The sequence below is a fragment of the Ictalurus punctatus genome, chromosome 12, assembly GCF_001660625.3.
Source record: "Ictalurus punctatus breed USDA103 chromosome 12, Coco_2.0, whole genome shotgun sequence".
NCBI lineage: Eukaryota > Metazoa > Chordata > Actinopteri > Siluriformes > Ictaluridae > Ictalurus > Ictalurus punctatus.
Genome location: NC_030427.2, coordinates 19,692,813 through 19,836,991, shown reverse-complemented (window position 1 = coordinate 19,836,991; position 144,179 = coordinate 19,692,813). Strand labels below are relative to the sequence as shown.

At 37.7% G+C, this 144,179-nt stretch overlaps 7 protein-coding genes and 1 long non-coding RNA gene across 16 annotated transcripts; 6 read left to right on the top strand and 2 right to left on the bottom strand.

The window, feature by feature from the left end:
* Positions 1-3,529: 3,529 nt before the first annotated feature.
* On the top strand, positions 3,530-33,679 carry fam131ba (family with sequence similarity 131 member Ba). Of its 2 annotated transcripts, none has more exons than XM_017481042.3 (9): positions 3,530-3,771; positions 16,794-16,831; positions 20,710-20,745; positions 21,318-21,411; positions 24,545-24,763; positions 26,094-26,234; positions 30,605-30,897; positions 31,132-31,389; positions 32,783-33,679. In XM_017481042.3, exons 1-9 carry the CDS (start codon positions 3,744-3,746, stop codon positions 33,014-33,016), a joined length of 1,341 nt encoding a protein of 446 aa, XP_017336531.1. In that variant the 5' UTR covers positions 3,530-3,743; the 3' UTR covers positions 33,017-33,679. The 2 variants fall into 2 exon arrangements, with proteins under 2 accessions (XP_017336531.1, XP_017336528.1); XM_017481039.3 differs by having other exon boundaries at positions 21,318-21,420.
* Positions 33,680-35,134: 1,455 nt separating this feature from the next.
* clcn1a (chloride channel, voltage-sensitive 1a) lies at positions 35,135-61,365 on the bottom strand. Of its 4 annotated transcripts, XM_047159141.2 has the most exons (25): positions 61,261-61,365; positions 57,061-57,313; positions 56,552-56,683; positions 56,019-56,147; positions 54,589-54,722; positions 54,406-54,483; positions 53,222-53,300; positions 52,905-53,030; positions 52,700-52,784; positions 52,030-52,131; positions 51,518-51,602; positions 51,220-51,375; positions 48,973-49,042; positions 48,668-48,778; positions 46,342-46,555; positions 43,514-43,647; positions 43,108-43,289; positions 41,752-41,833; positions 41,472-41,557; positions 41,287-41,331; positions 39,933-40,037; positions 39,130-39,216; positions 38,935-39,013; positions 36,245-36,293; positions 35,135-36,124 (listed from the first exon to the last, which is right to left on the bottom strand). In XM_047159141.2, exons 1-25 carry the CDS (start codon positions 61,309-61,311, stop codon positions 36,103-36,105), a joined length of 2,676 nt encoding a protein of 891 aa, XP_047015097.1. In that variant the 5' UTR covers positions 61,312-61,365; the 3' UTR covers positions 35,135-36,102. The 4 variants fall into 4 exon arrangements, 3 of the variants coding, with proteins under 3 accessions (XP_047015097.1, XP_017336233.2, XP_053540273.1); XR_006983457.2 differs by having other exon boundaries at positions 36,245-39,013; XM_017480744.3 differs by having other exon boundaries at positions 35,135-39,013.
* A 2,321-nt stretch (positions 61,366-63,686) lies between these two features.
* On the top strand, positions 63,687-80,623 carry styk1a (serine/threonine/tyrosine kinase 1a). The gene is made up of 10 exons (XM_017482550.3): positions 63,687-63,974; positions 65,763-65,818; positions 70,128-70,301; positions 73,350-73,571; positions 74,045-74,226; positions 74,846-74,926; positions 75,146-75,360; positions 76,632-76,672; positions 78,469-78,565; positions 80,025-80,623. Exons 2-10 carry the CDS (start codon positions 65,764-65,766, stop codon positions 80,218-80,220), a joined length of 1,263 nt encoding a protein of 420 aa, XP_017338039.1. The 5' UTR covers positions 63,687-63,974; position 65,763; the 3' UTR covers positions 80,221-80,623.
* Positions 80,624-83,382: 2,759 nt separating this feature from the next.
* On the top strand, positions 83,383-98,591 carry epn1b (epsin 1b). 2 transcript variants are annotated; one of them, XM_017482535.3, is made up of 10 exons: positions 83,383-83,525; positions 83,736-83,883; positions 86,541-86,634; positions 86,870-87,025; positions 90,464-90,592; positions 92,288-92,399; positions 92,726-92,889; positions 92,998-93,574; positions 94,222-94,344; positions 95,226-98,588. In XM_017482535.3, the coding sequence occupies exons 3-10, from the start codon at positions 86,566-86,568 to the stop codon at positions 95,333-95,335; spliced, it is 1,440 nt and encodes a 479-aa protein (XP_017338024.1). In that variant the 5' UTR covers positions 83,383-83,525; positions 83,736-83,883; positions 86,541-86,565; the 3' UTR covers positions 95,336-98,588. The 2 variants fall into 2 exon arrangements, with proteins under 2 accessions (XP_017338024.1, XP_017338025.2); XM_017482536.3 differs by lacking the exons at positions 83,383-83,525; positions 83,736-83,883; positions 86,541-86,634; positions 86,870-87,025 and adding an exon at positions 88,197-88,335 and having other exon boundaries at positions 95,226-98,591.
* A 5,465-nt stretch (positions 98,592-104,056) lies between these two features.
* On the top strand, positions 104,057-111,049 carry si:ch211-232m10.6 (uncharacterized protein LOC572203 homolog). The gene is made up of 6 exons (XM_047159140.2): positions 104,057-104,496; positions 106,794-106,988; positions 108,317-108,364; positions 109,564-109,722; positions 110,310-110,421; positions 110,511-111,049. The coding sequence occupies exons 1-6, from the start codon at positions 104,301-104,303 to the stop codon at positions 110,902-110,904; spliced, it is 1,104 nt and encodes a 367-aa protein (XP_047015096.1). The 5' UTR covers positions 104,057-104,300; the 3' UTR covers positions 110,905-111,049.
* A 2,020-nt stretch (positions 111,050-113,069) lies between these two features.
* LOC108273336 (uncharacterized) lies at positions 113,070-116,565 on the bottom strand. Its single transcript, XR_001814287.2, has 3 exons — positions 116,410-116,565; positions 113,699-114,069; positions 113,070-113,566 (listed from the first exon to the last, which is right to left on the bottom strand). It is a non-coding gene; the product is annotated as an uncharacterized LOC108273336 (long non-coding RNA).
* A 1,271-nt stretch (positions 116,566-117,836) lies between these two features.
* ccdc106b (coiled-coil domain containing 106b) lies at positions 117,837-124,910 on the top strand. Its single transcript, XM_017482505.3, has 7 exons — positions 117,837-118,110; positions 119,433-119,522; positions 120,073-120,171; positions 120,607-120,798; positions 120,997-121,140; positions 121,238-121,447; positions 123,466-124,910. The coding sequence occupies exons 2-7, from the start codon at positions 119,486-119,488 to the stop codon at positions 123,780-123,782; spliced, it is 999 nt and encodes a 332-aa protein (XP_017337994.1). The 5' UTR covers positions 117,837-118,110; positions 119,433-119,485; the 3' UTR covers positions 123,783-124,910.
* Positions 124,911-126,532: 1,622 nt separating this feature from the next.
* On the top strand, positions 126,533-140,028 carry u2af2b (U2 small nuclear RNA auxiliary factor 2b). 4 transcript variants are annotated; one of them, XM_047159138.2, is made up of 13 exons: positions 126,534-127,076; positions 130,390-130,410; positions 130,781-130,913; positions 131,752-131,855; positions 132,147-132,298; positions 136,040-136,156; positions 136,971-137,109; positions 137,377-137,454; positions 137,926-138,005; positions 138,354-138,476; positions 138,587-138,673; positions 138,857-139,108; positions 139,225-140,028. In XM_047159138.2, exons 1-13 carry the CDS (start codon positions 127,028-127,030, stop codon positions 139,357-139,359), a joined length of 1,470 nt encoding a protein of 489 aa, XP_047015094.1. In that variant the 5' UTR covers positions 126,534-127,027; the 3' UTR covers positions 139,360-140,028. The 4 variants fall into 4 exon arrangements, with proteins under 4 accessions (XP_047015095.1, XP_047015094.1, XP_017337737.1 ...); XM_047159139.2 differs by lacking the exon at positions 130,390-130,410 and having other exon boundaries at positions 126,533-127,076; XM_017482247.3 differs by lacking the exon at positions 137,377-137,454 and having other exon boundaries at positions 126,537-127,076.
* Positions 140,029-144,179: the final 4,151 nt, after the last annotated feature.

Genomic DNA, 144,179 nt, shown 5'->3' with positions numbered 1-144,179 from the left:
ATGTTTGAAACAACATAGAACATAACACATTTTGTATCAGGAGAGCAAAAGTATAGGAGCATGTGACTGACACAGTTTCACCTGTGAAGGCTGAATTTGTTGTTATAAAGGATAAGCCAACATGAAGATCAGAGAGCTGTCTATCGGAGAAAATCAAGCAATTTGAAGCTGAGAAAAGAGGTAAAATCAATCAGAGGCACTGTACAAGCATTGGGCATAGCCAATACAACAATTTGAAATGCCCTGAAAAAGAAATAAACCACTGCCAAGGAAAACAACAGCAGCTGATGACAGAAACATTGTGAGAGCTGTGAAGAAAACCCCCAAAACAACAGTCAGTGACATCACCAACAATTTCCACAGGGCAGGGATGAAGACATCACAATCCACAATATAGAGGCTATACCAGAAATGCAAACCACACATCAGCAGTAAGAATTGGAAAGCCGGATTGGAATTTGCAAAGAATTTAATATATTTTGTCGCCTACAAATTGGGTGGTCAAAATGTGCTACGTTCTATGTCGTTTAAGACATCTTTGTATAAATACTGGAAAATAAAAGTTTAAATTCTAAGCTTTTGATTTATATGCATCTTTTGATCTCAAACCTAAATGTCTTTGGTATATAACACAAACAAATTAATTGGCCTTGCCGTTCGAATAGTTTATGAGGGGACTGTATGTTTGCATTGCTATAGTATTTGTTGCTATGGGAGCAATGAGCAAGGAAACTTAAAGAAAAAGAGATCATCTATACTCATGGTACTTTAGAACCCCATAGAATGAATGCCATGCTTCACTTCCTGTAGCCTCAGAAGCATTTTCTTTGAAGCTAATGAAGGCCATGTGTCCAAAATGTCCCATTTCTTTGGGAACGTGGTGTACTACACCGAACATTTACTACAGATTAAATGAAAAACCAGATCAGCTTCATTGCACCTTGGTATAGATTCTAAAGTCTCTGGAACTGTATTGGAGAGATGAAACAACATTCTTTCAAGATATATTCCCTCAACTGGTGTTTTAAAAATGGTGGTGGAAAAGCAGTGTCTGGTAATTCAGTCCAAAATTTTCCACAGATTTTAAATTGGGGGTGACTTCCCATCTGGTGACTGCCAAGGCCATAGCATGTAATGTTCACCATTTGTGCCACAAGGATAAGGGCCCTGTCATCAGGCTAGACCAGTCCTATCTGGATAGAAATGCTTCATTTAAAATTTCCATCAATATTTATGACAGGTAAATTACAAACACACTCTTGACTTTAAGCCTTCTACAATATTAGGGAAAGAAAATATGGACTGAAAATGGAAGCTGTTAAATTTAGTACGATGCAACATCAAAATTAATAAAAGACTAAAACAACGATGTATGGATGAGAAGATGACAACCACTGAAATAAACATTCAGTATGAGTCTAGTATATTGATAAATAGTTGTAATCTTCACATTAATCACCACAAATTTCATTTAATTTAATAGGATTTAATATCCTTCCACCTTTCACCCATTATGGTGAAAGGGTTTTACCTTTCACCCAGCTTATAAAATAGCCTTTAATCCAGCACACCCTAGTATTTTGCACTTGTATGTTTTTAAAATATTATTCACTTTATATTGGCCTCAAATATCATTCTATATTTTTGAATGGATTTACAATGCCCAAAGCATGAATGATGATCAATTATGATATAACCTTATTTGGATTTGGAGTGGCCTTCACAAGGGTAAAGTTGGACCCAAGCCATCACAGCAAAAGGCTCTCCACAGCATAACAGACCCACCGGATCTCCTCAATGTATGGGTCAAATATTCAGGATTGTATTGTTCTCTTGGTGTACACCACACATACACTACCCCATATGTCAAAATTGTAGTGAACAATGACTCATCTGCCTATTTCACTTGTTTCCACATCTCTGTTGACCAATGCATATGGTTTATGCACCACTGCACTGTAATGTGCATCAGACTTTACAATGACGTGGTTATGCCTCACACTTCCAGGGTTGGGGGTTTGATTCCTGCCTCTGCAGTGCATGGAGTTTGGATGTTCTCCCTGTGCTTTGGGGGTTTCCTCAATGTATTCCGGTTTCCTCCCCCAGTCCAAAGACATGTGTTGTAGGCTGATTGGCATCTCTAAGTTGTCTGTAGTGTGTGAATGTGTGTGTAATTGTGCCCTGTGATGAATTGGCACCCCGTCCATGGTGTCCCCCGCATTGTGCCCCGAGTCCCCTGAGATAGGCTCCAGGCTTTCCGCAACCCTGTGTAGGATAAGCAGCACAGAAAATGGATGGATAGAGGTTATGCACCACACCCTGACTCTAGGAATCCTCTCTACGTAACTAGATCTTGCACTGACCCAAAAACTTTTGTATTTCCTTACATATACAGTACATGTGGCAGAGCATGGTGGGACTTTAAATGCTAAATCGTGTCACCTGTCTGGAAGCATCTGCACTCATTCTTGTGTTTAATTTGTCAATCATCCAGGTAAACATGCAGTAATGTGCAAAGGTCTGAGGCACATGTAAATAGATTATGCAAAGGACTGATACTTTCAAAATAATGAAATGAAAATTTAATATATTTAATAAATATATTTAATCTAAATCAGTTAGATCAGTGTGTAGTGTTGCCACTGTTGGCCTTGCAACAGTTGTTTTACTGTTGTAAAAAAAAAAAAAACATTATATAAATAAGTAAAAATACTGTATGTAATTTGGGAACTATTAGACAATGAAGTTACTACTGCATAGCTGTCTTTCCTTCTCTCTCCTTCATCCAGATATATTAATATTTTAGTCCCCACCCGACCTCTGTTTTCTTCAGAGTAATAAAACTGTGTAGGCTCACACACTGAATTGGTCAGATCTGTATGCTGTGTGCACATAACTGGGTGCGTTCAAGGTTACAGAGCCCACCCCTACCGTGCGAAGAAAATAACAGAGGAAGAGTGACAGTTCTTGTTGTCCGTAGTCTGCAGAATGTGATGGTGCAAAATAAAAATGGAAAGGGTAGCAAGAGAAGCAAAATGGATGGGTGGAGCCAATTATGTACTGCGTTGTCAAGAAGAAACTGTCTGCATTGTAATTGTCGCCTTATACCATGACTGAGAATACCCTTTTGCTCAGTCCATAAAGACTACACGTTTCAACCAAGCCTTAACTATGTTGGTTTATAATCTTTTTCATTAAATTTCTTTTTCTACATGAAAGCTTTAGTAAGAAGAAACAGACTAAATATAAGGTGAAGTGCATACTCATGTGAGTTCAGCTTTACAGTATAACACAGCAAAGATAGTGGTAAAGATGTAATGAGTGGATTGAATCAATTTTATATATATATATATATATATATATATATATATATATATATATATATATATATATATATATATATATATAATTTTTTTAGCAGCACAAATGCACTTTACTGCCTTAATGACTAAAATCTGGCAGCATACCACTGAACATGGTGTGGGAAAGGGGGATGGGGATGGTGGGGATGGTGGGGGGGCGAGGCAGGGTGGGCGTGCAGGAGAGAGAGGGAGGAGACATGGATGACGGAGAGAGTGTGAGAGACACACACTCACACGCAGCCTTGCAGAGAGAGAGAGAGAGAAAGAGAGAGAGAGGGACACAGAGAAGAGGACAACATTGACACCGGGAGAAGAAAGAAAGAGATGTCTGCTGAAAAGGTGCCTCTTTCTCAGTTACTTGCCGGCCCTAACTAAGACACCATGGGCTGCATTGGCTCCCGCACTATCAGTAAGATCCTTTACTGTTTTCATGACATTTTTATTAGGCTTAAAAAGGAACCAGGGTGGTGGAGTGGATGATGCTAGCACACACACACACACCCTACCGACCAGGGAAAGTGTCAGTGTTTCTATGGAAACCCTCTGGTTAAAGGCTGTTTGTCTTCGAGGATAGACTATGATTTCTAATTGTCCTGAAGGGATGCCAAGAGAAAACGGATGAGCTGAAAGGTGGTGGATTCAGCATTCATACGAGGGGGTTAAACCGCCACACAGGAATCAGGGACGAGGGTGGGCTGGTGTTGTAGAGACAGTGATGGAAGCAAGAAGGAAGATAGGAGAATAGATGAAAGATAGTCCTTATGGGATATTATGGTGTGGAAGATAAGGATGAATAAAAGGAGTGAGAGAAGACATAAAAGTGGTAGAGGAAGCAAACATGCATGTGTGAGTTTAAAATGGATCATCAAAGTCTCACCAAGTTTATTTAGAGATCTGCATTATGTGCAATTGAGTTTGAGTGTGTGTGTGTGTGTGTGTGTGTGTGTGTGTGTGTGTGAATGCCATTTAGCCTGCATTTGATCAAATAGCACTTGCAATGAGTAGAGCTAATTTGAAGACAGGATTTGATGGCAATTCTCAGCATAAATAATTACTATTCAGTGCTGCTCATTCTTTAGGGACATTCACAGCTGCCATTCAAAGAGTCGAACCTATTACATCAAACCTGGGCCACTGCCTGAGCTGGAATGAAACAATTGGCGCCATATTTGACCTTTGATTGTCATTGAGTCAGCGTTAAAGGGGGAGGGGGGGCTTGGAGGCAAAGTGCTGTTTTTGTCTCAGAAAAATAGGGGCCAGTGTATACTTGACACCCTACAGTGAAGAAGTAGCAAAGTAGAGCAGAAAATTGGACTGATTCATCTATTGTCCCTTTCAGCCAAAGTACATCAGTTTCTGCTGTTTTTTTTTGCCCATTATAATAGAAAGGCATCATGAAAGCTGTAGTGTGAAGGTGTAGTTGCCCATTCAGCTCTGGACTTTACTGGGTTTACTGTTTGCAAAGAGAAACATGGCTCTCATATTTAGCATGATGAGCTATAATTAGTATCTGGTTTATAGAGAAGAGAGGAGGTTTGATGCGTAGAATATGGGTCAAGTGCTTATCATACAATAGTCCACTGTCTGGTCTGTTGCAAGAAATCATCTCTCTCTCTCTCTCTCTCTCTCTCTCTCTCTCTCTCTCTCTCTCTCTCTCTCTCTCTATATATATATATATATATATATATATATATATATATATATATATATATATATATATACATGCACATGGACATGCAATTGGACTGCAAAGGGACTGTATTGTGATAGTGATTAAATCTATATTTCTAACATGTTGCTCTAGCTGTTCATAATTCCTGTTGTAAACTTATGGCTTTCTAACCTCAGCATAGTCATAATGCTTTAGTCCTACAATTTACAGACATAGTACTTGTGATAGTATAAAACAAACACTTGAATTAGAGCCTGTAGAGAAGCTGGGAGCTTGTCAGGTTGGCCAGCTACAATGTGCTACTATGTACTATGTAGTATATGCAAGAGGATTTTCAATATACAGTAATGTATCTTGCATGGCTGTTATTACATTGCTTTATTACATATTGTACAATGTGAGAGTTTCCATTTGAAGGGATTGGATTGATGGAATGACTTGGAATGACACAGTTTTATTGGCAGTTTGACTGAATAGAACTGAATTTGACCTTTTAGCATTTTGGCTCAGGTCAGGTCAGGTCAATGATGCCTGAATGTAAGGTAGCTGGATTGGCAACTCTAAATTGCCAGTCTTTAGAGCATCTTACAACCTTCAGAGCCTATAATTGTTGTCATATGTTGTGGTCATGCATACCATAAACATGTTTGCTGATAAATTTGGACTACATACATGTTAAATAACCTGGTACCCACTGTAAAATATAGTGGTGGGTCTCTGATAATTTGGGGATGTTTTGTAGTAGTAATATAGGGCTCTTGTGAAGAATTATTATGATTGTTCAGCCCAAAGCCTGGTTGTCTGGTTGAGGTTCAGGCAGGCAATAGATAGAGCTTTCAACAAAAGAATGAGTCAAACACTACATTTTACAGCATTTGGCAGATGCCCTTATCACTTATGCCCAGATGCACTTATAAGTGACTTATCTAATTTTATATATATATATATATATATATATATATATATATATATATATATATATATATATATATATATATATATATATACACAACTGAGCAGTTGAAGATTAAGGGCCTTGCTCAAGGGCCCAGCTGTGGCAGCTTGGCAGTGCTGGGATTTGAACTCACGTTTGGGTTACAAATTCATTGTTTGCAATAACCTTCTCAGTCTCCGTGTTTAAACCCTACTGAAAAGCTGTGGTCTAAATTGAAAAGGGAAGTCCACATGCGCAAACCTAAAAAACCTAAGAGCTTAAAAAAATTCTGTATGAATAGTAGACCAAGGTCCCTCTACAAGTCTTGGCAACCTTCTTACACATTACAGAAAAAGAATCAATGCTATTATTTTGTAAGGATTTTGTATAAACATTGCACTATTAAAAACATTGTGTTAAAAAACTAGCTTAAAAACCACACACACAGGGTATTTCTGCCTTCAATTTTGTCTTCAGTAAGTAAATAGCAGCTCAATTGGGTTGAGGTCAGGTGACTGACTTGGGCATTTAAGAGCAATCCATTTCTTTGCTTTTAGAAGCTCTTGGGTTGCTTTCACAGTATGTTTTTCGGTGATCATCCATCTGTACTGTGAAGTGACGTCCTATCAGTTTTGCAGTATTTGACTGAATCTGAGCAGAAAGTATAGCTCTATACACTTCATAATTCATCCTGCTAATTCTTTCAACAGTCACATCATCAATAAACACCAGTGACCCAGTTCCATTGGCAGCCATACATGCCCATGCCATAACACTTCCTCCACCATATTTGACAAATGATGTGGTATAAGATAAGATTTACCTTTATTGATCCTCCATAGGGGAAATTCAAGTTAACATATCAGCACAAGTAGGAAGAGTAACATCAAAGAAAAGTAAAGAATTTCATAGATACCTAGATATCAGAAGTACAATAATTTAAAAATAATATTTGATAAATGGAAATAATAATAGAAACAATAAAATAGATCAGTGTGTATGTGCATATGTTAGAGTTCTATTTGCATATATACATGTGCAATATCCTTAGCATTTATGTGCAATGTTTGTAAAAGGACAATTAACAGTTGAATGTGTGTGTTTGTGAGACTCAGTCAGTGGAGTCGGAGGTATTGGGTACTGTTGCATTGTGGAGTCTGATGGCTGATTGCACTAAATCCCTAGATGACTTGTTGGCTGGATGAATCTATGGCTGAATGTGCCCCCGAGCCTCCTCAGATCAGCAGAGAGAGGATGAGAAGGATTGTCCATGGCAGCTTTCTGCTACCCTCTCATCCTTTTCTCAGTCACTTCCTCCACACTGTCCAGTTCCAGCCCCACCATAGTGCTGGCCTTTTTCACCAGCTTGCCCATTTTGTTGGCACCACAAGTCCCAATGCCACCTCCCCCGCATACCCCAGCAAAGAAGATATTGTTGGTTAGTACACACTAGTAAAACATGAGCCTCCTCAAAAAGATCATGCTTTGGATCATGAGCCCTTCCTTTCTAGTCCCATCATTCTGGTACAAGTTAATCTTGGTTTCATCTGTCCAAAGATGAACTGGGCAGGCTTGACTTGGCTAGATGTTCCATCCATCTATCCATCCATTTTCTATACCGCTTATCCTTCAGGGTCACAGGGAACCTGGAGCCTATCCCAGGGAACATCGGGCACAAGGCAGGGTACACCCTGGATAGGGTGCCAATCCTTCGGGCACAATCACATACACATTCACACACCCATTCATACATTATGGACACTCTGGACATGCCAATCATCCTACCAGCCTAGCATATCTTTGGACAGGGGGAGGAAACCGGAGTACCCGGACGAAACCCCCACAGCATAGGGAGAACATGCAAATTCCTCACACACAGGGCTGTGGTGGGAATGTGCTAACATGTGAGGCAAATGTGCTAACCACTAAGCCAAAGTGCGCCCTTGGCTAGAGTTTTTCCTTCAACATGGAAAGAATTCTGCAATCACCCACTTTAGTTGCTGTATGTGATCTTCCAGGCTTTTTGGTGTTGCTGAGCTCACCAGTACAGTCCTTCTTTTTAAGAATGTACCAAATTGTTGATTTGACCACTTCTAAATATTCTCCTGTCTGATAGGTCTGTTTTGTGTTTTCAGCCTAATGATGGCCTCCTTCACTTGCATCAATACCTTTTTGGACCATTTATTGAGAGTTCCCATGAACAGCTACCAAATTCAATTTCAACATTTGGAATCAACAGACCTTTTATCTTTTTAATTTGTCATGAAATAATGATGAAACTGCTTATTAGTCAATTGTCCAATTACCTTTGAGCCTGTGAAAATGGAGGGACTGTAATAAATGGCTCTAATTCCTAAACAGTTAATACGATATTTTTGTTAAACCCCTTGAATTAAAGCAGAAAGTCTACACTTCAATCACATGGTCCAAAGTGACAGGTCAATACAGTGATTTATAACCATGCTTCTGTTCAGTGCATGATCCAACATGAAGAAAGATAGGACAGTTCAGAGAAAGGGTAAAAGAGAGAGACTGACTGACAGAGTAAATGAGACTGCAAAGAATGAGTCAGAGGAGAGGAAGGTGGGAGGGAAGGACTGAGCAATGTGGAAGAGGAAGATGGAATATAGGATTGAACCAGTATAAATTAGTTTAATGTACAAGAGAGATCAAAAGTCTTGCTTTAAGTACTGAAAATGCTTTTGTTATAATTTTCTTTCTTACAAATTACTTTGGTTTCCATCCAGTTTACTTAGTAATTACACATGGCCATTTACCATGTAGATTGATGTGTAGCAATTTCTGGATTGTTTGCCTGCCTCATTTTTTATAAATAAACTGTGCCTGATTTTTGGCCTTGCATCGGGATTTGCCTATTGGACTTTGCTGCTTCTGTTTTGCAATGATATGCATAGAAATTAATAAAACATAATAACAATAATTTCCATTATTATTCACATGCTGTTTCCTCTGAAAGTATTGGAACATCAAGTCCAAATCTTTTGTTTTTTCTATACGCTGAAGACATTTGTGACAGACATCACTGTTGCCTTCTTCTTTTGTGATTAGTAAGATTAATGAGCCCAATCCAGAAGAAGCCATGTAAGCCCAAGACATGTCACTAAATCCACCATGCTAGACTGATGAGCTCGTATGTTTTGGATCATGAGCAGATCCTTTCTTTCTCCACATGTTGGCATTTCCATCACTTTAGTAGAGGTTTGTCTTGGTCCAGAACTTTTGTGGCTCATCTCTGTATTTCTTTGCAAATTCCAATTTGGCTTTCTGATTCTTACTGCTGATGAGTGGTTTATATCTTGTAATTTGGCCTCTATATTTCTGCTCTCAAAGCTCTGCTCTTCTTTGAATGGTACAGTGTGATACATTCACCCCTGCCCTGTGGAGGTTGTTCATCTTGTCACTGACTGTTGTTTTTGGGGTTCTCTTCACAGCTCTTACAGTGTTTCTGTCATCAACTGCTTCTATTTTCCTTGGTTGACTTGTTTCATGTCTGGCTGTTAGTACACCAGTGGTTTCTTTCTTTCTCACGACATTCCAAATTGTTGTTTTGACTATGCCCAATGCTTGTGCAATGGCTCTGAAAAATTTTCCCTCTTTTCTCAGCTTGAAAATGATGTGTTTTTCTCACATAGACAGCTCTCTGGTTTTTATGTTGGTTTATCCTTTTTAAACAACAAATGTAGTATTCACAGGTGAAACCCAGGGCTCAAACCTAAAGGAGATATTCAGAGCGATTAATTATTTAAGAACTCAGTCTAACAGGGCAAACCTGGGCAACAAGAAACACCTGTCAGTCACATGCCACAAAATTTTTATCTCTTAAAAAATTGGTGGGTTAAACCAAAAGGTGCCAAGACAACAAAAGTTGTTTAACACATCTGTAAATATCAGGAAACAAAAGCTGAAAGCCTGACCATTGCATATTCATCTTTCGAACTCAAACCTAAATTTTTCAGTGTATAGAACAAACTTAATAATTGGCCTTAAGATTTCAATATTTTTGGAGCAGACTGTATATGACATTGTTTTCTATTCCACTTCAGATGCAGAGCATGTCCGATAAATGCTCAGATTAACCTGTTTGTCAAACCTGCGAAATGTAAACCACATTAGACCACTCTATCCTTCTTGGGCTACATCCTGAGTGTTCAGGTGTTAAATATGGATAAGGATAGGAGATAACAAAAATCAAATGGCTACACATATCAGTATTTTTTACTGATGTTTCATTCAGAGCTAGCAGCATCCCTCATGTCTTACATCCCTCATGACTTACACCATTTATCAGCACTCTCATTCTGAAAGACCCTGATCCTATACTACAATTCATAGTGGAGTTGAACATCCCCGATGTAGCATGCCCCCTCAATAAATGATAGTAAAAGGCTTTGCTGATGGTCTAAACAGGTTTCTGTCCATATCTTTGTCAACCCAAACCAAAATAAGAGCTGGAAGTTAAAAATATACACACAATCAAATAAAATTACATTGATATATATATATATATATATATATATATATATATATATATATATATATATATATATACACACACACACACACACACACACACACATATATATATATATATATATATATATATATATATATATATATATATATATATATATATATATATATATATATATATACATTTTATACATAAAAAACTCAAAGCTAATACATAGACCTAACATAGCTAATAGCTAATACATATCATAAAATGATACACCAAATTAAAAAGTGCTTGGTATAGACTAATTTTTAGAACTGTACTAGCCTAAAACTCAGTGTATCACCTCACATAGAAAAAAAACTCCTACAATGAAATGTAAATTGTTTAGTTTAACAAATAAATATAGACCTGTTATGGCCAATTTGCACAAGCAGTGTTGTGTGAAGCATCACGTGTAGCATCACGTAAAGTATTGCATCGACCTCGTTCAGATCCATTTTAACAAGCATTTAAAACCACATTGCTGCATTAAATTAAAGCTTGTATACCCAAACACACAATTAAATGCACAAACTATTGTCCTCTTAAGGCCAATTTAAATGAGATGTGTTGTGTAAAGCTTCACATGTAGCATCACATAAAGCATCTACGCATTGTATAAACTTCATTCAGCTCAATTTTAACAAGCATTTAAATCCACACTGCTGCATCAAATTGAAGCCTGCACACCACGCTGCTCTTGTTTGACGCTTTATGTATATACCTTTTTTCACTTGCATGTGTAAGTGAATTGTAAATTCAATAGACACCCACTGAAATCTTAAAAGCACACTTTTAAAATGTTGTGCACTTTATTTAAAATCATAATTCAATAAGCACAGTCAACCTGACTGCATAAAGCACGTTAATAAATAAAAGCATGTTTCTTTTGGGCATTTTCTGCCAGTTTGTATAGAAATATGGTCGCCCTCTCTATGACTATTGGAGCAAAATAAAAGAACAGTGCCCGTCCTATTTGTTTCTGTATTTGTTTTACCATTAGTTGTCAAAGGTTTCAGTTTTAGAAAAAAATAAGTGGGCAAAATGTTTGTTGACTGCTATAATTTAACAATACATTATTCTGCTTCTGTATAGTATAATATCACCCTTAATATATATATATATATATATATATATATATATATATATATATATATATATATATATATATATATATATATATATATATATACTGGTGTTGAATCTAGTACACACTAAACATATGTCTACAAATGTAAACTAATTGGTAGAACTTCATCCTTCACAATCATTATTACCATGAAACACAGTGTCAGAATCATCAAACAATAACAAGGTATGACATAAATATCTTAACATATAGTCTTCATAAACAATTCTAATCACAGGTCTTATTATTGTCAAGACTATGTGAAAATGCTTAATCATCTTATTTGGACTCTACAACTTAATACAGTGTCTGGGAGAGAATTCTACCATTGAGAGAGCACTACACTTGGCCACTGCCATTTATCACAACAAATAGCCCTACGGCAAAAATCTCCCCAGTTTGAACAAGCATCTTAGTCACCCCATTTCAGGAACAGATTGCTAAAACAAGCTAAATGTACAGCCTCTGTCTATGTTCTGAGTGTCTCCACCGCCATAACCAGCCCTCTTAGCATACATGCCCTGGAAAGCAGCCCTGTTGTCACTGGACTCACTGGATTGCTCCATGCTGAAATTGTTTCCGTTCTGGTGACCAAGTCTCCCCTCATTTCACTCCGTAAAAGAAAATTTAAATTCAATTCAGAAAGTAATTCATGCTTTTCAACATCTCAAGGACCACTAATTCACCAGTAACCTTATCCTCTGGTACCCTGATAAGTCGTTACTATTCATGGTTGAAGTGACATGTGATGTCCTGTCTCACAACAACCAACAGGACAAAAGACAAAATGACCTCATTTAATCCTCTACAGGTCTCCCCCCTTCCAGCATGCTTTATGTTACCAACCGCTACTGTTTCCATGGTTTCCACTGATGATTAAATGAGGAGAACTGAGCAAACCTGAGAAGCAGTACATGTCTTAATTCAAGAAAAAAATGGGTTTAAGCAGACTAACATTACAGACCCTATGATTCATTGGTCATTGGTTATTAGACAAGGTATCTCTCTATTCTATTGGCAAGAATGACTTCTTATCTTATCTTTCTTTTATCTTATGTTATCTTATATATATATATATATATATATATATATATATATATATATATATATATATATATATATGTGTGTGTGTGTGTGTGTGTGTGTGTGTGTGTGTGTGTGTGTGTGTGTGTGTATATATATATACATATATATATATATATATATATATATATATATATATATATATATATATATATATATATATATATATATATATATATATATATATATATATATATACACACCTGCATATTCATACAGTTATGCAAGCAGCTAATCATGTGGCAGCAGGTCAATAGTTTCAGTTAAAGTTCATGTCAAACACCAGAATAAGAAAAAGTGTCATGTCTGTGACTTTAACTGTAGCATGGACATTTGTACCAGAAGGGCTGGTTTGAGTATATCAGAAACTGCTGCTCTCCTGGGATTTTCAGTCTCTAGAATTCAGTGTATCTTAATACATTGTGACTTGTGCTACTCATTGTAACATTCATTCTCTAGACTAGTGGTCTCCAACCCTCCTCTTTGAGATCTACTTTCCTGCAGGTTTCACCTCCAACAAAATCTAACACCTGTTTTAGTTGATCATTAACATCTTAGGGCAGTGGTTAGATGGTCAGGTGGGCACCATTATGGTTGAAGCTAAAGTCTTCAGGAAGATAGATCTCCCGGAACACTGTTCTATACCATTCCTACATCCCTTATACTATGTCATTTCTATTTTATATTGAGTGCAATGTTAGCATTATAATAAGCCATACTTACTCTGTTTCCCCTCAAACTGTTGACTCAGTCTGCACTGGTGGTAAAATAGCCTCTTGGACTTTGCCCACTCTCTGTAAGCTTCCTCTGGATGATACCAGTCTTTTTATGAGAGAGTTAGCATCATGGAAATAAACGGACTACATATCCATACATACACTTAACGAACTCCATGACTATTAAAGACATTGTTTTTCGCAGTTTTATGTTGTATGTGTATCTGTCAGTACTTTTTAAATGTTGGACACAATGAATCTTTGCTCTACCAAGCAAAAAGTTGATGATGGCACCTCCACATTCTAGGCCACAAGATTGGTCCCCAGTTTGTTTCTGCATGCTTGGCAGCGGCAGGTGGATTTCCAGTGTTTTGCCAGGATGCAGTATGAGCATTGTGTAAGGAATGCAGTGTTTCTTCTGATTTGTTAAGATGAAATGTGTATTTCTTGTATAGTATTTTTCCTTCCTTTTTTCCATAGTACTACTGTGAGGACCTTCTGTTTTGCAGAGCTAAAGCAATGTGCTTTAAAATATGTTGCATGTGTAGAAACAGTTGAATGAGAATACTGACTGCAATTTGGATAAAACTAAAATTGCATCTAAGTGTGAACGAGCTTGTAATTGTGTGTGGCTGTGTACTGCCTTGCATTAGACTACAGGGTGTATTCCTGCTTTGCACCCAGAATTCCCAGGATAGGCTACGAATCCACTGCAACCCTGACTAGGATAAAGTATTTACTAAAAATTAATAATTTAACCAATTTTTCAAAAAACTAATTTCTCCCTACACAGCTGTCATCATTTAAATATGCTTTTTAACCCACCAGACTTAGCCTTGTTCATTTTCTATTCCTCAGCTCCAGTATTCTTTATGCTCTATCTCCAGGGTAAGAAAGACTGATTGTGGAAATGGCCCCAATGCTCAGAGGTGCCACTGTACTTACAGGAAAAGGAGCCCAGCAATTAACAATTAATCAGAGAGAAGAGAGAGATTTTGTAGGATAGTGTAAGAAAAAAAAATGATGAGGGTTTCGAATAGCACAATGAAGAATAACTTTATTGCAGCGAAGCAGAGACAAAGTAAATAAAGCACTTCAGGTTCATCGGAGTCAAAGTGAACCTCAAACAATATCAGCTCAGACATATTATACAGTTTCTTGTATGTAAATTACAGATAACAATTGAAGTGATCCTTTTCCGTTCTCACATCATTGATGTCATTACAGGTGTGACAACCCAAATGGTGGGGTGATACGATTGTCTCGACAGATGTCTTCCTGAATGGTAGTTATGGTCACGTGCCCCTGTGTTCATGGATGGTTCTTGATGTCCCACTGCTGCTCTGATTGAATGTCACTTCACGTGCTATTATCCACATGTTGTTGAGACTGAGGTGAATTATCCCTTATAATGAAGCCTTTTTGGGGGAAGTTCTTGTTCTACCTTGGAGTGGAATCTGCTTAGAGGCAGACTGTAATGTCTTACAACAATGAAATTCATGAAGGCTGTAGATAAATTCTTCATACTGCCAAGTATGATTCTGCATATTGTCTCACATGGTAAAAAAAAAAGTGACATAGGCTGTGGGGAAGATCTTTTGCAGTAGCTGGCCAACCAATCCGGCTAATGTCTGTGACCTGTTGAGGTGTGATCGTGTTCAGTGCCACAGACGATGCAGTTTCCTGCAGTCCCATCAAAGCCCAGCACAGCAGTAGATGCACCATTCTTTTTGTCCTTTTTTAAGTTATGCCAGTTGTCAGTGATATGCTCATCAAAAACAAGGGGATCTATCTGTTCAAGCCCTTGAGCCATTTTAGTACACTTCTGACACCACGTGCATGTGTGCAGAAATTGACAACAGTGAAACTCATGAAGGGTGTAAAGAGAACATGTTTGATTTTATTTTTTTTTACCAGTTCCTTGCTATAACTGTAGTCTACAGTACACTGTTGCTCTGTGTCCACATCACAACCCATCAATATTCATCAGATGTTCTTGTTTTACTGCAGTTATGTTCTTGATAACTCTCAGGTCATGAACTAAATATTATAAACTAAAAATAATGAGGAGGCTCAAGTTCCAGTTCAATCCAAAGGTGTTCAGTGGAGTTGAGGTCAGTTTTCGGTTTGGGGAAGAAGCACATATGGGTGTGGTGGTCAAGTGTCCACATACGTTTAGCCATATAGTGTATTTCAGAACTCAGTGTTCATCAAGTTGTTCTGGTAGTGTATCTAGGCTTTGGGGATTTAGATGTTAGAAACCCTTTATTCGCTCCCTCATGGCAAAATCAGAAAAGCATTCATACAATTGTCAAGAGGTCACAAGTTTAAATCTTGAGAATGCCACAGCCATGTTCAGGAGTCCAAGAGAATATTCAGTTCAGTTCATTTGTATTTACCTCTGTGATTCAAAGTCTTTCACACTGCTTGAAAAACCTCTTGTGGAAAAGAGGTGGAGATAAACACCCATGCATTTCACAATGTTAAAACTAGATGGCAGCACAGACACTGAATTTTTATTAATGGTAAATCTTTTTGCAGATATCAGGAAGTACATACAGACTATTATAATTATGTTAATGACTGGGCTTAGGGGAAATAAAAGAGAGACCTTTTGTACAGAGTGAAACCAATTTACAGTAAGAGGCCTTTAATACAGACATAGGCTTTGTTAGAAATCTTTCAGAATTCAAAATCAGGTGTTAGGAAGCCAGCCAAGAGCCAGCTTGTAGCAGTATTGGAAATGTATGAAGTGCATGGTTTCTATGTCTCTGGAGTATGTTTGGTATCTGGTTAGATTTGGTCAGGTCTGATCTGATGCACAATAAGAATGAACAAGATGAGAGAGCACTTTAATAGCACTTCTTCACACAACAAGGTCACAGTCATATTCTCAGTGTAACATGTTTTACGTGTCACAGAGTTACAATATGCGAGTCATCATGATCATATTGATTTGGGCAAAACTAAAACAAACATAATCCAATTAACAAGAAAAACAAGGAAAATATCCCACAGCTTTTTCTCTTTACATGGAGAAGGTAGAGTTAAGTGTTTAAGGTAGGGTTAAAGACTCATGTTATTTTAAGTTTGGATGTTGGAAAGAGTAGAATTATATTGATTTATTTAGGAGCATTTAACCTTACGTCTGACAGAGGACAGAGAACTGCATATTCATTTATTTCTAGAAAATGATATTAATGATAAATGATAACCCCAGATGGTAACACATTATGTCATTATGTCACTGATGGCAGTTTGGTGAATGTCATTTGGTTTGGCTTTTTGTGAACACAAACAAAAAAAGAGATGTAACTGATGTCCAAGAGCTTGCATAAGCTTGTTCTTCTAATTGCTTTTACCCTCCCTTCCTCTTTTCAGCAGCGGAAGCAGTTCCTGTAAAGAAAGATGGAGATCAGGTAAGAAATGCTGAATACAATTTCCATTTACACAGAGACAGAATTTTTGGTTTAGCACACATGTGTCAACCTCAAGGCCTGCAGGACACATATTTGATTTGATACTTGAAGATTTTGTATCACTGACTTGTTTCATTCAGCCTGCATATACAGTGCTGCTGGAAAGTTTGTGAACCCTTTAGAATTTTCTGTATTTCTGCATAAATTTGACCTGTAAAATAAGTCCTAGAACTAGATAAAGAGAACCCAATTAACCAAATGCGCAAAACATGACAGTTTTTACATTTATTTATTGAATATCTTTGTTGGAAAAATTATGTGAACCTTTGCTTTCAGTAACTGGTTATTACTAGAAGACAGCTCTTTGGGAGATTAACAGTGGTGCTGGATTTCCTCAATTTGTATATCATCTGCTTCACAGTAGTTTATTTTCCAGCCTGGTGAGCATTGATACCTCTTTTTCTGAGCTCCTCAGGAATCTCCTTTGATTGAGGCATGGCACACTTCCATTCCACACTTCAGATCAGAATTTGATAGCGAAGACCCAAGTTTATGTTATTGAAATATGGAAGGGCTGCTAAACTCATGCCTGATCCCCTTCACTGAATCACCTGACTTCAATTACCCTTTTAAATTAAATCATACTCCTAAAGGTATATATACTTTAGCTGACAAAGATATTTAATTTTGGATAATTTTGCTAAAATAAAGGTAAAAACTGTGATGTTTAATTGGGTTCTCTTTATCTAGTCTTAGGATTTGAAGATCTGATCACATTTGAGGTCAAATTTATTCAGAAACACAGAAGATTGTAAAGGGTTCACTATATATATATATATATATATATATATATATATATATATATATATATATATATATATATATATATATATATATATATTCAGTGTGTGTGTGCATGTGTGTGCGTGTGATGAAGGAATTGTAATGATGACTTTGTTGACCTTTTATGCACATCATCACAATTACTGCACAAAACATGCTATTTAACTTGCATATAATCAGCTCTCTCATGTTCCCTCTCTCTCTCTCTCTCTCTCATATATATATATATATATATATATATATATATATATATATATATATATGTGTGTGTGTGTGTGTGTGTGTGTGTGTGTGTGTGTGTGTGTGTGTGTGTGTGTGTGTTTGTGTGTGTGTATACTTAAAAACACACTTTAATAACTATAACAAATGTTATCACATAATAGTTTATAGAGTTGAATATTTTAGTCTTGGGCACTTTAATTGTTTTTTATATATGAATTTTGTCTTATACATTTATTTTATTACTTCTGCATTAAAAAAACATGTCACACAAACATTAAAACTCAAACCTGTTTTGTTTTGTTTTTGTTGTTTTTGTTTGTTTGTTTGTTTTTTTTATTTACACACGCTTCCTCCACAAGGCCTCCAGCATTGTGGATGATCCACCCATCCCTCCTACAGTATATTTGCCCCTCTGCCATTCAGCAGAAAGTTTTGCAGAATTTGCTAAAGGATTGCCAGACTGGGTAACAGCATCTAACCCCAAGCTGTCAGACTCCTGAATACCCCGCTGCCCCCCACCACACACATCACCCTGGGCTCTACTCCCAGCTAATACCCTTCCCACCACTGCACGGACACTTGTCCACTTTATATTGCTCCTTATATGTCACCTTAGTAGTTTTGTTCGAGCAAGAATCACTGTCTATGACTTACAGTTTACAACACACTGACACTTTGATAACACTTGTTCACAATCACAGTACTGCACTGACACTTTAAACTTCACTTCATTTCAGGTTGCAGCTATAGACCAGTGTTTAGTGTAACGTCGGTGTAGTGAAGAAATTGTCTTTTTTTTGCCACTATGCTTACTAAGCCCACTGTTTCCCATCAACCCCTCCCTTCATGTGTTTCTATTCTTATGTCCTGTCAGTATAAGCACAGTGTACAGTATGTCATACATGTATGTTATTTCATCTCACTGTCTACTGTAAATTGTATATGGTTGAGATGGCAATTAAGGGCTCTTTGAACTTGAAATGTTACAGAAAAATGTTTGCACGTCAGAAGAAAAAGTAATAGATTCAGTAAAAGACCACTTTTCACTTTATTATTAATAATAATGCTGGCTGTTGGGGATTACCTGATAAATCTAATGAACTAAGTGTCTCATTAACATTATGCAAATATTATAATACACAATGGGCTCTTTTTTTTTTTTTTATTAGTCAAAATGTGTTGGTTCAAACATATCTTTAATAAGACCAATATGTCATCTAGGAGGGTTATACAAGTTATATATCCCTGAATAAATCAATAATATGACACCATTCTGACTCATGCAGTGATATCCCTGATGTACTCAAACACAACAGTTGCATGCTGTACTATATTTACAGTGCTAACAAGTATGGAATTTATCCTAGCCAGGTGACAGATAACATAATATTACTCACTAAGGCATGGGAGTATTACGTTTCTCACAAAGGCCACATAAGCTCACCTCCAGGGGGCCTCCGTTATCTACAGTATAGTCACATAACTGGCTTTCTATCCTCGGAGACATAACCTCATCAGTTGTTCCACTTCACCACCTCCCTTCTTTTCCTGTCTAATGGCAGTGTCTCTCCAGTGTCACTAGTCTACTCATACAGAGACTGGGGTGGCTCACAATCAGACATTTAGTGTACTAATCCCCTTTCAAATTGCTTCTATTTATTTCATTATGTAAGTGAAACTGTGTGTGTGTGTGTGTGTGTGTGTGTGTGTGTGTGTGTGTGTGTGTGTGTGTGTGTGTGTGTGTGTGTGTGTGTGTGTGTGTGTTTTATGCACTGATGTAATAAATTGGATGCATATTATTGTGAAAATGAGAGACAAAAAAATCTAGGTTGTGTGCATGCAGTGTACATTTTTTGGAAAAATAAAAACTATAATTATTCATTTAGCATTGATAATTAATGTAAAGTATCAGCAAAATCAAATGCTTGTAGTTGCATTAATGGTCAGTTGAGTAGCAAGTGCATAACCACAATTATGTTACTGTATATGTGTAAACATTGTAAATAAATCGTAAGTATACAGGAGCATCTCAAAAAATTAGAATATCGTGGAAAAGTTTTTTTTTCTCCATAATTTAATTCAAAAGTGGAAGTTTCATAGATTCTAGATTCATTACACATAAAGTGGAATATTTCAAGCCGTTTTTTGGTTTTAATCTTGATGATTACGGCTTACAGCTCATTCAAATCAAAAATCCAGTATCACTGGTTGTGCTGTGACCAAGCACTGGTCTGCTGGTCTTGTCTGCTGATGAAGCCTTCTCATCAGAACACACAGATATACAGTATACTTCAATAACAGACAGTTGTGCTTTCCTATTTTATAAAAATATTAATCACCACTGTAGACTCCATATAGCTATCGAGAAATTTAATACCTCACTACATGCTTAACTTAACTCTGAATACAACCCTAAAACGTAAGAACAATAAATTATTGCTAGCCTTGTTGCAACCCCGCTGGTTGGTTGACATCAACATCCAAAATGTAGGAAAGAGTGAGTGAGGGGGTTGGGAAGTTGGGAGCTGCCAGTTAAAATGTGCTATGAAGTAGTTCTACTACTACTACTACTACTACTACTTATAATAATAATAATAATAATAATTTATAATAATAATAATAATAATAATAATAATAATAATAATAATAATAATGGTCCAACATGGGTGTTATGGTCAGGTGTCAACAAACCTTAGGTCATATAGTGAGTAAATTAATGTGTATTGCAAGGCTATATATTTACTTAGATTAAAAAAAAAATACTTTATTCTGACTTCATCTTCTCCTTATCTTATTGTCTGCTTTCCCTTCAGCATGGACGGACAGAGTTTTCTTGGGAGGGAATCAATGTGAGTGAGTAGTTGACCTCTCCCACTTTTTCATCTCTATTTTCTGTATCTCTTCCACATTCCACTGTGTGTATTACTGAAGATTGCTTGAACATGTTTCCTAAACATAAGGCTCACTCTTTTGCAAATAAAGTAGTTTTACAGTTGCAGGGCTTGTAAAGTGGCATTGATATAGGGACAGTTGATGCAGGAAAACAAAGCTACATCGAGAGTGATAAAAAATTTAATGGCACACAAAACTTCGACCTGGCCTGATATTTAATAAACTGGAAATAAATCTGACAATTCTGCACAGTATGTAGTTGTATGTATGGTCTGGTATTGTGTTGACAGAGTTATTCTTTTTTGTACTTGAGAAATACTGTAGATGTTTGTGCTTTCACTGAACTTAATGACGTGTATATGTTCTACACCTGAATATATCTGATCTGAAGATTAGATCTTGTTATGTTTCATAAACACAAATATAGTATATGAATAATTAGGTGTGCCCATGTCTTTCTTTCTTTCTTTCTTTAATGCCTCCATATATGCTACTCATTTTCTCTCCTTGCAACAATTCTATCTTCCAGCTGTCTATGGAGGACACGACCTCCATCTTGCCTCGTCTCAAACGCAACTCTGACAGCTATGGGATTGGAGCTCTGGCTAAGTCCTCTCTGACAGGTGTGTCAGGTGTGTGTCTGTCCCGGTATATGGTAACTGACCCCATGTTGGCTCCAGTGGAGGAGATGGCGAGTGGAGCTAACATGGCTGCCCCTGTGGGTCCTCCCTTCCCCTTCCAGTTTCCCATCCTTCTGCCATTAATTAGTGCTTGTCAATGGCCACAGCTAGCCATTGATGAAAGCCCAATCAGATCCAACCAGATCACAAACAATGGTTCATATAAGTCCACAACCCATTACCACAGGCTTGCTGCTGGGAATTGTATTGTTTGGTTCTTCGGTGGTGATGAGAGTGTTGATGTAGTGTCTGTGTGGTTTTGTCCAGTGTGTTAATGTGAGTTTACTGCAGTGTTGTGAATATTAATATTGTGTTATGCTTCGTGCATGACAGTTATACTGATCACCTTTATCCTATGATGAAACTGTTCTATTCTCATGGGAATTGTCTATTCCAGGATGCCCTCATCACCAGGAGTCACTAAATGGTTTGATGAGTATGAACATTCTATAAATCATGGGCACAACACAGATCTCGACCCAGTTAAACACCAACGTGTTTGAGATCACTGTCCACCACCATCAAAACACCAAATGAGGGAATATTATTTGGTTAAATTGTGTTCCAACTGTCCAGTAGAGTTCCAAAGATATTTAGAAGCAATGACATTGCTAAGTTTAACATGTGTGCGTGTGTGTGCTGTAAAAAGGACATGATATTCAACCACGGTCATTTATTTGGTTCACGTCCTTGTTTTTTTTTTTGTTTTTTTTTAATAGCAACAGCTGACAAGAGGGGATGAGGATGTTCATGAAACATCACTATACTTATCCAAATGTCAGTGTCTAGCTTGAGCACAACTCAGTTATGTGACATATTCAGTAACTATGTTTACATGCACATCAAATTCCGTTGAAAGGTCTATATTCGGGTTGGAGCTATATTCCGGATAAGATGTTTATATGTGTATAGGCATCAGAATATTCCTGTATACATCGTTGGAGTAAGTATGCCTGAGTTGCCATTCCTAAATACCTAGCCTACAGCCAATAAAATACAGAATTATTAGACTAACTGATTCTCATCTTCAGTGGAGAGCAGTATCTCACTACTTCAGTGATAGAGTATCAGCACTTGAGTGATTTTTATAATAAAATAAGATCAGTATCAGCATTTGAGTGGATCTCACCCCAATAATCACAATTGAGCGGTTTAAGCCGGGGGTTTGGGGGTGGGGGTGGGGTGGCTTAAACCACCCTTTAAACAAAGAGTGCACTCTTTTGCAATCTTTGTTTTTAAAGAAAGTAAGAAGCAAAGTTTGACATCTAAAGTCTCTGGCAGATGTTCAAAGATGCTTTAAAAAACTTACCAGCCAATATCCTTATAAAACTGCGCAACACCTCCAAAAATTCACTCAGCTGACGTTTTGATGATGGTGGTGGAGAGTGCTATCAAACATGCTGGGTCAAAATCTCTCAAATGGGTTGACATGTGGTTGACTGCATCCTCTTCCTCCTCCTTCGTGCCCTATAGATGGGTTATTGTCATGCTGGAAGAGGCCACTCCCATCGGGATATACTGTGTATACTGCATATACTATAGATATTATTGGATCATATATATATATATATATATATATATATATATATATATATATATATATATATATATATATATAAAACTAAGTTTTAGGCACTCTATTTTTTTAGTGCAAACTTTGTTGTAGATTTTATATTTTACGTCTTCTACATTATCGAGTCTAGATTCCAAAAGATTAGTTTTCTAGCACAAAATAAATGTCACAGTAAAATGTTTGTATGTCAGTAAAGAAAGCAGCACATTATATAAAAGACCAATTTTCAGATATTTTCAGATATTTGCACATATAAATATATACCTGTGTATATATTTGTATGTGCGTTTGTGGCAGCCTGGGAAAACCCGTCACATTCACCACATTTACCAGGTTATAACAGGTTTTCCTGAACTGACGTATGTTACCTGTAACACAAACATAAGGAAAGTTGTATTTCCAAAAGTTATGTCATGGTCACAGCATTTGAGTTTCTTGGCTCAACTGATCATTGATGGGGAAATAATCACTAATTAATTCAGTTTCTTTCTTGTTATAAATATAGTAGACCAAATAGAAACATTTCCATGATGTTTTTGTGAAATATATGGTAAAGTATTTGTTTTCTGTATAGGTTTAGAAGTGTCAAAGTACATTACTGACACAAAAACTGTTTTTTTTTGTTTTGTTTTGTTTTGTTTTTACATTTTAGCTGCTTTCCAGATTTCAGTCATAGTGACATGTGGTTTTTACAGGCAGCTGCACATATATTATTTGCAGAAAAATTAAATTTAGATAAAACACAGGTTTTTGTAATTTTTGCTTGTTTGCAAAAATTCAGCCTCAGCAACATCCAATGGGTTTTCTCGGGCTATGCCTCTCTCTCTGTCTCACACACACACACACACACACACACACACACACACACACACACACACACACAAACAGTCTCCTAGGTTTATCCAGAGAAAGAGGTGGCACGGTGTTGCAGCATGTAGCACTGCCACCTCACAGCTCCAGCGTCTCCAGTCATCCTGAGCCATCCTTTTCTCAGGGTTACTGTCTGTGCAGAATTTCTCTTGTTCTTCTCATTTCCATGTGGGTTTCCTCCAGTTTCCCATCTGGATAGGCTCTGGATACATCACAACCCCAATAAAGCAGTTACTGAAGAGAAAGCAAGACTGTACAACAAATAGAATATGTCTTTTGTTATTATCAGCTACTTTATCAGAAGAATAAAATCATCAGGTGCATAAAATAAAAACAATCATTATTCATAACACATTGCCTTGATACTCTCATTACCCTCCATTCAGTAGCATGCAGAGCCACAGCTGTGTCCAAATTTCATGTACTACAGAACATCCTGCTAGTAGTTTTTTCTCAGTAGGCAGGATTTAACATATTGATGATAGACAATGTGAGCTCAGCCATGCAGTCACATGCAATATTCAACATGACTGAAGAATTATGCACTATACTAGAAAACAATTCTAGTCAAACATTTGGGTATAGCTATCACTTAATGTTTGTTTTGTACTTAATGTTCATGTTTTTATGTAGGTGTGACCAGGTCCATGAAGGACAAAGTAACTAAACCCACAGCTATGGCTCAAGGCCGTGTAGCCCACATGATTGAGTGGCAGAGTTGGGGCAAACCATCTGCTGGGCCAATAGGGGGAGCAGGTCTTTCCAACCTGCACCGCGAAAGGGAAAGAAGACTTGAGAATGATGCCTACAGTGACCTAAGTGATGGAGAAAAGGAAGCACGAATGGCTGCTGGTAAAACTGATTAATCAAAAGATTTGTAGAACATTCTTCAAATCATTTTATACATTATGGTCAAGCCGAATAAATACAGATGGGAAAAGATATCTTTATTTTCTGTGCTTAATATGTGATTTTATTGAATATTGTATGTATATATTTTTACCTATGGGACTAGAAATACAGCGTGTGTAGTGAAGTGTTGCAACTTTCCAGTCATACTAAACATTGTTGGATGAATTCACATTTACATTTAGTAATTTAGCAAATACTGTAATCCAGAGTGATTTATAAAACATGTGGTTAAGGTGCAACTAGAAAATCTGTGAAAATGAATAGACTAGAAATTCATGCTTGTTTGCACAAGTGCCTAATTGGTAAAACCGCTGTACACAGAGTTGTGCACATAATCAGGAATTAATAGCACATCAATATTCAGACCTCAAACACAACTATAGACTTATGTACTGTAGACTATAGACACTACTCAGTGTAGACTGTCTGACAGGTTCATGTGATCACAGCATGTCACCCTGAAATTCATTTGGGAATCGTATACTCTAAAAACTAAGGAATGTCATTCAAGAGCAATATTAAATACATAAATATAATATGATTACATGATTAACATGATATGAATAATTAAAGGCCATAAAAAGTTGTTTTTTTAAGGACTTTTTTGTTTGTTTTTTGTTCGTTTGTTTTTTGGTTGCATAGATATCATCTTAATCAGAGAAATTGCTTATCTCATGGCCTGAATGTTATATGGATAAAATGATGAACAATACTCATTTAATGTGAGCTATAAGTGTAGCAGATGAGTCCATGGTCAGCTTATCTTTTAAACCATATGCATGTTTTCTTTTTATTATTCAAAATAGCAAATTAAGTCATGGGTGGGGCATGGTGGCTTAGTGGTTAGCACGTTTGCCTTGCACCTCCAAGCTTGAGGGTTCGATCCCTGTGTACGTGGAGTGTGTATGTACACCTCTGGGTACTCCGGTTTCCTCCCCTAGTCCAAAGACATGCATTGTAGGCTGATTGGCATCTCTAAATTGTTTGTTGTGTGTGTGTGTATGTGATTGTCTGCTGTGATGGATTGGCACCCTATCCAGGGTGTGCCCCACCCTGTGCCCCAAGCTCCGTGGGATAGGCCTGTACGACTGTGGGTAGGATAACGATACAGAAAATGGATGGATGAATAGCACATTTGTGCCATGCTCAGTAGGAAAAGGAGAATATTCTACAACTTCCCATGTTTATTGACTTGTTGATTGTTTTCCTGATAGTGACAGTGAATTTCGGTGGGTGATTTGTTGATTTCTGTCATGAATTTAATTTTCAGGAGTGATGCAGCAATTTGCAATCTCTGAGGCCACATTAATGGCCTGGAATTCTATGGATGGAGAGAGCTTTTGTGTTGACTCCAACCAGGGCAGTGTAGCACACCTCAGTGAAGTTAATCAGGAGAGCATTACCAGCAGAGGTAAGGATGATAAGCACGTAATGTATGTTAGATATCACATGTTTGCAATCACGACATGCATAACTGGCATTCATGATTGTCAACTCAACCTCGATCAACTCTCAGATCATATTAAACGAACAATAAATTATTTGACAGAAAAGGTCCTTTTATTGCAATGAAATTCTGCCTTAGGCCAGACAGTGATAAATGACACCTGTTTTACATGTTTTACTCTGTTTTTGTTCTTGGAAATTTATTAGGAAAAGAGCAGCTACGCTAATTTAATCCCTAATAACTTCTTGTATGCATATGGCGAGACCTTCCGACAAAAATAGAAAATAATGTAGGACACATAGGTATTTGTAATAGTTACTGCTGTCGTACAACCATCTTTCAATTTCTTCTACTCACTTTATACACATGTACATTATATGCAGCAATCCTCCTAGCAACTCCAAAAAGGAGGATAGACTTCTTTCATGGCTTCTGCGGCATTGAGTGTATTTTACACTACATTGCAAGCATTTTCCTAACGAAACACTGTGAAAATTTCTGAGTTTTGAGTTGACCTTGCCATGTTGGCATTGCTTACTGTGCTATTTGCTATTCAATTCAATTCAGTTCAATTCAATTTTATTTGTATAGCGCTTTTTACAATAGACATTGTCTCAAAGCAGCTTTACAGAAATATATAAACAGGGTATACAGATATTAAAAGTGTGAATTTATCCCAATTGAGCAAGCCGGTAGCGACAGTGGCAAGGAAAAACTCCCTAAGATGTTAAGAGGAAGAAACCTTGAGAGGAACCAGACTTAGAAGGGAACCCATCCTCATCTGGGTAACAACAGATAGTGTGAAAAAGTTCATTATGGATTCATATGAAGTCTGTTTGGCCTGAGAAGCAGCCGTAGTCCCAGCAATCTGGAATTGGAGTAGATGAGAGCTCCATCCAGAGGTAGGACATCCGAAACGGATCAGGCAGGTCCAGAGAGCAGAAAGGATCAGGATCTCTAGTATCTCCATAAAATCGTGTGTGGCTCGACAGAAGGAGAGAGGGAGAGAAAAGATTATTAGGACTGTGCTTAGCGTAACAGAAAGTCTAGTCATGGTAAGCTTGAGTAAACAAATACGTTTTAAGCCCAGACTTAAACACTGAGACTGTGTCTGTCTCCCGAACACTAATTGGAAGACTGTTCCATAACTGTGGGACTCTGTAAGAGAAAGCTCTGCCCCCTGCTGTAGCCTTCGCTATTCAAGGTACCATCAGATAGCCTGCATCTTTTGATCTAAGTAGGTGTGGCGGATCACAGAAAACCAAAAGGTTGCTTAGATACTGTGGCGCGAGACCGTTTAGTTCTTTATAGGTTACTCCTTATAAAACAATTGCAAACAAAACGTATAGAAAAATATTTGTTAAATATGCAACAATTATTGGCACCCTTTTAGTCAATACTTTGTGCTACCTCCCTTTGCCAAGATAACATCTCTGAGTCTTCTCCTATAATGCCTGATGAGGTTGGAGAATACATGGCAAGAGATCTGAGACCTTTCCTCCATACAGAATCTCTCCAGATCCTTCAAATTTTGAGGTCCATGCTGGTGGACTCTCCTCTTTAGTTTATCCCACAGGTTTTCTATGGGTTTCAAGTCAGGACACTGGGATGGCCATGGCAGGACCTTGATTTTGTGGTCAGTAAACCATTTTTGTGTTGATTTTGATGTATGTTTTGGATCATTGTCCTGCTGGAAGATCCACCCATGGCTAATTTTAAGCTTTCTGGCAGAGGCAGTCGGGTTTTCATTTAATATCTGTTGATATTTGAGTCCATGGTGTCATGTATCCTAACAAAATGTCCAGGTCCTCTGGCAGAAAAACAGACCAAAAACATTAAAGAGCCACCACCATATTCAACCATGGGCATGAGATACTTTTCCATATGGCTACCTCTCTGTGTGCCCCAAAACCAACTCTGGTGTTTATTGCCAAAAAGCTCTATGTTGGTTTCATCTGACCATAGAACCTGATCCCATTTGAAGTTCCAGTAGTGTCTGCCAAACTGAAGACGCTTGAGTTTGTTTTGGGATGAGAGTAGAGGCTTTTTTCTCAAAACTCAACTGGTGACGTAGGTGACCTGGGACTGTAGATTGTAATTTTAGAGAATTTCTGACCCCAAGATGCAAGTAACTTCTGCAATTCTCCAGCTGTGATCCTTGGAGATATTTGGCCACTCAAACCATCCTCTTCACAGTGCTTTGAGACAATGTAGGCACATGTATAACTCCAGGTGGGTTCATAACATTTCCAGTTGATTGGAACTTCTTAATTATTGCCCTGATGTTGGAAATGGTTCCAAGAAGTTCCAGTCAACTGGAAATGTTATTTTTCTTATAGCCACTTCCCATTTTGTGAAGCTCAGCAACTGTTTGCTGCACACCACAGCTATCTTCCTTGGTCTTACCCATTATTATGAATGACTAAGGGAATTTGGCCTTTGTGTTACTTTGTGTCATATTTATACCCCTGTGAAACAGAAAGTCATGATTGAACAATTTCCTGTTCCTAGTCACCCAGGTGTACTATTTTTTTTTTTTTTAAATATCAATATACCAATATATGAATATACTTCAAATATATTTTTTTTCATATGAATTCATAGGGGTGCCAATAATTGTTGCACACCTATATTTAACAAAGTTTTTTGGGGGGAGAAAAATCTGTATTGAGTTTGCAATAGTTTGATATCCATGAGAGCAGAGTATTTTTGTGAATTTCTTTGAACAAAAGATCAAAAGGTAAATCAATAAAGATAATTTTTCACAGCCTTCTCTGCTCATATTTACCAAGGGTGCCAATATTAGTGGAGGGCACTGCATACCTTTTCCTGGAAGCTATTAAATCAATTCCAGGACAAAATTCTGGAAAGGCTTCAGTCAGGGTTTGGTTATTTAAAAAAATCCCAAACTCTAAACATCCTACAGGGCATTAGACCATTAAATCTATTATTAAAAAATGGAAAGGATATGGCACAGCCATGATTCTGCCTAGAGGAGCCTGGCGACCAGAAATCAGTTAACGAATAAGGAGGGCTTTTAATCAGAGAAGCTATCAAGAGGCTAAGGGTAACTCTGAAGTGCCTGGAAAGATTAAACAGTACATATTTTTGTTTAACTCCTGATTTTTCAGCATGGGTCTTTATGAACCAGTGTAGCCCCCTCAAATCTAGAAACTGCACGGAGCCATTCTGAGTGTAGTTGGAAGCTCATCACACCACTGAAGAGCTAGTACACTGAAGCAGAAGAGAAGGACATGCCAGGCATCCTCTTGTTAAAGACCTGTGTTGAACTGCACATGTGACTGAATTTCAATCTTACACAACTGGAAGCCAGTGGAGTGACACCACTAGGAGCATTTACATAAGGGAACATGTGGTAGTCACATGGGAGGTTATGAACCATGCAAGCAGATACATTCTGAGTTCTCTACAGCGTACATATCACATATGATGTAAGACCAGCGAGGATAGTGTTGCGTTTGAGTTCATTCGATCAGTTGGATATTTCCAGCATTTCAGTGTATGTCAAGTCAAGAAGTTTCATACTGTATATCTGCAGTATTGATTGATTTTGTTTACTTTTAATTGATTGTGTTTGACTGATAATGATTCTGTGCAAAATTGACAAGTTTATGTCATATTTTATTTAGTAGATGTGAAACTGAAAAAAAAATACAATGATTAATTTTTCTGAGACTGAAACAGAGTCAACACAGACATTGAGAGACAACATATTGAATTTAAATTCAATTTTAAATTATTAAACTAAACTAAGCTACAGGGATGTATGGTTTTTTTTTTTTTTTTTTTTTTTTTGAGGTTGTAAACCATACAAAGTACAATTTCATGTGTAAGGGGAAATCGAAGATCACAATGGAGAATAATTTTATTGCTGAATAACAGAGACAAAGTACATGATTTCTAATTGCCCCTTGTGGGATTAATAAAGTTGTAAACTGAAACGCTTTGGGTTCCCTAGATCTTTCTGAATGATAATTACAGTCATGTTCCCCTTTCTTCAGGGATGGTTGTTGATGGCCTACTGCCACTCCTCTGCTATAATTAACTGAATGTCACTTCAGGTGTTGAGAACGAAATGAATTGTCCCTGATAATTAAGCCTTTTTGGGGGGATGAGCATGAACTCCAAAGACCTACCTTGGAGTTGAATCTGCTTAGAGGCAGACTGTAATTTTTTACACATTTCTTACACAATTTATTGTTTACTGTTGATAAGCGGAATTGGTCCTTTATTTGTATCATTAAATCAGAATGCAGTGACCAAAAAACTCCTTCTTGTTTATCACCTTTTCTGACCACCTCTTTGTACTCTAGATCAACCTTTGCATCATTCATCTGCAGAAGTGTGGCCTCACACGTATGTCTCCCAGGGCCTTTACTGCCTTTCATCCTCTGATGCCTGGGAGCCAATCAGCAGTGAGCTATCAGGAATGGCCTCTCCTGCTGCTGGCTCCTACATAGCTAGTGGGGCTTCTGGAGAAGGCTATGATTGTTCCACCCACTATCTGTCCCAGCAGCAGCTATCACTTCAGCAGCAGAGCCACTTACAGCAGCTGCAGCAGATGCAGCAGTACCAGCAGCAGCAACTCATGCAGTACCAGCAACAGGTTAGAACAATTCAAATGTATATCATGCAGTACTACAAGCAACTGATCTTAAAGGGAAACAAATAACAATACCAGTGCTAGTGCAACACAAAAGCTATCAGTTAACAAACTATATAGTACTATGACTTTATGGCTGTGCAATAGTTGTTTGCTATGATCCTTCAATAAAAAAAAAATTGTGTTATTTTATATATTTGCCCAACATTTTTTGTCTTTAATCTATATTTCTTCCAGTCACTGGAACATCGGCTACACAGCACCTCCCATTCTTTGCAAGCTACGCCCAATAGCACTATTCATAGCTTGGGTCCACCCACTCATCCACGATTGGCTGATTTGTGGGCAGCAGCACAAGTGGAGCCACATCAGATGGAAATAATGGGACACATGAGCATAACCTTGGCAGAAACGGGTACGCCGGAATCATACAGCGAGGAATTAGTTACAGAAAATGAGTGCATCCCTGAGCAACAAGAGGAGGAGGAAGCCAAGGTGTGTTCTTTGCAATTTTGTAATATAAAAAAATAGGGTAATAGACTGTATATTGGGCAGCTGTGGCTCAGGTGCTAGAGGGGGTTGTCCACTAATCGCAGGGCTGGCAGTTCGATTCCCGGCCCATATGACTCCACATGACTCCACATGACTCCACATGCCGAAGTGTTCTTGGGCAAGACACTGAACCCCAAGTTGCTCCCAATGGCAGGCTAGCATTTGCATGTTATTGATGTGTGTGTGTGTGTGTGTGTGTGTGTGTGTGTGTGTGTGTGTGTGTGTGTGTGTGTGTGTGTGTGTGTGAATGGATGGATGAATGAGACACAGTGTAAAGAGCTTTGTTGAACCGCTAAGTTTAAAAAAGCACTATATAAGCGCAGACCATTTATACTACCGTGTAATCCACATTATATTTGCTCTATAAAGCAGTGACTTAAAATATCTTTGGCCAGGAGTATGCAGACGTCCCAACATTTACATGTTCTGTATTTTAACCTAAGAGTACAGATATCACTCAAAATACTTTAAAAATCCACCTTTTTCACAAATAAAAATGGCAGATGAGTCAGTCAACATCTGAATCTAGAATAACCAACAGTTATACAGGTGTTTTGAACTCTTTGATAGTAACTGACACCCTGAGAGCTTCCCCACATCTAACATTAGTAATCTCTCATCTCTCAATTTTCCTGCTTGAATGATGTGATGATGTGCACCCTGGCTTCCTGTCAAAGTAAAGGGAGAATGTTTTAAGTTCATTAAGTGAAACAAAATCTAGCAATGTGTTCAATTGCCTAACATTAGACTGAAGTATATACTGTAGTTAACACCAGTTAACTATATTTATTAAGGATACCACAAAAAAATCTCAGCCAAAAATAGTTTAAAAAATGACACTTTTTCAGGCAAAAAAGAAAAAACAAAAAAGAACAGAAAAGATTATACCATTTCTCGCAGTACACTACTCAGGGCACTGTTGGGTTTCTGTGTGTAGAGTATCGTGACTCTGTGTTTAGCTGCTGGTGAGCAGGGTGATGGGAAAGATGAAGGGTGTGAGCCCCCTGCTGGGAAAATAATTCACACCTCCCCACAATAACATTAGTACAGAGATAAAACAGACAGCACAACTAAAGCTTTTTTGACAGTAAAACACTGTATACAACTGCCACAATAAAATTATAACATTCATTATTAGTAGGTTAGGTTAAAAATGTCCCTTTCTTTTGAGCCATTAACCACTACTGTGGAGTGTGACATCACAAATAAATTCAATGTTAAATGCGAACACCCCCATTGAGACTATGGAGAAAACTAGGAATTAGGCTATGAGGTAATCATTACTTATCTCCTAGCTCGTCATTACTTACATAACTTTTCTTTTCTCTTATTCAAGGACGATGACATCACATTAACATTGGAACCTGAGGCAATGTTCATGACGCCAGTTTTAACCTCACAGCCTCACAGAGAGGGTCTGAAACCTGGTGGCGTGAGCCCACCCCTGTCACACACAGAGCCGATGCCTGAGCACATGGCCTTCGAGGTCACATCCTGCATCATCCAATCCCTGGAAGAGAAGGAAGAGGAAGTGGAGGAAGGGGCTGTGGTTGTCGTGGCGACCAATTAACAGCTTTGATTTTATTTATTTTTTCAGGAGGGTAACTGAAAGAAAAGTTTCAAAAACGGAACTTTACTGAAATAATCAACCAACTGCGCTAATGTATAACCACCCACAACCAAGACATATGTTCTCTTTTTTTTGTCTATCAAACAGTGGAGGACTCCACAGTGAGATGCACTGACTTATATGTTCATAACGAGTGATAAAGGACATCATAAAATTGCGGTCTTAAAATGCAGGGACACACTAATACAGATGTTAAAAGTGGAGATGCAGAGGTGTGATATGTGAGACTTATAAAAGGACGTTTAAAATAAACTAAAGAAAACAGTGCAATACTAATATACAAAGACAACCAAAAGAAAGTGCATGCATCCTGAATATTTAAGTGACTGAATTACCAGTATACATATAGTGATAACTGAAATTGATTTTTGTAATAAAATTAAAAACCAACAAAATATGTTGTATTTCTATGTACATATACAATATGTATGTTTCTATATATGTATGTGTGTGTGTGTGGGTGTATGTTGGTATGACTGTATGACTGCATGTATGTATAAAGGTATATTCTCAAAACCATTGTTTATTCACCTTCTGGCAATAATGTTGTGTGAAGTGTCTCCTATGTATTTTATTTCCAGCAACCCAACCGCCCCCCCTCCCCCCCCCCCCCAAATCACGCACTCCTATACAGACGCTCTTTAAATAAGCAAGCACAATACTGCCCAAATGGAAACAGTGCTATACTGATCAATGCCTATACGTATAAAAGTAATGCACTATTCTGAATATAAACGAATGTATGGTCTTTTGGTTGGTGTCTACATGTCTGTTTCATCAGCCCTTTTCTCAAGTTTGTCATTGTATTGTTTTTCCTTAATATTGATCATTAGTATTATTAACTATTTAACTAGATAATTACAACCAGAAGTTCAGATAGAGCTTCCCTCACTCACCAGTCTCAATATAAAACCTGCAGAATGAGTGATTTGCTAGACCAGAATGGTGTAATGGAAGACAGGATGCATACTTGCACACAGCAGCTGACATTGTCTGGAAAAGTAACCAAAGAATACTATAACCACCAGAGTATATAATACCAAATAGATAACCTTCTTAGTTAGTGCTAAAATATGGCAAATAAATAAATAAATAAATAAATAAATAAACACAGGGTGTTACAACAAAGTCAGTTAACTAATTTACTCATACTGTGATCATTTCAGTCGTTTGAGGAAAAAAAAAACCCTGAAGTATTCATGAGCTACAAATTGTGCATTATTTTATTGTCGTAACAGACCAGATGACTGTGGACATAATGGATGAAATTGAAAGAAAGAAGGTGCTATTAATTGATTGTAGGCGTTGTTCTAATTATTTGAAGAGTTTGCTGTTTACTCAGTGGACAATAAATGAAGAATAATTTTCTATGAAATGAGAGAAGATACTGTATGTATCCCAATACTTGGATAACTAGATAATATGCGTGGAGAATGGATTCTTAAATTAAAATGCTTCGCTAATGCAAGGTGTTCAAAACGACAAAAAAACAAAAAAACAAACAAACAAAAAAGCCCTGTGCTTTCTGTAACAAACAGGTGTTTATTTTTTGGTGATAAAATGCATTATGCAACTTGAGCGACATTTTTTTTTAAGATAACGAAAGTATTATACAAAATAAAAAATATCTAGAAGGTAGGGAAAGGCTTTATGAGGATGTTTTTATTGTAATGGGAATGGAGAGATGTCATATATACATTATTCCTATCTTACATAAGAGTAATTTGATAGATTGATTGTTTAGTTTGGTTTAGAAAGGGAGATTTAAACCATGACCTTATAAAAAAAAACTTACATTCTAAAAGGACAAGTGACATAAGGTGACCTGTGATTATAGGTTGGAGCATGATATCCACTATGTGTGTATTTTTATGTGCTGTAAATAAAAACCTTACTGTGAGTAACTGACACTGTATGATTAGAAGTTGTCAAACTAGAACAAATAAAAAATCCATGCACATACACACACACACACACACACACACACACACACACACACACACACACACACACACACACATATATACACACAAATAAATTACTGTCATAATACATCAGAACTTTTGACAGATGTAAATGCCACTGTCATGATTTATTGCATAATTTATTGCATAGTTTCCCCAACAAAAGTTTACTGTATACATAATTCATCGGAATGCGAATTTGTTACATCACATTCTAATAAAAAATTATTATTTATCTTATATCGGAAAAAAACCTTACAAAACCGTTCCTAAGACTATACCTAATACTAAAAATACAAGTTCTTTTCAGACTAATTGAGAAAGAGACAAATAAATACCAATGTAGATAAAGAATAAATAAAGAATGTACAACAGAATTTAAAAATAAATAAATAAACTAAGTGCTTGTGATTTTTTTCCAACTAATGACTGTAATCATCCTTCATGTATTATGTACTACAAAGTGAAGAAAAAGTATCAGCATATATAGTACATAGTGATCATGTAAGAATTGTTAGTTTAAAGACATTAGAGCAACCTGAGAGAAGTAGAATTCCGGATGTGATTGGGTAATGATTAATTTTGAGAGAAAACTGTCAACATAATAATGATCTAGACATCTTAAAAATAACCTAAATTACATTAATATCTGCACAGGAAAGCATCCAAATAATGTTGGGGGTTTTTTGTAGACAATTATGTATACATTTGCTAATTGCAAAATAAATGACCCAAAGATACTGGATGCAAATCACACAATAAGTTAATGGACACCTGACCATCACATTCATATGTGCTTGTTGAACATCCCATTCCAGATTTCCTGTTATAATAAGCTCTACTCTTTTTTCTGGAAAGGCTTTCCACTAGATTTTGGGGTGTGGCTGTGGGGATTTGTGTTCATTCAGCTACAAGAGCATTAGTGAGGTTGAGGTCAGGCGCTGATGATGGGTGAGGAGGGTCCAGTTCAGCCCAAAGGTGTTCAGGGGGGTTGAGGTCAGGACACTGTGCAGGACTTCTTCCACCTTCTTCCAACCTTAACACACCATGTCTTCATGGAGCTCACTTTCTGCACTGTGTCATGCTGGAACAGGTTTGAGACTCTTAGTTACAGTGAAGGGAAACTGTAATGCTACAGCATACAAAGACATTCTATACAATTGTGTGCTTCAAACTTCGTGGCAACAGTTTGGAGAAGACTCACATATGGGTGGGATGGTAAGGTGTCCACATACTTTTGACCAAGTTTGCACCTGAAGCACACAGCAAGTTTAAGATAAAGTTTGAAAACTGAAAAATGAACCGCATACCACTAAAAAAATTAATACCACACTATCTACTAGCTATCTATCTAGCTAAATTACAACAAAGATCCCTTAAAGGTCAGTGAGCAAGGCTAGAAAGAAAGCTGACTCGAGGTCACAACTTGTAATTCCCAACCTCTAATCAGGAAAAATCATAGAAAACACCCCTACTCATCAACTTGGGGTAGTCGTCTCAACTACAAGTTCATTCCCAGTTTATGGATTGAGGTCAAATCAACATGGCTGCACAGAGCATCCAAAGTAAACAAAATAGCACTTCTTATATTTGAATGAGTTATACTGTAAATACAAGTATTTCTTTTAGCTTTAGAGGTAAATATGCATTGCTCATAACAGTTAGCTGGTTAGCTTGCAACTTACAAGGTAAGTCCAATGCAGCAGAACACTTATAAAAAGACTGAAAGACTGGAAAGTTCTACGGTAGGAGTGGAGGACATTGGTAAATATGGGGCGTGAGGAGGCCTGAGCTGGCTTTGTAGTTATGGTTGGTGTCAATCATAGAAACTGGCCAGAATGGGCCACACGTGGATACCGTTCCATGTGGAGCTGGAGGACATGCTATGTACCACAGAGTTACTACAGTGGATGTAAAAAGTCTACATACCCCTGTCAAAATGGCAGGTTTTTGTGATGTAAAAAAATGAAACCAAGATAAATCATGTCAGAACTTTTCCCACCCTCAATGTGAAATTACAACATCTAAAAATAAAGTGAAAAAGAATCAGAAACATTTTAGAGAAAAATAGGAAAAATAAAAAACTTACAATAAACTTGCAATAACATATGCAACCTGGTTTGCACACCCTTTTCTAACTGGGTACATGGTTGTGTTCAGAATTAACCAATCACATCCAATCTCTTCAACAAAATTATTCGGACTAACCCCAAATAAAGATCAGCTGTTTCTGTAGGATTTTCTTCACATATTATTGGTTTCATCTGACTGCTAAAGCCACAGTCTTCAAAGAGCTTACAGCATCTGACTGTTGAAAGGATAGGGGTATGAAATATTTTCCAAAACATTAACTGTACCATGGAACACTATGAAGGCCATCATTAACAAATAGAGAAAAGGCAGCACCACAGTGATATCTCCAAGAACAGGAATCTCAAAAATCATTCAAGTTCAACTAAATCACCCCAAACCATGTAGCAAAATGTGTTATGGTCTGATGAGACCAATTTCAAAATGTATAATAATTGAATAATTCCAAAAGGTTTGTTTGGTGCAAAAAATAGCAGATCCCCAAAAGGACACCAGACCCAGGGTGAAGCATGGTGGTGGCAGCATCATGCTTTAGGGCTGCTTTTCTTCAGCCAGAACTGTGGCTTTTATCAAGGTGGAAGGAATTATGAATAGCTACAAATACCATTTTATTTTAGGGCAAAACCATCATTTATCTGCTAGTAAGCTGAAGATGAAAAGGAATTTCACCTTTCAGAATGACAATGACCCAAAGCACACATCCAAATCAACAAAGGAACGGCTTAACCAAAAGAAGACCTAACCAGAGCCCAGACCTGAATCCAACTACAAATCTGTGGGGTGACCCGAAGCGAGCTCTTCACAGATGATGCCCTCACAATCTGATGGCTCTAGAATGTTTTTGTAAGAAAGAGGGGGAAAATATTGCTAAGTAAAGATGTACCATGCTGACAGACTTTTCCACAAAAAGACTGAGTGATGTAATAAAATCAAAAGGTGCTTAAACAAAGAATTAGTTTAGGGGTGTGCACACTTATGCAACCAGGTTATTGCAAGTTTTATTTATTTTTTTCCCTGTAAATTTTTCAGCTTGTTTTCAGTTAATTTTTATAAATGTCAGAAAAAGTTCTGACATGATTTATCTTAGTTTAAACTTTTTACATCACAAAAACCTTTTAGAACTTTTTAAGTACTGTCCATTCGATATCTGTACATTTTGACGGTCTGCTTTAACCAAACGCTTTTGTTAACCAAATGCTGTTATGTTAATTCAACATGGAAAACACAAAATCACCACTGGCTAACCAAGTAATTACACAGCTTAATGACAACTCTTGAACCACCAAAAGTACTTTCAGCAATTTTTCACAGGCACATATGATTATGACTACCTAAAATCCAAAGGCGATATCACTCAAGAGAACATAAAAACACAGAAATATTCTTTAAAAGTAGAATAAAGGGGGAAATAAACAAATTATAAACATGGCCCTTAAAGGGGTTCCTCATCATCGCTTTCTTGATCACCATCTTGTTTGTTCTCAGGCGCAGGTCTCAGGGATGAGAGCGATATAGTGGGATGAGAGGAAGGAGTTTGAGTTTGAGACGGACTGCCGTTGGGACTGCCTGCCCTGCTGATACTAGTTCCTGTCTGAGGGCTGCTGCTTACACTGCTGCTTTCTGTTTTTACCAATATCTCCTGTTTTACTCCTTCAATCCACACTTCCGCCTCCTCCTGCTGTTGGACAGGGGCCAGGGGAACTTGGGAGACCACTTGGGATGAAAGATGGTAGGTGTCGGGGGCAGAGGAAGACATTGGGGAAGTTGGGGCCGAGGAGGCCTGGGTTGGCTTGGAGTACTTACGAATGGTGTCACGGAAACTGGCTAGAGGGGGACGCAAGCGGACCCCACTCCGTGTTGAGCCCTCGATGGCTTTCTGAAGCTGACACAAGATTTTTCAAAAAGAATTTGAATATATGGATATGCATATTGAATAGTATACATAGTTTGATGAGTGTACATATGCATATATACAGTCTAATATGCACATTTATCTACCTCTTTCAGTGCCACAACTCCCACTAACTTGCCAATACTGGTAACATAGGCATGACTGAGGCCCAGTAAGGAGAACAGTGTATGAGTCTGTGTGAAAAAACAAAGTCATTGGTCAATGCCATCTTATGTACAGTAAGAAACTCAAGAAGTAGCTGGAGTAAAGTAATATGCAAAGGAGTACATTACTCAAATTTATCAGGACTGCATTGGATACCAGTTCATTTTATAATTCGAGATACTTTTATTAGTTTTTAATAAACCTTTTCATAGGCTGGGTCCAAATTATATTTTAGACATGCTCGGGCTACATTCATCTCTCAGATCTATGAAGTTGTCATGCACAAAAATTATTTTTCAATAAATAAATTTATTGAAATGTCTCACCACAAAAACATGAGTTTGACAAACTGTATTTACTAAGCCAACACCAGCCTGTTTTAAGTCAAATTTAGCCAGACATTTGACAGGAAATTATAATTTGGGTAAATAAGTTACTCAAAAGACAAAGAAACAAACAAAAAACAAACCTCCATGCCAAGGTCATTTACTGGTTGACTGGCTTAAAACATACATATGCATAAAGATTAGTTCTGAAATTAAGATAAGGAATAAAACTTTATTGATCCCAATCGGAAATTCATTTTTAATCTTAGCTTTGAAGAGATCTACTGAAATTGGGAATATATTAAAACACTGTACATAAACTATGACTGTACTGTTGATTATAGGTAAAAAAAAAATAAAAATAAAAAAAAAAACAATCCCACAGGTAAAGAATCCAAGATGAGAATAGGTAAATTCACCTTGTGTAATGATGTTCTCTCCACCAGCTGAAAAGGAGATGGATCTATCTTAACCCGCTCAAGTTCTAGTGGCTTATCCATCTGTGAATCCTCCCATGCTTTAACCTATTTCAACCAATACCAGTTAAGGTCAAACACTGCAATAAACCAGGACATATTTTCTGCCATTTTCTTAACATTTTGTTAAGGAGACCAAGATATTTTCCAAAATATGTACACTATTAAAAATATATATTTTTAATGGGTCTTAATAGCACCATAAGTTGTGCAAAGAACCTTCTTCTTGTCAGCAACCATTTTTCATTGTATAGGGTTTCTGAGTTGAGCTAGAGTGCCCTCCACTAATATTGGCACCCTTGGTAAATATGAGCAAAGAAGGCTGTGAAAAAATGTCTTTAGTATTTAACCTTTTGATCTTTTGTTTTAAAAAAATTCTCACAAAAATACTCTGTTCTCATGGATAATAAACAATTGCAACCAAAAATTTGAAGGATCTGGAGAGATTCTGTATGGAGGAATGGCCTCAGATCTCTTGCCATGTATTCTCCAGCCTCATCAGGCATTATAGGAGAAGACTCAGAGCTGTTATCTTGGCAAAGGGAGGTAGCACAAGTATTGACTAAAAGGGTGCCAAGAACTGTTGATAAAACTGTGTTGTATTTGCAATTGTTTGATATCCATGAGAGCAGAGTATTTTTGTGAATGTTTTTAACAAAAGATCCAAAGGTTAAAAAATAAATAAAAAAAATTCACAGCCTTCTTTGTTCATATTTACCAAGGGTGCCAATATTAGTGGAGGGCACTGTATATGGTTCTTTGGAGATGAAATAAATTCTTTGTGTTTCATTATAGGTTCTTCAGAGCAGTGTATAGATGTATAGATTCTTCAAGGTATCATCCCTTAACAGGTTAAAGTGAAAATTACTGTATAAGGTTCTTTGAGGGACTGGAAAATGTTCTCCTGGCATGACTCTTAAGGACCTTATTTTGGTTCCTCAAAGTACTAACTAGGGTTTTTTAGAGAACTTATTATAACATGGTTCCTTGTGGCACTGCTGTGAATAACCATTTCTAGGTTCTTTAAAGCACCAGTAAATGTATGGTTCTATAAAAAAAATATCAGAGTAAAAGGTTCTTAAAAGGGGTCTCCTAGGACATCAGGCTGAAAAAACCCTTTCTGGTTCTAATTTGAACCTTTATTTTAAATCAGAAGTATAGCTCCTGACTTATTGGAATTGCCTAAAACACTACATTTTACAGGAACTAAAATTGTTTTTTTAATTAGGTTATGTCCAAGTTCAGATAAATCTAAAAATTACTACATTAAAAACCCTATTTTAACAAGAATCACAACCTCTTCAGGTGTCATTGTATCAGTGAGGGGTGGAGGAGTTGGTTCCTGTGGAAAAAAAGAAAAACAAATATATATATATACATATATGAATCATGTCAGAACTGTGGCGGAAAACTAGGAGAAAAAAAAAACTACTGTAATGTTTTAATAAGGTAGTAATCTACTTGAGTACTTTTATTATGCACCTTTGATTGCTCCTCTGCCTGTCTTTCTGAAGAGGAGGAGAAAAGGTTGTGTAAAGTTTTCCTGAAAGACTGGAGAGGACCTTTAGCTTGGAGTAAAAAGTAAAAGTGCAAGAGAAAGGGAGAACATAGCTTACCACAATGACTTACAACAATAGCTGTCGATTATAGACACTGATTCTAATGGTAGCATTGTCACAGTGTGGTTTTAATGAACAAAAATAGCAATACTACATCAGTATTTCTTGTTTTAATAATTGCCCCTTCTACAACATCAACTCACCAGGAGGGGTATCATTTGTGGTGGGCTCTGGCGGTTTGGGTGAAGGTAAAGGACCATTCCTTTCTTCTAGCATCGATACGCTCTGAGATGTTGAAAGACAACAGTGGTTTAATAAACCTAAAATTCGCATCCCACAATGAACATTTCCCCTTCTTTAAACATCTGTTTACCTGTTTTTTTTTCTTTCAAGCTCTATTTTTATGATTTTGTTTTATTTATTCATTTATATTTTTAATTTACAAACTCAGTTTTAGTGATTGTGATTATTTGCCCTTATTCTTGTTTTTCTGATGCTGTTTCTTCATGATTTCTTAAGTCTTTAGTCTTTTTAGTTTCTGTGTGAAGCACTTTGAGATGCATTTAGCATGTATCAAATACAAATACTACTACTACTATTACTAATATTGCTACTACTACTACTATTACTACTATTACTACTACTATTACTACTATTACTACTACTACTATTACTACTATTACTACTACTATTACTACTACTACTACTATTACTACTATTACTAATATTACTACTACTATTACTACTACTACTACTACTATTACTACTATTAATACTACTACTATTAGTACTACTTCTACTACTACTACTACTACTACTATTACTACTATTACTACTACTACTACTACTACTACTACCATTACTAGTACTACTACTATGACATCTATTACTACTATGACTACTACTACTATTACTATTACTACTACTACTACTATTACTAGTACGACTACTACTATTAATACTATTAATACTACTACTATTACTACTACTATTACTACTATTACTACTACTACTATTACTACTACTACTACTTTTACTACTATTACTACTACTACCATTACTAGTACTACTACTATGACATCTATTACTACTACTACTACAACTACTACTACTACTACTACTACAACTACTACTACTACTATGACTGCTACTACTATTACTATTACTACTATTATTACAACTACTACTACTACTACTATTACTAGTACGACTACTACTAATACTACTACTACTACTACTACTACTACTACTATTACTATTATTACTACTACTACTACTACTACTTTTACTATTACTAGTATGACTACTACTACTAATACTACTATTATTATTACTACTACTGTTACCATTACTATTACTACTACTTCTATTACTTCAATTACTACTACTACTACTATTACTACTACTTCTACTACTACTACTACTACTACTACTACTACTACTAATAATAATAATAATAATAATAATAATAATAAATAATAATTATACAGCTTTTTGCCAATAGCCAAATACTAGATTCTGAGCAAAATCTAGAATACATTTCTCCCCTTTTCACACACCTTTTCACCACCACTGTATTCTCCCTCTTCATCCACAAAGGCAATGGATTCCCAGCTGGCACATAACCCCTGGCCTTGCAAACCCTCTTCCTGTGTCATGATCCGCCGCTCAGCTGACAGCCACCAATCACAGAGGGCAAGAAGCTCAGACCGCTCAATGCTTCCCAAGAGGATCATTGATTCTTGGGTAGAAAAACAGGTGATGAATTATTGATTAGATCATTTGCAAAAAAAAAACATCCTTTTTACATGCATGTATTTTTTATTCAGATTAAAGCCAAGGTTTGATCAATGCATATCAAATACAGAAAATGAGGGGGAAAAAACATACAAATCATAATATTCCTGCTTGAAATGTGCAAAAATAAATAAATAAATCTGATATGGCCATATAAGCCAATCTCACCTTTTGAGTCCACCAGAGGGAAATTTTTGAGGGAAGTGGAATCTAGTAGATACAGCACTTCTCTGTATGTGGACTGTGAGCACAGATATTTCACTTTTCTCACCATGATGTCTTCAACAAAGATGTTATATTGACTGTGGCAAGAGAAAATGGACAATATCGCTGATACCTAAAAGAATTTGGTGAATACAGTCAACTCCACAATTATTGGCACCCATAATAAAAATTATGAAAAAATAATATATATAACAAAAACCACATGCAATTAATTATATTTTGAGTTTAAACATCGGACACTTTTATTTTAAAGCATTTTTCCCCCAAGATGTTAGAGTTGCTGCTGAAATATTCAAACAAAACAGCTCCTCTTAATCACTTTAGGACCTGAGTATGTACAGTGCAGCATAATTAAATTTTGTAATAATATATGATAATATTTCACTTATAAATGTCTTATCAGTTTTAAAAGTAGAAAGATCTTATTGCAGATGAAGTATATTTTCTGTTTTGTTAGTCTCACTAACATAGAAACTTGGATGCAAGTGTGTGCATTTTATTTTTCATTGATTCATCATCCCAGGAATTCTATTCACAATATGCTCATACAGAACATCCTTTGAACACATAGTCAGTGTTTACCTTTACTAGTCTATTTTGTACATTGGAGTTACTTAAAATCCTTGAGGAAACTTAGCATTTGGTGATGTCCATGGCTTCCAGACTTCAGGCATCATTTGCATCCAAGTATTAAAAATAATCCTAATGTTTATGATTACAATCGTTTGTCCAAGTACTTTTGAGCCTGTGAAAGTGGAGGGACTCTGTAGAAAATGGCTTTAATTCCCAAACGGTTAAGGCAATATTTTTGCTAAACCCGTTGAATTAAAGCTGAAAGTCTGTACTTCAATCAGATCTTAATTGTGTAATTTCAAATCCATTGTGGTGGTGTACGGAGGAAACACTATGAAAATTGCATCCCTGTCCAAATACTTATGGACCGGACAGTGGGTTTCTTTTTTGAGTCTCATTCATTTTAGTTTCTTCCTCATGTCATCATGGGGAGTTTTTCTTTGCCTCTGTAGCTTCTGGCTTGATCATTAGGAATCTAAATCTACATCCAGATTTGTGTAAATTTTCTTTGTTACAATGCCTATTGTTAAAAGTACAATATAAATAAGGCTGAACTAAACTGAATATTGTGAACACCAACTGTCAAAAATCCAAAATCATTTAAAAACATGAAAGGAGCTAAGTGCAGAGATAAAAATAAAAAAAAAAGACATTAAAGAGATCTAAAGAAGGTCAATGATGAATATAGACAGTTTGAAATCAGCCACATGCAGCAGTCTCACACACAGAGCACATTAGTTTTCTGCAAAATATGTGGACTGTGAACAGAAGTGAGAATCAGACCATACATAAAGCTGGCAGCAGCTCAGTCTTGCTGGGATTTAGTTTCTGAGATTTAGCTGCCATCCATGGCAAGATGCCTGCCAGACATGCTGAGATCTGAGCAGAAACACGAGTGTCTGAATGAGGAAAGAAGAGGATGAGTTGACTATCCACAGCAAAGCACTGGTATGAAAACCCATCTTAGGATATGATCTCACTAAGAGAGTGGGTACAGAGAGAGAACAAAAGAGGACCCAGCACTGAACCTTGCAGGAAACCAGTAGAGTTTGAGAAGAGTGGATGTGGATCCCTTCCGTCTCACTTGCGATGACCATCCCTCCAGGTAAAAAGATTCCAAGACTTGTGAGGATGGACAGGAGAGTCTTGTGATTGACCGTCAAGGATTATGAGGACCAGTGACAGCTTGGCAAGTATCTAGAGCTGGCTTCTTCTAGATGGGAATAACCCTTGCTGTCTTAAAGGCAGTCACTACATGACCAGATGTTTTGGAGTTGTTCATCATGGAAGTGTTAAAGTGGAGGATGTTTTATGAGGTGGTGGGTTTGCTGGACAAGATTATATGCAGGATCTCTTCTGTAGAAAGAGGAGAAATTTTAAAAAGGAAAGAGGAAAGGAAGAGTGATTGTGAAGCATAGACATTAGAGTAGAATGGAAGGATTGCCAGAGTTTGCTAATCTTCTAATCAAAAAAGGTGGCAAAGTTATCAGCAGTCAGGGAAGAGAGTGAAAGAAGATACAGAGGGTTAGAAAAGAAAAGTAAAGAAAAACATTGTGGAGATTGCATGCATCAGATGAGTTTGCTTCCAGGTTTCTCTTGCAGGAGGATGTCATAGCAGCTGTCACGTCAGTTGAGAACTTTAGCAGAAGAGAGTGGTATAAGAGGAGATCACTGTCAAACTTGAGGAGAACACGTCATGCTGCTGCATTCTTGATCAGTTGCAGGGGTAGTGGGTGGGGAAAACCTGCCAGGAATACGTTGCATTAGTCCGATCTCAAGATGACATGGGACTGAACAGACACCTGAGTGGTCTCCCTGGAGAGGAATAGTCAGATGTTGTAATGGAGAAATCTGCATACTGAGTTAGGTTAGCATTATGAGAAGAGGATAGTTTGTTGTCCACTAACTCTCAGTAATGGCTGTCCAATACTGAACCCTATGGTCTTAACCTTTTTTTTGCATACAGCTAAGTGAGATGCCATATCACCAGAAATAACCTAATAAGGCTTATATATGGTATAGCCATAAAATGGCATGTAATCAGAAAACCTAGATTGCCAGGCTCCAAGATGACACAATTGACCTACGCAAAAGTAATACTCTTGAGCATACTATATGTGTACACTGCGATCCATGATGCAATGAAAAAAGATGCACTACTGTTTAGTGGTATGGGGTTCGCTCACAGATGTTCTCACCTGATATGACCGAAGCCTAGCTCTGGGAGGTAAGGCAACTTCTTGACCTGGATGATGGAGTCATAGAGTGAGGGTTGAAGTCCTTGTGCCACCATGTTGGCCAGGATAACTGCTACCATCATGGGCAGAATGTGCGAGATCTGACCAGTCAGCTCAAAACAAATCACAGCAGTAGAGACTGTATGAGTGACAGCCCCTGTCATTGCTGCTGCACCTGCAAAAGATGAAATTTGCTTAGCAATAGATGGAATTCTACTCAGGAATACAACATACACCATACACTGGTGGTTTCACTTTACAAAGCTTTGTTTAAACATATGCAGCCCAAGCATCAAATACAGATTCCCTGATGACAGGCTGGTGAGGTGTTATGACATTGCCTTGCATATGGTACATACAATCAATTAATTAACCATTTTGCTAATGCCATTTCATCTAATGGAGCTGATCAAAACCTGGCCTTAGTCAGTATGAAACTTAGGCCAGGATGCAAGGTGGCTCATAGATAAGAAACTAGAAACCAGCACAGCCAAATGGACTGGCAACGTGCTCCCCTCAAGGAGCCTGGCTCAATGGCCCAGTGTCCATCAGCCTGGTACAAGCCCTAAACAGACAGAGTCACTCTCCCAGGTCCACAGCAGATACATAGCAATAGAGAAAATATACATTGTGGTTCAGGATAGAGCTCTCTAATATCAAAGCAAGCCACATGAATCCTACGTGTGAAAGTATTGTAGATTCATTGTGAATGTTAGCCAACCTGCCAGTGGGGTGCTTTACAGATCAAAACAGAGCTAATAGGGCCATAACCATTGGGACCCAATGGTAATATTGCAGGGGAACAAACTTTAAGTCCACCATTGGCCCTCAGCCTTGTCAGGGCTCAGGGCATCATCAATTTCATGGGGACACTTATGAATACTGAAGCAGACAACACAATCCATTAGCATAAAGCAGAACTCAATAAAAAATCAACCCACACTGTCAGATCAATGTATGACAAACATTAACATAATCACCTATCAAAATTGCACAGGTCACTATGTGCAGCATCAGCTTTTGTTGAGGTAGGATTACTAATCACAGTCTTGAGACTTTTCTTACCAGTTCAGAGAAACACTGCCACTTGCTGGTCCATATGGACAACATTGCAATGTCAGATACATCAATCACCACACAACTATACTCGCTGGGACAAGACAATGCTGCTGCATATGTCTGGGAGAGTGGTGTCTGTAGCCAGAAGTGGTGTCCCCAAAACTGGTTTTCCCTGGTGGAGCTGGACAGTCCACTAGGTCATGATACACTGGCCCATAGCTGGTCTGACTGTCTACTCTATACATTTCCACCGTTCCACATTCCTGATTTCCACTGCTGCTGTCACTAGAGGATGGAAAACCTGGGTAGCTGACTCCCAGAATATTGTTCCAAATGGATGGTTCTATTTGGCACCTTTGGAGTGAAGAGCATATTTAGGACACTGACTAAGCAGTCCAAGAGACACTGTTGAACACAGTAACTCTTATTACATAGGCCTTGTATGCACCCATGTGGAAACTGTTCAATGAATGGTCTATTGAAGGTGTATGTGGGAACTCCTTGAGCTGCAGTCCCCTATAACCTCACCTTATGAGCTCTTGCAGGGTGCAGAACTGAAATGGTCACTTTAAAGTCTCCCTTTTTGCTTGTAATCAATTTACCAAAAAAGTGGGAATACTGCATGCCTTGGCAATAAGCTAGCTCACCTATGTTGACTCCAGAGTGACCTTGTAGTTAAACGTAGGTTTCTTCCCACAGTCATATCACCTACTTTTGTTAACCAATAGACTGACATCATATCATAAAACAAAATGCTAGTTGCTTACAGAATGTAACTGTGGTTACTTGAACACCAGGGTCATTTTGAACCAGTACCAATCAAATGGGAAATCAGCTAGATGTTTTCAGAGTATGATTGCTGTATGACAACAGTATTTATATGAAATACTACATCATAAGGTTATTTGTGACTTTGCTGAAGGTCTCTGCATGCATACGTACACAAGAAGGAATCCAAGTGATCTTCAGTGAATATAATGAAAAGTTTCTTTATACAATCCAAGAACACAGAAACTAATGTTCTTAATCATAGCATTTGCTGCCATATAGGATGTGGACTTGAGATGTAGATTTGATCGTTATAACAATTTTGCTGTGAATTATATGATTTGTAATGAAGAGAGAGAAATGGAAAGTGAAATGAAGAGAAGAGAAAAGAAAACAATAGAAGAGAGGAGAAGAGAACAGAAGAGAAGAGAAGAGAAGAGAAGTTGGAAGTAAGACTGACCAATGACAGCATACCCTCCAGGAATGATCCGGTAGAGGATGTCATCAAATAGAATGCCATGAGGAAATAGGGTGGCCATGATCTCCCCCACTAGACGACCAAAGGATGCACCTGGGGGGGGATATTTAAATGACTTGTCCTATAGTGGATTGTACTTCCTTTATTAGGGACAAGTGGTTTGACCTTGATGTCTTCATTTAACAACAGAAAGGTAACTTATTACACAATGACAAATGGCTAGCTTTCTGTATTAGATATTAACAAAATTCGTAAAATTCTATTATTACTTATTATCATTATCTTACCAAGTACAAACACAGGCATGAATGCTCCAGAGGGGATGGGCATTGTCGTTGAAACAGCTGACATCCAAAACTGCAAAATACAATGCAATAAGATTCATTACTTTAAACATTTCAAACTAGTTCAATATAAAGAGAAGTCTCAAAAGCCACTTGCATTCTTTATGCTAAAGCTGGTGTCTAACCAGCTATAACCTTTAGACTGGATCTGAGCTGGGTCCAAATGACAGGGAACCCTGGCACGTATCCAGTGTTCTTAGGACTACAGTTTTATACATACTGTAACTAATGCTCTATTTCATCCCTCCTAACCACGGAGGCATTACATATGTCACAATGTCATGAGAAACCGAAACACCTTAGGACTGACTGTGGACTGTGTTTAGCCACAAGGTCACCCCCAAGTCAGCTGGCCAGCAAGGCATTCATTTCCCTTACTCTTTTTGCTGAGGTGATTGCAAGCAAAAAAAAGTCAGTATTAAAGACACTCATTGCAGTTCATGAGGTCTTAAGGACTTAAGGTACTCAGGGCTATTGTGGGAACGTGGTGGACAGAAGCAGCTTGCTTATTCCTTTCAGAAAGGTTGTAATAAGTTTATGAGCCTCAGTCAGATGCAAGTCACAGTGATGTGGAACGCTGCAATGGCCACAACACATGCAGGGAGAACCACAATTGACAGTGAGTTGCTGGGCAGCAGCAGCAAGCCTAAAAAATGACCCTGGCATGTGTCCAGCAGTATGTCTGGCAATGTAGACTGTGCCCAACCACACCTGCTGTCATGTATAAACCAGACTGACAGAGAGCCACCCCATGCCCTGGCCCAAGCGTCCCACTGCTAGGAGTGAGGTCTCGACCAGCTCCCCCACAGAGGGATCAACATCTGTAGACAGCTCCTATACAAGCAGTAAAATAGTAAATTAATCGTGCTTGTGTGCCTTTTATGAGGAAATACTATCTCACAAGAATACAGTTTTTTCTGTCAGTCTTTGCAACGTGGCATAATGAATTCCCTCATGACTGGCATTGTATGAAAGAGTGCATTCGATGGAATCCTATTTGGACGGCCGCCATTTCTGGATGCTACTGAAGCCATATCTGAATACTGTATTTGCACAGTTTTTTTTGTTGTTTTTTTTACTACCAGCTTGGAAAAAAAGAAAAACCTCTCAGAATCAGCCATATAAGTGTATATACAGTCATGTGAAGAAATAAGTACACCCCATTGAAATTGTTGCCTTTTTTAACATATTTGGACAAGTGACTACTAGTAAAGTTAATATACTTGAACAAAAAAATTAGCTTTTTCAATTATTTATTCAACATAAATATCAATAGATGTGATATTCTTCTTTGGAAAAAGTAAGTACACCCTTGGCCTCAGAAGCTAGTATTGCATCCTTCAGCAGAAATAACTTCTTGTAGGTGTTTTGCATAATTGTCAATATTGTGTGCACAATAGTTTTTTTCTAACTCTCATTCGAATTTGCTTATCCCTGATCTTGGTACATGTCGTAGAGGTTCTCACACTACAAGATTCATTGCAGAGAATTTCATACATGCTTGAGAATATTGGAGCATCTGCGACAGCTTGCAGACTGAGAAAATAGCATTGCTGAACCATTGGTGACAAACTGTCACCATGGAAGGCACACAGCCATTTGTCACTGAGTGGGTGACAAATCCCCAGCATTAGCTTGCGACAGGGAAATCAGAGCTAAAGTCATGTAATGTGCATTCAGCATAAGTCAAGTTCTCATCTGCACCCTGTATCCCTCACCCTCATTTATCCAAAAATCACCTGTCAGGGATCAGCTAGGAAACTGTGAGCATGTGTGTTCAAGCTTTGCCTCTGGCTCATACATTGTTGAATAGTAAGTAATACAGAGTAAGGTTTTATGTTACTTTTTGATGATTAAATGATGAAATATCAATAGTCCAAAACATTTTAAATGAATCAAAATGCTGCAACATATACCCAGAAATGATGTGTCAGAAGTGATCTAGATCACTGTGGTTGTTGCCAATCAATTATGGGCAATAACTACTGCACGCTGTAATCCACAGCATGCAAGTCTCAGCAATTCTGCTGAAGCATGCTTTGGGCCGAGGATCACTTGATCTCTCAGCACAGGACTGTGTCTGTCAAGGCAAGCCATGCTATGCTTTTATTATTTAAGTTAAACAAAGACAAAAACAGTTAACTATGATGAAAAAATGTTAGAGTAAAATAAATATATAAAGAACATTACCTTCATGATAAAGAAGAGAAGTAGTATGATAAATACATTGACATCCTGGTGAAGCCAGGCAGAAGATCGTCCCAGACCAGGTGGAGCAGGAGCACCCCATATTTTGGTCCAGGTGAAGTTATCAAACAGAGAGTTTATAGCCTCTCTGGGCATTAACTGTGTTAAAATATAATTAATATACATTTAAGAGACTGAAAGATGTCAGCTAATAACAACAAGCAATCTCAGATCTTACAGTAAAATAGAATTGCAAGATGAAATGTCATGCTTAGTGAATGTTGCAATGTCTTTGTCTAACCTCTCCGGCCATGAAATGTCCAAATCCTGGAGGAAATGTCAGCGTTGCGATCACAAATGTTACAACGGCTGGGTAAATTAGACGGCTGTCAGGGAAAGAAGTGGTTTCATTGTAAACATTGTAAAGAAGTTGTTGAGGCTAATCTGCTAACTGCAAATTAACTAATATAGGTGAAATAAGTCACTAGATAAAGTACACAGTGTTCTATTTGGGTTTGATAGTTGTGGTCTTAATGTCATTTGATATCTTTTAAGCAACCTTTCTTTTGGTTTCAAAAATTTATATGAACGAGAGTGTGCTACATCAACTTTTTTGTTGGGCAGAGAACGGCCACCCACCTCACTTCAATTTGCAAAATGCTTCTCTAAAATCTCACAGCTGGTAAATATTGTCTATGTATACATGCTCTATGTTCCCTCTATTTACATTTCATTGGCTCTGTACTTGTACTCTGCACAGTGACAATAAAGTTGAATCTAATCTAATCTAATCTAATCTAATGTTTCTCTTACTGTTTGGTAAGAAACCGTGTAAGGGCGTTGGGTCTTCTCATGAACAGGACAACCTGCCGGTTCAAGTAGACGAAGAAAGCTCCAAGAAACCCACAACAAATGCTGTGTAGCAGAGCAATAGAAACAAACATTAGATCAAATGTGATCTACTGTACCACAGCCCAAGGACCAGCACCAACTAACTCATAAAAGTCTGATTAAAATGAACTATTAATTCAAACTTATAACACTTACAGTAGAAGAGAGGAAAATATTTTATCTCCATTTCAGTGCTTCCATGATTTCACAATTCAAATTTCATAAAGTTTGTGTTTTAAATGCTTAAAAACATTTATTTAAAAAGACAATCTAGATGATGTTTGAATTATTTGAATTATTTGCCTTAGTACAGCGGTGTTAATGCCACACCAAATGAATTAACTGACATGCAAGGCAAAATGTGTTAAAATCAGTAATTTATTCACTGCCGTGCGTCAGTTCTGAAAATGAGCTTTTAAAGTATGCAAATGTGTACAATGGAAACAAAACTATGATTTTGTGATGCACCAAAATTTAAATGTTGTGTGCTTTTGAAAGAGTTCTGTGGCATTGCGAGGGTTGTGGTACAGCAAACATAGCTCCAGGATTGTGCCCTCACCACGAACCTATGGCTCTTGCCCCACGCTCTCACCCAATGATGGCGAATGCTGGCAGCTCCTGCAGGTCAAAGGGGAAGTCCATGCGGAACTTGGTGCGGAACAGAGCAGTGATGGTGACTGGAAGACAGAAGAATGATGAGGGATTGGAGAAAGGATATCAGGTGCTCACCTACTTCATGTGTGAATAATACTTATGGCCTTATTGGACAAACACTTCACACTAATGGCTTAGCTCACCTGCGTCTTTATTGAACACTGAAAGCACCCTGAATATGAAGGCACTAAATGTGGCAGCAAAGTACCCCCTCCAATAGTTCCTCACTGCAAAGAAAGTTGATGTAACCTCAATGCTGAACAGCACGCCTAGAGAAGAATAAAACGAATAAGTGAAAGATATTAATAGTAAGAGGAATAAATATTAAATACATAGTGTTTCTTGTCTACTTTTCCACCATCTGTTACAGTCCAGAAGACTGCTATTAATACAAATATATGAAAAAAGACCACTTATAGAGAAAATATAAGAAATATAAGAAGAAATCGTCACATTTTACCTCCAAGTGGAGTTCCAAAACAGCAGCCTACCCCCACAGCACACCCGACTGTGAGAATATCTGTGTAGCAATATGGGCTCTACTGACACAGAGGAATAGAAAGAAGGGGTATATATAGATAATACGGGGATGAGGAAAGCTGAATGTACATAGACGTAGATAAGAAATACACAGTTTAAAAACATTTAGCAATTAACAGATAAATAGATGATCAAGTTACCTTTTTATTCTTCAAATATCAATATGATCTTGATTAATGACTCATTTCTACTGGATTTGGTTAACAACAATCTTTGACAAGGATCAATTTGGCTGTGCCAACCCATTATTTTATATTGAAAATTGAATTAGCCAGTTATTAAATTGCATCATAGCATTGCTATAATGTCTAGTGCAGTTTGGGATTGGTAAATGTATTTGGAACAGAGGCCTTCTACAGCTCATCAATACAACATACACTATATGGACCAAAATTTGTGGACACCTGACCATCGCATTCATATATGCTTGTTGAACATCCCACTCCAGATTTATTCTCCCTTTGCTGTTATAATAACCTCCACTTTTCTGGGGAGGCTTTTCACTAGATTTTAGAGCGTGGCTGTGGGGATTTGTGATCATCCAGCGACAAAAGCATTAGTGATGTCAGGTGAAGAGGCATTCCAAAAGTTTTTATCCCAAAAATATTTATTTATTTTTTATGATATTTTGGCGGACGCCCTTATCCAGAGCAACTTACATTTAAGTCGTTCATACATCTGAGTAATTGAGAGTTAAGGGCCTTGCTCAAGGGCCCAACAATGGCAGCTTGAACTCATGACCTTCTGAACAGTAGACCAACACCTTAACCACTGAGCTACCACTGCCCTTTTATGTCATGCTGGAACAGGTTTGGGCCTTTTAGATCCAGTGAAGGGAAATTGTAACACTACAGCATACAAATATATTGTATATTCTATAAAATTGTGTGCTTCCAACTTTGTGGCAACAGTCCGGGGAAGAACCACATATGGGTGTGATGGTCAGGTGTCCACAAACCATATTTTGACCATATAGTGCATCTCTGTTAAAACTATGGTAAAACTGAATCCAAACCTTGGCAAATGTATCTTTCCTTCAGATCACTGCATGTATTTATAGCACTTAATGAAAAAAGCAAGTCATTTCTATTAACTAATGCTTACCTGATAGACCCCAGAAAATAAGGACATAAACTTGCTGAGCACAGCGGCACAAATGCTGGCTATGTGTACAAAGGGACCCTGAATAACACATAAAGAAATATGACTGGTATGTTACAGCCTATAATTGACTGCCAATAAGTAGCACAAGGAGTTTATGCACAAGGAGATGTGTGAGTGCTTTACCTCTTTGCCTACTGGCATTCCGCTTCCTAGTCCAGCAGTAAGACCAATTACTTTTGCTGCAAATGCTTTAAAAGTGAGGTACTCTTTCAGCACAACTCCTCTAAGGATTGTTTTCATTTCAGGGATACCAGAACCTGAGGAAACAATAGGAAGATTACGGGGGGTGGAGGTTGGGTGGCAGGTAAGTGGTAACACCAGGCAGAATACAACGATGAAGTTTCAGATTAAGAATTATGTAATCCAAACAATATCACTGAAATCTTTCCATCGCATCTTGGCAGAAGATGCAAAGAATGTAACAGTGATAGGGCAGAATGTATCAAGGGTAATGCTGTTTCAACTACTTATCACGGACCAGCATGTCTTCCTCTGCCATACACATCAGATTTTGATTTTATTGTAACTTATGTCATGTATGCCTAAAACAGAATATATAGGAAGACTTCTTGAGGATACTTGAGGATCCTTTTGGAGCTTCTTCGGTACTTAATATAGACAGTAAATCAGGGGTGGCTCTTATAAATGCCGGGCTAAAAACTTATTGATATATGGTTTCATTTTTGGCATACATATTAGATTATCTGCTGTTAATAAATAAGAACAATAAGCAGGATGGTATGAAGAAGCATTGCTGGGGCTGATTTCTTTCTAGGCCAGAGAGTAGATTCATGCAATCCATCAAAGGCAGTCATGTCAGGTGATAACACAGAGTGAAATCCAGCAGTTAAAATCAGTGGTTATTGAAGAAGCACATGTAAAATACCATCATGGGTGAAATGAATATGAACGAGGTGGATTGCTTCCTCTCTTCAACAATCTTTCCCCCTAAAATTCCTTTAGAGGAGGACGTAAAATTAGATAGACTAAGCATACATTGTCCAAACCAACTACAAATTACAAAAAAAAGAACAGACAACAGTAGCATTAGTTTATTGGGTTTTCTGTTGTTGTTGTTTGAATGAAAGGGCTACAGCTGTCCTGTTAACCATGTTTGGTATTTAGAGGAAACACTGCATGAGCCCAGTAGGGCAATACGGACTTGAAACACTTGAATTTTCGAAATAATGAATGCAGCTGGCTATCTGTCTTTAAGTGTATGTAATAATTTGACCCACTTTGTTGTTATTATGCCATTGATAACACCTCATGATATAATACATTGCTCAACCCTAATAGTTTCATTGTCAAGCTATTTATAGATTTTTGCACTCCCATCTAATAACACAACCAGCCATCACTGCAACAAATCATAATTCTAATCAGTTATAGGAGCATGCATTGACATGGTACAGTTTTAGAAGTTTAGAGCATTTTAGAGCTTTCAAAGTTTTCAGTCGAAAGAGCAGCAGAAGCGGTTAGAATGAAAATAGTAGAAGAAAGCAGACGGCATACAGATTTTAATGGCTCAGGGAACAGCAAAGAGTACACACCGATGGCTTGTGGAGCAACCAGATTGCAGAAGAAGGAGGCGAACAAGATGAGCACCATTGGATAGCTGACCCAAACCAAGTACTGCAGTGGGACATTTCCCCTCAGCTTCCCATACATCCACTTATAAGCTGAGTACGGGGGGTAGTAGCAGCAGTGGAGGAGAGAAGAGATAGAAGAAGAGGAAAGAGTGAGGAAAATGGAAATATGCCAGGGTTGATGGGCAATCATATTTGAGCATTAGAAAATTAAAATAGTTGAGTGGTGTAGAAAAATGATGAAGAGAATAGAATAAGAGGGACAGAGACAAAATCGGGAAAGAGAAGGGAAAAGAATGTTTAGAGAAATGTAAAGAAATTAAGACAAATAAAGCATCTATAATACAATTTCTGTCCAATGGACAACTCCGACCAGTAGAACATATTTGATTAACTAACAGAAGAGTGTAGACACAACTATTCATTAAGAGAGCTCCACTACTCAGTATGAGTCTGGAGATTGGATAGCTAATCATTAACTCTAAATGTTATGGTACCTTGGAGGCTCTTGGCACTGGCATAGTCCATAGTCCAACTGACTAATGCCATGGAGACACCCAGTAGAACCAGAAAGATCCAATCTTCTCCCAGTTTAGTTACTAGGAACGTCTGTACACGAACCACACAGTCTGTATGAACAAAAGCATGGATCAAAAGTGCTTAGCCAACCAGAGATATTTGCTGGGATATTCCAGCATACCAAATGGCAATTAAATGTGTTTTCAGGCTAAATAATTATCTTCATCACAGCATATGAAGACCAACACAATTTGTTTGGTTTAACATTGATCTATTACTGTGTTATTTTTGTTGTTATTGTTGTTGTTGTTTTAGTTTTCAGGACACTCCTCTGAGAGCTGTTGATGGGGTAAACACAACTGCAAAATTGCTACATAATATTCATACCATGCTTTCAATAAATATTTATGGACACACACAACCTCCCTCACATCTGGGTCTACAGCAGAGATTATTCATGTTGAAGAAATAAATCATTAAATGCCACCTTTACACTTGGAGTAGGAGGGTTGTTTCTTCAGGGAGGATGTGTGCCCCTTCTCTGATTCTTTACTATCATGTTCTGTGTCCAGTTCCATGTGGTGTTGGCTGCGGTGGCTGTGACTGTGCAGATGGTGTCTATGATGACCATGGTGCTGGTGTCCATGATGATGCTGTTTCTTCGCCAGTTTCCCTGTCAATAGGTGACCAGCATCTCGTCGACAGGACCCCCCGGGTTGTTCACTGTACTCCCCATACAGCTAGGCAGGAAAAACAATAAACTATTATACTATTATAATAAGAATATTATATATATATATATATATATATATATATATATATATATATATATATATATATATATATATATATATATATATAAAAACCCTGACCCCTCGAAACCATTCATAGTGGAGGTAGATGCCTCAGCAACAGGTTTCGAGGCCATTCTCTCACAGTGGTTTGGAGAAAAGCCCAAGCTCCACTCAGTGGCCTTCTTTTCGAAGAAGCTGTCCCCAGCCAAGAGGAACTACAACATTAGTAACAGACAGCTCCTAGCGTTAAAGCAAGCTCTGGAAGCATGGCATCACTGGTTCATCCATTCACATGATTGGAAAGTTACATAAACAAAGTTACATAAAGTACTCAGCCAAGAGACTGAACTCCTGTCAAGCACCATAAACAGTGGCAGTGCCTCCATAGCCAACAACTTGAATATCTTCTATTCACAGTTTGAGGTTACCTGCACCAGCACAGAACAGAAAATCTGTGAGGATTTTCTCATGGTTTGTGGATTACAGCTCTGCCTTTAACAGCATTGTTCCCTTACACCTCTGAAAAAAGCTCCAGAACCTGGGGCTCTGGCCTCACACGCAGCTGCCTCACTAATTTCTTGTTAGCAGTATCAGTGGTGAATATATTCACATTATGTGGCTGAATTCATAAGATAAATTCATAAGCTAAATACTGTGTGTACATCACCATGGTGACACATACAGTACATTGTCAAAGCACCTTTAAATTTAGTAGAATAATTGAGCATGTATTTAATAAATGCTGTTGTATTTGCCCCTTGTGTTTAATACAAAGTAAAATTAAAGTGTAAAATATTTATTTAATAACAACTAACAATAAGTAAGATATCAAAATTTTATTTGTGACCAATAAGAAAATTTGTTAGCAAAAGTATTCATTACTTGATTATACGTGAAAAATCAATCAATCAATCAATCAATCAATTTGGATATGTATAACGATTTAATGTTATATTGGTTTAAAATGCTTGGATGCTTCTCTTTAATTGTAATTGGGCTGCTGATGGATTTATCAAGTATCTCCCTCCCTCATTACACATGAGCTGGCTCCATCCCATTAGTCTATCCTATTACTTTTGCCATTCCCACAGTACTTGTAATTCCTATCTTCTCTATATTCCACCCCTCCTCTTTCTCCTTCTCTCATCTGTCCCAAACCTCCATATAGACAGTCCCTTTAACAGCCCTCCCCCCAACCACTCATCCCCTCACTGGACTCGAGCTAGCCATTTTCCCTCTCTTTCTGTAACACAATCCGTCAGGCTATTTTTAAACTGAGTGAACCAACATGCACTTCCCCACCTTTCTCTCTATATTTTCTATATTCCTTATTATATGGTCTGTTTCTTTTTATATTGTTTGTTTAATTGATTTAACTGATTGATTCCTTTCATGTTTATGTTCTAACTATCTGACTATCTGAGTGAAATGTATACAATGACTCAAATGTGTGTTTGTTATTTCCAAAGTTAAGCAAGGTGTTAATGTTACATATCTCTACCAATGCCATCACACAAAGTATGATCTGGCATTCATGCCAGTCTATGAAAATACACAGGAAAGACTGGATACTCTATTACATGTCACATGTCACATTCACTAATAATAATAATAATAATAATAATAATAATAATAATAATAATAATAATAATGAAACTATTTTCTATAGCACTTCTCAAGGTGCTTTACATAGGAATAGAAACATAATCAATAACCAGTAATAAAATACAATTCAAAATAATAATTACAATAATACTGATACTAATAATTAAATAATTTTTAAAAAAATCATCTTCACCAAAGAAATCCCAAAGCTATCCTAAAGAAATAGGTTTTGAGAGAAGATATAAATACACTAAAAGACTGGGCTTCTCTAAGATCAGATGATGTGCGTTCCACAGTTTTTGAGCATAAGAAGAAAAGGCCCTATCACCCATAGTATGTCAATGAGTCTGAGGGACAGTTAAAAGACCAGAATTGGATGAGCGGAGATCGTGGAGCAAAACCATGCAAAGCCTAGGGAAGCATGAGGATTTTAAAATCAACACGAATCTTTACAGGGCGACCAGTGTAAGGACTCCAAAATAGGAGTGATGTGTCAGGATAGTCAGGATTCTAGCTTCCAAATTTTGCACATAGTAGACTTAAAGACACCAGCAAGTAGCTAATTGTAATAATCAGTGAGAAAATACAAAAGAATTGATCAGCTTTATAGCCACAGCGAAAGATCACTAGGGTGCAATCTTGCAATATTTCTGAGATGAAAGAAGGATGTTTTAACAGTATTCTGCTCCTGGATCAAAGGACAAACTCGCATCAAATATAACTCCTGGGTTTTTATAGTTTTATTTGAAACTCCAAAGCAGAGCCATCCAAGGTTCAATTTAAAGAGCCAGCTTTACAAATCTGGTTAGGAGAGCCAATAAGCATTACTTCAGTCTTATTACTGTTAAGGCAAAAAACAAACTGTTAAGACAAAGAACAACCGAGTGATCTTAAGAGCTAATCAAGAGGAAAAATGTAAATGGTAAAAAACAAGGGGCCCAAGACTGAACACTGAGGGACCCCAAAGTAAACTGAACCCATGGATAGCCATACGCTTAAACTGTCATCACATGATTTTATGTTAAATCAATTTTTTTTTTTTTAATTCCTCTAAAATAGACATTCCTATGAAGTTGTTCACCATAGTGATGATCATGTTTGTCCATGCATTCCAACAAGCCCGCCTACTGCAACTTTCTGCCTATCACCCTTGCCTAAAGAATCTGCCACAGATTTGCTTTGTTGACATCCTTTACTATAACTAGTGGTACATATTAAATGGGGCTAGGAGTCTCATATATATATATATATATATATATATATATATATATATATATATATATATATATATATATATATATATATATATATATATATATATATATATATATATAATATGGTGACACATCTGAGTTTACCGCTGCCTCCAGGGTGATAAACTCTGAGTTGTCATCCTTACCAGCAACCCTTAAACATTACAAAAATGCAAGCAAATCTTTTAAGCTGTGGTATAAGAAGACGATCAGTTAAATAGTTTCCAAGCGTGCAAAAATGTGCTGTCTCTGTTAAACATTAATAAATGAGAGGGCAATTCATAAAGGACAGACATGGCAAACCCAAAGTATTACCGTCATATCTGAAATTTACAAAGGACAGACATGGAAAACCCATAGTATTACCCTCTTACCTACACTTCAAGCTCTCTCTCTCTCTCTCTCTCTCTCTCTCTCTCTCTCTCTCTCATATAAAAACAGTCCCAGATGTTCTGGAATACTCTGAGCCAAGTTCATCACCCTTGTGACTGGGTGATCAGGTTTACCCTTCACACAACAGTGTATGTTTATATTTGTCTGTGCGTATAAAGTAACACACTGGTGTAGCCTCAAGCATTCTGCAGCTAGACAGAACAATATCCAACATTTAAAACACACAAATGTAAAAATAAAATTAAATGTGACAGAGTCGATTGGAAAGGTAAGTAAGCAATGGGGCTGCTCACAGACCAATTTAGATGAACTATAAACAGAGAACTCAAGAAGAGCACATAATTCTACCATAAAGATCTACTAAACACAGGCACCTGTTGATAAAGTCAGTGCTAAGCTCTTCAGCTTTGAACTCACTGGCTTAGTCGAGGTCTCACTGCAGCTAAAGTAATGTGTTACTTCATGCAGAAATGAATTATGTAACGTCAAACCATTTCAAAAGAGTGAAAAATAACAAACCGTGGTACAGCAGAGAATGTCAGTACAAGACAGCAAACCACCATGTAAGAGAGGCTGGTTAAAGTGTGAGAGGATGAAAGAGAAGGAGAATGAATAAAGAGAGTGAGAGAAGTTGGGACAAACCAGGGTCTGTTGGTATCTCAGAGCCTTCCTTTGCGATGCATCTGCGGCCATTGACACACTGTCACTGACCCAAAAATAAACTGTGCGTCTGTCTCAGCATTCCCACCCTGGAGTGGTACAGCCTGAGGGAGAGTGAGTTCACTTTTACACAGACACTGTCACACATGTACACACATCATGTACATAGCCATGAAACTTTCAAATACACACCTTCTAAAATGCCAAATGAGATACGCATTTGTGCACGAGCATATAAGACAGACTTTAGTATATTGATTAAGAGCCAATACATGGCTTTGAGACACAACTTCAATTCCTGTTTCTTCCAGCATGTTAATGGGTGTAATACTGGCCTATACACCCCCTAATTTCTCCATCTGGGGATTAATAAAGTATTATCTTATCTTATCTTATCTTACAGTTCCCCTTAACAATATACTAAAATTTTGATCATGTGTTAATTTGGTGCCATTGTAGACACTTCACCTCTGAACTGCTTGGAAGAAGCAGCCAAGACACAACGTTGTTGTGTCGTGAATGTTGTAACACGATTTTGTAAGCTTTTTTAACTGTTCATGTTTCATAGGTATGATTGAAAGGCAAAGTGTAATTGATGTCAAAAGTGTGACATGTGAAGGATGTATAAGACTCAGGCCATGGGGGAAGAAGCTGTTTATATAATTAGTTGCAGTCTGTCCTCACTTTTTGCTGAAAGAGAAGCAGTAAAAACAAGATTCAGGGGAAAAGTGTGATGTGTTGTCAATACTAAAAAAGCACAAGACTTTGAGAGAAAGGAGCTTGCAAGTAGCCATCATTGCGCATCATAATATTAAGGTTAGGGTGCCTCAAACTTGGTCACCATCACACTAATGGAGAATGTGACAACGCCTTGGTTAATGGACTGTGGGCCAGTTAGCTTTGCAGATTTGTTGGCTGGTGGTAAACAGAAGAAATGGCAACACCTGCCTTCAAATATGAATGGAATGTGATTTACTGCTTGATGCCAGACCCCCATAACCACCTCCAGAAAGGCATGAATGCAACTTCAGCACCACGGCCAGCAACGACAGCCACTATAACAATAACAAATGCACATGTTACTGAGGTGGAGTTGGTTTCATGACTGAACGGTGGTCATCTCATTGTCTGCCTGTCTGCTCTCTGCAGAAAGAGGCAGAGAAGCAACTTGCACTATGAAAGCTACTTACTATGCAATGTGTCTACCTTTCTCAATCCCTCTCCCTTTCATAAAGTTCCATGAGGAGGATTACCATCTATCCTAGCACATGAACAAGAGAGCCTGGAGGAGAAAACTGGCCTAAAGTGCTATTAAGCACTGCCTGCCTGCTACCTAGTGCAATATTATGGTGGCAGAGAGAGAAGATGGCTGGTATAAGTCATCAAACCGTATCTTCACAGGTCTAGGTCAAAGGCATCAGTAATTATCATCAATTATCATAATTATTAAAACCACTTTGTTCCCATACCCCCCCCCCCCCCCCACACACACACACACACACACACACCCAGCACCACCAGCAACCCTTCATTCCCATACACACATACACACTGAACCAGACATCAGACATCCCAACCTGTAAACTCATTTCAGGGAGGTGGCTTCACTGGCTACTGATACTCTTTCGTATTATATTATACTATATTATACTATATTATATTACTGTATTATTCCACTCATGGGGTCATTTTTAAATTCAATAACTACACGTCTACATGGAGTTTAGCCTCATCACCTAGACATCAATACAGTAGCTCCTTATAGCAGCTAGTTAAAATAACGTTAGCTATACTAATGGACGAATGACAGCTTTTAAAACGTCCTGAACATGTCTTTTGTAGCAGGAAGCTACACTATCGGGTTTTATTATTATTATTATTATTATTATTATTATTATTATTATTATTATTATTTTACCCCTATTATGCATGGGTACCCTTTAGTGTAGTCTGGGTTGAAGTGCGTTTGTTTGTTTGTTTGTTTGTTTGTTTTATTTGGACACGCGACAGTAAAGCCCGCCTACCGAGAAATCTGATAGGTTAGTTAGCACAAAGAGAGACCAGTCAGGACGCGCGCTGGTTCAATCCCTCACTACATCTGTCACTCTCTCTCTCGGTTTCTCCAGAGCCGTCTAACATTAGGACTGAATATTAAACTCTCTCTCTCTCTCGAATATCGGGATATTGTATAGAATTTGTGGGCGTCAGGGAGCTGCTATTAAAATGCAGGAGATTCCCGGAACTTCCCGGAAGAAATGTTTAAAAAAAAATGCGTAAATGATGTTCCATCACACACACACACACAGATAGAGTTGTGTCACATGCATAGTAGGGGTCTGCCCCAACTGCACCTTGGGATGAGCCGTGACTAATTATTATATTAACCTTAGCATTACCAAAAATATATTTCCGGTAAGAGAAATCTGGGTGTGGAATTGAGGAAATACTGGTTAGGGCAGGGCATACCTTTGTGTAAGACAAGAAAAGCAAAACATACACGTTGGTTACTGAAAGTAAGACAGACAGTACAGATGGTAGAAACAGTGAAGGATATCAATATATCTAAGCCAAATAGTGCACCATAGCTAGAATATTCGACTGAAACTTTATCAACAAAATCTATCATAGAATACAAAAAATATGGGAAAATAAGGAGATAAACTAACGCAGTTCCTCTTTGCTACACATCTCGGCGTGTAAGTTTATTTACTTACTACAATCTCTGTCATTGATTGTTATTCATATCATATAACCACAAGGTTATGATTTTGAAAAGTCATTTATTGTATACAAATGAGACAATATAGCATGTAATAATATTAATAAACAAATTATGCAGTAATGCAACTTATATGACATGTATATCAAAGATGAGATACAGTGTACATTCTCAACTGTTCAATTGCATTATGTAGTGTTTGAAGGTTTGTTGGCCAGCAATATAGGTTGAAGACAATTTCTATTTTAGTGAATGATCTGTGTGTACACATAATATACATGCTGTCTGAGTGTCAGCTGAATGCAGATGAACAGGTTGGGTAACAGGTAAAAGGGGAGTTAGAAATGAATGGAATGCCTCCTGACTAGACAAATAGGTATTTTCAATGTCACTGTGACATGTAACAGCTAGAAATAATGTGGGGTTTTCTCCTTCAACATTTGCTGATTCATGCAGTTAACCAATCAGCCATATGGCATATCATTTGGCAGCAGTGCAATGCATAAAACCATGCAGCTACAGGTGTCAGTGCCAGTTGAAGTCAGGAAAAAGGCCAGATGACACATTTCCAGTCTTCAATTGTCCACTTTGGGTGAACTTGTGCCCACCATGCTCACCATGTTTGTGGTTTTTTGACTTACTGGAGACTCCTTAACCGCTTGAACCAGTCTGGCCATTCTCTTCACAGAACTACCGCTCACTGGATGATTATTGTTTTTCAACCATTCTCCATAAATTCTACATAAATCCCAGGAGATCAGCAGTTTCTGAAATATGCAAACTGGCAAAGTCACTGAGATCACTTTTTCCCCCATTTTGATGATTGATGTGAACATTCGCTGAAGCTCTTGATCTGTATTTGGATGAATTTTATGCATTTCACTGATGCTGCATGATTGGCTGATTGGATAATTGCTGGAAAGAGTAGGGGTACAGATGTTCCTATTATAGTGGCCGGTGAGTGGATATTAAAGATTTGAAAAAAGAAACCTGTGCAATAGTATATTCCCTACAATATCCACACATCTGACTAAGAAATTTTCCCTCCTCTACATGCAATTTTTTTTTAAACTAATACATTCAAATGAAATTGTGATGTTTGCATTTATCATTTGATATAGTAGAAGTGACTTGCAAATGCAAAATAATGCGAAAAAATTACAGAAATGTCATTCTGTCTTCAGGCATTTAACACTTCATCATTAGAGACACTTTCACACTGCAGCTGGCAAAATTCAAAGTGAGAATGAGGGAAACAGCATTTAAATTTTTTTGGAATTAATAGCAAGAATATGTAATGGAAAATAGAGTTTTTCCACAGATTTGATAAAAAAATATATATATATTTCATCAGTCAGCCCATGAGGCCTTGGCCACGATAGGGCACCAAAACAGCTCTGTGAAGTTGGAAGAACCTGATCAGAAATGATCAGAAAACAAATACAACAAAGGATAAACAAATTGTATTGACACTGCATTAACTCCTATTCACTGTATCTGATAGTTAGCTTTTCTCTTATAATTTCAAGAAATTCAATTACCCATTGCATGTCTGAAGTTTACAATACCTGAAAAGCAATTCCTAATTCTGAAATACCTACTGTACTACCTGTGTGAAGTCTCTGTGTTCCCACTAAAGTTACAGACAGTTCAGTGTCCATTTGTAATGATAACTCAGGGTTTCTCAGAAGTTGCTGCAAAATTCCGTGTCATTTTACAGACTATTTGCAGGTGGTAATACTGATTGTTTGTTTTCTTTTGATAGCATGTCGACTTCAACTAATGTAACAAGCCTGTGTGATTCAGAGGACAGGTTATGCAGTAAGTAGCACAATTTCTTATATCACTATTCTTTAGTTAGGTCACAAAATTGTAATGGGTGCACATCATTTGCTATGTGGGGTTCTTGAATTAGTGTTTCAGTGGTGCATTAGGCAGCATTGTCTCCTCACAGCTCATAGGGTCATAGGGTCTGATTCTGTTTGTGTGGAGTTTCACATGTTCATTTACTGTTCATGTGGATTTCCTCTGTCGTCGTCCCTCAACCCCCCCACCCCCCCCCCCCCCCGTCCAAAAACATGCAAATAACCAGATTGTTTATGCTAAATTGCCCCTATGACCTCTGTTATGAAAATAGATTAATTACTAGATTTATTCAAAATATACTTTTTCATTGGGATGTGTTTGCCATGTCATGTTGTGAGCAACAGAATGCTAACAAGGATATTAAGTGAGTATGGGCTTTACTGGCAACATTACCCTCATTTAGATCATGTCATTGAATTTATGATTTGGTAGCTTGAGTTGCAACACAATGGGAGAGAGCATGACTGTTGTCGGATGTGGACATAGTAGACGTGTTGTCTTTAAAGGAGAGCACAAATTAACCACAACCTTGCCACAATTTTAGTATTTTAATATTCTGAGAATTTGAAAAAACAAAAAAAGTTTTAAAAATAAATAAATAAGTAAACATAAAGTAAATCATTTTTTAAAAAGTACATGCATAAAGTTAATTGTGCACAAGCATTATGATGTCATGAACTCAATTTAGCATCTCATGACCACGTTAAAATAAATTAAGTGCACAATTAAGTACATCATGAGTTTATTTTTATGGCCTGTCTAGGGATTCATACAGTTGCCCTATAAAGAAAAAAAATGGACAATTAAAGCTATATTAAATGGTATGGCAGACTACCTCCATATACAGATTTACAGAAACATCATGAGAATGGAAATCTTTATTGTACATATTGTCACAGGTACTAACCACCAGCTGAACAAGCAAAACCTATTGTTTGCTCTGCACAGGGTGCACCAGACCTCAGAGTCAATTTATTCCAAGGGTCTGTACACCTGTGATGTTTATAGACATGAACTAGACCAATAAATCTAGCTACTTATTTAAGATACAGTATAGAGAACAACACTAGCAGCTCTGGTTGCTTCCGTGTCAGACCACATGTACATCAAATTGTGCTATCCACTTAAAAACGTGTAAGTAAGGCTGTTCTCCTGCCTTCCAAAGCTGGTGATAATCTCCTCTCATTTCATCTCATCTATTGTACCTCAGTAAGTGTACTTTTATATATAAGTAGCAGCTTTTTTCTTAAAATGCCACAGAATTTTTCAGTGTATATGAAATTTGTTTGTCAACCTTCCTTTGTTAGCATTGCTAGATATTATTAAACTTATTACCTATAAAATTCATTCTGTACAATCTTGCATCATGTTTATCGGGAAATGATGTGCTTAGTGGCTCTGCACTGATTGGGTGGTAGAATTCTATGGTACTAGGAAATCCACTACACCAAATTTTCTCTTTTGCACAATGTCATTCGCGTTTGATTTACAACCCCAATTTTGAAAAAGTTGGGACAGTATGGAAAATGCAAAATTTTAAAATTCATTTAAAAATTCATTTCACCCTGTACTATAATGAAAACACATTATTTAGACATTATTTGATGTTTTACTTTGTGAATTTAATTTATTTTTGAAAATATACACTCATTTTAAATCTGATGACTGCAACACACTCCAAAAAAGTTGCAACAGTCGACTGTTTACTACTGTGCAACATCACCTTTTCTTTTAATAACACTTATTAAGTGTTTGGGACTGAAGACACCAGTAGGTTAAGTTTAGCAAGTGGAATTTTCCCCCATTCATCCATTATGCATTTCTTCAGCTGGGCCTTTGTTGCCTTATTTTGCGCTTCATAATGCGCCACATATTAGCGATCGGAGACAGGTCAGGTCTGCAGGCAGGCCATGCTAGCACCCGTACTCTCTGCTTGCGCAACCATGTGCTTGTAATCTGGGCAGAATGTGGTTTGGCATTGTCCTGCTCTGGATGGCAGCATATGTTGCTCCAAAATGTGTACATATCTTTCTGCATTAATGGTGCACTCACAGATGCGCAAGTTACCTATACCAAGGGCACTGACACACCCCAATACCATGACAGATGCTGGCTTTTTGGCCTGACGCTAATAACAGCTTGGATGGTCCTTTTCCTCTTTGGCCTGGAGAACATGATGGCTGTTTTTTCCAAAAACTATTTGAAATGTTGACTCGTCGGTGCACAAAACACGATTCTACTGTCCATCTCAGATGAGACCGAGCGCAGAGAAGTCAGCGGCGCTTCTGGACAGTGTTGATGTATGGCTTCTGCTTTGCATAGTAAAGCGTTAACTTGTATCTTTGGATGCAGCGGCGATTGGTGTTGACTGACACAGTTTTACCAAAGTATTCCCGAACCCATGTCAGGATATTCATTACAGACTAATGATGGTTTTTAAGACAGTGACGTCTGAGGGATCGAACATCACACACATTCAGAACTGGTTTTCGGCCTTGCCCTTTACGCACCAAGATTCTTGACTCTTTTAATTATATTGTGTACTGTAGAAGGGGAAATGCCCAAAATCCTACCGATTTGATTTTGGGGAATGTTGTTCTCAAAGTGTTGGATTATTCACGGACGCGTCTGTTGGCAGATTGATGAGCCTCGACCCATCCTTGCTCTTGAAGTACTAGGCCTTATTTGGAGGCTCCTTATATACTATGATTAGACAATCACCTCACCTGTTTCACATCACCTTTTTATTTCAACTTATCACATTGCTATTAGTCCTAAATTGCCCCTGTTCCAACTTTTTTGGAATGTGTTGCATCAGGTTCAAATCTTTAAAAAAAACTATGCAGTTGATCAGGTAAAACATCAAATATCTTGTCCTTATACATTTTTTGTTTAAATACACGTCAAAGTACATTTACAAATCACAATTTTTTTTTAGCATTTTCCATTCTGTCCCAACTTTTTCAGAAATGTACTATGCCCTAATGCAGTGATTTTATTGAGAGCTTTAAAGTGGATTTTGGGTAGACAGCTCACCTGCACCCAAACTTTGTGGTGTGTATTCCAGCTTATACAGTATATGATGGATCATGATATGTTATTGCATCATGTGCGACATGCACTGGTAATATGTTAGTGTCTTATTGCTAGCATTTGTGCAATCACACCAATTTTCTGAAGCTGATCCCTTTGTAAGGCAGATAAATGACATCTCGCTCCTAACATTGAAACTCATTAGCCAACATTTGGTTAACGCATGGAGTCGAGTGTGGTTTCCACAATCTGCTCTGCCAAACATGTGCAAATCAACCGTGAATAATCTGCTTTTTTGGGCCTGCCACCAAAGAAGCACTGCATAGAAGAGTGCAGGTTTCAGAATCACTAAACCAGCAATCGAATAAACCATCCACATGGCACTTTCAGTCCCTGCAACTCAGTTCTATGAATAAGCACCTACAAGGTGCCTTTGTTGTAGGCACAGGGTCATGTGACCCTGGGTAGTATTCCAGCATGATAACGACCCCAAACGCACCTCCAAGATGACCACTTCCTTGCTAAAGAAGCTGAGGGTGAAGGTGATGGACTGGCCAAGCATGTCTCCAGACCTAAACCCTATTGAGCATCTATGAAGCATCCTCAAATGGAAGGTTTAGGAGCACAAGGTCTCTAACATCCACCAGCTCCGTGATGTCGTCATGGAGGAGTGGAAGAGGACTCCAGTGGTAACCTGTGAAGCTCTGGTGAACTCCATGCCCAAGAGGGTTAAGGCAGTGCTGGAAAATAATGGTGGCCACACAAAATATTGACACTTTGGGCCCAATTTGGACATTTTCACTTAGGGGTGTACTCACTTTTGTTGCCAGTGGTTTAGACATTAATGGCTGTGTGTTGAGTTATTTTGAGGGGACAGCAAATTTACACTGTTACACAAGCTGTACACTCACTACTTTACACTGTAATAAAGTGTCATTTCTTCAGTGTTGTCACATGAAAAGATATAATCAAATATTTACAAAAATGTGAGGGGTGTACTCACTTTTGTGAGATGCTGTATATATACAGGTATATATAGTTTCTGCATTTGTGACTAAGGACACAGAATCTCATAAATAACTTTTGATGTCATCTAGCTGAAATATTTAGCTTCAAGGAGAGTGGGATGTGAGGGAAATTCCTGTCTAATGGGCTTCTCATTCATTCTCTCTCTCTCTCTCTCTCTCTCTCTCTCTCTCTCTCTCTCTCTCTCTCTCTCTCTCTCTCTCAGTAACACGGGTATACCAACCGGAACTCATAGTGATTCCAGTGTTGCTGCTGGCAGCATTCCTCTGTATGATGCTAAGTTTGTGTTTTCTGACGCTGTTCCATAAGAAGGAGATGCAGCATAACTCTCAAAGACAACACGGCAGCAACAGGAGGCAGCACCTGCAGGGCATTGATGGTATGATAATAAATCTCTGTTTGACTGTATGTTTTTGTGCATGGACATTTGAGTTTATATATAAAAAAAAAAAACATAAAGAAACAAAACAACAACAATAATAGTAATGTTAATAATACTTCTTTTAAAAATTAAATAAGAAGTTTACTCCTTATCTAACTTCTCCTGCCAAATACTATAAAAGGCATATTATTTTAATCACATGGAGATTTTGAGTTTCTGTGTTGAAGCATACTCAGACATTTGCGACCCAACAGAGTGAGAAGATATATGGTAAAGCGTAACGTGCAGATTGGCTGATGTATTCCAAAATCTCAGCAATACACTGTATCTATGGTGTTGCAGTGTTTTTTTTGTTGTTGTTTTTTTTAAAAGAATCATCCCTCAGTATTGTTTGTTTCAAACTGTGTCTGTGTTTTAGGTTACTTCACCTCACAACTTGTTTTTATGATAATGAATGCTTGTAGCATAATATAGTAGCTTGTCAATTTGTGCTGCCTCAACAACACTCCTGCCTCGTACCTCTAGGGTTGGGGGTTCGATTCCCGCCTCCGCCCTGCGTGTGTGGAGTTTGCGTATACTCCCTTTGCTCTGATCCTGCCCCCCACCCCACAAATAATTTTAATATATATATAGTTATATTTACTCACTCATTTATTCAGTTATTTATTTATTTATTTAACTTGTCAACTATATGGCCAGAGCCATATCACCCTGCAGTTCTTGCCTGGTTTCCCACTGAAGCTAAACAGGGTTGAACCTGGCCAGTACCTGGATGGGAGAACTCCTGGGGCAAACTCAGGTTGCTGCTGGAAGTGGTATTAGTGAGGCCAGCAGGGGGTGCTCACCCTGTGTTCTTTGTGGGGCCTAATGCCCCAGTATAGTGACGGGGACACTGCAGTGTAGAAAAAGCACAGTCTTTTGGATGAGGTGTTAAACCGAGGTCCTAGCTCTCTATGATCATTAAAAATCCCCGGACATATATGGTAAAAGGGTAGAGGTATAACCCCGGTGTCCTGGCGAAATTCCCCCATTGGCCTTTCTCTGTCCTGGCCTCCTAATAATCCCAATCTCTGAAGTGGCTACATCACTCTCTCTTCACTAAAAGCTGGTGTGTGGTGGGTGTTCTGGCGCACTATGGCTGCCGTCACATCATCAAGGTGGATACTACACACCAGTGGTGGTTGATGAGATTCCCTCTCCAATATTATGTAAAGCGCTTTGAATTTCTAGAAATAAATGTAAGGACTTATTATTATTATAACTATTTGTGTATATACAGAGGAATACACTCTGAATGGGATTCCAGTCAATCGCAGGGGACCACGCACATACATTTGCATACTCATTCAGAAGCAACTTACCCTGAAGTTGCTTTTTTGTAAATGTTTACTGTTATAAACAGTGTTTTCTGCATTACTTGACTTTCTTGCATTCTCTTTTTTGATCGCTATCTCATTTCTCCAAGGTTGTATAATTGAAATGCTGTAGAATTGCTTCAACATAGTTAGAAGCTATCCTGTTGACATGGGCTTCATGAACAGATCCCTAGTACTATCACTAATATGCCTTGTTTCACAAATGTAAATCTGTTTGAGAGAGCACTACAATAAAGAAAATAAGTGATCAGAAAAGCCTAGATCGTTTGGGTGGATCCAAATCTGGTGTATACCCTTGATTATGCGTCAGCCCTTTCACTAGCTGTGATGAACCAAAGGTGTCAAGCATTTCTTTTGGCAGTACTATCCTTGTGGTTATCTATGAGGTTGAAAATAATTATGTATAGACTGGTAATAATCAAATCTTCAAACGAGGAAAAGTCACCAAGTGATTTCTGTTTGCATTGGAATTTGTCTTTAAAAAACAGCAGCTCCAACATATTCATAAAAGTACACTTGATACTTAGAAATAAGAACTAAAAAATACTGGTTAGCAAGTTTGTATCACACAGGGCAGACTTCACAGGGTTGAATTACACATGTCTGGTCAAGCAGATGCGATCAACATTGACAGATTTGCAGTCTGTTCCAGACCGGCTATCATATTGCACCAGATGCCATACACATTGCAATATTTAGTAGTACGTATTCCATGCATCTGGATTCCATGCTTGGGCACTGCTGGGGCTAAAGCTTCATCTGGTGAAACCACCAGTGACATGATGCACTCAGCGTAGGCATGCATCCCAGTCTGTAATACCATCTAAAGCACATACGAGTGTTTTGAGCTACCACTCCACAATTTGGACATTAGGCAGAGTCTTATCGAAATAGACAGTTGCAGATTGGAAAAAGACCAGACAATGTTGTTCCAATCTTTAATCTTCACGTGAGCCTGTTCCAATTGTAGCCTCAGATTACTGGGTGACAGGACTGAACCCAATGTGGTCTTCTGCTGTTGTAGCCCTTAAGGTTTGACATGTGTGTTCTGAGATGCTTTTCTTCTAACCATAGTCGTAAAGAGTGGTTATTTGAGTTCTCATAGCTTTCCTATCAGCTCGAAACAGTCACTTCTCCTCTGACCTCACTCATCAGCAAGGCATCTCCACTGCTGCACGCCAGACGTTTTTCCACACCATTATGAATAAATGCTAGAGACGCTAGAAAATCCTCAGATCACCAGTTTCTGAAATAATCAATGCAGTCCTTCTAGGACCAACAACCATGGTCAAAGTAACCGTGATCATATTTTTTCCTCCATAATGATGTTTAATGTGAATATTACAGTATCTGAAGCTTGTCAGCTGTATCTGCATGATTTTATGCACTTGCATGACTGGCACATGATTGGTCAATTGGATAAGTGCATGAATGACCAGGTGTACAGGTGTTCCTATTAAAGTAGCCGATAGGTATATATGGATTACTAAAAATGTATCTAGCAAATACCCATTACAGAGACCATTCCTTCCAGTTCTGTTATGATTAATACTTTAGGGGGACAAACATGCTTTTCTGCTAAGGTTATTATAATTTAGTCTAGATATCTTTGTAAATCTGTATTACTGTATTACAATCATCTGTATGTCTCTGCTTTGGTCCTTTACAGCACCACCGGAGCTGAACCCTTTGGACTGTGAAGTTGTACCTATGACAGTCCACAAGTCCAACACACAGCCTGCAGAACTGCACTTGTCCACTGAGAGGCAGCATTGTTCTTTTGAGCAAATCACCCCACTGTCCCTGTCTTTCACAGTAAAACCAGAAAACATTGTCACTCTCTACCAGGCCACTATGGAACAGAAGCCTGTTGTCTTACGAGTGCTCAATGGTATAAACATGGCATAAATAGAGGATAATTTTTAACTTCTTATGCAGGAAATAAACCCTTGTATGCTGGTTCCTGTGCTTTAAATATGGGAACTATTTTTTGGAACAAATTAGAAAGAGGATATTACTGTCATATAACACACACCACACGTAGGAAATATGGATAATTACCTATATATAGATCAGAGTTTTCATGACATTTTATTCTTACAAGGGAAAAGATATACTAATGCATGGCTACTGTATATTACATATATTGACTAGAAATATACAACAAACTTAGGACCATTTTGCACAGTAATGCTCCACTATGAATGCACCATCTATGATGTATGTGGGAACATAAATGTGAGAATACTACTAATATACTGTGTAGCCTACATTGCATATAGTAGTCATAATGCCATGAATTAGACTACTATGTGCAACTACAGTATGATCAGCTTACCTCTTTTGTTATCTATTCCCATGTAGAATCAGCAGATTCCAGGGAGCGCCAGGTCTTCTTGGGCTTTGCCCACTTCCTATCAGAACTGGGGCCTCATCCATGCCTGCCCAGACTACTAGGGGTTGTGAGAGACAGGGTACCCCTAATTATGATTTTGGAGGGGCTAGAGAACAGAGATCTTCTAGGATTCTTATGGAGATGCAGAAAGGTGTGGTATGGTCCTGGTTAAGATCTAGATGGGCAAATAATTACTCTATATAGCTAAATATATGTGGACTCCTGACCCTCACAGTCATATATGGTTCTTCCCCAAAAATTTGGAGGCACATGATTGTCTAGAAAATCTTTGTATGCTGTAGCATTACAATTTCCCTTCTCTGGAACTAAGAGGCCCAAACCTGTTCCAGTATGACACAAAGTGTACAAAGCGAGCTCCATGAAGCACCTGACCTCAACCTTACTAATGCTCTTGTAGCTGAAAGATCACAAATCCCCACAGTCACACCTCAAAATCTAGTGGAAAGCCTTCCCAGAAGAGTGGAGCTTATTATAACAGCAAGAGTGGGAATAAATCTGGAATGAGATGTTCAACAAGCACATGGGTGTGATGGTCAGGTGTCCACAGACAGACATTTGGCCATATAGTGTAGCTACAAATGAAATACACTAGAATAGAGAATTCAGTTTACATTCCGTAGGTTATGATATTACGTTCTCTCACGTCTTCACTTCCAGTGGGAGACTGAATATGATGGATATGATATATTGTCATGTATTGATTGTCACTTAATTCAAAATAGTTTACAATCATTGTCACAACCATACAGGAGCCCCCAGGTCTGGCGGCACCATGCGCTATTACAGAAAGATTGCTTTTCTCAATGGCAAGACAGATCGCGTCCGCTCTGGTTAGTACTACGTTAAACTGATCATGCCTTTTCTTTTGTTTTTATTCACAGTGTAAATGATTAAATTGTCTGATCCAGGAGTACCAGTATATGATGAAATATAGAAAGATACAGTACAGGTGTTTTAAACGGGTATGATACCATGATCTGCAAACTATAACTTAACTTTCAAGCACAGCCCTAACATAAATGAGATCATCACTAACCTTGAACTTTTAGGAACATCTACACAGTAAGAACTGCACTCATGGCAACATTGGTGCACGAAGTGTCTTGGTTGATGGAGACCTCTCCGTAAAGCTCTGGGGCTTTGGCCCAGCTTTTCATAGGAGGATGCAGGTGGGGACTTCAGGGGAGGTGAAGAAAATAGAGATGAGAAAGTGGCAAGCTCCAGAGGTGTTAGCCCATCAACCTGTCAGTCAAAGGAGTGATATGTGAGTAGAGCTGGTGTAATCCCAAAGCTGCAGTACATAATAAATCTGAGCTAATGAACTTTATTTGATCGTACAAGTAACAAAGCATTTCAATACTTGTCAGATCAGTCAGCACAAACATTTGTACTTGTATTTACTTACCTATTTGAGGAAGCACAGAAATGAAAGTTCCTCACATGAAATGAAAGCTCCTTACATACAATGAAAGCTCCTTATGTAAAATGAAAGCTCCCTATGATCATGTGTGTGAGCTGGACCCAGCAGAGCAAGATAACAAAAGCTAATGTTAGAAGAGAACAAAATAACACTGCAAAAACAACCAAACCTGAGTGACCTCAACTCTGTGAGACTTACGTATCTAGCTAGTAGAGATGGCACCAATCTGATATGCAGGATACCAGCAAAAAATGGTGGAGGGGGAAAAGAATTCATTTGATTAAGATATAGAAATCCATCCATCCATCCACCTTCTATATCGCTTATCCTTCTTCAGGGTCACAGGGAACCTGGAGCCTATCCAAGGAAGTATCGAAGACAAGATGGGGTTAACAAATAGAAATGGATTTGGAAAAGATTTATTTGGACTTGATTTTTTTTAAAATTGATTTTTATAATATTAATGCTTTATACTTTATTACATTGATTATATTTGCAATGTAAGTGATTTTTGTGCAAAATATTCACTTTTGTATAGTCGTATGTTTAGCTATGTATTTTTCCTGTTTTTGTTTGTTTTTGGGGTTTTTTTCATTTTCAATCTTCATTCTTAAAGAAAAGAATAAAAGATGGGAATCGGTATCGGCTGATACTCAAGGTTTTGGTATCAGGATCGGTATCACAGAAGAAAAAGTGGTATCATGCCATCTCTCCTAGTTAATGGTAACTGATAGTTTTGTTCATGGTGTACAAGGTAGACTTGTTAATTGCTCAGATAACTACATTACCAGGAAATCTGATTAACTTTCATCTAGCATTTGGTAGCTGTCACATTACCATGTGCACAAACCATTTTACTGTCATTTTACTGTATGTTTTACTAATATAATAATGGCACAGATTACATCCTCAGAAGACATTCACAAATGGCTTGTATACTTAAGTTGAAGTGAGGGGTGCACATGATGCTAAAAAATATTCTTCAGGTGCTTTTAATAACATGTTTCTACCAGAGATACCTCCAATTACCTAAGAGTTCAATCTTACTGCTGTAATGATTCACTGTAAGGGTCATGAAGTGGTCAAGCATGTTGATTTTCTTCTTTCTCATTTAGATGGTCATTTGGTATCTTGCTATATGAAATGGTAACATTAGGTGAGTTTGTTTCCAAACGTCGCAAAACTTATTTACTCGCCATTTCCAGTGACATTAAAAGATTAAACTGGGTTGTTTACGTCAGTGGTTCTCAAACTGGGAGGCCACCAGATAGTGCCAGGGGGGCCGCATAGAAATCCTACAAGATTATTTTTTATTGTAAATCAGGATTGTCAACCTTTGAACTATGACGTACATAAAAATGATACACATTAATTAATTAATTAATTATACACAGCACACTAAGACACACACCAAACAGAGACATGTTGATATACTAGTGTACAGTACTGTTATCCACACACTGATAAAACCTAAGACTATTTATAATGGATCAGTTCTTAGATAGAGGACATAGTCTCTTATCTGAGAAAGTTAATACAGGAGAGCATAGCGTGGAAAAAAACTAAGCTGAGAAAATTTGAAGAAGTTTGAGAACCACTGGTTTATATGAACTAAAATTACCTTTATTAGTACAGTTGTTCTCATAAATTTACATTCCCCTTGCAGAATCTGCAAAATGTTAATAATTTTTAAAAAAGAGGGATCATTAAAATTGCATTTGGTTTTTTATTTAGTACTGCTCTGAATAAGCTATTTTACATAACGGATGTTTATATATAGTCCACAACACACAATACTAACGGAATTTACACAAATGAACCAGGTCAGAAGTTTACATACGCTTGATTCTTAATACTATGTGGTGTTACCTGGATGATCAATGACTGTTTTTATGTTTTGTGATAGCTGTTCATGAGTCCCTTGTTTGTCATGTTACCCACTGTTCTTCAGAAAAATCCTCCAGGTCCGGCACATGCTGTGGTTTTCCAGCATCTTTCGCATATTTAACCCCTTTCCAACAGTGACTATATGATTCATACACACCTATTACAAAAGGTACAAACATTCAATGGTGCTCAAGAAGGCAACATAATACATTAAGAGCCAGGGGGGTGTAAACTTTTGACTAGGAATATTGGTGTAAATTGTTATTCTTTCGTCTTCTGGGGAAACATGTAAATGTCTTATGTAACTTCTGAAGGGCAGCACTAGATGGAAAAAAGTAAGATCTTTAAACAAAATAATAACAATTTACACCAATCATCCTTTTTAAAAGTTTACACCCCCTGGATCTTAATGTATTATTTTGCACATCAGTGAATGATTTCACCTTTTGTAATAGTTGTGTGTGAGTTCCTCAGTTGTCCTCGGTGTGAAAAGATGTATCTCAACATTATATAGTCACTGTTGGAAAGGGGTCAAATATGCAGAATAAGCTAGAAAAGCAAAGCATGTGGATTTTTCTAACAGTGGACAGTTTAACTGCTCAGGACAAACAAGAGACTCGTGTACAACTATCACAAAACATAAAAACAGTTGTGGATCATCCAGGTAACAACACACTTGTATTAAGAATCAAGCGTATGTAAACTTCTGACCTGTTTCATTTGTGTAAATTCAGTTAGTATTGTGTTTTTTTGTAAACATCTGTTATGTGAAATGTCTTATTCAGGGCAGTACTAAATAAATAACTAAATAAAATTGTGATGATCCCTCTTATTTTAAGAAAAATTATTAACATTTTTCACATTCTGCAAGGGGTATGTAAATTTATGAGCACAACTGTATGTGTTTTACAGTTCATTAAGCATGAACAATCTGCTGGAAACATGGACTAGTTAAACAGTGGCAACCTGTTTATCCAATGCTTAGAAATAAAATAAATGTCTCATTTAAATTCAGAAAAATACTTATCAGTCTGATTCACCATTTCTCCATTCGTCTGTTTTTAGGGGAACCCCCCTTCCCGAATGTAATGGCCAGTGAACTCCTGCAGTACTTACAGAGAGGGAAAAACCTAAAGAGACCAAAAACCTGTTCCAAGTCACTGTAAGTAAACAAACACAGACACATAAAGTTTAGAATATATAGTGTCTATTAAAAATTAAGCATTAAAAAAAAAAAAAAAATTTAGCTTACAACCACTTAGAAGACCATAGAAATGGTCTTACACTCTGCAAAGAGTGTTTTATTGCAACAGCTAACAAATCCCAATCACAATGCAAGGATCAATATACAGAACAGGAAATGGGTCTGGCGATGTGCAAACAGAGTATCCAAGAACAATTGGACACACTAGTGTCAAAAACCAGACATAACAAACATAGATTATTGTCAGGTGAAGTCAGAGCTGAACGAATATTTAGCAAAGTCCTTGTGCTGTGAGTGTACTCATAGAGTGTGTGGTGTTTATTAAGACCAGGTGTGTACAATCTGTAATCATAATATGTTCTGTCAGGGCAAAGTGGCTCTAATAAATAAGCAAAATATTCATATGTAGATTTAAATAATGTGTATGAAATATCTTTACTAAAGGGTGTCCATGCAATTTATTTTACAGTTAAGTTGGTTCCTGGCTACTAAAACATTTCAGAGCCCTTGCTTTAAAAGTACACTTTAATAAATAAATAAATAAATAAATATCCTTGCACTGTCTTACATTCCCAATATGAATTCACGCACTGCACTTTCTCAGTCCCTGAATAAATAATTCACTCCATCCACATGAGTGCATTTTAAGAATTCGTACATCCTTAAATGGTGTAATATGACCCAAAGATGTATTATTTTGCACACTTGTTGAACAGATTTTTATTTTCATTGTGCACAGTGTCGCTTTAAAAAGCATTGGAGCTGGAAATGAATGTTGTCCGTTTGTGTAAGATTGCATAGTATAATAAGTGTTATCTAAATGTTCAGCAAGCACACCTGAGATGTATTTCTAGCATACAGTGCCCTCCACTAATATTGGCACCCTTGGTAAATATAAGCAAAGAAGGCTGTGAAAAATTGTCTTTACTGTTGAACCTTTTGATCGTTTGTTCAAAATATTCAAAAAGAAGGCTCAGAGCTGTTAACTTGGGAAAGGGAGGCAGCACAAAGTATTGATAAAAATGGTGCCAATAATTGTTGCACACCTATATTTAGCAAAGATATTTTGTTTTGGATAAACCTGTGTTGTGTTTGCAATTGTTTGATATCCATGAGAGCAGAGTATTGTTGTGATTTTTTTTTAAACAAAAGATCAAAAGGTTAAACAATCCAGACCATTTTTCACAGCTTTTTTTGCTCATATTTACCAAGGGTGCAAATATTAGTGGAAGGCAGTTTACATACCAACAGGCAAGAATATAAAGAAGCACTTCACAATCACTATGTCCTATAGTAACATTATTTTTAGTAACATGACTCCTGCATATGCCCTAAGGAGGCAGTTTATCAGGCTCTAACCCCATTATGCATTTTGAATGCACCTAAATTTTCTGAATATAAAATCAATATTTTTCAGATTCTCTATCATTAAGGCATGTTGTCAGTGGAGACCACAAGACCGAGCTCCACTGAAGGAGGTGATTTCAATGCTCCAGAGAGCTGAGAGCCATGCCAGTGACACGGTGCTACTTCAAGCACCTGAGCCACTGGACATTGAGAAGTACATGCAGGCAGCAGGCTACGGAGAGGCTTACAATTTTGCTTTCCTGTAATACAATTTGAAAATACTTTCGCATATGTGCATTTTGTAGTTTACATTCACATGAATTACATACACTTACTGTATACTTCTGTAGGCCTAATTATAGTGTTATTTATATTGTGGGGTGTGGTCTGCCGCGGGGAGGGGGATACGGTGCACAGAGATACTGCAGGGTTGGGGGCGGTGGTTGGGGGGTAGCAGAACTGATTTTTAGTTTGGTAACTTATTTGGTAATAAACATAAACGTTTAAAAAAATAATTGTGTGTAACATAATTGTGTGGTTATGTTGAACTCCTGCTTGTGCAATATTGCTTAATTATCTACATACAGTATAAACATGTCTCAAAATTGTATGTCTTTTCGGTGTTATTAAGATTGAAGCATGCATTTTTTATAAATATATATACATATATATATATATATATATATATATATATATATATATATATATATATATATATATATATATATATATAATTTTTTTTTTTTTCCTAAGCAATATGTATTGCTTTTTTAAAAATATTGTTGCAGAACTTAATTGTTGGTGTACTTTTATGTTGAACCTAATTGTTACCTAGACAGCATGGAATCAATGTTAATTAATGTCATTTGAATCAGCGTTCGAATCTTATGTTCATTCCTAATCACTTAGGCGTCCTGATTAATATCAAAACAATGCTGACGGAATAACAATAATTTTACAGAACAATGTTTTTTCGATTATTTATTTCAAATGTTCAATACTGTCATAAAACACTGTCAACTTAATCCTGCTTATTACTCTGTGAAGTCAAATAAAAAACAAACTGGAAAACTTTGCTTTATAAATGAAACATAAAACTTTACAAAAAGAGTACAGTGATGATGATGACTATGATGATGACGATGATGACCACGATGATGATGATGATGACGATCATGATAACAATGATTTAAATGATGATTATGATGATGAATTCGACAATGATGGTGATGATGATGATGATGATCAGGGATGCACATAACTTTTTAGTTTGGTTCTCAGGAGATTTTGTATGGTACTCACCCCAAGAGTGGTCCCACCATAGGCCTGACTAAGCATCCTCCTCCTCAATGCTTTCCTCACTGTCTGCCTCACTATCTTCCATTTCAATTATAGTACAGGATGATAGACTTGCTGCTTCCTCGATGGTGGAAGATGATGCACTTACCTGATAGAGCCATGGGCTGTCCATAGGTCTACAGCTGGCTTTGGGTAAAATCTTTCTGTGGATGCGCATCAGGGCTGAGAGATGAGTATTTGACAGATGGAATCTGCATTTTCCTGCTTGCTTTAAACGCATCCATTCTCTTATAGTTGAGTCTCGGTCAAGAGGCAGGATGGCCTCCATATTTATGGAAAATGGTGCTGATGTTGTGTTGCCAAAACTATGGAGGTCTTGCATTTCTTGAGGCCAAGTGGAAGGATCAAAAACTTAAAAATGATCACATGAGTTTAGAGCTCCATATCTGTTTTCAAACTCTCTAATTAAACCTCTGAGTAAATCGGTTTGGTCCCTGTCAGCATCAGCGTTGGAAATGGTGTGATTCCTGTGCTGGCCTTCACCATCAAGCAAAAGCGTGAACTTTCCAAAGGCTAGCATGAATTCACCTTTACATTCTCCTATGGTCAGCTTTTCCTGCTGAAACCTTTGGTAGTTCAGCTGCAAAATGTTGTCAGTGTCAAGCATGTTGGCCAGAAAACACTGAAAACACATTGTGCAGATATGCTTCAAGTCAGTGTCATCCATTTTAGCCATTGCATTTGAATGATGGGCAAAAGTCTTGATATTTTCAACAGTGTTTTGATATTGTGAAACATTCCTAATTTCAGATAGGAGATGCCATTCTCATCACACAACTTCTTTAACACTTCAATGTTTTTTTTCTCCACCTTTATGTAAATAAAATTGCTGAAGCTTTACAACAGAGTGATTAAGCGTATATTGTGTGCAGTGCAAAGAATATGCACAAGGGAATCCCCAATTGCAGTCATTTGCCATAGTTTTGGGAGAATGCTGTTGTACATAATGGCAGCAGCCCCGTCTGTGCAAACAGCAACTAATTTTGTCCTCTATTCATCCAATCCGTTATGTCCTGCTCCGTTTGTTTTGCACCCAGTTCAATTAATCCAAGGAATTCAACGGTGAACTCTCTGTTGGTGGACACAGACACAATATAAACAAGTTCCAGCTCTGTTTTTGTCATGTCCTCCAATCCGTCAAAAAGGAGACCCCCAAATTCAGCTGATTTCAACTTTTCCCTCAATTGTGTGCTGAGAACCAGTGCTATGCTTTGAATTATTCGCATTCCCCCTCCACGTGATATTCCCCTCCATCATTCACTCCTAGCCTTTTCAATAATACCATATCCTCAGCATATGAAGACGTAGGATGTGCGTGGAAGGCCATGAGAAAAACATTACACGGAGCCATCTATTGCTCTTCATTCACCTTGTTTTGCCATCTAGCAAGTGGGTGACTGGATATTTCATCTTGACTAGCATGTCTGTTAGCATGTCTGCTCCTTACTCTTTTCATGCTTATCAAATGCTGGATGACTGAAATTCTTTGTCCCTGCATAGAAGACACTAGTTTTGTCTGCGAGATGGGGATGTGAACGGCATATCTTACACCACATTTGACTACGCTCATTGTTGGATTCAAGCCATGGCACTTCTTGAAGCCACTTCTCTGAGAAAACTCTTTTCTTCCGATCGGACTCGATCTGATGTTTCTTCTGAGGTGGAGGAATGCCAAAAAAGTTGCTTAATGTCTGTTGTTTTTTGGACATCTCTCACAGTATTACAGTTAGTCGATCTAAGACGATGACAGTGCATTTACAATTATTATTACGCAAATGAGTGGTCTAAGCTAGTCACACCTGTACACCCCTGTACACCCTGGTCACACCTGTACACCCCTGATTCTTGTTGTTGTTGTTGTTGTTGTTACACCTATAGCCCCCTTGGCACCACCACTGGAGAAACTGGTCCATCTTGATTCATACACACATTTCATTTTTCAACCCTTTTCAACAATCAGTATATATTCATTATTAATCATTCATCACCAACCAAAAGCTACGAAACTATACAATTAATACTGATTCAGTGCCACATTACTGTCCGGGACTGGTGAGCGAATCTGAACGAATCGTTTAACCGAGTCGTTTAGCGACTCAAATGATTCAAATACGTAATCTCTAACGAATAGTCATTTAAATGTCCCAAAATTGCGTTATCCCTTATCTAGATGCACAGTAGGTGTGTGTGCCAGTTTCACCCGGATTGAGAGGTATTTATAAAAGTATTTATTTACTCCAAGCTTTTGTGGTAAACATGTTTAGTGTTAGCACCGTGTATAGTGAAATAACGACAGTGTATATTTATTTATATTGACATAGTGATATGCAGAACAGTAGCCAGGCACATTTGGGGTAAATTTAGCCGATTTGAGACCCCAGGGAGGGGTTTAAGCTGGCCCTTTATACAGTGTTTGTGTCAGGGACGAAAAGTCTCTGGCGCTGTTTGTTTTTTTCCCCCCAGGTAGCAGCTAACGGAAGCGGAAATTATCCCTGGATTCGGGGAGTCTCAGCTTCCAGTCGTCCCCGCCAACCATCCATCCACTCGTCCATCCATCCACCTTCTCAAAGGTTGGTATTAATAACAATATTATTTATTAAATACTACAAACAACAACCGGTGCAACTACGTGTTTTCTGTTTACCCTCCTGTCCAATGGAGGCTTTTATTTAGCCTGAAAGCTAGCTCTCTGGTCGCTTCTCCATAATGCAGGTAGATTATCGAATGACACAAAGTGCACCATCCGGGTTAATGATGCAGTGTGTGTTCCTCATGACCAAAAATGTTGTATGCAGCTAAATCATTTAGACAATATGTTTATTGTTAGTGCTCAAGCTGCTAGTGTTTTCTGCACTCTGCTCTATTGATACGCAATTTCCCTGTATACCTGTATAAATATAGCTCAGTCTAAGTCCTGGTAAAGCTGGTTATATCATAAAACATCACAAGCTTAATCTGGATATATTATAAAACCATGTGCAGGTGATGCTGGTATAGGTTCTGTCATCTCTATAGCTATTAAATTATGGTCATCATTAAGTTCATCTATTCACTCAATTATTTAAATTATTCATTATATAATAATAATTATTATTATTATAATCATAATAATAATAATTTCTATATTAATATGACAGAATGAATTTGCCAGTCCTACTTAAAAAACAACAATAGAAACCATCACAAAAATTCTAATGGTTTCCACTACAAATACTATTACAAACCATTAGCTGTTAACCATTAAAACCATTACCAAATGATTTCCATTATTAAGGACATGGGTCCTTAATGGTATCCATTAAGACATAAAATGCCACCAATAGAAGGCAACAAATTGCCAGTAGACAGTTTTAATAAAAACTAACACAATTCCTGTTATAAAATTCCCAATATAATTCCCCATTAAATATATTACAAATTCAATCAGCAGCAGATATGGAAGGGGGAGAGGAGGAAGTATTTTAATTAAATACTATAACTATATAATACTGTCTTTCAGTTAATAAAACAAAATACCTAACACATGATACATTTCTGAAATCTATAGAAGGAAAAATATTCATATTCTTTATTCTGTGTAGCTTACCCTTTCTTTCCCCAAGACAGACTGAAAACCATTTTTTAATGACATGTCTGGTAATTTGGGGTACATATTTTCAGCGGTTTGGGACAGCACACCTTCAGATGTTATGCCGTATGAATCATGAATTAAGTCATGGTATTTCATCGCTTCATCTCAGAGTTTCAAAAACACCTGTCTCAGTTTACCTGATGTTGCAGTGTACCTGAATTCACTCTAGTATAGGATTCATATGCACTCATTTACCAGTTTATTAGGTACACCCAGCTTATACCTATATTTATTGATCTTTTTATCAGGTACAACTGCTATACTGACTGTTATAGGGGACTGTTATCTAGTACACAGACACAAAAGAACGAGATACTTAACACTAACATAAACTATTACGAGATGTGAGAACAATGAAAAGGTATCTATAGTATCCAAGTTAAGAGATTTGCCAGATTCTTTTTCAGCGTAGGATCCAAATCAGTGCTATACATTATTATACTTGTGATATTAAATAGGTTTGTAGATGTAAATGACACAAAGAGTCATTTACATCAGTGAATTAGTCAATTATAATAAAAATCTCTAAAAGGTTTGCTAGCTGTCTGGCTTATTTACAGGTTGACCGATTGATGGGTTTTGCCGCTTAATTGTCACCGATACCTGATTGCTGTAACTGTTTGGCCAAAACCCACACCAATAGTTTTCCCCGGTTGCGTATGCTGCGTAGCGGCTGAAAAGAGTCCGCTGTGATTATACAGTACGAGAGCGGCCTCTAAAGGCGAAATGAAAACCATCACTGACAAATTTTATTGTGTTATTTGAAGTGTTTCTTTTAAATTATTCATTTTGGACGTCTCTTTTTATTTGTTTTTTTGGAGTGTTACTTTTTGGTTCAGTTTGGATGCACATATTTTATTTACTTTAGAATTTATTTATAGTTTATATATATTAATATTTATTTTATTTTAAAAAAGGATTTTGGACCCTTCAGCAAGACTTTTTTTTAACAATCCCTGCAGTACTTGTTTATCTCAAGATGAGAAGTGTCCCTTGACTAGGCCTGTGGGTTTTTTTTTTATTCAGATAATGTCGGTATTATTTTTTGACAGATTGTCTAATGATTTATTATTTTTTTTATTACAAATAAGAAATTTGACCATTTTAAATAATGACATAACAAGCCAAACAAGAAACCCGAACAAGCCAATATTAGACAGGTTACATTATTATACTTGCGATATTAAATGTGTTTGTAGTCATCAGAATCATTTTATTTGCCATATACATTTACATGTATTAGGAATTTGTTCTTGGCATTTGGTTACAGCACAGTACATTCGACACACACATCTCAGACAAAGCAACACAATTACAGTCCTAATGTACTAATATTGCACCAAATATACAAATCTTGAAGAAGTATGTCCCTTGAACGTTGAATCTGAAATTGATCGCTATTGACAAAAAAATACACAAAAAGACACAGGATGAATCTCCATGACACCGTGGCTGCCATATTGGGCCCAAGCTGTCAGCTGCGTTATACTGAATGGTAGATATATATATTGAAAAAAATTCCATGTTTTGTTGGAAAAAAAAAATCCATGTTGGTTTGCTTACACTGTTCTTATTTTATCCTGTTTCCTTTTCCAGAATTGTAGGTAAAACACCAGGTACCATGACCCAGTCAATGATTCGTAGAACCCTTAAGAATCTCGTTCAGAATTTCTCTGAGGCTGAGGTGAAGGTAAGGGAGAACTGTTGTCACCATTTTTGACCTCGCAAAAAATCATTAGCTCGGTTTCAGTCAGTTCTCATAGTCTCCTTAATGTTCTAAATTTCATTTATCTCCTACACTAAGTGTGGTCTGTTCATTCAGTGTTGTAAGACTTTCCAGTGAGGCTCATTGAGTCATATTTCCAACTTAGAGCTGGAGTTCAGCTCATATGCTTTAGTGAGGGGACTTCACTTGTGTTTTCTAGGTGAGAGAGGCGACCTCTAATGACCCCTGGGGGCCGTCCAGCTCACAGATGGCGGACATCTCGGATCTGACCTACAACGTGGTGGCGTGCAACGAAATTATGGCAATGTTGTGGAAGCGCCTAAACGATGACAAAAACTGGAGACATGTATACAAGGTGAGGTAAAGCTGGTTATATCATAAAACATCACAAGCTTAATCTGGATATATTATAAAACCATGTGCAGGTGATGCTGGTATAGGTTCTGTCATCTCTATAGCTATTAAATTATGGTCATCATTAAGTTCATCTATTCACTCAATTATTTAAATTATTCATTATATAATAATAATTATTATTATTATAATCATAATAATAATAATTTCTATATTAATATGACAGAATGAATTTGCCAGTCCTACTTAAAAAACAACAATAGAAACCATCACAAAAATTCTAATGGTTTCCACTACAAATACTATTACAAACCATTAGCTGTTAACCATTAAAACCATTACCAAATGATTTCCATTATTAAGGACATGGGTCCTTAATGGTATCCATTAAGACATAAAATGCCACCAATAGAAGGCAACAAATTGCCAGTAGACAGTTTTAATAAAAACTAACACAATTCCTGTTATAAAATTCCCAATATAATTCCCCATTAAATATATTACAAATTCAATCAGCAGCAGATATGGAAGGGGGAGAGGAGGAAGTATTTTAATTAAATACTATAACTATATAATACTGTCTTTCAGTTAATAAAACAAAATACCTAACACATGATACATTTCTGAAATCTATAGAAGGAAAAATATTCATATTCTTTATTCTGTGTAGCTTACCCTTTCTTTCCCCAAGACAGACTGAAAACCATTTTTTAATGACATGTCTGGTAATTTGGGGTACATATTTTCAGCGGTTTGGGACAGCACACCTTCAGATGTTATGCCGTATGAATCATGAATTAAGTCATGGTATTTCATCGCTTCATCTCAGAGTTTCAAAAACACCTGTCTCAGTTTACCTGATGTTGCAGTGTACCTGAATTCACTCTAGTATAGGATTCATATGCACTCATTTACCAGTTTATTAGGTACACCCAGCTTATACCTATATTTATTGATCTTTTTATCAGGTACAACTGCTATACTGACTGTTATAGGGGACTGTTATCTAGTACACAGACACAAAAGAACGAGATACTTAACACTAACATAAACTATTACGAGATGTGAGAACAATGAAAAGGTATCTATAGTATCCAAGTTAAGAGATTTGCCAGATTCTTTTTCAGCGTAGGATCCAAATCAGTGCTATACATTATTATACTTGCGATATTAAATAGGTTTAAATAGGCCCCCTGGGGGCCGTCCAGCTCACAGATGGCGGACATCTCGGATCTGACCTACAACGTGGTGGCGTGCAACGAAATTATGGCAATGTTGTGGAAGCGAAAAAACTGGAGACATGTATACAAGGTGAGGTGGAGGGCTGAAAGAGGGTAAAAGAAGATGGGTACAGATTAATCAGAATATAATTTGGCTATCAGAGTCGTTCACTGTTAAATTATTTGTTTTAAGGTTGCCTTTAATTGCTCTGTTCAGCGACACTTATAGTATTCAGTGCTGGTCCAAATACATTTACAATATTATAAATAATATTATATTATTAGCTTGCGGTTCAGTTTCTGTGTTGTTGTGTATACGATCAAGGTAGCGTAATGGTCATGTGGTAGGGGCTTGATGAATCAGGGAAGGATATGCAGTGATCCGGAATGTGGGCAAAACCACGCCTTTGTTTCCAAAAGTCTTCGTTTTGGTCTGTTTATCCTGATACGCGACCCCGGAGTTTTCAAACTAAAACGTTTCCAAAAGTCTCAGTTTTTGAGGGTGGAAAACGCCAGAGTAGTGTAGACGACAGATGTAACTGTAGCAAAAACGAAAACGCACTAGTGTAAACGGGGCCAAAAACTCATTTGTCAATTAAAATAAAAATACCTAAAAGTATTTCTAGCTGTCTATTTCATTTAGAGGTCGACCGATTAATCGGTTTTGCCAATTAATCAGCACTGATAACATTTTGCGTCCGTTGTGGGAGCAGCTGAGAATTATACATCGTATATCTTTTATTTACTTTAATATATTTTTATAGTTAATATATTAATATTTGTATATTTATGTAAAAAAAAAAAAAAAAAAAAAGGATTTTGGACACTTCAGCAAGACTTTTTGTTTTTATACAATCCCAGCAATATTTGCTTGTCAAGATGAGAAGTGTCCGTAGACTAGGCCTGCGGGGTTTTTTTTATATTCAAATAATCTGTCAGTATATTTTTTGACCGATTGTCTAATAGTTTTTATTGCAAATAAGGAATTTGACCATTTTAAATAATGACGCAAGGAACAAGTCAAACAAGAAAAGTGAACGAGCTAATATTAACCAGGCTAAACCTGACATGCCTCATTAAACCATGACGTATATACACTAGTGTTGTAAAAGTGACACTTTCACACCAAGTAGGTGCTTCCATTTGTCCATGTATATACATTACTGACATGCTGATATGAGAGGCTGTAGCACTACAGGAGTGGACAAATCATATCTAGTCATTAGCTAGTAGAAATTGCAATATTCCAAAGTTCAATAAAACATACATCTTATGTTATTGCCCAGAAACTGACTAGGCTAGAAAGTGTTAGCTAACATAATGTAATAAGGTATGGCAAAATAGTTAGCTAGTTACACAAGTGCATTAATACAAACTAAGGGAAATGAACGTGTTTGACGTATTTGATTATTACCCTCTTGTTCTATCCTCACTTCATACTTTCAGTTCATCGTTCGATTCTGTCCTACATATCGGCTTGGACAAATATTAACCCGCTCTTTCTTAAAGTTTTCCCTTAAGTTTTCTTGGTTCGACTGACGTGTGTTTAAAGTCTTGTTGAGATTAAGGTCAAGACACATCTTCTGCTGTGCTTCAGGTCACAGATAGAAAAGCTGACATTGTCCTTTACAATCCGCTCGTAAAAGTTCGAATTCATCGCTGTCATCTCATGGCCTCAAAACAGACCCAAACTATGATACCGCCACAACCGGGTTTCAAACTTTAGATAAGGTTCCTATGTGGTGTCACAGCAGTTTCATCGCAAACAGTTGTCAAACATTTTGAATTAAAAAAAATTCAAAACTCGTGTAAGATCCTAAATTGTCCTTTTACCTGAACATTTACACATGTTTTCAAAACAAGACCTGTAACATCGGATCATTTTGTTTAATAAATGAATGAAAAAAAGTATAGTGGTGTATATGTTGGGTTCTATATTTTATGATTGAAATAATGGTCTGATCAAGAGCTGTGTTAGATTTTAGTTTCTCTGTTCCTGCTAGGAAGGTGTTAAGGTGTAAATACATTAAACACCATGTCCTACCACTTATAGGGCAAATTATTTAGCACTAATTCAAAAGAATAAACAAACTAATGCAGCTGGAATGTAACTTTTATGGAGATTTTTTTATATCAAACCCAATAATGTATTGAATATAATGAATGTAAATTTCTTTGTTAGCCAAATAAATAATTTCTTTCTCTTTCTTCGTTTGCAGTCTTTAACACTACTAGAGTATCTCCTGAAAACCGGTTCTGACCGCATTCCAAAGCAGAGTCAGGAGAACATTCATGTTATTAAACCTCTAATAGAGTATCGCTTCACGGACAAGGACGGGAAAGACCAGGTACCTGAATTAATGTGTTCACTGATATTATGGGCTGCCTGCTTATATCACAGGTGCTTGACAACAAAAATCGTTGCTTGCACTTGTTGTTTCTAAAATTATAATGTAAAAAGAAAACGTTTCATAATTTCACACAAGGTTACATGGTATTTTTTAACTAGTGATACTATTGAATGCAATTTTAGCTTAGGAATGGCACAGCACTGAATGTGCACATCAAGTGAAATAGTGTACATCAAAATAAAACACTCAGTCCCCTCCAAAACTATTGGAATGGCAAGGCCAATTCATTTGTTTGTGCTCTACACCAAAGACATTTGGGTTTGAGATAAAAAGATAGATAGGAGATGAGAATTTAGGATTTCAGCTTTTATTTCCTGGTATTTTCATCTAGATGTGTTAAACAGCTAAAAACATAGAACCTTTTGTATCAGACCAAGCAATTTTTAGTTGAGCAAAAGTATAGGAACAGGTAAGTCTTCAAGTAAATTAAAGTTCTTTTTCCACACTTTGGCCTTTCCATCACTTTAGTAAAGGTTAATCTTGGTTCCAGAACTTTTGTGGCTCATCTCTGTATTTCTTTGCTAATTCCTGTCTGGCTGTCTGATTCTTACTGCTGATGAGTGGTTTGCATCTTGTGGTATGGCCTTGATATTTCTGCTCTCGAAAGTCTTCTTTGATCGGTGGATTGTGATACCTTCACCCCTGCCCTGTGGAGGTTGTTGGTGATGTCACTGACTGTTGTATTAGTTTTTTGTTTTTGTTTGTTTTTTTTGTCACAGCTCTTACAATGTTTCTGCCATTAACTGTTGTCGTTTTCCTTGGCCAACCCTTTCGGTGTCTGTTGCTCAGTACACCAGTGGTTTCTTTCTTTTTCAGGACATTCCAAATTGTATTGGCTATGCCCAATGCTTGTGCAATGGCTCTGATTGATTTTCCCTCTTTTCTCAGCTTCAAAATGGCTTGATTTTCTCCCATAGCCTGCTCTCTGATCTTCATGTTGGTTTATCCTTTGTAACAACAAATGCAGTCTTCACAGGTGAAACCCTGAAGAGCTTTTTTATTGCTATTGATATAAATTTCTAGCTATGCTTATAAATGGCTAATATGATGGAACTCTTGATGGAAGTCATGTGAGTTGGTGAAGTTACCACTGGAAGCACAAACATTGTATTAGCTAAAGGTTATTTAATAGCTAGCTAGCATGTTATATTCAAGTCAGGGACACAACTGTTAGCTGATGTTTAAGCTTATTAGCATGCAGAATATACTAGGGAAATCCACTGTAGCAGTCGGCCATTTTGAACAGACTTCAGGGTCATATTTCAAAGTCAAGGCCGGTGTTTTATTTCTGCACAAACACTGACACTGTTCAAACAAGTATCTCAATTAAATTATAAACAAATGGACAAATTTCCACCAAAACAGATACAAATTCACAATCCATGGGCTGTTGTCTGCGGTAGCAATAAACTGACTTTAAAGAGGTCTCCTATATTTAATTTAAGTCAAAATTGTTCTTAAATGTGACCTTTGGGTGGCCATGGGTGGTCCGTATTCATGTAGACTTCAGTTCAAACTGGACTGCATCATTTGCAAAGTGTAGAGATATTGTAAATAAGATCATTGTAAGTAGTATTAGTTGCTGGGAGATCTGTCTGTGGAATTTTAGTAATAATAATGTCTTCTCTTCAGGGTGTGAATGTCAGGGAGAAAGCCAAGATAGTGATGCTACTTATACAAGATGAGGAGAAACGTAAAGAAGAAAGGGAGTTTGCCATGAAGACTAAGGACAAACTGGCAACTGGTAATGTTTTCTTTGATAACAGTGAGTCCAGCAATTCAGCATGAAAGAGTTATTAGAAAATATCTTAATTTTTTTAATCACTCAGTTTTCTGGAAATTACTGTATAAGTACCATGAGGTGGTGGTTTTAATATCTTCTGAAGGCCCATTATTTTCTCTTTAGCTCTCTTACCTCCTAAAAAGAACTCTACATACAGGATATACTTGTGCTGTGATCTGGGACTGAACAGAAATGTGCAGAAATACTGGCACAACGCACTACTTTTGGAGTTTGATTCAAAAAATGTTTTTGTTTAATCTTCCTTCGGTATTGTCTTTTATTTTCAGCCTCCTCAGAGGCCAGTGACAAAGTAAAGACTGAGATTCCTCCCTATACGGGGCTGCCATCTTTAGACAACATCCCCTCAGTGGCAGATTTGACAGCCAGCATGGAAAAGAAAAGAGAAGAGAAGAGGATACTAGAGGAAAAGAAGAAAGAGGAAGAGAGACGTGTGAGTTCTGTATTTGGAGGGCACATCTAACATGATATTTGACCACGTTGTCTTTTTTTAGAGCATGAATATTATGCAAATCGTGTAACGTATGCAAATTTCCGTTAGGCAAAGGAAGGCGACACAGAGCCTGATCTGTGGGAACAAGCAGCAACAGCAGCACCTCCTGCCAGCTCCGATCCCTGGGGAGCTCCAGCTGATGCTCCAGAAGCCGTAGGTCCTACTATGAATGACCCGTGGGGCACAGCAACAAATGACACCCAAGATTCAAATATGGGTTCCAGTGATCCTTGGGGTGAGTCGGCGGATAAAGTGAAAGACACCGCTAATCCTTCCAACGATCCATGGGGTGATTTACCAGATGAGAAGATATCACCTCCTGCCAAAAATTGTCCATGGGGTGACTCAGCAGACCCTACAGAAGACAAAGGTTCAGTTACTAATGACCCCTGGGGCATGTCAAATGACTTGTTATCAAATTCACAGCCAACAAAGACAGATCTTTGGGGTGCAGTTTCTGCAGAGGAGTCTGCTTCTACAGCGTCAGACCCCTGGGAGCCACCATCAAAGCCACCTATGGCTAAGTCAGATCCATGGGGTGGGGACAATGGAACTTCAGCTGTGTCATCCACTGATCCATTTAGTGAAGGGCCCAAAACTGACAAGGACCCATGGGGCACATTAGGTATGTAAAAGAGATGGGTGGAAAAAACTATAAGACATGCTAAAAGATAAGGCTTATTGCTAAGGTTCTGAGGATTTGGGGATTAATGCCCTTTCAGGTAGAGAAAGGCTATTCCTTATACTGTGATCTCTCAGAGCTTTGGTTGTGAACGGCTATGGTGTAAGTTTCCACAACGTTTCATATGGCTCTGAGGCCGAAAGTAGCAAGCTAGAGCTGACTAGATAAAAGTTGAAGTGAAGAACAAGCTCAAATGTAACCTCGTTGCTTCCAACATGTCTTGTGTTTTATTACCCGATTTTGTGTGTCTGATTACCCGATTTTGTGTGTCTGATCTTATTTGTGTTCTCTGGCCTGTCTTTTGGGATGCTAGCTAGAGCACTAGAGGTGTATATTGGAACTGGGATCCCATGGGACCCAGTAACAGAAACAAAGTTGGAGTGCATGATCAGATATGAAGCTCTTAAGACAAAGAAAGGCCAAGTTCAATAACATGGGTGCATATTGGAGAAGAACCTGGGTTTTGGATTAGCTTGATGAGTTTTCTCATTCAGTAACTGCGCTCTAATACAGGCCATGACCAAAAAGAAGATGGTATCATAATACTTTTTAACAGTGAACTTTCTGTGCATTTTCTCCCCCGCTTTTAGCCTCTTCACCACTTCCAACTAATGATCCCTGGGGTGCTCCAGCAACTCTCACTGATGCATCAGCAAATGCTGACCCCTTTGGTGATGGAGGAAACTCGGATACTTGGGGGGCTCCTGCAGAGAGTAGGACCAATGACCAAATAGCCTTTTAACTTTCTTGAAAATTGATCGTGTTAACACTTTGCATTCAAGTTCCCTTAACTAACACCGGGCCTCATTTATCAAGCTGGATATGAACAGATTCATTCTTAAATCATTTGTAGGAGAAATTTGATATTCATAAAAATCCTGTAATTTAAAAAGAAGAAAAAAAAAGTTTGTATCCTACTCGTGCTCTTCGTCAGTGTGTGTACATTTACACATTAAAATACTATCTAATGTAAACCTTGACCTGATCATGCTTGTTGCGTCCTCATGCTTGTTCAATAGGTCAGAGAGTACCGCCGAGAGAATTTTGTGAAATCTAGCCCCAACACAAACCTACAAATTAAGACAAATAAAACTAACCATTCAAATCTGACGAACGGAGAACATAGCCATAAGTTGTAAACAAATGCCCCAGCCGATGTTTTTGGAAACACTAAAAAATGAGTCCACATAAATGAGCAACAATGTAATTACAGCATGTTCCTATGTTGATATTCCTGTAAATATTGGATCTCACTATTCATCCTCAGTTCAAATTTTTCCAGTTAACAACCACAAGCATGCTAATTAAGCTGTTGGTTCAGGTTGGACATTGTGGACTTCATTTTACTCTGCATGAACACTGGTGTATATTATTATTATTTGGCATATTGGGGTTTTAAAAAAATCAATTAACAAATGTGTTTATTAATGTCAGTTAAGGGAGGCGTAATGTAAAGTGGAACAGTGAGCTTTTAGTTGTGGAAATTGTTTTCTGTTCTGTCCCCTAGGCCACAACCTGAACTGTTTATAAACTGCCTTTTTTCATATTTTATATACCTGTCACATTTTATTTCTGTTCCTGCATTTATCCACAGGTGACGTATCCTTATCTGTGCCCACTGAAGACTCCAAAAAGCCATCTAGTTTCTTGGGGGAAGGAGCCTCATTGGTGGATCTCGACTCTCTCATGTCGAGAGGGAATTAAATTACCCGAATGTCTACTTTGGGCCCTTCAGATTTATAAATAATGTTTTGTGGATAGATGTTATCACTGTAGGTGTAACTGTCCTCTTTTTCCCTTCCGTTTTCATTTCTCCCATTTCTCTGCTTTCTGTTTTCGTTTCTTTCTCTCCGCTTCCTCCCATCTTGCCCTTTTTGCTTTGTATTAAACCAACGTCCAATGGTTGCACCATATCAAATGGCACCGTTGGGGTGTTTTTCCATTTTCCATCCGAAATGTTGTTTTTTATTTTATTTATTTACCCCGTGACGGTCTTCTTTGATCTTCTCTTGCATGCTTAAACCCATCAGATCACCTTCTTTAGTTTGCTCCTGCATAAAAAAGGATATACAGAATGGTACAACCCAGCACTATGGATGCCTTAAAGGGGAAATGCCAGTGTTATCACCTGGAGAGTTCTCTAGGAGTCTCCACATAGTTTGGGGGACCAGAACGATGAAATCTGTGAGGGGATATTTAATTATTTTTTTTATTTTTTAGTTTTCCACTCATCCATAGACATCTAACTTTCACGCATTACCTTACTTAATTCCAGCTTAGAGCCAACTGAGTCTGTGTATATGTGACAATATTTAAAATCAATAAGCAGCAATATGCTTTACGTGTAGCCTTGTTTTCCCACTGTGGTAGTGTGGAAATTATGAAACTTGGTTTACTGTTCTTGGGCTTTCTCATTTAGTGTTCTTTTATGGCATTAGTGACATATCTGACAAGTACAGTTGCAAGTTTTAGCATAAATATTGGTTTGTTTGTTTTTATTTATATGGATAAATTTTTATAATTTAATCTGGTGAGACTTTGGCTCATTGAAAGCTAAAACACCTGAAGCCCTGATTAACTTTCACTCTAGAGGCATAGATTAAATCTCTCCATGACCACAGTGGACTTGTGCCATAGGAGGTTATCGATGTATCAGTATATATCAATACTCGATATATCAGACAGTATATAGAAGGGTATTCACTAGAGGTCGACTTGGATTTTACGGATCAGATTATACAGTATCTGTAAAATGGGCGGTACCTGCCGATAACCGATTAATCAATCGATAGTTTTTAAAATTGATACCGAATGAAAACATAACAATCAAAATATTGCTGAAGTTTATTACAAAAAGAAACAGTACTGACTACCATGAAAATGTACTGAACTTTTTTTAAATGAAATAAATATATAAATATTAATATATTAACTATTAATACATATTAAAGTAAATATAAGATATTTATCCAAACTGAACCAAAAAGTAACACTCCAAATAAAAATAGAGACACAAAATCACTTCGAATAACACAACAAAATTAGTCAGCGATTGTTTTTATTTTGCCTCTAGAGGCCGCTCTTGTACTGTATAATGACAGCGGACCCTTCTCAGCCGCTCGGCAATGGACACAACCGGGAAACACTATCGATGTGGGTTTTTGACGATAACCCAATAGTTACAGCAATCCATGATCAGTGACGATTAATCGGCAAAACCAATCAATCAGTCGACATCTAATATGCACAGGGAATTTTAGTGGAAAATTCAATGCTATATTTTCATAGAAAGTTTTCGCTCACCCGCATGGCCCCAATGTTCCTCATCAAGTCCATCGTGAAATCGGGAGCTTGTTGTACAAGGTTAACTAAATGTTTTTCAACATCTATGTGACATTCTATATCCAAAATAGGACGCAACAAAAAAAAATATACTCTGAAGACAGTGTCAAAGTTTCAGAGATGCTTCTACATGGCACAGAAAGTAAGAGTACGAAAGCAGTTGAAACACTTCATCTGTTTTCAGGAAGGTTAAGTTAGAAGAATTTACTGTTTCTAAGCAGTTGTGTATTTATATACATGTATATTCTAGTCTGATTTTGGAAACTCAAATATTTATGGAAAATCAAAGAGTTACAGAATTCATTACCTGTCTATATAGGAATTCTTTCTTAATAACTGCCCTTTTACAACATAACAAAATAATCTGGATTTTTTTTTCTCCCTTTAATCCTTGCCAGAGCCACGCTAAACCATCGTCATATGTTTTAGAGTCAACTGTAAATTGTAAGCCACACAGTTTTGACAACACGTTTATACTGTTGAACTGGTATTAAAAAGAAAGTTGAGTTGACGTTCTCAAAACTTGACGCAAGATTCCTGCAGTATTGATTTCTCCTATGTAAACGTCTCACTGTTGACAGCTGATGCCATGCTAAAGCTGTTTGCTTTTCACCCTTCACCCAGGCTGGTAGCCTCACTACTTTATATATCAAGTGCTTTATAATCAGTTAAACTGTTTTGATAGAGCTGTATAGTAACACTGATCAACGCAATTTTTATTTCTTAATCTGCCCAATAAGCATTTTAATCCAAGAGATTATATATCTGTCTGTTCTTGTCTATTAGGGAGAAACCAAACAAATGAAACCAAATTGTTTGAGAACACATTTGTCAGACCATTTCCTGTTTTGCTTTTTCAGTTAGCTATTTTTCAAATGCAGGAGATGTGACCTCAGCGAAGGATTTAGCTTAATTTTCCATTAATTTATCAAGATGTCACCTGTTTTTGTAACACAGGGTGCCTTATATCCTGTGTAGGTTATTATGTTAACCAAAGTACAACTTACTGTCGACTGTATGGCAGGTGTTTGGTATAACTATTGAGTTAATACACCTAGTAAAGTAGTCAATCTTTAAACCTGCACATTCTGCATTGTGCTGTCTGAATGAGCAACTCATTCATTTTCAAATTTCAAATTAGCATTGAATGACGTATTCAAATGTAAAAAAAAAAAAAAAATCCATATTTTGTCATTGAGACAAGACATTATCTTTATTTATTTATTTATTTATTTATTTATTTATTTATTATGCTTTTGTATCTTATTAATGCTGGACATGCAGTATAATTTCATTTCGCTATTATGAAAGGAAATCGGAATGAGTGCTGTGCTGTGAACATAAGTTGTATTTTGGATGGTGAATGAATCTGTTTATTCTGTTGTGAGTGTTGTTATCTTGTGAATGTGTACCCTGGACGAATAAAATAAAGAAAGTTATGGATTCAGATCTAAATCTTTCCACTCTGTATTGTTTGTGTAGTTTCTATCTACAGGGCCATGCACATGTATTCACACCCTCTATGTAAGGAACTGTATGTGCTGTGTTCTTCTGAGATGTAATAACGTCATCCCAGTGTTTATGATGGAATAAAATGGTTGCACTACGATCTCAAAGGGACAATTCTCTTTTTAAAAGAGGTTTGCTTATTGAGGAAAGGGTTCAGTCAAAAAGCACTGCTCAACTGGCAAGTGGTTTAATAGGAACAGCAAGTAGAGTAAGTGACATCTGCCTTTAGATCTATGGATAAGAACGATATGTAGTGTTGGAAACTGTGGGTGAAAGTGCACATTTGTCGATGAAGAGGCTCATGCTTGTGATATGAAGGAAAAACCTAAGAGCAGCTGTGTTTCTGGTAACCGAGAATGTCAATTCAGGATGTCGGCAAGAACAGTAAGGTGGCCAAACACTTAGCTAAAACACCTTATATTGGTTTATCCTTTAATCCGTCACCTGTATCTCTATACAAGCTTTTGTTCATCTAATACTTTCATGTAGAAAGTTAATTGAGAACAAACCAGATTTAGGGAGTTGTGTCGCAGAGATCTATACTGAGTTGCCAGTTTATTAGGTTTAGATAAGGATCCTAAAATTAGCAATAGTGTAATATAATATAATAAAGTAACAGTAATGCTAATTTGTTATTAGTGATGCACATCATAAACACATAACTGTGCTTATTTTACAATATAACTTGATTATATTGTACGGTAATGTACTAAAGACCAGTATACAAATCTAGTGGAAAACCTTTCCAGAAGAGTGGAGGTTATAACAGTAAAGCCATGGTTTTGATATGGACACACATGAGTGTGATTGTCAGGTGTCCACACCGCCATAAAGTGTAGTTTGCATTTTAAGCATAGGATAACTGTAAATGTAAGAATTTGATTACATTTGCATTTACAGATGTACATGCTACTGTCATATGTACTGTTTTTTTTTCTTTTCTTTTTTTCTTTTTTTTTTTTTTTTATTATTTAAATGCCATTCTACCAGAGACTGAGACCTGGTTGGAGGAAAAGCCAGAGGAAAAAGGGTGATGCAGAAGATGTATCAGATGACAGCAGAAGGAACAGATGGCCTTAAAGGATGGATTAAAGAATCCGCATAGGGTTGTGATAAAAAAAAAAAAAACCACAGTGACAAAGTGAAAAGAGAACGCGTAAAAGGTGACGAGAATTCAGGAGGTTGGAAGAATCATAAGCTGGCTCGTGTCTGTCAAAGTGGTGAGTTCCTTTGATTTTTGGTGAATGATTAGTAACTGGTACTCATGAAGTATATTAGTAGGCAAACAATGAAGTCCGTGGTGCTTTATGCATTGTATGACTGATTGCGATATCAAGTTGTAGGTGGTTCTTTATGTATTATAATAATGATAATGTTGATAATTATAAAATTTGTTTACTTTATGAAAGTCAGTGAGGATTTAGAGTTGTTTTACTGCAATAAACAACAGCCAAGTTGCCTCATCTTCCTATCAGTTGTGGTTCTGATAGATTTTGATATCTAGTAGTTTAGCAGTGAACTGGTTCAGCCAGGTTTCACTGAGCAGCAGAACATTCATTTCAACATTAAATGAAAGAAATTAAATCCATCTCTTGTGCCTTTAAACATCCACTGGCTCTTAGGCTCTTGTGAAACAGGTACAATAATATTTGCATATTTTTACAAATACAATACATTTACACTAACAGTGGATTTGCATGTGAAACTTTACATTTTGACATGTGATGTAATTTGTAAAAAGTTAGAAAGACAGACAGATGGATATCTTGTGGGGAAATTCTAGCAAAATTCATTCCTATTAAATTCATATTCATCAAATTAGGGATAACTTGTAAACTGTTTCAAATCTGGAACATATTTTAAGCATTGATTAAAACCTCATTAAAAGTCTGTCAATCATTTAGGCCAGAATTACTAGAATTACTATTATCTATGCTAGTCAGAATTTTTCATCTCTGATGGATCACAAGATCAAGGCAAAAAAAAAAGATTCAGAGCAGGTGCATTTTTACATTATGCACATTTACTTTAATCTGAAAGATTAACATAGTCCGTAAAGGATTAAACAGAAATTTGTCGATAATGACTGAGGCGTGGACTAATCCATACAAAACACACAAAACCTTAATCTCTCGAGGAAACTGATCACTCAAAGGATGCAAAGAAGAAAGATGTCATAAGAACAGAAGGTCAGACAAGTGAATGTTTGTATAATGGTAAATGTCTTCTAGAAGATTGTGTATATGGATGCAAACAGCGCTGAGATGAGAAGAGAAGAGTTATTCGAATGAAAAATCTTAAAAGTGCAATTGTAAATTTCTTTCTGTGTGACACCTATGTGCAACCAACAGTACAAAATATAAAATAATTAAGGTTTTCATTTTACTCTCTCAAAATGGTGCGATCAAACTCATATCTGGTCCTTGTATGTGTTCATTTGATTGTATAACCTTACAAATGCTTGATTCACAGTTAAAATAATAAATATCGATATCATGAATTATTACAGCATTTATAGTGACTACAGTAGTAAAATTCACAGCAATAAAATTAGAAAATAATAATCATAATTGTAGACACAGGAACCTAGCACTAAGACATAGGGCATGCAGTTTGAACTGTGTTAATAGTGAAGTTGTGAATATGACCAATGCATTGAAATGAACCTTTCTTAGCTCTTAAGTCCTTCAATGGAGTCAAAGGGACATTTATATACAAAATAATTGCTTTGTATCATATAGAATTGCACAGGCGAACAACGTGGGTTATTCAAAGACGTTTAGATGTCACTGTGGGTTTTTTTTAGGTTATTACATCATTTCATATCAACGTATAATAAAACTAAAACAGGCCACCCTCTATTTTACTTATTTTGTTGTTATTTGTTTAGTTTTTTTCCCCCGAATTATTGGCTTATTTACGTTCTGTTAAATTCTTCAAAACAATTTTTAAAAATATTTTCCAATTCAGACACTGAAACCTTGAGTATCAGTTGAGACCGATACCTATCCAATAGTTTTCTTTAAAAGCTACTAAGCTTTAAAAAAACATTTTTTCAAACTGAAGCACTTTCACCCAATTAAATGAAACCCTTCCATGCAAAATCACTTACACTGTAAATATTATAAATATAATAAAGTAAAGCCAGTCAAGTCTCTTTATATGTAAACATTTCCAGTCCAAAAATTAATTTCTGCTACAAATCCAATAACAATCTTTGCTGTTTGTTACCGAATCAAAGATCTGATGTAATTTCTCCGACATCCAATCCACCATTTTTTGCCAAGCCATTACATCCAAGACATCCAGCCATCCATTCATCCATTCATCCATTTTCTGTACTGCTTATCCAGCGCAGTGTCACGGGGAGACTGGAGCCTATCCCAGGCTACTCAGGGCACAAGGCGGAGGACACAATTAAACAAATGAAACAAAAATTAAACAAATGGGACAAAATATTATATTTGGTTATTTATTTATTGAGGGAAATGATCCAATATTACATATCTGTGAATGGCAAAAGTATGTGAACCGCTAGGATTAGCAGTTAATTTGAAGGTGAAATTAGAGTCAGGTGTTTTCAATCAATGAGACGACAATCAAGTGTGAGTGAGCACCCTGTTTTATTTAAAGAACAGGGATATATCAACGTCTAATCTTCACAACACATGATTGTGGAAATGTATCATGTCATGAACAAAGGAGATTTCTGAGGAGCTCAGAAAGAGTTGTTGATGCTCATCAGGCTGGAAAAGGTTATAAAACATCTCTAAAGTGTTTGGACTCCACCAAATCCACAGTCAGACAGATTGTGTACAAATGGAGGAAATTCAAGAATATTGTTACCCTCTCCAACAGTGGAGACCAACAAAAATCAGTCCAAAGATCATAGTATAACACTGTTATAGTCTGCAAGGTCACAAAGGAACCCAGGGCAACTTCTAAACAACTAAAGGCTTCTCTCACATTGGCTAATGTTAATGTTCATGAGTTCACCATCAGGAGAACACTGAACAACAATGGTGTGCATGGCAGGGTTGCAAGGAGAAAGTCACTGCTCTCAAAAATGAACATTGCTGACCATCTGCAGTTTGCAGATAACATGGACAAGCCAGAAGACCATTGGAAAAATGTATGTGGACAGATGAGACCAAAATAGATTTTTTTGGTGTAAATGCATTATGTTTGGAGAAAGGAAAACACTGCATTCCAGCATAAGAACCTTGTCCAATCTGTGAAACATGGTGATGGTAGTATCATAGTTTGGGCCTGTTTTCCTGCAGCTGGGCCAGGACGACTTGCCATCATTGATGGAACAATGGATTCTGAATTATACCAGCGAATTGTAAAGGAAAATGTCAGGACATCTGTCCATGAACTGAATCTAAAGAGAAAGTGGGTCATGCAGCAAGACAACGATCCTAAGCACACAAGTCGTTCTACCAAAGAATGGTTGAAGAAGAATAAAGTTAATGTTTTGGAATGGCCAAGTCAAAGTCCTGACCTTAATCCAATAGAAATGTTGTGGAAGGACCTGAAGCAAGCAGTTCATGTGAGGAAACCCACCAACATCCCAGAGTTGAAGCTGTTCTGTACTGAGGAATGGGCTAAACCAATGGAAATGTTTAGTTGCAGTTATTGCTGCACAAAGGGGGTCACACCAGATACTGAAAGCATAGTGAAAGGGTTGCCATACTTTTGCCGCTCACAGACATGTAATATTGGATCATTTTCCACAATAAATAAATGACTAAGTATAATATTTAGGTCGCATTTGTTTAATTGGGTTCTCTTTATCAACTTTTTTTTTTTTTTTTTTTTTTTAATCTGACAATGTTTTAGATAATATTTATGCAGAAATGTAGAAAATTCTAAAGGGTTCACAAGCGCTACTGTATCTTACACCTAAAAGGAAAAACTCAATGTTCATTCAAAAAACCTCATCTACATAAGATAATACTTTATTAATCCTCAGATGGAGAAATTAGGGTGTGATCCCATCATCACAATGTCCTCATTGACCAAACAGCAGGAAAACAGCAGGGTCCTTGGATAACTGAGTGGATTATTATGGTGAATTGATTTTTCACAGGTGGGATTTATGTGGTTTAAATTATTAGCACTGCTTGGTGAATCAGTGTTCGGTAATCTGAGATGGCTGTGTTCCTAATGAGAAGAACATAGTGCATTGAGAAATGTGTGTAGAATTTTGCTAAATGAATGCAACTGCAAACTATGTTGAATCACTGAGAATGTGTTTAACTTTTTTGAAGGAAAAATTATGTGATTATAGGGATTTTAGCATCTCATAAGGAATCAATTATTTGCTGTACTCATTTAGTTACAGCATGTATCCAAATGAGAAAAACTGTAATGCTTTAAACCACCCATATGGATGGCATGTTTATTTATTCCAGTGTCCATCTGAAGACACACTAAAGCCTGATGTCATCTAAGCACATCTGTCTGTTCTATCTTGTCCTCACTCTCTAAATCCTCTGTTTCTCTTCCACAGATTTGCTGATCTTTGATACTGAGATTATTTCACTATTTTTATCTCTCTCTCTCTCTCCACTGCTCAGACCACTTCTCCTCTCCTAAAAAGCTCTCCTCATATAACGTCCTACCATCATCTCATCCGTAACACTTTCTCTCTATCTCACGTTCACTTATAGCTCTTGTTGTAGTTCTTTTGTCTTTCCTGTGTTCACCACTTTTGTAGATTTTTTTTATTTTTATTCAGGTGTAGCCACAAACCTATAATTTTTTTCAAGCACACTCTTGCACTTTCGTTCGTTTGTTTGTTCATTTATTCATTATGCTGAAGCGCATGTCCAGACGCAGCCGCTCCCTGCTGTCCCTCTCTCTAACCTCTCTGGCCCTGACGCTCTCTGTGCTGGCCTTCTGCACCTCCTTTTGGTGTGAGGGGACACATAAAGTGGTAAAGCCACTCTGCCTGTCTCCTGTGAAAATGAAGAACTGTGGCCAGAACAATAGCCAGCCCTATACCACCGGTAAGAAATATTCAAGTTCAGCCAGTGTTTACAGTGCTGTAGAAGTATTTCAGTTTTTTTATTTAGTACTGCCCTGAATAAGCTATTATACATAACAGATGTTTACATATAGTTCACAAGACACAGTAATAAATTAATTTACACAAATGAACCAGTTCAAAAGTATACATACGCTTGATTCTTAATACTGTGTGCTGTAACCTGGATGATCAATGACTGTTTGTCCCTTGCTTGTCCTGAACAGTCAAACTGCCCACTGTTCTTCAGAAAAATCCTCCAGGTCCGGCACATGCTTTACTTTTTCAGCATCTTCTTCCTATTTGACTATATGATTTTGAGATCCATCTTTTCATACTTAGGACAACTGAGGAACTTGTACATAACTATTACAAAAGGTGCAAACATTCACTGATGCTCAAAAAGTCAACACAACACATTAAGATCCAGGGGTGTGTAAATTTTTTAACAGGATCATCGGTGTGAATTGTTATTATTTTGTCTCCTGGGAAACATGTAAATATCTTATGTATGTAGCTTCTGAAGGGCAGTACTAAATGAAAACAAACAGATCTTTTAAGAAAATAATAACATGAGTGTGTGCAAAAGGGAAACATACAGTGCCCTCCACTAATATTGGTACCCTTGGTAAATATGAGCAAAGAAGGCTATGAAAAATTGTCTTTAGTTTTTAACCTTTTGATCTTTTGTTTTTAAAAAATCCACAAAAATTCTCTGTTCTCATGGATATCAAACAAAACACAGGTTTATAAAAATATATATTTGTTAAATATAGGTGTTCAACAGTTATTGGCATTCTTTTAGACAATACTTTGTGCTACCTTCCTTTGCCAAGATAACAGCTCCTGATCTTCTCCTATAATGCCTGATGAGGTTGGAGAATGCATGGCAAGGGATCTGAGACCTTTCCTCCATACAGAATCTCTCCAGATCCTTCACATTTCAAGGTCCACACTGGTGGACTCTCCTCTTCAGTTCATCCCACAGGTTTTCTATGGGTTTCAAGTCAGGGCACTGGGATGGCCATGGCAGGACCTTAATGTTTTGTGTTGATTTTGATGTATGTTTTGGGTCATTGTCCTGCTGGAAGATCCAACCACAGCCCATTTTAAGTTTTCTGGCAGAGGGAGTCAGGTTTTCATTTAATATCTGTTGATATTTGAGTCCATGGTGTCATGTATCCTAACAAAATGTCCAGGTCCTCTGGCAGAAAAACAGCCCCAAAACATTAAAGATCCACCACCATATTTAACCATGGGCATGAGGGACTTTTCCATATGGCTACCTCTCTGTGTGCGCCAAAACCACATCTGGTGTTTATTACCAAAAAGCTCTATTTTGGTTTCATCTGACCAGATAACCTGATCCCATTTGAAGTTCCATTAGTGTCTGCCAAACTGAAAATGCTTGAGTTTGTTTTTGGTTAAGAGTAGAGGCTTTTTTCTTGAAACCCTTACAAACAACTTGTGGTGATATAGGTGACTTCGGATTGTAGTTTTGGAGACTTTCTGACCCCAAGACGCAACTAACTTCTGCAGTTCTCCAGCTGTGATCCTTGGAGATTTTTTGGCCACCTGAACCAGCCTCTTCACAGTGCATTGAGACAGTATAGACACACGTCCAATTCCAGGTTGATTCATAACATTTCCAGTTGACTGGAACTTCTTAATTATTGCCATGATGGTGGAAATGGACATTTTCTTATAGCCACTTCCCAGTTTGTGAAGCTCAACAACATTTTGTCGCACATCACAGCTATATTCCTTGGTCTTTTCCATTGTTATCCATTGTTATGACTAAGGGAATTTGGCCTATGTGTTACCTCATATTTATACCCCTGTGAAACAGGAAGTCATAGTTGAACAATTTCCTGTTCATAGTCACCCAGGTGTACTAAAAAATGTAAAATATCAATGGGAATGTACTTCAAATGTATTTTTTTCATATGAATTCATAGGGGTGCCGATAATTGTTGCACACCTATATTTAACAAAAAAAAAAAAGATAAATCTGTGTTGTGTTGGCAACTGTTTGTTATGCATGAGGGCAGAGTATTTTTGAACATTTTAAAAGGTTAAAAACTAAAGTCACAGCCTTGTTTGCTCATATTTTCGAATGGTGTCAATATTAGTGGAGGGTGCTGTATCTCTGTAGAGGAAAACCTGTAGAACTATAGTATGTACAATAGAAATTCAAATTGGACCATGTGACATTGAAAAGCTTTAAAATAAGTAAATAAATAAATTCCCCCCTCTATCTCCATTCAAACCCTAACATAGAGAGCCCAGCTTCAGACACCAAAAAGCCCGAGTCCAATGTGACAACTACCCCAAAGCAGATGGAAGAGCAAGCCCTCATGAAGGCAAAGAAGCTGTCCAATACAGTCCACTATGTCTGGGAAACAGGAGAGGACAAATATATGCTTAGATACTTTCACACCGGTTTCTGGCTATCCTGTGAGAAACATCACAACGGTGACGGTAAGAGAGTTGGATATTTTTGCTTCTCCAAGAAGATCAGAATTAATATACCTCCTTCCTAATTAATTAATATACAATTCAGGTGGGACTGTGTCCAGTGATGGTTAACTGAGTTGATTTACAGTGGTGAACCCTTTAGAATTTTCTGTATATCTGCATGAATATGACCTAAATCATCATCGGATTTTCACACAAGTCCTGAAAGTAGATAAAGACAACCTAATTAAACAAACGAGACTAAAATATTATGTATAAAAAGATATGTTTAAAAAACTTTACGCAATTATAAACATTACAATGCTGTGAAAAAGTATTTGCCACAATAGTTTCAGAAATTAAAACAAAATCTAAGATAAAACAAAGGCAACACGAGTAAATGCAAAATACAGGGTTTTTTTTTATAATAATGGTACTAATTGAAGCAAAAATTTTATCCAATACCAACTGGGCCTGTGTGTAAATGTATTTGACCCCGTAGTTCCTAATTCCCCAAATCTATTAAACTGTATTCATAATGGGGTTCAGCTGAACTAGACACAACCAGGCCTGATTACTGCAAACCCAGCATGAAGTTGGTTAAAAGGTCTTACCCAGTAACACTCTATGCCAAAGTTGAAAGAAATTCCAGAAATGATGAGGAAGAAGGTGATTGAAATAGATCAGTCTGAGAAGGGTTACAAAGCTATTTCAAAGGCTCTGGGACTCCAAAGAACCACAGTGAGAGCTATTATCTCCAAATGGAAAAAAATCGGCACAGTAATGAACCTTCCCAGAAGTGGAACACCTTCCAAAATTCCTCCAAGAGCACAGCAACGACTAATCCAGGAAGTCATAAAAGAGCCAAGGACAACATCAAAGGAAAACCACTGCTAACCTAGAAGAACATTAAGGCTCATCTGAATTTTGCCAAAACACACCTTGATGATCCTCAAACCTTTTGGAAGAATGTTCTGTGGACTGAGGGTCAAAAGTTGAACTGTTTGGAAGACAGGTGTCTTGTTACATCTGGAGTAAACCAAAGACCGAATTCCACAAAAAGAACATCAGACCTATTTTCAAGCATGGTGGTGGAAGTGTGATGGTGTGGGGATGTTTTGCTGCTTCAGGGCCTGGGCAACTTGCAGTAATTGAGGGAAACATGAATTCTGCTCTCTACCAGAAAACTTACTGGCATTGTGCATTCACTTCTTTTGCTAAACTGCAGACTCGCATGAATGGTACAATCCCCCAGAAATTTTAAGCAACCGTATACAGTTTTTTAATGGTATTGAACAAAAATAATTAATAAAATAAATCAGCACATAATTGTGTTTCCGTTTCAGGAGAGAAATGTCGAAGTTTCATTGAATTGACTCCCGTAGAAGCCCAAGGTAAACATGTATGTGACTACACTTCTTTGAACAGCAGGGGTGGTGAATATCACCTGGATAGCCTGTTGTGTGTGTGTGTGCACATGTCTACCAAATACCTTCACCAAAACCACTGATGTAGTGTTTGGGATAAATACTCTTGTCATACAGAAAATGTTCTCTTGGAAGCATCTCACCACGTTCTGCTGGTCTTCAAAGAACTACAGGTACATATGTAACTAGCATTCTTTTTAAATCCTGTTAGCCTCCAGGCAGTAAATAATACCTGCATGACATGTGCCATAATGTCATGAAGAACCACCCACCTTAGGACTGACTGGAAAGATGTTTTGAGATAACCTCTGCGCCCATTCATCTGAGAGGAGCGATGTTAGCCTTATGCAACCTGGATGAAGGTGTACAGTGTTGACCAGGTACCTACAGTGCAGACTTCCTGGAGCGTCATGCATCTAAGTAAGGACCATAAGGAGGGAATGCATGCCAGTTTAGGGGCTGTGATCAAGGATCACCCTGTGTCTTACTTCTGTGGCAGATGAACAGTTGGTCTGATGAAAGAATTCTCTCTGCCTGGTCCAGATAGCACCATAGGGTGGGTACTTTGTATAACAATAACTCTCAGCTAGGTCAAATGATTGGTTAACAAAACCCCAAAGTCAAGCACAAGTTCATTAGTAGTCTTCCTAGCAGGTTGATGAATCAATCCAACTCCAGCTAGTAGTAGTTCCATATGACTCCAGAAGAATAAAGTACATTCACTACATCCGTGAAATGTGAAAGGAGATGACGAGAGATAGAAGTCTGTCTCCAGCTTTGGAGGATAGTTTGCACATGAAGTTTCACATGTGTATGAAGCAAGAAGAAGAAGGAGGAAGAGGAATGCTGCTGTATGATAATGGTGTTCATATCAAATAAAGTTAGTTTGTGATTTTGTTGATGATCTTTCTTGGTATGCTTGTATTGACACACAAGAGGGTACCTGGGTAATATTCACCATACCTGGCAGTTAGGATGGGTGCAATAGAACATATTTTACAAAGTGCTTGTGTGATTCCAACTATATATTAGACACCATATATAACCAGAATGGGTTTATGAGGTTACCAATATGGTAATTTTGTTTTTAACAGTGGATTTTTAACAATAATAAAGAAGAATGTCATTATCTTACATGTCTGTTTTATATATCTATATATTTTCAGGGGTTCTTTGGCTCTCCTTGTTCTCAGAATTCATGTATATCACTCTGCTGGCCATGGGATTCCTCATGATGTGCATGGAGTTGCTGTTACTTTGCTTAAATAAGGAGATGTATGCACTCAAGATCAATGCCTTTGCTGCCATTTGCACCGTTCTCTCAGGTGAGTTATTGGGTATTCAGTTTAATACCTTGATGATGGTAATGAAGGTGACATACAAGATATAGCTAAACCTTTGTGGACACCTGACCATCACACCCAAGCTCCATTCTGGGAAGGCTCTCCACTAGATTTTGGGGAGTGGCTGTGGGGATTTGTGTTCATTCAGCTACACGAGCATTAGTGAGGTTGAGGTCAGACACTGATGCTGGGATGTCGAGGAGGTGCCAGTTCCAGTTCATCCCAAAGGGGTGTTCAGTGGGGTTGAGGTCAGGGCTCTGTGCAGGACACACAAGTTCTTCCAACTTCTTCCAACCTTAACACACCATATCTTCATGGAGCTCGCTTTGTTTCATGCTGGAACAGGTTTGGGTCTCAGTTCCAGTGAAGGGAAACTGTAATCCTACAGAATACCAAGACATTCTAGACAATTCCATGCTTCGAGCTTTGTGGCAACAGTTTGGGGAAGAACTACGTAAGAGTGTGAAGATCAGTGTCCACATACTTTTCACCATATAGCGTATAATGCTGGGCAACGTTTAATTATGTCCTTTCTGTTGTAAATTTCCATGCCATTGTCCTTGTTTTAGGAATGTTGGGGATGGTAGCACATATGATGTACACTACAGTGTTTCAGTTGACTGTGAGCATTGGTCCTAAAGACTGGAGACCGCAGACCTGGGATTATGGCTGGTCATTCGCGTAAGCCTTAACTTTTTTGTCTCCTTCTCTTTTAAACATTTTCCATTTCATTTGGTTTAACACTAACACACAGCTACATTTCCGTCCAGTCTGGCTTGGATTTCTTTCAGCTGCTGCATGGCTGCTGCTGTCTTCACCCTCAACTCCTACACCAAGATGGTGATTGAGATGAATCACCGTGCTCGTATTCGCCTGGAAGAGGCTGCCAGCCATGCCCCACCTTATGAAGATATAATCATGGCCGATGCGAGTGGCAGCATCTACTCCATCAACCTTCCGCTTCAGCACTGCCAGCAAGCAAAGGTGATTGACACCACATGGCCCTCTAGGAAGGACGGATTGCCTGGGGTGATGATGGAAGGAATGAACTCAGAGGGACTGGTGCTGTTAGGAAGGTGTGGGACGCAGGGGTGCGAAGACTGCAAGAGAGAGATAGATGCATTGGAGAAAGAAGGTGACAGAGAGGACGAGGAAATATGCTGAGTGGACATGGGTGGATGGAAGTAAAAAAAAAAAAAAAAAAGCAGGAAAGATGTGGGGTGGTGGAATAGGATGTATACAGAAGCCTTTAAAGGTGAGATGGGAAATAAAGTTTGTTCCCCAGGCAAATTTCGATTTTGTCCATAGTTTGAAAGTCTTCCTTATTATATTAAAATATGAGAAATAGTAAAAAATAAAGAAAACATTTCTGTATCCAAACTTGAGTATTTAATTGAGTATTGTGGGGGTTTAATGAAAACTTTAAAGGTCATAAATGAGCAACCAGATGATGTTTTATTTTCTAGAGAAATCCAGACACTTGTTAAATGCTGGAACACTTGCATTCTTCAAAATGTAGATGGTGTAGAAATACAAAACACTTTAGTGACATCTATTTGCTAACAAAACTAACTAATAATAATTATAAGATTTTCATTTTACTCACCCTTGTGTTTGGGAATACTGTATACTATATCTGGTCATTTCAATAAGTAGATACTGGTATAATATAATCCAATACTAACATGATCTGGCCAACATGATCTGGGTCCTTCGGAAATATTTTGTCCAGTAGAATTATTGGCAAACTTCATGAAAATGAGAAAAGAAATACCATGCATACATTAAATAAGATATGGTATATTGGTAAACAACATAAAAAGTAGTCTTTCTTTTGTTTTCCTAAGCCTCATTTCAAAGTTATTTGTACCTGTTGTCTGTGCATATTCATATAATAAACAAAACTGAAGTACACTTATAAGCAGCATTTATTCTATATACTCAAACTTGCCAACGTGTACTGCCATCTTCAGTTTAGACCATAGACTTTCAAATGGGGTCAAATCCATCCAAAGACTGAACTGTTCAGTGAAAAACATTGATTTTTGTGTTCTCTTAGTCATTTGTGTGCTGATTTCAATATTTCGGTATATCTGGCCTCATTCAAATATGTGCAAATATTCATCTATGGGCACCAGGTTTGGGGTTAAATATTCTGCCACTTTCATATTTTATGAATATTCACAAGAGGCCTTGGACACCTGCAAAACAGCCCAAAAGCATTCATGATTTTATTAATGATGCTTTTCTTTGTACATAGTCCACTTTAAAAAAAAAAAAAAAATGCTCAGAGTTAATTACTAACTTGTCTATTTAATTACTAACCTAGTTAATTCACCCCGCACGTTGGTATGTCAGGTCATGTATTTTATTTGTGTCAAAGTCTGCATTTTCCCCTTCAGTATTTTTTGTTTCTTTTAATACCAGTGATAGTATAACTATCAACATGAGCCAATCAGTGCCCAATATGCCAACTTCAGGACATGCACATTACAAGAGAGTAAGCAAAACCTTTTCATGACTCTTAAGCAAGAAGCTGATCCTAGCAAAGTGGCAGATCTAGTATTCCATCAGAAGTCCAAATTATTTACAAAATTCACCCCTGTGCATGAAAATCTTTATCTGGTGATGATCTGTAGTGCTCACATTGAAAGAAATGCTTCACTTGCACGCTTCAGTTTGGAACAACCTTACTAAAGGCTGTCATGAACAGTCCTCTATTACAAAGTGGACTACTACTCCCACTAGTTCTTAATATACAAAATACCAAGACTTTAACTGACAGCCTAACAATAAACAGCAAACTAGGATGTGTAATAAAAAATATTTTCACACCAAAACTAACTACACAAAGAGGAATAACATTACGCAAGTCATGTTTATACGTCCTAAACGCAGTTATGATCAGAAGCAGCAGGCTTCAATAGAAAAGTCACGTTCTATCCTCCGGAGTTCACAAGTCTGAATCCCAATCATGCCACAGTCATCCGTGGCTGGGAGCAATGGGAGCAAAATTGGCTGTGCACTATGGGTGGGTGAGAGGAGTGGCAATCAAAGTGACGCTAAACAATCATGAGTTAATCGATTTGGAAGAGGACAGACAGCACTTTCCTCTGAGCGTGTTACACTGCCCTTGTGATGCAGCATGTGCAACAGTTCAAAAAGATGAGCCTTCATGCATCAGTCTGTCTTCATACATGTGTTACCCTTCACCCACCCCTCCTGGTAGCTGTCGTACAACAGGGGAAAGCTGGCCGGTTAAAGGGAATAAGAGTAAGAGTAATCATATGAAAACAATAGACATGGTTGTCTAAGCAAAAGCTGACATATCAATCTTGCGCAACACTTTATTCGGCAAAATTTCTCAAATCAACTGAGCACTCAAAGAAAATACAGCATTAAAAAAATATTGTGTCTATATACATTCTATATTTTGCAGGCGGGCTTTAACAGTGGCTTGAAATAAAGAAGCTTTTATTTATTTATTTATTTATTTATTTATTTAAAGAGCTTTCTAAAATCCATCTCCTCTCAGATACTGTAGAAGAGCAACAATAATGTGCAACTAGGTCAAAAGGTCAAAACACAAGAAACAGACTGAAATGCAAAGTGTTCTAAATGAAAGTATGAAAACATTTACTGCAATTGAAATAGAACGATACGTAACAACATAACGCAGGTCAGTATGTGCCAATACCGTTGTAAAATACAGATAACTTGTACACCTAAATATTCTCAGGTGATATGTAATATTCACATGTAACAGCTGAATGATGTTCAGTTCTTGACCTGCTTGGTTGGGTTTCTTTCAGACTTATCATGAAACCTGCAAGTGATGGAGTGAGGGAATAAAAGACAGGAGACACAAACATGAACAGTTTATTATTATTATTATTATTATTATTATTATTATTATGGCCTAAAAAGAGCAACAATAAAATTAAGTAGCTACATTTACCTAGGCAGCTTTCTGAGAATTTCTGCCGATCTGCTTTAGGGAACCTGATGGCTGCGGTGGGTGCGCATTTTGCGGCTGAGCCTGCGCGCAATGCGGTCCACTGCGTTGCCGATGTGGCCCATCTCCTTGCTTGTAGTCAGGCCGTCAATGTTGCCGCTGTACCACATCACCCAGCAGCCAAGGGACATCAGCACCAGAAGAACTCCTGTGTACACCAAAAAGTCACCAAAGTCTTTGCCTTTCACCTCCAGAGGAACGAAGACTCCCGCAAGCAACACCATCACTCCCACTAGGTCAAAAATGACCGCTAATGCCAACGCCACTTTGCAGTGTGCCAGGCCAGTGCAGGAGGTCATACTGCCTGGTCAAATCTGGTGAGCATAAAACACAACATTTTGGTTCAACTGTAAAATATACAGTAGCATCCACTCATATAGGAAAATAATAATAGTACACCGGACTACCATAGCCTAAGTAAAAATGAAATGAAATGAACAAAAACTCTTTTCCTCTATCAGGTCTGCAATTGTACCAGGACATCATTACAGAGCAAAAAACAAAACAAAACACTTTCTCTGCAGATGTGCTGAGGATGGAGAACATAAAGATTCTCTAGTGCTCCCTCTCCTGTATCCCAGTGCGCCTTTTCAAACAAATTAAAACTAATATTAAAATCCACTACATTCGTTTTTCTTATTTTATTTAGTTGCGCAGTAGCTAAGATGATATTTCTCCTTGTGGAGTTACATTCCTCCAAACTCCAAAATCTAGTGGAAAACCTTCCCAGAAGAGTAGAGCTTAATATATCTGGAATGGATGTTCGACAAGCACATACGAGTGTTTTGATTTTATGGTGTCCACAAACTTTTGGTCATATAGTGTACAACCGTTCACGCTAAGTTATTCTTGATTACTATGTAAGGAACAGGCTCTATACAGTAAGTTAGTATGAATATGTCAAAAGCAGAGCTTCTGAAGGTTTAAATGTTATCTCACGGGTCTACTTTCTTGACAGATCTGAAAAACGAGGATGGCTATGAAATCTCTTCAGTTTTAAGACAGTAGTGCGGACCAGTCTGGTTTCTACAACCACATGTTTGATGGTAAATTATTTGTTTAGTGGTGTAAGAGTAGAAATAAATATACATGAAATGTGGTTATCCTAACTGTCTAGCTATCTGTGATGATTCACTCCAAGTGGGGCCTTGGTGACTCGTTTAAAAAGAATTTATAGTTCACAAACCAACCATATCTGGTTTGCTCTTAAAGTGGTTGACTATCCAAATAATGTCTGGTGAGTGGTGGCACCACAATGCTCGCTTGCCACTTATGAACAGGGTAAAGGGATAAAGAGAAATTTTGCACTGTGTACGTACAAACTGGGATCTTAACTGATGAAATGGTTAATGTCTGTAGGTAGGTGCACCATATAAACTGGTGTATTTTTTATTTTGTTTTGAGACCATGGTCAATTGTGTTCACATATTACAATTTTGTATCTGATGACACTGTTATCGTGCTTGATATTTAAAAAAATAATAATTTCCTGGACACGGTTAGACATGTTTTTGTGATGTAAAAAAAATTAAACCAAGCTAAATCATGTCAGATCTTCTTCCACCTATAATGTGATATAGTAACCAACAAAATTCAAATAAAGTTTTAGGGCAAAAGAAAAGCTTACAATAACCTGGTTGCACAGGTGTGCACACCTTTTTACTAATACTTCGTTAAAGCACTGTTTGCTTTGTAATACAACACCCAGTCTTTTTGGGTAAGAGTCTTAACACATTTGTCAATTTTGTTCCACTTTTACTTGCAAAAATGCTCCAGGTTTATCAAATTGTGAGGTGATCTCCTGTACACAGCGCTCTTCAAGTGATTCAACTGGTTTTTGATAGGATTTAGGATTCCAAATCATGCATCCTCTTCTTCTGAAACCTTTACTTTGTTGACTTGGATTTGTGCTTTGGGTCGTTATCGTGCTCATTTCTTCATCTTCAGCTGTCTAACAGAGTCCTGTAAGTTTTGTGCCAAAATCGATTGGTAATTGGAGCTACATCTCAACTAGAGTCCCAGTTCCAGCTGAAGAGAAGCAGCCCCGTAGCATGACGCTGCCACCACCATGCTTCACTCTCAGTAAGATGTATCATATATCTTTTAGAATTGTGCCCAAAATGTTATTCATCGGTCTCATAATTTCTTTCGAACATGAGTTTGAATGTGGTGGGTTCAGCCACACTCCCAATTATAAAAGGGTGTGCAACTATTTGGTTTTCCACTTGAATTTTGTTGGTTGTTTATCACATTAAAGGTGGAAAAAGATATGACTCTGCCATTTCATGGGGTGTGAAGACTTTTTAATATCCACTGTATTTCCATAACCAGTCTGAACCTATATAAACAGGTCAGATACTGACAGTGAAGACAAGGCGCAGCAAAACTCGAACACACCTATTGTAGTTTAACATAAACCAAACAGCGGGCAACAAATCAGGATTATTTTTGTTTTACACTAACGTTGGAAAATGTTACGCCCTGTAGCTTTAAAATGAAAAAACAGCGAGTAGTCTGTGGTGATACTTTGACACCGTGGCTTATGAACATGAGAAAAATACAAGTCTAATTTGTTGTTTATAGCTTGGGCGCTACAGCACGAAGCCTATGCCTTTATTAACCTACAAGCTAGTTATGTTTAAATAAACACTTACCCCTTCGCAAGTTTACTGAAATGTTTTGAATAGTTTCTTTATCGACGTTTTTCCACCGCAGGTTTTTCGCGAAAGAGAGACGTTAAAATTCTGTTCGCTTGGAACCATGTCACTTCCGGATACACCTCCGTTTCATCTCACCTAAAACCCAGGTACTAAAACCTGGGTGGGTCTATAAGCCTCAGACATGAAAATGAATACACAAAACATATATACAAAACCACAACAACAACAAGCTACTAATAATAACCCTGATAACCCTTCTGAGGAAAGAAAAAACAATAGAAACCAACACATATATTCTAATTGTTTCCATTGCATAATATAATTACAAACCATTAGCTGTTAACCTTTTCAACCATTAATATTATATTATTGGTTTTTAATGGTATCCACTATACATAACATCCCTGCTGGAAAAACAAAACAATAGAAACCTTCATAAAATTTATAACGATTTTAATGGTTATAATAGGTATTGTATTGTTTTAATGGAAACTGTAATGGTCCCTGTCGGTCTCTATTGGTAATGTATTGCCTTCTAGCAGTGACATGTCTAGTGGATACCATTAAGGACCAATAATCGTAATGGTTTTTAATTGTATTTGTAGTAAAAACCATATAAATTTCTGTGATTGTTTCTATTGTTTGCTTGTTTGTTTTTTCAGCAGGTTTGCCAAATTATAAATTAACCCCTTTAAAGTAACATAAAAAATCCCTTCCATGCTGAAAAAATGGTAAATATATACCATTATTTAGTTCTTACTGTTGTCCACTGGACATAACATCCCTGCTGGTAAAAAAACAAACAAAAAAAACTATAGAAACCCTCATAAAATCTGTAATGGTTTTAATGTTTATAATAGGAATTGTATTTGATTTTAATGGAAGCTGTAATATTTCTCTACTTGTAATCTGTTGTCTTCTGTTGGTGGCATCCCTGCTGAAAAAACAACAATAACAACAATAGAAACCATTATAGAAACTCTCATGGTTTCCACTACAAAAACCACTACCATTGTTGGTCCTTAATGGTATCCACTAGACATAACATGCCACCAATAGAAGGTGACAGATTACCAGAGACTCACGAGGACCATTATATTTTTCATTAAAACCAATACAATTCCTATTATAACCATTAAAACCATTACAAATTTTATGAGAGTTTTACTGTTATGCTTTTTCAGCAGGGAAGGGATTCTAATAAATAAATAAATAAATAAATAAATAAATAAATAAATACATCGTTTTATAGAGGTTAATTTATCATTTCTTTATGAGACCCAAAACCAATAGAATATATACATGTCTATACAGCAGGCTTTTCCTGGGTAAAAAAAAAAAATACATTGGGTGCTTTATGAGCGTAATTTATAATCTATACAAACCCTGGTATAAAATGGACATTTTGGATGTAGCTGTTGCTTAGTTACACCGCCAAGTCACTAGTGCGCATGACCGGAAGACGATTCAGATGAGGGCGGTCTTTTTTTTTCCCCTTTCTTCTTTGATTGTTAACTTCTTAGAGAAGTTAAATATTGCAATAATTCACGAAAACACACACATAAGCAAAGTTGAGTAAATGCGAAACAGAGTAAATGCCTCAGACTGTTTGCAAAACGAAGAATAACAACAATATCAACATCCTGGATTTGTGTAACGCTGCTAGCGTTTATACTTGCAAACAAAGTTAACAACGTGAGTAAATGCTGCAAACTGGATTTATATATATATATATATATATATATATATATATATATATATATATATATGTATATGTATGTATGTGTGTGTGTGTGTGTGTGTGTGTGTGTATATATATATATATATATATATATATATATATATATATATATGTGTATATGTATATATATGTGTATATGTATATGTGTATATGTATATGTGTATGTGTATATGTATATGTGTATATGTATGTATGTGTGTGTGTATATGTATGTATGTGTGTGTGTATATATATATATATATATATATATATATATATATATATATATATATATATATATATATATATATATATATATATTACTTATATACTTATATACTACACATCAAACATGTTTCACTCGACGTGCGCCAAATGATGTGTAGTCTCTGGCGCAGCTAGATCTGGGTATGACGATGAATAGAGCACGTGTGCTTGCAGCCAGTTTATTTACCTAGCTGGTTCGCTAACTAGTTAAGGTTAACTGGTGGCAGGGATGCACAAGTAGAACCTTTCTAGTTTGCTTACTCTTGGAAAGTTTTTGTCTTTTGGCACTTTTCCACCGCATGGTACGACTCGACTCGACCTGGTTCTGCTCGCTTTTGGAGGGCTTTCCACTGTGGATAGTACCTGGTACATTTTTTTTTTTAAATACCACCTCGGTCGAGGTTCTGAGTGAGCCGAGCCGATACTAAGTGAGATCCACGCACTGAGGGAGTAAGGATTCTCTTTAACGAGTGGTTCTGTATTGAGCCTAAATAAATGTAATTTAATACATACTTTGCGTATGGTAATATTCTATTAATTGAAAATTGTCATTTATCTCATTACAGATAAAATTACAACAAAGGTTTCTGTCTTAGAATTGCTGCAGCAGCTCTCCCCTCTGCCTCTATTTCTTCTGTTCAGTTTGCAGTGCACGCAGCTCTGTTTTATGTCTGATATATTTTGTTTTTTTTTTAAAAAAAACAACAACTCCATATTACCGAAGTTGAATTATCTTTTCTGTCAATGATGTCATTGTCCTTCACACTGGTCATTGGCAGCACTACATTTGCTTCAGTGTCGCTCATTTTTCCACTTGATTACAATCCTGTCAGCCACCACCGTGTCGGTAAACACTGCGTTAGCTGCCCGGTCTGCAACGCACAGTATATCAAACTTTTGTTAAAATTATATTGAGAAATTATATCGTAATAATTATCGTTATTGAATTATCGCCCAGCCCTATTGATAAGCAGATACAGTTCCTAAGATGATGGCCCTGCTTATGACCCGTGTGTGTGTATATTTCTAGGTGTTTGTGAGCTTGGTTTGGAATTTTAAGAGGATCCATGTCAGACTGCGATAATGACTGAACCACAAAGAAGTACGAGGAAGTCAACAGGTAACCCTTACTGCTTTAGTATGACCATACAGATGTGATTTCCAGTTTTAAAAGTGTGTGTGTTTCATATTTACTTACACAATATAACCAAAAGTATGTGGACACCTGACCATCACTCCCATATGTGGTTCTTCCACAAAGTTGGAAGTGCACAGAGCCCTGACCTCAACCACACTGAACATATGTGGGGCGAACTGGAAGTGGAGCCTCCTCACCCAACCTCACTAATGCTCTTGTAGCTGAATGACCACAAATCCCCACAGCCATGCCCCAAAATCTAGTAGAGAGCCTTCCCAGAAGAGTGGAGCTTATTATAACAGGAAATACAGGGGGAATAAATCTGGTATTTGATGTACAACAAGCAGATATTGTTAGGATTTATGGTGTCCACAAACCTTTGGTCATATAGTCTACAACCTTACCAGTTATCTTTGATTACTATGCAAGAAACATGCTTTATACGGAAAGTTAGTAGGAACATGAGACATAAAGTCAAAAGCAAAGCTTCTGAAGATTTAAATGTTCTCTCCCGAATCGATTTTCTTGACAGATTTGAAAAACGAGGATGGCTATGAAATCTCTATTCCCTTTGAAGACAGTAGTGCAGACGAGTCTGGTTTCTACAACCAGACTGACCACACGTTTGATGGTAAATTATTTGGTGTATTATAGTGTGGGAGAAGAAATAGCTAATTGACTGAAAGTTGGCTTCACACTGCCCAATCAACACATCCACCTGAAGATAAGACACGTATACTTGTAATTAGTAGTTAAGCAAAAAGGCCTGAAACAGGCTTATAAGACTGTACAAATTTTGTACACATGGCTGCCTCAGTATTTTAAAGCAGGGCTACCAATTCTGGTCCTGGAGGCCCTGTTAAGCATGAGTCCAGTGTGGTGCTTTCTCTGCTCTAAAACACAACATATAAACTACAACTTGCATATTAAATGTTGTCTATTTGTATTCTTTTTACTACATATTTTACATATACTAGCCCTTGCATGAATGTTACATAACAGATAACTGCTTTCTACAGGCCAGGTGCAGCAGAAATAATGGCATCTCTGTTCGTTCTTTGAACAGAAAGTGCATCAGGACAGACGCCTCCCTGCAACCCGTACCTGTTGATTTCCAACCTTCGTGCCCAGCTGCAGATCTCCCTGGAAAAGAACTCATGGCTACAGAAACGCATCGAGGACCTGGAAGAGGAAAGAGACTTCCTGCGCTGCCAGCTTGACCGGTTCATCTTCACCACCAAGAGTCAGGAGAGGAGTGGTAAGGATTGCAGAGAGATGACAGTTGGATAGGTTGACGAATGGGACACTGCTGGGCTTGATATTGAATGAATATATTTCAATCAGAAAAATCCACAGAATGTGATGTAGCGGTTGAATTTTGTGCAAGCCCGGGAACAAAAAGGTGTCGAATATAAACTTAACGTTTGTGATGTAATTTCCTTTACTTGTATTCCAGAGCTTCAGCCTGAGGTTTCCCAACAGCCAACATCCCAGAACACTGTCGTTCGCAGGACCTCATCTCCGGTGCCCATGATGACTCGGTCTAGACAAGCACGCAGCCAGACCTTAAAGCGAAACAAGAAGAAGAACAGTGTCCAAGGTTAGTTGCTAACCTGGTATTTTGCAATTTGTGTTTTTTTGTTTTGTTTTTTGTCAGTTCCTGGTTCATTTGTCCACCCACTAAAAATTCTTTATAGATGAGGAAGAGGAGGAGGTGATGGAGGAGGAAGAAGAGTATATAGAGGAGGATGGCTACCTTGAAGAGGAGGAGATTGTATCAAACGATGACGACCCTAACAACAAAGTCCGCAAAAGAAGCAGGCCTAAAAGCAGGTCGAATGGTGGGCCGATGAGAGTGAAAAGAACTCGGGTATTCCGCATAGCACGTGGAATGGAGAGGCAAAGAGGTGAGGGGGAACAGTTTTACAATTTAATCAAACCGAATGCAAGTGCGGCAGGATATGATACAAGAAGGGTGCAATAAAGGTGATACAGGTGCAGTTGGGAAGAGCCATTTTGCAGACTGTAGGAAGAACACAGAGAGAGAGAGAGAGAGAGAGAGAGAGAGAGAGAGAGAGAGAGAGAGAGAGAGAGAGAGAGAGAGAAGTGAATATGAGCTTGGGTTGGGGATTGTGGTGCAGTCATGTCGGAAAATTGTATTTGAGTTGAACAGCACATGAACGCCACCACAATGTCGTAATCACCAGTGGGAAACTCTGGATTTTCTTTTTCCATGACAATAAGAAAACATGGTGGAATCAATGGATGCAACAGTAAATTTGTTGAAATTGAATGCTTCCAGTAAAACAAGCAAAATACGATAGAATTGTCCAGTGTCGGTATAATATGCAAGTTTAGCGTGGCTTCATAAAGTGATTAAAAACACACAAAAAAAGCAAAACACACTTGATGCACATTGTGTTCATTTTCTAGAAGTAGAGTTAAAAAACAAACAAAGCATAACTGTATTTTATTTATTTATTTGGTAGTTTGATTAAGAGAAGGTACACTGCCATCTTGCTCCGACCAAAGTGACCTGAACGCACCTGATGTCGTAATTACAACTTCCCAGGAGGATCTGAATGCAAATAAACATAAGTGCAAAATAAACATGGAGTGTCAAACTGATTGGTGGTTAGTGCACGTGGCTTAAGCCAGGACAGTGGATATAAAGTAAACACACCCCTGTTGATATTACAGGGTTTTCTGATAGGATGGGGGGGGGGCAAAATGAAATCATGTCAGATTGTTTTCCACCTTTTAATGTGATATAGCAACAAGGAAAAAATTGTTAAAGCACCTTTTGCTTATAATTCAGCACTCAGTTTCCTTTTGAATAGAGTCTACAAACCTAGCAAGAATGCTCCGGATCTATCGGATTGTGAGGACCTCCTGTACAGATCCCTCTTCAAGTCATTCCACAGGTTTCTGATAGGATTTAAGTCTGTGCTCTGATTTGGCCACTCAAAAACATTGTCATCTTCTGAAGCTGTTCCTTTGTTGATTTGGATTTGTGCTTTGTGTCGTTATCGTGCTGGTAAGTGAAAATGTTCAGCTGTCTAACAGACGTCTGCAGGTTTTGTGCCAAGATCCATTGGAGCAATCCCCGATTCCCTCTGTCTAGAGTAGAGCCCGAGTCCCAGCTGAAGAGAAGCAGCCCTATAGCATGATGCTGCCACCACCATGCTTCACCATGGGTATGGTATTCTTTTTGGTGATTGTGCTTCCGTCTAGCCACCCTACTCCATAGCCCAGAAATGTGATGAATACAAGAGGTTGTTCCCAGATGTTCCTGCGGTTGCTGTAGGTCTCCCCAGTTTCCCCAATTTCTTGTCCTTTTGTCAATTTTGGAGGGACGTCCTGTTCTTAGTGACGTCACTGTGGTGCCCAATTTTCTCCACTTGTTCATGATCGCCTTCTCGACGTTCCATGGTACATCTAATATTTTGGGAAATCGCTTTCCTGAGTGATACTTTTTGACGGTGAGATCCTGAACATGCTTTGTAAGCTCAAGATGTCAAGAAAATCCTACCGAATATGGGGTTAATCAGAACCACTTCACCGATTGCTGACTGGTGTATGATAATTACTTTTGAGCATGAGTTTGAATGTGATTGGTTCATTTTGAGCGCACACACATGCCCCATAATGAAAGGCTTATTGTACCAGGTTATTGTACTTTTTTTTTTGGGTGGGGGGGGGGGGTTCCCTGTTGTCTGTTTGCTTTCACTTGGATTTTTGTTGGTTGCTATATCACATTAAAGGCCGACCTGATTTCTTTGTTTATTTATTTATCATACTTTGCAAAAATCTGCCAGGGGGTGTAGACTTCTATATTCTGCGTAGATATTACTAAGTGAATCATGATTATATTGTATTTAGAGATGATGTATGGTTGATGCTATAAAGTCTTGGCTTTTTTCAGTGAAAGACCCTGCTGGAGTACTTTTTCGCTACAAGAAGATTCTGGTGACATACCAGAAGCTGAGGAGCATGTCCAGAGCCTTTCAGGTTCACGGGGTCGACCGTAACACAGTAGCCTCCACCACTCCCATTGCGGAGTTGCTCCTGGTCGCGCCAGAGAAAGTGGAAGAAGTCGGCGAGTTCGATTCCTCCAAGGAGAAGCTTCTAGACTATGCACGACGCTGCTACAAGGCCCTTGATGAGACCGCTCATGCCAAGGTGCAGGCCTTGAAGAAAAACAACCTCCTGCTGCCCATCTCTTACAGATTCAGGAACTGATGCACCAAAAAAAAAAAAACTGTTTCCTTGAAACCTGTTGTAGTGAATAATGGAAGGAGGGTTCAAGGTTGATGATTGGATGTTGCAGCAGCTAAGCAAAGAATTGTTCTTTTATTTTTTTTCTACCTCCAGCTACTGATTATTATTTGAACAGAAACACATTGGCATTGCTGGTATTGGCAAGCATGGTTAAGATTGATGGAAAGGTCTCTCTTTTGTTTGAGTTTGAGGGCGTTAGTCCGAGTCAGACAGGATGGGATCAGGGCAGCTGAAGTGAGATGATGCGTTGGCTGAGATATTTGAGCAAGGATGATCGGAGTGGGGTTAGGGTAGGAAAGAACAAAATTCTGAGATATAAGATACAAGCGATGAAGTAAATCACTGTATTTAAAGACTGTGTATGTATATTTTTGTACTTGTTCATTATTATTTGGGGGTAAAAAAAAAAAAAAAAAAAAAAACCGCTAACTTCCTCACTCCTCAGACAAATGTAACACTTATTCCCCTGTTCATTAACACCTTTTTAATGTAGCTTCCTAAATTGTGAATTCTGATTTATGATTATGATAATGAGATTAAACTGTGTTCTTGTTCTAAGTTTGAAGACCTGGATTTACAGATTTACCACCATGATATTTATTTTAAGAAACAGCAGTTTAGTCATCTGTAGATCACATCTGAATCTTTAAGGACAGTCTGGTCTTTTCAGTTTGCATGTAGATTTGGTTGACGGACGCTTTTTTTTTTTTTTTTTAAAAACTGTATCACTCCTTCCTCAGTAGTCATGTTCAGTCATGTACCTGCACACATTCCTGTAAACACCTGACTACAATTACTTCGAGCTAAGATTAAAGACACATCATGTAGTTAGTCATTATCCTCAGAGATGTAGCCTGCTAACGCAATTTGATTGCAAAAATGGTAAATCTTCACTTATCTGCCTTGTTATATTACCGAGGTCTTTACACTGTGTAATCATGGGTCAGTGATGTCATTGTATTTAAGTCCATGTAAAGGATGGATGATTGGTTCTGTTTTTTCGTTTTTTGTAGTTTTTTTTTTTTGATGATCTGTTTGTTATTGTTTTTCTTTTCTCTACAGGGGAATAAACTCTGTACATTTACAGTATTAATTTACTTCTCAAAAAATAATAATTAACATAAAATAATGTTTTATTATGTTTATGATAGGGGCTTTATTCTTTAAATCTGCAATAGTAGGGGCGAGTGTATAATGATTAGATTTGGGCACAAACATGATTCATGGAGGTTGTAAAATGTTCAAGAAGAAGCAGACCTCAATTTGGAGGAAAACTTTATATCTGATCCATGCAGGTCAGTATTCGCTTATGTTTCAATACTGTTGTTTAATTATCTCAGTCTGATGCAAGTGATCTTCTATGTGAGTTATGTGTAATTCTGGATTTGGTTAGTGGTCTGGCTAAATTAATACACACATTAGGCCTCATTTATCCAAAAAAATATTCGGAAATTCGTGTGTGAACCAAAGCGGACTAAATGCCCGGTTTACAAAAGTTTCAGAAACGCTGATTTCCTTTTGTACTTGAGCGTGCATGTTGATTAATAACCTGTACGCATGACACAGCTCATTTACTTATAGTGACACCCACAAAACTCCATAAAAGGTCAAGTGCTCAGCCAGCTGGAAGCACAAAATGAGTGATCAGGGTGAAGCCTGAAAAACAGAAGTGGAGGTTATTTTGACTCATTTCTATACCAATAAATGTATGGAATCATATTAACAATAACAAGGGAGCGCTCAGTGGGGTGGCTGTGGTTCAGGTGGTGGAGCGGGTTGTCCACTAATCGTAGGGTTGGCGGTTCGATTCCCGGCCCACATGACTCCAAATGCCGAAAGTGTCCTTGGGCAAGACACTGAACCCCAAGTTACTCCTAATGGCATGCTAGTGCCTTGCATGGAAGCTCTGCTACCATTGGTGTGTGACAGTGTGTGTGAATGGGTGAATGACAACCGTTAAGGTTAAAAACAAAAGTGCTATATAAGTGCAGGCCATTTGATACTAAATAAATAATTTTTAAGTGACTATATTTTGCAAAACGTTATTGATGGTACCCTTAATCTCTGTCCTAGTGAATTAGCATGAGGATGTGTTTTTGATGGCGACTCTAAAACACTCCAAGTCGCTCTAGTTAAGGGCGTCTGCTGAACGCTGTAAACAGTAAAGAATTTCTTTCATCTCCAAAGAACCATATACACTGAAAAATGGTTCTTAACCAGAAGAACTTATGGTTCTGTTAAGAACCATTAAAGAACCTATATTTTAAAGTGTGTAGACCAAGCACCTCTGAAATGACCAGTGTACCCTTCACAGAAATTCAGGATTGTGAAGCTAATGCTTACATCGCAGGTCAAAATACTGATGAGCACAGTTGCCTCCGAAAGGAACAGCAAAACAACACAGCGAATATCGAACGTGCAACCAAACTTTATTCCAGTGATGAAACCTACAGGAAGGTACAGTAGATTTCAGGGAAGAGAGTCGATGACCACTGCTGTACTGTAGAGCTGTAGATGATTATGAGGTGTAATAAACCTCCGCGCCGTTAGATGCACTCGCCGTGGAGAAGCCGGGTGAGCGTGGAGAAACTGGGTAAAACATAAAAGCAGCACTACTTCCTGTGTAAGCGCACTAAGTAGGCTATGAAACGAAGGCTTTCTAGCGCATATGCAGTGCACTTGAATGCCCTAAGCGCGGCCATTTTGGATTCAGCCACAATTCACTTCCGCCTGCGCAGAGAGAAACGAACCTGCTAATAAACTAGCAACGTTGAGTCGGTCGCCTAGCTGGTATTGTATTTGTCCGGAGGATTATTCACCATAACAGGAAACCATTTTATACTTTATTTAAACATATACATAAGAAAGAAAGAAATTCAGTTATATTTAAAGGTATCTATACTTAGCTACAAAGCGTTTAAGGTTGTTTTTTTGCGAGCGCTTCGGATCAGATAGCCAGTCTTGTTAGCTAGTTAGCTAACGATAGCTAGCTTAGCAGAGCAGGGGGGAAAAATCCCCAGCAACGCGAGTTAGAGGAAGTTTATGTGCAGCTAATTGTGCATGCAGCTTTGATAAACCCAGGTTTTTCCGTTTGGCCGAATGTTTCATAACAGACAAAGACATCTAGTTTTTGAAGTAAGATAACGTGGTCGGCTCTAAAGCTTTCACAGGTTTCACTCGTTCCATTCATCCGCTGCGAATTCAAAATGTCGGAGTTTGACGAATTTGAGAGACAACTGACCGAAAACAAACAAGGTTTGTATTTTCTAGCATGTTCCATTAGCACTGATCGGTTAATTGTTCTCCTAACGCACAAGAAGAATAACGTAAAAAATTATAAATAATAATGATATTAATGCTGAATTCAATGCTGAATTCACTGCTAAACAGCGATGGGAATTTCGAATCTTTTCACTGAGTCGAATCATTTGACTCTGCTCAACCGTAAGAACCGATTCTCAGTCGGCTCGACAACAGGACAAAGGTGGTTTTGAAATGAAATGTTGCTATTCATATATATAATTATATATAAACGTCCTAATTTTAACTTCAAATGAGAAATATAACATTACTTTTCAATGCGTTTCCTAAAATATATTTACACACTCACTCCAAATGTGTGTTGACAAATATAAAAAAAAATAAAATCCCTTAGTGGTGTTGTGCCTGTAATTTTTATTTTTTTTATTTTTTTTTTCCATTAATTTTTTTATTAAGGAGTTTTATTCATTTCTATTTGGATCCTCTTGGTCATACTGTCTTTATCCATCTCACACAGCTGAGAGTCACACACACCTCTCATGGAGTTATTGAACTCTGTGGAAGCGTATTGATTAAATTACACTGCAAGATGAACAGCGCTGTACGGAAGTCCCGAAAGACCTCGGGTTATTAGTTTTTTCTTCTTATGATCTCAAGTTGTTTTTCTCTTCATCACAACTTGTCTTTCTTCATGTTGGAGAAATGCACTGACACGCAACAGGCTGTGCTGTTATCAGTCTCTCCGGGATTTTGCGATCACAGAAATGAACGCAAAATCAAGCGAGCTACGCAATATTCGGAGGAGCTTGCGATTTCTCAAAATTGTTGCAGATTTTGTCCGAGACGTGTCGCGATTACGTCACATGACATGTCTTGGCCCAAATCTGCGGAAAATCTGTGGAAAAGACAGACAAAGCCCTCTTCAAGCATAAGTACAGTTAAAAGGTCTAATTTACCAACAAACAATTTCATGCAACTGCGATTTCACCAATTCACGTAGTTTTCCACAGAAAAGCACAAAAACTTCTGTAAGTTTCATCACAAATTTTGAGAAGAAAAAAAACCCAGCAAAATCGAACAAAGCAAGAAATCCTGTACGGACTGAGTTATACTAAAATAATGGGCCAGGGCGGGGTGCCTGGAGTGCATTATTTTCATTTTAACACACAGTCTGGGGTGAGTTATTCCACTTGTACTACAGCGATTCGCCAGAGATTACAATGTTTCATTTATTAATGAATAGCCAGACATTCATCGGAACACTTTATAGTTAGATTAAGCATTGTAGAACGTCTGAGAAACAAGCTGCTTCGTGTTCTCGCTTGCATTATCAGCTATAAACAGTCATTCCTTCAACAGTGTCTCTCTTATTTTCGCTCTCGAAGTAAAAAAAAAATGCAAAGCCCCCCCCCAAAAAAAAGACCACATCAATGATTAGTTTGTTGCGTTACAGTGCGTCCGCTATGCATGCAAGTCCCTGTGTATGGGCTGCTATTAGAGAAACCATGCCATATTCGACCGGGTGCATTAATATTGACCTGTCGTTCATGTTATAACAGGAACCACTGTCCGAACTATAATACACACTTTCTGAACCAATCAGGTGTGAGAATGAGAATTTATACTGTGATATAAAAGAAAATAGCTGGCGCACTGGTTATTGCTTTTCAGGTCCAGGGTCCTGGGTTCAATCCTGACTTCAGGTGACTGTTTGGATTTGATCAATAAAGCACGTCTGTCCGTTCAACTGTTTGTCGGTGCTAGACAATTTCCCAATTAGTTTCCGTTTCCTGAGAACTCTATACTATACCGTCGTGGACACTATAGTGATGCTGAACGGTTGATCAGTTTCATTGTCAGCCAATTTCGGGGCCTGGGACATCTCTGTGGTTACCGTATGAAGTTTGAGAGATGTCGCCTCATGAGGCAAAATCTTTGGTAAAATACACGGCAGTCAATAAAGGAATTCTTATGATCTCAAGATGGCAAAAGTTATTTTCCGAGTTCATGTGGCAGGATCACATTAAGCCAATTCCAAAGTAATTACACCCTATGCCCTAAGATTTTGGTCACCGGTTGTCTTGTGAGCGACAAACCGTTTAGGTGACATCTATTAGATATCATGGTAACCATGGAGACGTCCCGGTCACTAAAATTGACTGACCACCCGATCAGGATCACTGTAGTGTCCATGGCGGTGTAGCTGGAAATTTCTGACTCGCTTTAGGCAATAGACTTGAATAAGGATAGATAGATGGATAGATGCACTTTATTGACTTTATCTTGGTTTTTTGAGATCACAAGAAAAGGACGTCCATGGGAATTTTGTGGAAATAGGATGTAATTACTGCAGAATCGTCATAACACCAGTGTATGACGGCATTAGAGGTCGACCGATTGATCTGTTTTGCCGACTAATCTGCACCGATAACGGATTGATAAAACTATCGGTAATTGGCAAAAAAAAATTCACACTGATAGTTTTCCCAATTGTGTCCGTTGCGGAGCGGCTGAGAAGAGTTAGCTGTCATTATACAGTATAAGAGCAGCCTTTAGAGGCAAGATGAAGACTTTCAAATTTTGTTATTTGAAGTGTTTTTTTTTTTTTATTTAATTTTGTATGTCTGTTTGTAGTGTTGGTTCAGTTTGGATGTATATTTTATTTACTTTAATATTTAATAATAGTTAATATCTTAATATTTATTTCATTAAAAAAATTACAGTACATTTGCATGGTACAGTCAATACTGTTTATTTCTGTAATAAACTTCAGCAATATTTTACTTTGAGTGTTATGTTCTCATTCCGTGTCAAATGTAAAACCTATTGGATGATTAATCGGTTATCGGCAGGTTCTACCCAACTTGCTTATCGCTATCAGTAAAATTCACTATCGCTCGACCTCTAGCCAGCGTGCTACGTGATCGCAGAAAATAACTTTTGTTATCTTGATCGCCGGGGAAAAATGTCGATCACAAGATATCAGTATTGGGGGGGGCTGTAACTCATGGTCTTTCTGGACTTCTGTAGCGCTTCCTACATCTATCAAAAAAGGATGTTCATCTAAAAGCTTTCTTGCATAATTCCATAACATGGCAAACGTAGGTGTAATTAATTTGTGTGTCGAAATCTCCGTATTACTTAAATGCAACTGTGTACTGTGTTGAGTAGTGTGTTGACTCTGTTTACCAGTTTTTCATGTCACTACACCAAGTCAGCGCAGCCGTGACCTGTTGGTGTGTGTGCTAAAAGAAGAAAGAAAATTATGGCACCCTCTGATTCTCACTCTCGTTCTCTTTCAATACAGGTGACGGCGTTAACGGCCATGGTGGGTATCAGTTTGGCGTGCTCACTTATATCCAGTGCTCAGTAATACAAATATATAATAACTTTTTAAAACTTTTCTGTTTCTTCTTATTTCATATGTTTCAAAAAAAAAAAAAAAAACTTCCATATGCCAGATTTTTACATGCACACATTTAAAGCTTTTCTAGTCTAGGGCTCAGGCAGGTCTTCTTCTTTGTAACTTTTTTTTTTTTTCTGCTGCTGCTTCTACTATCGGTTCTTCTGTCCTCCACAGCATTATATTTCCTCCGGTCTGCCTTCAGCTAGGTGTATTTTTGTGACCTCTCCCTGTAAGTTTTGTGACCTCTTCTTCCTACTGTCTTAATCCCACTCGCTCTCTTGCCTCTTTTTAGAGCGGGACAAAGAGAACAGGCACAGGCGCCGAAGCAGCTCACGTAGCCGTAGTCGTGAAAGGAAGAGGAGGAGCAGGGAGAGGAGGAGCCGGGAGCGACGCAGCAGCAGCAAAGATCGCCGGCATAGACGCAGGTGAGAGGAGAGGAAGTTCAAATATCTGTTACCAAGTCGTCATTTATTTAAGGCACTATTAAAACACTCTTTCTGCATTAAAATGAATATGCATTTGACGAGAAAAAAATTTGGATAATGTTAGGTAATAGGCGAAATTACGCCTTATATCTGGAGAGCTCACACTTCTTTTACAAGAGATGATCTTCATATTATTATTATGGTAAGATTCACCATATAAAATATGCACTTACATGAGTTTGAGAGATTATGTTTTTGACAAATTTGTGATCTCAATATTGTGATTTTTTTTAAAGTTTTGAATAATGGAAACTAATTGGAACTGAATGGAAGCAGTTGTTTTGATATTGTTTGGCTTTTTTGATTTTTTATTTTTATTTTATTTTTTTTATTCCCCCCATTTAATCTTTAAAATTTTGTACTTTTTTTTTTTTTTTTTTCCTCTGCAACAATTTGCTAAAATTTGCCCCTCTGTTATCAGTATATGTGCCAAGCAAAGGAATGCATGAGATTGAATATTTTTAATGTAACAACAATCAAGTCCACAAACAAGCAAACAGGATAGCATTGTGAGTTAATATAGAATAGCTTTGCTTTTTAGTATACATTTATTTATTTTTGCCTTCCATATAATGTCGTCTTTGGAGCAAACTGGATACACAGGCGGTCAAGGAACGTGAAGGTTCAAGAAGGTCTATTAACTATGAAATCTTGTCACTTTTTGTGGGCAAAAAAACAAAATGCCCTTGGCATATGTTGTTTTTTTTGTTTGGTTTTTTTTTTTGCCCAATTGTGTATACTGCAAATATTTATACCTAAACTTTGTCTCTTAATTCAGTCGTTCCCCACCGAGGGAGAAGAAGAAGAAAATCAAAAAGTACTGGGATGTCCCTCCTCCTGGCTTTGAGCACATCACACCAATGCAGTACAAGGCCATGCAGGGTGAGTAAATTACTGAGCAGCCTATAATGCGCTCTTTAACTTCTCAGTGCAACTTTACCTTTATTTCTTTATCTGATATTTTTGTCATGTTCAAATTAATTTTCTGATAGTTGCCTTTCAGTTTTTTTTTTATTGCTTTCGTTAGTGTCTGTTTATTTACCTTCAGCTTTTAATCTCTTTTCTGCTCAGGCATGCTAATTTGACACCACGCTTTTGAACATGAGTCTGCTTTGTAGTCTTTGTTCATCATACTCTCTCAATCACTGTTCTCTCTGTATCTGTGTGTTTCAGCTGCTGGTCAGATTCCTGCCACAGCACTGCTGCCCACTATGACTCCAGATGGACTGGCCGTTACGCCCACTCCAGTACCTGTAGTAGGCAGCCAGATGACCCGCCAGGCTCGGAGGCTCTATGTGGGCAACATCCCATTCGGCATCACAGAGGTAAGTGGGAATAATCTACACTGCTTCATCATGAACATACACTGAATATATTACATGGCCAAAAGTATGTGCACCCCTAACCATCACACCCATATGTGGTTCTTACCACAAGGTCTTAAGTAGACAATTGTATAGAATGTGTCTATGCTGTAGTAGGGTTGTAACAGTACCAAAATTTCAGTAGTTGGTACCAATAGCAGTAAAATTCCACGGTACTCTGTACCTATTTCGGTACAAAAGCAAAACACAAAAACATGCTAATTAAACATCACACTATTTTATTAATAAAGTTAAATATCAATATAAAACATTTTTTTAAATGCCATTCTGTATACTTCAAGTATATCATTATTAAAGCTATTAGTGTTATCCAGACTAGAGTAGAAATGTTTTTCTGACTGACTGATATTAAAGACAAACAGTGCTAGCCACACACATTATTTTCTAACACACAAATTTCAGATATATAGGCCTTCAAAAATCCTCTGGTGTGTAAAATTAGTAAACCCCATCATGACCTCCCATTTATTTACCCCAATAAAAGTTAAAGCATTAAATGAAGAATAAGGACTCCTGACCATATTAGTGTTAAACGCGCATATGCTAAGCATTGAGTAAGCGAAAACGAGGATGTGTTCTTGCAATAAGGCACTCAAGTTAAACTATGCTACAACATTCATAATGCAACCGCTACCATCATCAAACTCACCTGTTTGAACTACTTGAATAAATACTATTGGTAAGCAGCCGCTCTTCCTGAAAGCACGGTTAATCTAGCGGCACATAAATTTTAGGGGCGCGGTTTTTACACACTTGTCGGTAATAGCACCGAAAGCGGAAAACGAGCATCCGAGAGAAATACATGTATTTCGCCTACTATATAGTAAGTAAGTACGTGGTTTTGGACGCAGCCATGGTAACCGGCGGAGCTGCTACTTTGACTCTTCTTGTTGCACGGTGCACCCGTGAAAAGTTCCCGTCTGACTACCTGTCAGGCGGCGCGTCGGTACCGGGTTGACCTGGTTGTACCGGTAATTATGAAAAACTTCTCTTTTTTTTTTTTTAGTACCGCCTTACTACTGGTACTTTTGGCAACCCTATGCTGTAGCACTACAGTTTCCCTTCACTGGAACTAAGAGGCCCCAAACCTGTTCCAGCATGACACATAATGAGCTCCATGAAGACATGGAGTGTTAAGGTTGGAAGAAGGTGGAAGAACTCAAGTGTCCTGCACAGAACCCTTACCTCAACCCTACTGAACACCTTTGGGATGAAATGGAGGCTCCTCACCCAAAATCAGTGCCTGACCTCAATCTTACTAATGCTCTTGTAGCTGAATGGAAACATCCCCACAGCCACACTCCAACATCTAGTAGAAAGTCTTCCCAGAAGAGTGGAGATTATTATAACAGCAAAGAGGGAACAAATCTGAAATGGGATGTTCAACAAACACATGGGTGTGATGGTCAGGGGTGCACAAACTTTTGATCATATAGTTTAGATAGGGGTTTTATACACACACGTACATATAAAAATGCGTGTGTATGTATATGTGTGTGTGTGTGTATGTATGTATGTATGTATGTATGTGTGTATATATATATATATATATATACACACACACATAATATATATATATATGTGTGTGTGTGTGTATGTGTGTATATATATATATATATATATATATATATATATATATATATATATATATATATATACACACATAATATATATATGTGTGTGTGTATATATATATATATATATATATATATATATATATATATATATATATATATATATATATATATATATAAATTTTTTTTTATTTTTTTTATTTATTTTTTTTTATTTTTTTTTTTTAAACTGCTGAGCCTCTTTTAAGTAGTTTAATCTGACCAGTAGAGCACAGACTACAGTGGTGTGAAAAAGTATTCACTGATTTCTTCTGTTTTTGTGTATATCTCCATACTAAATAGTTTCAGAAATTAAAACAAAATCCAAGATTAATCAAAGGTAACCTGAGTAACCACAAAATACAATTTTTAAATGATGTTATTTATTGAAGTAAAAACGTTATCTAATACCAACTGGGCCTGTGGGAAAATGTATTTGCCCCCATAGTTACCCAGATGTATGAAACTGCATTCATAATGGGGTTCAGCTGGACTAGACACAACCAGGCCTGATTACTGCAAACCCTGTTCAAGCAAATCAACACTTAAAAAGAAAATTTTCAACAACATGAAGTTGGTTAAAAGGTCTCCCCCCGTAACACGCTATACCAAAGAAATTTCAAAGGCTCTGGGACTCCAATGGACACATTATCTCCAAATGGAAAAACTCGGCACAGCAGTGAACCTTCTCAGAAGTGGCCGACCTTCCAAAATTCCTCCAAGAGCACAGCAACTACTCGTCCAGGAAGTCAGAAAAGAGCCAAGGGCAACATCAAAGGACCTACAGGCCTCTGTTACATCAATAAAGGTTACTGTTCATGACTCCACTATCGGAAAGACACTGGGCAAAAATGGCATCCATGGAAGAGTGGCGAGGCTAACCCAGAAGAACATTTAGGCTCGTCTGAATTTTGCCAAAACACTTCTTGATCCTCAAACCTTTTGGAAGAATGTTCTGTGGACTGATAAGTCAAAAGAGAAACTGTTTGGAAGACGGGTCCCGTTACATCTGGAGTAAACCCAACACAGAATTCCACAAAAATAACATCATACCTACAGTCAAGCTTGGTGGTGGAAGTGATGGTGTGGGGATGCTTTGCTGCTTCAGGGCCTGGGCAACTTGCAATTGAGGGAAACATGAACTTAAGTGCAGCTGGATTATGCAGCAAGACAATGATCCAAAGGATAGGAGTAAGTCCACCTCTGAAAGTTTTGGAGTGGCCTAGTCAAAATTCCACCACAGTGCTGTGAAAGACTGCTAAAAGTGGCACAACCAGATTTTAAGTTTAAGGGGGCAATTAGTTTTTCACACGGGTGATAGGTGTTGGATACCCCCTATTCTTTTTTTTTTTTTTTTTTTTTTTTTTTTTTTTTGTGCGCTTCCAAAATAATACATAAAAACGGCATTGTTTACTCAGGTTGCCTCTGTGTTATGTTGTATTTCGTTTGAAGATCTAAAACTATTTAGTATGAGATGCACAAAAACAGAAGAACTCAGAATGGGGCAAATATTTTTTCACAGCACTGTGTATGGTCAGTAGCTTTCCATATCACGTCTAAAACGTTTTGATATCTTTCTAACAGTCCGTAACAATATAGACCTTATACATGTGCTAGATCAACGGTCATACTGTACATTGCTATCAAGTTCATCTATAAATACTAACAGTCTAACAATGCATGTAATTAGTACAACATACATTTGGGCTAGTTGTCCTACCCGTGTTTTTTTCTTTTCTTTTTTTTTTCTTTTTATTATTATTTTTAAAGTCTAGTTAATTGTGCTTTTTCAAAGCAAGCAAAATGAATGAGATGTCCATCCTTACTCATGTAATGAGTGTAATTTATCAGCATTACTGCATTTGTAGTATTTACATACGTTTTGATATTAACCAAGGTACCACCTCCAAGTGGAGATTGTAGACATCCTATCTCGCTACTCACCAACTTCATTTTCTGAGCACGTTCTACATCGATATCATCATCCTCTACTTCATGCTGTTGTATGAGTCATAAACGGTACAGGAAGTTTCGGATCCTGTTAATGCTTCACCTTCATAATCCTCAGGAGTCGATGATGGACTTCTTCAACGCTCAGATGAGACTAGGGGGTCTTATTCAGGCTCCAGGAAACCCCGTCCTTGCTGTCCAGATTAACCAGGATAAGAACTTTGCCTTCCTTGAGGTAGGGTTGTTTAAAAAAAAAAAAAAATGTTCTCTCATACACACTTATTCCCCTGGTACAAAAACCAGGTCAAGTCATGGGGAGCTTTCACACCTATAAGCATGAATTGTAGTGAAATTGAAATTTTGGTTCATTTATCAATTAGTTTGGTTAAATTTTTCATTGCACTTAATTAAGTGAAACAAAAAAATGTGGCCAAGGAGCATTTTATGATGTAAAATTATTTAAAAAAACAAAAACTTGTGCTTCCGTCAGAAATACGGTGACAGAAAAAGGAAAACAAACCAAGTTGTGTGTTCATAGCAATCACAAAAAGCACAGAGAACGTGAACGTTTTTTTTTTTTTGGTTCCCTTCTTTTTGTTTGTTGATCCCAATTCAGAACACATCCCATTTCTGCACTGCTACAGCTCTGTCCTTTGGCTCCAGTTTGCGCCTCACGGGTCAGTTTAGTAACTCTACAGAAAAATGATCTAAAACACGATTTGGAGTCCAATTGCTTTTTCACCGTAATCGAACTGCACTGCACAGAAGGGGAAAACACACCAGGGTTCGATTCAAATAGACTAAACTCTGCATATGTGAAAGCACCATTCCAGTCCTGGAGCTTTTAATCCGAATGTTTTTCATCTGGTCAGAGAGATCTGGAACAGCACAGATACTAATCTCAAATCTAAATACTGCAGAACATTATCTAAACAAGCAGCATCAAAAACAAGTCTGGGATAAAGTCCTGGTGTCATGTACCAGGAATATTGTGAAAAACAATGACATTTTGAAGTGCAATAAATAATTTATCTCTCTACCTGCTTTAGTTGCGCTCAGTGGACGAGACCACACAGGCAATGGCGTTCGATGGCATCATATTCCAAGGCCAGAGTCTGAAGATCCGCCGGCCACACGATTACCAGCCGTTACCAGGCATGAGCGAGAATCCCAGTGTCTATGTGCCAGGTGGGTTTACTGGACAATCACAGCATATACAGTGGTGCTTGAAAGTTTGTGAATATTCTATATTTCTGCATAAATATGACCTAAAACATCAGATTTTCGCACAAGGCGATACAGTAGATAAAGAAACACAATTTAACAAGTGAGACAAATATTATACTTGGTCATTTATTTATTGAGGAAAATTATCCAATATTACATATCTACTTTCAGTATCTGGTGTGACCCCCTTGTGAAGCAATAACTGCAATTAAACATTTTCTGTAACAGTTGATCAGTCCTGCACATCGGCTTGGAGGAATTTTAATCCATTCCTCAGTACAGAACAACTTCAACTCTGGGATGTTGGTGGGTTTCTCACATGAACTGCTAATTTCACCTTCAAATGAACTGTTCACATATTTTTGCCACTCTGATATCTAATATTGGATCATTTTCTTCAAAAAATAAATGACCGAGTATATTATTTTTGTCTCATTTGTTTAATCGTGTTCTCTTTATCTACTTTTAGGACTTCTAGGAAAATCTGGTGGTGTTCTAAATCATATTTATGCAGACATATAGAAAATTCTAAAACTTTCAAGCACCACTGTATATTGGACATTAACATGCTGACAGAGCTAAGGATTTTTTAAAAAAAAAAACAACTTTACACAATGCATATACTTTATCAATACATCACTTTTTTTTTTTTTTACATCTTTATTCAGATGAAGTTGCCATTGTTTTTCTGTTTACTCTAAACTCCATATGATTCATTTGGACTTGACGTGAATTTTTTTTCTTTTTGTTTTTTTCTTCTCTTCTGATGTTTTTCAGGTGTGGTGTCCACTGTAGTCCCTGACTCTGCTCATAAGCTGTTTATTGGAGGCCTGCCCAACTATCTCAGTGATGACCAGGTCTGTTTATACTTTTAAAATTTGCACGATTGCAAAAATTCTGTACTGCTGATTTTACTGACCAGATAAACATTTTTTGGTTTTGTATTTTTTTATTTTTTTATTTTTTTTTGGGGGGGGGGTTATCCACTGAAGAATGTTTCTCCCTATGACTTCTCAGTTACATTTGGTAATGATCGAGACTTAATCTTGTTTTTGTTTTTTTTGTTTTGTTTATTTTTTTAAACATGACTGGTTCCAACAGGCTATTTCTCTAATCTTCATTGGCTCTTTGAAACATGTGAAATACACAACTTGGAACAAAGAAAGGACTTCACCACCACCTCTGCCACCTGTTTTATATTTTAGGTGAAAGAGTTGTTGACATCCTTTGGGCCTTTAAAGGCATTCAACCTAGTGAAGGACAGTGCCACAGGGCTCTCCAAAGGCTATGCCTTCTGCGAATATGTTGATGTCAATCTTAATGATCAGGTGTGTTGATGCATCCATGTTGGAGAATACTCAACACTCATCATCTAAATAAGCACGTTTAAATAAGTGTGTTTCATTTCACTTTAATCGGAAATGTGTGTGAACTTCAGGCTATTGCAGGACTAAATGGGATGCAGTTAGGAGATAAGAAGCTCCTGGTCCAGAGAGCAAGTGTAGGAGCCAAGAATGCAACTTTGGTAATAAGACAATTTTAAAAAAACAAACCCACCTTTTTTCCTGCTTTGCTTCTTTGTTTTTATATTTTTCGCTCTCCTCTATCTCTCTACTCCTATCTTTCCTTGATGTGTTTAAATGCCAAAGAGTACAAGAACCCAGATGGATCCGTGAATCTCGTTTCCCATCTGTCTCTTGAATTCTAGACCAGCATAAACGAGACCCCGGTGACGCTGCAGGTACCAGGCCTGATGAACAGCTCAATGAATCAGATGGGTGGAATTCCCACTGAGGTTCTGTGCCTGATGAACATGGTGGCTCCGGAGGAACTTTTGGATGATGATGAGTATGAAGAGATCGTGGAGGACGTCAGGGACGAGTGCTCAAAATACGGTCAGGTCAAAAGCATCGAGATCCCTCGCCCTGTCGACGGCCTGGAGATCCCCGGAACCGGAAAGGTACAGAAATAGTTGCGCTCGTCTTTGTTTGCGCTACAGCCTATATTTGACGGTACATGCTTAAGGCACACGAGCACCGCCTCATCTTAACAACCCTGTGTTTCTACACCTTACAGATCTTCGTGGAGTTCACAACAGTTTTCGATTCCCAGAAAGCCATGCAAGCCTTGACGGGAAGGAAGTTTGCCAACAGAGTGGTTGTGACCAAATACTGCGACCCTGATGCCTACCACCGCCGAGATTTTGGCTAGATCAGGACGCATGTAATGAGAGGAGTGTGTGGCGAAGGAGAAACCAGATTAAAAGGCTGTATTATGAACGTGGCGTGGTGAATGTGGAGGGATGGCGAAAGAGGGGAATCTTTTCTTGTAGTGCAAGGTGGCATTTCATGTTTCTTTCTTTTCTTTTTTCCTTTTTTTTTTTTTTTTTTTTTTTTTAAAAGCAAAAATAGCCTTGGCACAATGGGTTTGCATTTTAATAAAGCAGGAGGGAGTATTAATTGAGTTTATTAATTTGTTTAACTGCATATTGAAGTGATGGGAAGGGTTTGGGAGGGAGGAGTGGAATTACAGTACATAATGCTTCTAAAACCACAGAATATTGTCAATGGCATGAGTGAAGGAAATAAATTGCTTCCTTACACTTTACTTTGATCCCTCTATCGTCATACATTTTTGCTGTCCGTGACCTAACCACCTTGATCCTACTACACACTCAATTTTTCAGTCTTTTTATCTCCGAAGTTAGTTTAGTTAAATTGTGTGTTAGTTTATATCCAGCTCTGTCTGTCCTGTTTCCAGTACACATGACTGCCTCTTATATTGGTAATGTAACTTCAAGTCTAGCATGGCACCTTTGTGTCTCTCTATCTGTGAACATAACCCTCTTTTGATAATAAACTTAGTGAGAATTTGAAAAAAGTTATCAGTGGAGTGCATTCTTATAAACCTCAGCCCATTACAGTAATATGCATGTTATATTAAAAGAAGAAATGAAATTTCTTTTAGCTATTCACCCCCCACCCATAAACTGCAGTATACAATACCTGTAACGGAGTTGTTGTGTTTAACATGTTTGTTCAAAAATACTTTTCATGCTACTGTAATGAAATGATGTCCAGATATTGCTTATTTGAAGCCAGATGGAGAAAAATATGGATTCTGAGATTCTTCTAGACTTAATAGGCTTGCTTGGTTTCCACTTTTACGTTACGCAAGTAGTTTTCTGTAAGTTTTAAGTACACTGTAGCACATGCTTTAAGAATGCCGTGTAAATAAAGATCTCTCAGATTTCGCTTAATAGTGACATCTATTCATTAAAGCTGCCTAATTAAACACACTGTCCTTGCAAGTCGGTGACCAATTTTTGTTTTGCCAGTGATTTCCTGCAGTTAGTTGGACAAACATTTAGTAATGTTAATGCATGACTATGTAATTGCATGACTCTGCCACTGAGTGAGAGATTTTCGACAGTTTGATCACCAGAAGATGAACTGATTAGATTTTGCAATTGATCCGAAAAGGATCATGGTCACAGCAAGGACAAATAGTTTTTCTTCGATAGCTTCCTTTCTGTTTGTCATGGTGAAATTGCAATCAAGTTTTGCATGCTCTTTCGTAGTGCTGTTTGTTGGTAAATGAGCCCTTTTAACTGTACTCATGTTTGACGCACGTAAATCGGAAGAGGTTTTTGGCTGAATGTGCGTTGTGATGACGTCATGTGACGCGTCTCGGCCAAAATCTGCTGTAATTTTGCTATTGTGGAGTTTGCTTGATATTTTGCATTAATTTCTGCGGTCATGAAATTCTGGATGGACTTACTTTCAATTGTGCTATTGTACTGAATAATGAGGTCATTACCTGCATTCCAGACCTTTACTGCTCTTTTCTTCTGAATTAATGGAGGCTATACATCAAAGCCGATATGAGGGTTTATCAAAGCTGCCACTGGTCATGCACCCCACCAGACAATAAAAAGACAGTAAAAGTATGATAGTGTTGACGACCTACTTTTATTTAACATTTTCTCCTTAATTTGGTCTTGGCCAATGCGCGCCCACCACCTCCCCTACTGTATAAAAGCTACCAACCAGGCAGGGTGAATGCTAATGTTCCTCCAAAACGGGAAGCCAGGGAATTAGTTCTTTTCAAACTGCTGCTCGAGCTGCATCCCAGGGCAGTGAAACACACTTGGAGGAAAGCGATGTCTGCTCTTTTCCACAAATATGAAAGCGCTATCTACCCTCTTCTGCATACATGGGCTTACAGGAGGCCACGTTTGCATAGTGTCGCTGTGATTGACAGGAGAGCTAGTATTCGAACTCTCAATCTCTGATATTTAGCGAATACTTTAATTGTTCTTTATTGAGGATGAGAATGTCAGAGTTCTGATACTGTTTCTGTTGAGGATAAAATTATCCACTGGCATTACAAATCACTCAACTTCGATGCTGTTCTCTACTGAGAATGTGAATCACTCAATGCTGCCACCACAGAACACATGGGGTACAAACATAGGTTAAAACTGCAAAAGAACTTACACCTTTGATAGTCGTACGTCAGTGCTGATTTGCTGGAGGCCAGAGGCTCGAGTTGGATTTGTGTAGTTTGCAATGGCAAAGCCGGTCAGCAGCAAATAAAGGAAAGGAACGATTCGGTGCTTGGCTGTACACCTCAGTGACTCATTCGAATGAAAATTATCTATTTGTGACTGACACATATGGACGAAATGCATCCTTGTAGATTTGCTTATCCCCAGGCACAAGCTTGCTGTGATACCACATGCTACACTATCAAATTGCATAGGCAATATTTAGGCAGAGAGTATGCATTTGCCAACGTCCAGAGCTTGCATACCCACCTCATCATAGCTTGTGATTTTGTGCCCACCATGGTGGTCCTAGAGTCCTAGAACCCACTTAAGGGTATCTGAAAATGTTAGCCAAAAATCGTGTGTTACAAGAACACTAATAATTTAATGTACAGACTCGTTTTCCCACTTTTCCTTTATTCTGAGGTTTTTCCTAAATGCCCCAGCCCAAACTATTCCCTTCTTTGCAGAAAGGAGACGTGTTGGACCAAAGTCTCATGGTGCATGCATACCATCTGGTATGGCTCATAGGCAGTGGGCATTCACAGTTTTTACTACTGGGCAATATGCCATCACTTGCAATTTCATGGCTGCATCTTTCTATCAAAAAGGCTCACGGTACACACGTTGTGCCTCATGCCACTGAATAATCTGCAAGAAGGACTCAAGTAAGTAACTGGATATATCACTTCACTGAGGTAAAAGAAGGGAAATCTTGTATTCCTTCTCTCAGGTCATTGGCCAATGCTCACATTACATCTGTTAAGTATGGTGGACAGAGCAGCAGTTGTTTTAAGAACACATTTAGACTTCTTGGATCCAGAGTAGGTCGGATTCTGCCTTTTTTTAAATCAGAAAAATCTTGAAAAAAAACCCAGGCAGGTGCTATACTAGCTCCTCTGAGGTCTGCTTTTCATAACTGCTTCATAAATTTCAACCAACCTCCCCCCTTTCTGACACTGTAAAGGTGCTCACTTTGCACGTTCCTGTTTTTGCTGTGACCATGCAGAAAAGATGATGATCTTTTCTTCTTAGAGGGCTCCAAAGATGTGTCCTGTGGTTATTTGGTTCAGATGGTGTCAAGTGTATGTGGTGGCAACCAGGTGAGGAGAACATAGACAAGTGTGTCTTGCCTACAGTCAAGCATGGTGGTGGGAGTGTCATGGTCTGGGGCTGCATGAGTGCTTCCGGCACTGGGAAGCTACAGTTCATTGAGGGAACCATGAATTCCAACATGTACTGTGACATAATGAAGCAGAGCATGATCCCCTCCCTTCAGAGACTGGGTTGCAGAGCAGTATTCCAGAATGATAAAGAACCCAAACACACTAAAGAAGTTGAGGGTGAAGGTGATGGACTGGCCAAGCATGTCTCCAGACCTAAACCCTGTTGAGCATCTGTGGGGCATCCTCAAACTGAAGGTGGAGGAGCACAAGGTCTCTAACATCCACCAGCTCTGTGATGTCATCATGGAGGAGTGGAAGAGGACTCCAGTGAACTCCATGCCCAAGAGGGTTAAGGCAGTGCTGGAAAATAATGGTGGCCACACAAAATATTGACACTTTGGGCCCAATTTGGACACTTTCACTTAGGGGGGTACTCACTTTTGTTGCCAGCGGTTTAGACATTAATGGCTGTGTGTTGAGTTATTTTTGAGGAGACAAATTACATTTGTGTCATTGGACTACTGATTGTAAGGTTGAGAGTTCAAATCCCAGCATTACCAAGCTGCCTTAATCCTCAAATGCTCAGTTGTATAAGAAAAACAACTTCTGTAAGTAGGTCCGGATAAGGGTGTCTGCTAAATACCATAACTGTAAAATGTAATTGTACCTCAACAGTCTAACAGACAGCATCCTGCTGCACCAGGAGGTCAACCCCCTCTACTTCCTGGGCAAACAGTTCTGACCACTGGATCTGGTGCGCCCTTTATGGAGAGATCAGTCAGTGGGTTGGTCTGGTGAGATCAAGTACTGATTTCTCTTATTATTATTATTATTATTATTATTATTATTATTATTATTACCTATGATGCACCTACCATGAGCTTAAATACCATACCGCCACCCGTCTGATTTCACATTTCACCCAATTCGGTCTGACGCCAGCCCATCTCAAGGAAGGGCAAATATAAATTATGTAGCTGCTGTAGTAGATTTATAAATTGTGCCAGTAAGATGATGCTGGATTGGTCAGATTAAAATGATTAGGAATGTGGGTCCCAGAGAGCATGCAGAATTAGTCCGGTCATCTAAATTACGTTTAACTAAAATATTCCTCAGGGCATTTTTGGTATCAATGTATTTCATATTTCATTGTAAGCAATGTGGTGACAGCATAAGTATCACACAAGCTTACAAAATAACATTTACAGTATGTTGTTTTATATTTTGAAGTGTGAAAATTGTCCTTCCACACACACACACACACACACACACACACACACACACACACACGCACGCGCGCGAACACACTGGGACCA

Bases quoted from the DNA above. Each gene is read 5' to 3' on its own strand.
- styk1a (XM_017482550.3), top strand. From the start codon at position 65,764: ATGTCGACTTCAACTAATGTAACAAGCCTGTGTGATTCAGAGGACAGG. The intron at 73,572-74,044 runs GTATAAACATGG...ATTCCCATGTAG, and splicing joins TGTCTTACGAGTGCTCAATG to AATCAGCAGATTCCAGGGAG. The intron at 76,673-78,468 runs GTGAGTTTGTTT...GTCTGTTTTTAG, and splicing joins ATATGAAATGGTAACATTAG to GGGAACCCCCCTTCCCGAAT.
- clcn1a (XM_017480744.3), bottom strand. From the start codon at position 61,311: ATGGCCGCAGATGCATCGCAAAGGAAGGCTCTGAGATACCAACAGACC. The intron at 43,290-43,513 runs GTGAGATTGGCT...TTTCTACCCAAG, and splicing joins CCCTCTGGTGGACTCAAAAG to AATCAATGATCCTCTTGGGA. The intron at 40,038-41,286 runs GTTGTGATTCTT...TGGTTGAAATAG, and splicing joins ATACAATGACACCTGAAGAG to GTTAAAGCATGGGAGGATTC.
- ccdc106b (XM_017482505.3), top strand. From the start codon at position 119,486: ATGACTGAACCACAAAGAAGTACGAGGAAGTCAACAG. The intron at 119,523-120,072 runs GTAACCCTTACT...TTTTCTTGACAG, and splicing joins AAGTACGAGGAAGTCAACAG to ATTTGAAAAACGAGGATGGC. The intron at 120,172-120,606 runs GTAAATTATTTG...TTCTTTGAACAG, and splicing joins GACTGACCACACGTTTGATG to AAAGTGCATCAGGACAGACG.
- si:ch211-232m10.6 (XM_047159140.2), top strand. From the start codon at position 104,301: ATGCTGAAGCGCATGTCCAGACGCAGCCGCTCCCTGCTGTCCCTCTCT. The intron at 104,497-106,793 runs GTAAGAAATATT...ACCCTAACATAG, and splicing joins TAGCCAGCCCTATACCACCG to AGAGCCCAGCTTCAGACACC. The intron at 109,723-110,309 runs GTGAGTTATTGG...TCCTTGTTTTAG, and splicing joins CATTTGCACCGTTCTCTCAG to GAATGTTGGGGATGGTAGCA.
- u2af2b (XM_047159138.2), top strand. From the start codon at position 127,028: ATGTCGGAGTTTGACGAATTTGAGAGACAACTGACCGAAAACAAACAA. The intron at 130,411-130,780 runs GTGGGTATCAGT...GCCTCTTTTTAG, and splicing joins TGACGGCGTTAACGGCCATG to AGCGGGACAAAGAGAACAGG. The intron at 137,455-137,925 runs GTGGGTTTCTCA...GATGTTTTTCAG, and splicing joins ACTTCAACTCTGGGATGTTG to GTGTGGTGTCCACTGTAGTC.
- fam131ba (XM_017481039.3), top strand. From the start codon at position 3,744: ATGGGCTGCATTGGCTCCCGCACTATCA. The intron at 3,772-16,793 runs GTAAGATCCTTT...TCCTCTTTTCAG, and splicing joins CATTGGCTCCCGCACTATCA to CAGCGGAAGCAGTTCCTGTA. The intron at 21,421-24,544 runs GTGTGTGTCTGT...GTTTTTATGTAG, and splicing joins CTCTCTGACAGGTGTGTCAG to GTGTGACCAGGTCCATGAAG.
- epn1b (XM_017482535.3), top strand. From the start codon at position 86,566: ATGACCCAGTCAATGATTCGTAGAACCCTTAAGAATCTCGTTCAGAAT. The intron at 87,026-90,463 runs GTGAGGTAAAGC...CTTCGTTTGCAG, and splicing joins ACTGGAGACATGTATACAAG to TCTTTAACACTACTAGAGTA. The intron at 92,400-92,725 runs GTAATGTTTTCT...TTTTATTTTCAG, and splicing joins TAAGGACAAACTGGCAACTG to CCTCCTCAGAGGCCAGTGAC.